Genomic DNA, 124,889 nt, shown 5'->3' on the forward strand with positions numbered 1-124,889 from the left:
GATACACTGTGACTTTATTCACACCAACGGCATAACAGGCAATGTGCAGACCACACAGGTGCATATCCACATAGTGCATAGAACAAAAGTCCTTCCATAGAAAATAAACAGCAGGTTTGAGTCACCTTGTTTTGGACAGACCACAGCAGTTCTGCAGGCTTCTAGGCTATCTGCCTTTGTCTCCCTCAGGCCAGAGCCCCTTTGGCTTGTAGCACCACAGGTCCCAGGGCTATCCTTCAATGTGTGCTGCGCCCAGACTCTCCTTCATCAGCACTCACTCTGTCTCTGGAAATCTCCAGCTCAGCAAGACACACCCCACCCCCATCATCAGCAGGCTGGGTTCTTAAAGGCCCAGCTCCACCAAAAACCTGGGCTGGCCGTGGGGAACAGGCACCCCCCCCCACTCTTTACCTGTTCCCAGTAAGAACCGGCCCGGACACGCTGCGCCAGCAGCATTCGCCGCTGTAACCGCAATGATCCGGTTCTTACTCCACCGAGGCCAGGACCTCTGGTGGCACGTATCGTCCGTCCATTATTATTCCGGGGACTCTCCTACACTGCATACACCTGAACATCATGCCCACTTTAATATCCACCTTTGCAATCATCATGAAGACCCGAACTGGATTCTTTGTTTTCCCCACTTTGTTTTCCCAAAAATTCAGGAAAGATTTTGTGTATATTCGCTTCTACCTGTTTAGAAATCTCAGTTTTCTTCTTATTAATCAACATATTGCTGTGTTGTCATCACAAAACGCATTGCGATTGTTGTGCGTTTTCAATGCGATTGTTGTACATTTTTAATGCGTTTTTTTTATACAATTGCATTTTGTTATTAGTTATGACACTTTATAAAAAAAAAATTGTGATAAATTTGCAAAGTCATAAAAAGCATAGATAACAAAAAATAAAGAATAAAAAATACAAAGCAGTGGCGTAGCGTGGGTAGCCAGCACCCGGGGCAAGCCAAGTATTGAAGTATTGCGCCCCCAACCTGTGACCACGCCCCTTTTTACAAATAATGCAGTAGATGTCATCTGCAGTCCTATGTAAGGCTACTTTCACACTAACGTTCGGCTGTCCGCTTGTGAGCTCCGTTTGAAGGGGCTCACAAGCGGACCCGAACGCTTCCGTCCAGCCCTAATGCATTCTGAGTGGAATGCATCAGTCTGGCGGCGTTCAGCCTCCGCTCCGTTCAGCAGGCGGACACCTGAACGCTGCTTGCAGCGTTCGGGTGTCCGCCTAGCCGCGAGGAGGCGTGCGGATCCGTCCAGACTTACAATGTAAGTCAATGGGGACGGATCCGTTTGAAGATGACACAATATGGCTCAATCTTCAAACGGATCCGTCCACCATTGACTTTCAATGTAAAAGTCTGGACGGATCCGCTCAGGCTACTTTCACACTTAGAAAATTTTATACAATATAATGCAGACGGATCCGTTCTGAACGGAGCCACTGTCTGCATTATATGAGCGGATCCGTTCAGAACGGATCCGCTCTGAACGCTAGTGTGAAAGTAGCCTAACACTACAGATAACACAGGGATAACTCTCTGAGTACAGATAATGTAGTAGATGGTTGTGAGGCCCCAGAATTCAAAACACACACAGTGTGACCTGAACTCTGGGGCCAGGCTTCGGCAGTGTGACCCTAATTCTATATCCACCCCACCCCCCCTTCCCCAAACAGATATTTGGATGGACATAACATACATTGGTATGAAATATACAGGAGAATACCGCACCATACCTGTTACATCCAGTAACATCTCCTGTGATGTAGACTTTCCTCAGCATCTTCATTCGGAGATAGGACCGTCATGATAACTTCTTTCAGCCGCGTCTCATCTCTGTAGAGTTTCACAGAATTTTTGGGGATTTCTCACTTTACTATCATCCTCAGATAACAGACCTCCCCTCCCCCGTAGTGCCCATAACTATAATGCCCTCTGTATAATTATAATATATACTGGCCCCTCTGTATTATTATTATTTCCTCCTCTGTATTAATATTATTAATATTATAATGGCCCCCTCTGTAGTATTATAGTAATAATTATGCCCCCCTTCAGCCCCTTCAGCATACAGTCCCATGTAAGATACAACCTTCCCCCTGCCTTCAGCCCCTCCAGCATTCAGTCCCATGTAAGACACATCACTCTCCTGCCTTCAGCCCCTCCAGCATACAGTCTCATGTAAAATACATCACTCCCCACCTTCAGCCCCTCCAACATACAGTCCTATGTAAATAATATCACACTCCCTCTCTTTGCCGTCTGCCTTCAGCCCCTCTAGCATACAGTCCCATGTAAGATACATCACACCCCTGCCTTCCAGCCCTTCTTGCACAGTCCCATGTAAAATGTATCACTCGCCCTGCCTTCAGCCCCTCCAGCATACAGTCCAATGTAAAATACATCACTCCCCCTGCCTTTAGCTCCTCCAGCATACAGTCCCATGTAAGATACAACCCCCCCTCTGCCTTCAGCCCCTCCAGCATACAGTCCCATGTAAGACACATCACTTCCCTGCCTTAGCCCCTCCAGCATACAGTCCTATGTAAAATACATCACTCCCCCTGCCTTCAGCCCCTCCAGCATACAGTCCAATGTAAAATACATCACTCCCCCTGCCTTCAGCCCCTCCAGCATACAGTCCAATGTAAAATACATCACTCCCCCTGCCTTCAGCTCCTCTAGCATACAGTCCCATGTAAGATACAACCCCCCCCTCTGCCTTCAGCCCCTCCAGCATACAGTCCCATGTAAAATAATATCACCCCCCGCCTTCAGCCTCTCCAGCATACAGTCCCATGTAAATAATATCACCCCCCTACCTTCTCTTCAGACCCCTCTAACATACAGTCTCCATTACAAAGATGATTCCTTCTCCCTTCAGCCCCTGCAAAAAGCCCCCCAAGTAAAAATAACAGTCACTATTCTCCTCCACATACTTGCCTGCAGACTCTGCTCCTGCTCACGGAGGGGACGGGAGCCATAGGCTCCCATAACGCTCCTTGAAGTGTTTGCTGCCTGGCGCCCCCAGCAATTTTGCGCCCGGGGCAACGGCCCCCCCGGCCCCCTCACGCTACGCCCCTGATACAAACATATGATAAGCAAAAAAGTATAGACACTCAATTACATCAACAAGCTAGAATTGGTATCCAGCTTTGTATATATATAAAAGACCATTGTATAAGGGATGACCTATTATATACAGTCAGGTTCATAAATATTGGGACATTGATACAATTCAATTTTTTTGGCTCTATACACCACCACAATTGATTTGAAATGAAACAAACAAGATGTGCTTTGACTGCAGACTGTCAGCTTTAATTTGAGGGTATTTGCATCCAAATCAGGTGAACGGTGTAGGAATTACAACAGTTTGCATATGTGCCTCCCACTTGTTAAGGAACCAAAAGTAATGGGACAGAATAATAATCATAAATCAAACTTTTACTTTTTAATACTTGGTTGCAAATCCTTTGCAGTCAATTACAGCCTGAAGTCTGGAATGCATAGACATCACCAGATGCTGGGTTTCATCCCTGGTGATTCTCTGCCAGGCCACTACTGCAACTGCCTTCAGTTCCTGCTTGTTCTTGGGGCATTTTCCCTTCAGTTATGTCTTCAGCAAGTGAAATGCATGCTCAATCGGATTCAGGTCAGGTGATTGACTTGGCCATTGCATAACATTCCACTTCTTTCCCTTAAAAAACTCTTTGGTTGCTTTTGCAGTATGCTTTGGGTCATTGTCCATCTGCACTATGAAGCGCCGTCCAATGAGTTCTGAAGCATTTGGCTGAATATGAGCAGATAATATTGCCCAAAACACTTCAGAATTCATCCTGCTGCTTTTGTCAGCAGTCACATGATCAATAAATACAAACCGGATTCCAAAAAAGTTGGGACACTATACAAATCGTGAATAAAAACTGAATGCAATGATGTGGAGGTGCCAACTTCTAATATTTTATTCAGAATAGAACATAAATCACGGAACAAAAGTTTAAACTGAGAAAATGTACCATTTTAAGGGGAAAATATGTTGAATCAGAATTTCATGGTGTCAACAAATCCCCAAAAAGTTGGGACAAGGACATTTTCACCACTGTGCGGCATCTCCCCTTCTTCTTACAACACTCAGACGTCTGGGGACCGAGGAGACCAGTTTCTCAAGTTTAGAAAAAGGAATGCTCTCCCATTCTTGTCTAATACAGGCCTCTAACTTTTTTCTAGAAAAATTTTTCTAGAAAAAGTTGCTTTACACCCACATTTTTCACTTTCACAAGGGGTAACAGGACAAAATGCACCGCACATTTTGTTCCCCATTTCCCCCAGAATACGCCAACACCCCATATGTGCTCAAAAAATGATGTATGGCAGGGTTCAAAAGGGAAAGTAGTGCCATAGGGCTTTTGGAGGACAGATTTTGCAGGATTTGCTTTTGTGAGCTATGTCGCATATAAAGACACCCTGAGGTATCCCTAGAGTGGAAACCCCCAAAAAGTGACCCCATTCTGGAAACTACACCTCTCAAGAAATATTTCAAGATGTGTAGTGAGAACTTTGCCCTCAAAGGTGATTCATGTAATTGGCTGTGAAAATGAAAAATTTAAAAAAATTCCAGAAAAATTTACTTTAGGCCCAAATATTTCACTTTCACAAGGGGGGACTGGAGAAAATGTACCCCCTAATTTATTGCCCATTTTCTCCTGATTACAGCAATACCCCATATGTGCTTGTATACTGCTATATGGGCGTACCACAGGGGTCTGAAGAAAAGGAGCACCAAATGGCTTCTGGAAGGCAGATTTCACCGGAATAATTGACAGGCGCCATCTTGCAATTGAACACACCCTGAGGTACCTCTAGAGTGGAAAACGCCAAATAGTGTGGTTTGGCTGTGAAAATGAAAAATAAAAAAAATGTCCTGAAAAAGTTGCTTTACACCCACATTTTTCACTTTCACAAGGGGTAACAGGACAAAATGCACCCCGCATTTTGTTCCCAATTTCCCCCCGAATACGCCTACACCCCATATGTGCTAAAAAAAATTATGTATGGGCGCATGGCAGGGCTCTAGAGTCAAACAGCTAAATATGGATTTTGCTGACCTGAATTGGCAGACATGTATTTTAGGTGCCTGAGGTCCCCAGAAATGAAAAACCCCAACAAGTGACCCCATTTCAGAAAGAGCACCCCCGTACGAACATTTTAAGTCATTGAAAGGGCACTTTTCAGAAAACAGGTGTCTCACAGAAGACAGAAATACTTGGAAAGCATTTCAAAGCACATATTTGTGGGGGGAATAATTACTAGCAGACCCCAATTTTTTTCCCACAAGGGGTTAAAGGTGAAAATGCATCCCCCAGGTTGTGTTCTCCATTTGCTCCCCTTTTTGCAAACACCCCATATGTGCTTGTAGCCTGCTGTATTCGTGCACAGAAGGTCTCTAGAGGCAAAGTGCAAAAACTGTTTTTTGCAGGCCTGAATAAACAGACATGTATTTTAGGTGCCATGTCGCATTAAAGAAATTCCTGAGGTCCCCAGTAATGAAAACCCCTAACAAGTGAATTTTGGAAAGAGCACCCCCGTACGAATATTTTAAGTGGTGGAAAGGGTACTTTTCAGCAAACAGGTGTCTCACAGAAGGCAGAAATACTAGAGAAACGATTTCAAAGCACACGTGTAAAAATAAAAAAAATTACAAACAGACCCCAATTTTTCACTTTCACAAGGGGTTAAAGGAGAAAATGTGCCCCAGTATATGTTCCCCATTTTCTCCCCATTCAGTAAACACCCCATATGTGCTTGTAGCCTGCTGTAGTGGCGCACAGCAGGTCTCTAGATGCAAAGTGCAAAAAATGTTTTTTATAGGCCTGAATAAACAGACATGTATTTTAGGTGCCATGTCGCATTAAATAAATTCCTGAGGTCCCCAGTAATGAAAACCCCTAACAAGTGATCTAATTTCGGAAAGAGCGCCCCGTACGAACATTTTAAGTGGTGGAAGAGGTACTTTTCAGCAAACAGGTGTTTCACGGAAGGCAGAAATACTAGAGAAAGGATTTCAAAGCACACATTTGTAAAAATGAAAAATTACTAGCAGACCCCAATTTTTCACTTTCACAAGGGGCTAAAGGAGAAAATGCACGCCAGTATGTGTTCCCCATTTTCTCCCCATTCAGGAAACACCCCATATGTGCTTGTAACCTGCTGTATAGGCGCACAACAGGGCTCTACAGGGAGTGCAGAATTATTAGGCAAATTAGTATTTTGACCACTTCATCCTCTTTATGCATGTTGTCTTACTCCAAGCTGTATAGGCTCGAAAGCCTACTACCAATTAAGCATATTAGGTGATGTGCATCTCTGTAATGAGAAGAGGTGTGGTCTAATGACATCAACACCCTATATCAGGTGTGCATAATTATTAGGCAACTTCCTTTCCTTTGGCAAAAGGGGTCAAAAGAAGGACTTGACAGGCTCAGAAAAGTCAAAAATAGTGAGATATCTTGCAGAGGGATGCAGCACTCTTAAAATTGCAAAGCTTCTGAAGCGTGATCATCGAACAATCAAGCGTTTCATTCAAAATAGTCAACAGGGTCGCAAGAAGCGTGTGGAAAAACCAAGGCGCAAAATAACTGCCCATGAACTGAGAAAAGTCAAGCGTGCAGCTGCCAAGATGCCACTTGCCACCAGTTTGGCCATATTTCAGAGCTGCAACATCACTGGAGTGCCCAAAAGCACAAGGTGTGCAATACTCATAGACATGGCCAAGGTAAGAAAGGCTGAAAGACGACCACCACTGAACAAGACACACAAGCTGAAACGTCAAGACTGGGCCAAGAAATATCTCAAGACTGATTTTTCTAAGGTTTTATGGACTGATGAAATGAGAGTGAGTCTTGATGGGCCAGATGGATGGGCCCGTGGCTGGATTGGTAAAGGGCAGAGAGCTCCAGTCCGACTCAGACGGCAGAAAGGTGGAGGTGGAGTACTGGTTTGGGCTGGTATCGTCAAAGATGAGCTTGTGGGGCCTTTTCGGGTTGAGGATGGAGTCAAGCTCAACTCCCAGTCCTACTGCCAGTTTCTGGAAGACACCTTCTTCAAGCAGTGGTACAGGAAGAAGTCTGCATCCTTCAAGAAAAACATGATTTTCATGCAGGACAATGCTCCATCACACGCGTCCAAGTACTCCACAGTGGCAAGAAAGGGTATAACAGAAGAAAATCTAATGACATGGCCTCCTTGTTCACCTGATCTGAACCCCATTGAGAACCTGTGGTCCATCATCAAATGTGAGATTTACAAGGAGGGAAAACAGTACACCTCTCTGATCAGTGTCTGGGAGGCTGTGGTTGCTGCTGCACGCAATGTTGATGGTGAACAGATCAAAACACTGACAGAATCCATGGATGGCAGGCTTTTGAGTGTCCTTGCAAAGAAAAGTGGCTATATTGGTCACTGATTTGTTTTTGAATGTCAGAAATGTATATTTGTGAATGTTGAGATGTTATATTGGTTTCACTGGTAAAAATAAATAATTGAAATGGGTATATATTAGTTTTTTGTTAAGTTACCTAATAATTATGCACAGTAATAGTCACCTGCACACACAGATATCCCCCTAAAATAGCTAAAACTAAAAACAAACTAAAAACTACTTCCAAAAATATTCAGCTTTGATATTAATGAGTTTTTTGGGTTCATTGAGAACATGGTTGTTGTTCAATAATAAAATTAATCCTCAAAAATACAACTTGCCTAATTATTCTGCACTCCCTGTAGAGGCAAACTGCAAAAATATGGATTTTGCAGGCCTGAATAAACAGACATGAATTTTAGGTGCCATGTCGCATTAAAAAAAATCCTGAGGTCCCCAGAAATTAAAAACCCCAAGAAGTGACCCCATTTTGGAAAGTGGACCCCGTACGAACATTTTAAGGGGTGGAAAGGGCACTTTTTACCTACCATAACAGGTGTTTCACAGAAATGAATATGTAGTGGTTGGTGAAAAGTGGATATGTAAGCTATGCGGACTAACTCAGAGGTATAAGGTGGTAAAACTACAGGGTACATCAAGGATGAAATTAATACTCCATGGATTTGTGGTAGATTCTAAAACACTCCAGCATGCACAGGCCAGGTTTTTCAGGGCAGGTTTCGCAGTGGTAAATGGTGTCTTTCCTTATCCCCCTTTTCGAAAACACCCTGCATCTTTTTTGGGTCCTTCCCTTCCTTTCTGTCTAGGCGACTTGACCTGGAAAATGTTGCCCTGGTACAACACAGGCACCATGACTCCCTGAAGTACTGGGACCCTCCCCGGCCTGGCTTCGAAAAATTAGGGACTTGATAACCACCTCTTGGAACTGGAGGAAAGTTCCTGTGTGGCCTGCAGATTGAAATAGCACGTACGCATTGTACATTGCCACCTGTACAATGTGTACGGCCAGCTTTTTGTACCACACTTTTGTTTTTCGTGTAGCACTGTAGGGCTTCAGAACTTGATCTAAAAGAGCAACCCCTCCCATGTGCTTATTGTAGTCCAGGATGCAAACTGGTTTAGGGACAGAGGTAGTGGTACCTCGCACATGAGCAGGGGAACTGGTATTTGTGTGAACGGTGGTCAGTAAAAGGACATCCCTCTTGTCCTTGTACTTAACCGCCAGCATGTTCTTATGGAGGAGAGCCCTGCTTTCACCTATTCTCAGTGGTTGCCCTACCAGGGATCTAGGGAGGCCTCTCAGATTTTTGCACACTGTGTCGCAAGCCACAGTACTTCTGGCAGTTAGGGACATGAATAGGGGTATGCTGGTATAATAGTTATCCACATAAAGGTGGTAACCCTTATCCAGCAGTGGGTGCAGCAAGTCCCACACAATCTTTCCACTAACTCCTAGGATGGGGGGGCATTCTGGGGGATTCTATGCGGGAATCTTTCCCTTCATAAATGCGGAACTTGTGGGTGTACCCGGAGCTACTCTCACAAAGTTTGTCCATTTTTATGCCATAACTTGCCCGATTGCTAGGCAGGTACTGGCGGAATCTAACCCTCCCTTTGAAAAGTAGCAGGGACTTATCTACACATACAATTTTATCAGGGGTGTACACCTCAGCAAACTTGGTGTTAAAGTGGTTAGGGACGGGCCTAACCTTGAATAGACGGTCAAATGCCGGCTCATTTTGGGGTGGGCACTGTGTATTGTCGTTGTAGTGTAGGAATTTACGAATTGACTCAAAACGCTTCCGGGTCATGGTGTTACTGTAAATTGGAGTCTGGTAAAAAATGTCCAAACTCCAATATTGTCTGACGTTTGGCTTCTTTACTACACCCATATGCAGCACGAGTCCTCAAAATGTCATCATCTCTGCTGCACTTACTGGGGTCCAACCTAGGGGTCTAGCATATGGCGAGGTAGGGTTCTGAGCTATAAATTGTTGGGCGTACAAATTGGTTTGGGCCACCATTATATTTACAAAATCTTCAGAGAAGAAGATTTTGAAAAAATCTTGTTCTGTGAAGCCCGCACTGTCTATCTGTATTCCAGAGTTTCCCTCAAAATCCAGAATTTAGGGCTGATAATCGTCAGGGGGTGGGTCCATATGGGGTCACTCTGGGCGGCTGCCTCCGTTGCTACCCTGGGGTGCCTTCTAGAGGGTCCCTAATCAATGGATGATGATGAGGGGGTAGAGGAGTAGACAAAAGTGACATCCTCTTCTCTCTCACTGGCAGACTCGGTATCAGAGGCAAGATACGTGTATGCCTCTTCAGCTGAGTAAACTCGTTGGGACGGACAGGCCATTTTTATTTTATTGGGGGGTTTTGTGTGAAATGTGTAAAACTTTATTTAGTATGGGGTGTGTAATGTAGTATTTTCACACGCGAAGGGGCTTGTTATAAATTTGAAATATAGAGAAAAGAGTAGAAAAAATTTAATTTAATTTGCTGGATGCATGCACGCACAAACCTACACTAACACTACCTAACTAAAATGTATTTCTATATATATATGTATATGGAGATTTTATATATATATATATATATATATATATATACATAGAAGAATAAACACACCGCAGCACGTCCATAAGGTGAAAAATGTGGGATCCTTTATTCACCCAAGCAGCGACGCTTCGGTCCGCTTGCTGGGACCATTTTCAAGCTTGAAAATGGTCCCAGCAAGCGGACCGAAACGTCGCTGCTTGGGTGAATAAAGGATCCCACATTTTTCACCTTATGGACGTGCTGCGGTGTGTTTATTCTTCTGGCTATTGGACACTGTGGTTGAGTGTCGATACCGCTGGCACCCTACATCTGCTACAAGGAGTGCTGCCCTGAACTTTCATATATATATATATATATATATATATATTGTGAAAAGGCACAAGGTGCCATAATAGATGATAGATACGTGTCACCGAGGTGCCTGGCCTCAGTGAAATGAACCGGTAATGTTTCGTCAGTAACCCTAGGTTACTGACAGTTGCTAGAGGTAGTTTAGCTGCTAGCTGCAGCTGATCCGGGCCGGGTTTCATTGGAGTAGTCAAAGAGCAGGGTGGGATGACTACTCCCACGTATCCAGGCCAGGTGTTGGCTGGCCTATTTAAGCCAGGAATCCCAGGAGAGCTGGGGGTGTGGTTCCTAGTCTGGAAGTGTAACAGACTGGAAGTAAAGGTGTGTGGTGTGTTGCTGTGGATAAGCCTGCCGTGGCCTAATCTTTTTTTCCCCCTCTCCAGCAAGTGGTGGAACTCTGGAGCTACAGAGGACTGTGAGTTAGACCATTTTCATATGAACTGTGTTTCTTTGTGTTTACCCGCTGAAGTAAGCGAGCATTTGTTTAAAGCCGTGTTTGAGCAAAATAAAAGACTATTGTTTAAATGACACCTGAAGTCACTGTTTGAGCTGATCCCCCACAAGTGGTGTCGGATGCGGGCATAAACCCGCGGTCGAATTACATGTCCTGGGTCAAAGCTGCAACACAGAGCCAACCCACACCAGCTGCCATGGAGGAAGTGATTAAAGCACCTGGTGCAGGCAAACTTGCAGCAACAGAAAGCACATACGGACGCCATGCAAGCCCAGCAAGAGACCAACAAGCTGCTCATCCAGCAGATGGCCGTTCTGACCGACGCCGTTCGCACCCGGGAGAGTTCAACTCCTCCCACTCCGAATGATGGTCACCGTGTCAGGAGGACTGTGAGGGAAGCTTTACAAAAGATGACCCTGGAGGATGACGTCGAGGCTTTCCTCACGGTGTTCGAGCGGGTGGCTGACCGGGAAAAGCTACCACCGGATCAGTGGGCTGAAGTCCTGGCCCCGTATTTAACTGGGGAGCCCCAAAAGGCCTATTATGATCTTGCCCTGCAAGACGCAAAAGAGTACCCCAAATTAAAAGCCGAGATCCTGGCACGGCTAGGTGTTACTTTGGCAGTGCGAGCCCAAAGGGTACAGTACTGGACCTATTGCCTGGACAAACGTCCGAGGTCCCAGCTATTTGACTTGCTACATCTGGTTCAAAAGTGGTTGCAGCCAGAGGTTTGCTCCCCTGCTGAAATGGTGGAGCGTGTAGTCATGGACCAGTACATGCACTCCCTTCCTCACCCCATTCAGTGCTGGGTTACACAGGGTGACCCCCAGACAGCAGATGACCTGGTGGGACTAGTGGAGAGATTCCATGCCATGGAGAAGTCCCTGGGCGGTCCAGGGAACCTGAAATCAATATATTGGGGGGCCCGGAAGGACTCAGATAGTCAGAGACTAGGGGCCAAGCCTACTCGAGAGGGTCGTGTCAAGGCCAGGGGGATGCCTGAACCCATACCCAGAGGAATCTCTCGGGAAATCATTTGCTGGAGATGTCGGGCCCCAGGTCACATGGTAGCCCAGTGTCCCCTCACCACGGAGCCCATGGACTGTTCTGTGGGCCGGCGCAGTTCCCTCTTTGCGCAGCCAGCTTGCAGCGCCGTACCCACAGGGGGGGAGGGACCCCAGATGTGTACACTAACCGTCAATGGAACTCTGGTCTCAGGACTATTGGACTCAGGGAGCTTGGTCACCCTGATCTCGGCCTCTCTTCCTCATGTGTTGGTCCCTGGGAAAAATCTGGGAGTCACATGTATTCATGGTGACACCAGAGTTTACCCGGTGGCCCAGGTTACTCTGGAGACAGAGTGGACTGCCCTGACCCACCATGTGGGAGTAGTGAAATGCTTACTGCATGAGGTTATTATTGGCCGTGACTGCCCCCTGTTCTGGGACCTGTGGGCAAAGGTTGCTATGCCGAATCACCTGCGCCGGCCCATGCAACCCTGTGGGTGGGAGTCCAGAGGCGACCCAGGAGTTTCCTCTGACTGTCCTGCTAGGAGACAATGAGGAAGAGGATACCCCAGAGGAAAATGTCCCCGACTTGGAGGTATCCCGGGGAAATTTTGGTACGGCCCAACTTCGAGATTTGACCTTAAAAGGGGCACTAGAGAATGTGGAGGTCCTTAATGGGGTTCCGCAAGAGCCCTGGGGTCGACCAACGGTTTCCACACTTTGCCCTGAATCAGGATCTATTATACCGGGTGACCAAGATACGGGACGAAGTGATAGAGCAGCTACTAGTCCCGGGACCATATCGACGTATGGTTATGGACATGGCCCATTCCCATGTGTTAGGTGGTCACCTGGGTGCAGACAAAACACTTGAGAGGGTCCTACAACGATTTTATTGGCCGGGGTGTTACCGAGAGATTAGGGAATTCTGTCAATCATGTCCAGTTTGTCAGGTCACTTCCCCAGTAGCACACTTCCGTAGCCCTCTCGTTCCCTTACCAATCATTGAGGTCCCCTTTGAAAGGATAGCAATGGACTTGGTAGGCCCATTGGTGAAGTCCGCTAGGGGGCATCAGTACATCCTCGTAATCGCTGATTACGCTACCCGGTACCCCGAGGCTGTTCCCCTACGGAACCCCACAGTCCAAAAATATTGCCCGGGAGTTGTTCCATGTCTTCTCCCGAACGGGTATTCCCAAAGAGATTCTTACAGATCAGGGGACCCCGTTTATGTCAAAAGTGATGAGGGAACTGTGCAAAGTTTTAAGAGTCACTCAGCTGCGAACCTCCGTATACCATCCTCAGACGGATGGCCTTGTGGAGCGTTTTAATAAGACCCTAAAGGCCATGCTGAGGAAGGTGGTAGAGAAGGATGGGCGGGACTGGGATTGTCTGTTACCATACCTACTGTTCTCTATTAGAGAAGTGCCCCAGTCCTCCACAGGTTTTTCACCTTTTGAATTACTATATGGCAGACACCCCAGAGGTCTCTTGGATGTGGCAAAGGAAACGTGGGAAAGTGAGGCCACTCCCTACAAAAGTGTAGTAGAGCATGTAGCACAGATGCAAGAGAGGATGGCAAGGGTGATGCCCATTGTAAAGGAACATATGCTTCAGGCTCAGGAGGCACAGGCCCGGGTATATAATAGGTCCGCTTGTCTAAGACAGTTTAATCCGGGAGATAGGGTGTTAGTGTTAGTCCCTACTGTCGAAAGCAAATTCCTAGCCAAATGGCAGGGTCCCTACGAGATAGTGGAAAAAGTGGGAGAGGTCAATTATAGGGTACACCAGCCAGGGAAGAGAAAGCCCTACCAGATATACCATGTCAATCTGATCAAACTCTGGAAGGAGAGAGACCCACCTGAAGCTTCTTGCCTGGTGGCTTCAACAAGGGTCCACCATTGAAGCTGTTAAAATTTCAGAGACCCTATCCCCCTCCCAAAAACAACAGTTTAGGGAACTGCTGCAGAGGAATACGGATCTCTTCACAGAAACCCCTGGCCGTACCAATGTGATAGTACATGAGATCCTCACAGATCCCCAAGTGAGAGTGAACTTAAAACCCTATAGGATCCCTGAAGCCCGCCGGGACGTGATTTCCAAAGAGGTTAGGAGGATGATGGAGCTAGGGGTGATTGAAAGGTCTAAAAGTGGCTGGTCCAGCCCCATAGTGTTAGTGCCAAAACCAAACGGGGAGTGGAGATTCTGCAATGACTACCGCAAGCTTAATGAAGTGTCCACAGTTGATACTTACCCTATGCCCAGGGTAGATGAGCTGGTCGAACGGCTAGGCCCCGCAAGGTATATTAGCACCTTAGATCTCACTAAAGGATACTGGCAGATCCCACTGTCGCAAGAGGCTAAGGAGAAGACTGCGTTCTCTACACCTGAGGGGTCTTTTCAGTATGTAAGAATGCCGTTTGGCTTGCAGGGGGCCCCTGCCACCTTCCAAAGGGCTATGGACCAAGTACTACGGCCCCATAAGGAGTATGCCGCGGCGTACTTAGATGACATTGTCATTTTTAGTCGCGATTGGGAAAGCCATCTCAGAAAAGTTCAGGCCGTCCTTGATGCTCTAAGGAAGGCGGGGTTTACGATAAACCCAGCCAAATGTGCCCTAGGCATGGAGGAAACCAGATACCTGGGCTACGTAGTGGGGAGAGGGGAGATTAAACCCCAGCTTAACAAGGTAGAAGCAATTCAGAATTGGCCCCGTCCACTAACTAAGAAGCAGATCAAGGCATTTCTGGGTATTGTGGGCTACTATAGGCGGTTTGTCCCCAGGTTCGCAGAAATAGCGGTTCCCCTGACTGACCTGACAAAGGGCACAAAGTCTGCTATGGTGAAGTGGTCTCCAGAAGCGGAAAGGGCCTTTCAAGAGCTTAAACAGGCCCTGTGTAAGCAACCAGTGTTGATAGCCCCGGATTTCTCCCGTGAGTTTGTGGTCCAGACCGATGCCTCCGATGTGGGTCTGGGTGCAGTCATGTCTCAGGTAGTGAATGGAGAAGAGCACCCAGTGATGTACCTGAGTAGAAAACTGTCCCCAGCAGAAAGGAATTATGCCATCATTGAGAAGGAGTGTCTGGCCATAAAATGGGCACTAGACTCCCTGAGGTACTATTTACTAGGAAGGAGGTTTAGGTTAGTATCAGATCATGCTCCCCTAAGGTGGATGCGAGAGAAGAGGGGGAATAATGCCCGAGTTACCCGCTGGTTCCTTGCACTTCAAGAGTTCTCCTTCTCAGTAGAACACAGGCCAGGCAAGATGCAAGGGAATGCGGACGCCCTGTCAAGGGTACACAGTCTGGGGGCTAAAGATGTCCAAGCCCCCGGCTTTGGACAGAGGGGGGGGATATGTGAGAAGGCACAAGGTGCCATAATAGATGATAGATACGTGTCACCGAGGTGCCTGGCCTCAGTGAAATGAACCGGTAATGTTTCGTCAGTAACCCTAGGTTACTGACAGTTGCTAGAGGTAGTTTAGCTGCTAGCTGCAGCTGATCCGGGCCGGGTTTCATTGGAGTAGTCAAAGAGCAGGGTGGGATGACTACTCCCACGTATCCAGGCCAGGTGTTGGCTGGCCTATTTAAGCCAGGAATCCCAGGAGAGCTGGGGGTGTGGTTCCTAGTCTGGAAGTGTAACAGACTGGAAGTAAAGGTGTGTGGTGTGTTGCTGTGGATAAGCCTGCCGTGGCCTAATCTTTTTTTCCCCCTCTCCAGCAAGTGGTGGAACTCTGGAGCTACAGAGGACTGTGAGTTAGACCATTTTTCATATGAACTGTGTTTCTTTGTGTTTACCCGCTGAAGTAAGCGAGCATTTGTTTAAAGCCGTGTTTGAGCAAAATAAAAGACTATTGTTTAAATGACACCTGAAGTCACTGTTTGAGCTGATCCCCCACAATATATATATATATATATATATATATATAGATAGATAAACTAACTACACAGAAAAAAAAAATATGTGCACAGTAAACTGAGCAGACCTGTCAGAAAAATTGATGTTTCTTGAGGAGGGAGAGGGGGGATAGGGATTAGGGCTTGGGAAGGGGGTGGATTAGGGATCTGGAATTTCTGCTGCAGAAAAAATAAATAAAAAATCACTGCGGCAGATGTTCCAGATGTTCTTCTTCGTCTTCTTCTATACAGGAGCAGTAAAGGCAGTGAAAGCTGTGGTAGAGCCACAAATCCCAACAGATCAAGCACAGAGAAGCACAGAACCTCTCAGCGTGCAGTCACCGGCTAGAATGGCTGCATGCAGGGAGGTTCTGCCCTTTCCTTTGCAGTTATAGCACTGCCATTGGCTGGAGGGTTGTCAATCACGCTTTGTAATTTGTATGCCCTGAAAACAATTACCTTAACAGAGTGTTTCACAGGTTTTTCGGATTTCCTAACCCATTAGTCCTACTGGGAGGAGATTTTAACATTATTTATTTTTACTCCATGGACAGGTTGGCCCTACCAGGCAGTCCCTTACACTCAACACAGCAGCATTTCTGTTTGCGACCTTGAAGGCATATGGTCTCTTTGGCTCTTTTGTTCAGGCCATCCAAGGCTTATACTCCTCCCTTGTGGCGACAATCAAGCTTCCACACGCTGAGTCTTGACCAATACACATAGCCAATGGGACAAGACAGGGATGCCCCCTATCCCCCTTATTATTAGCAATGTGTATTGAACCCCTAGCGAATAAAATTAGGGCCTGCCCAGATGTCAAGGGTATTATGGTCAGGGATAAAGAGTTCAAGCTGTCACTATATGCGGATGATGTTCTCCTCACCCTCACTAAACTCCATATTTCCCTCCCAAACCTCTACTCCATATTACAAGAGTTTGGACAACTGTCGGGGTATAAGGTCAACACCCATAAAACTGAGGCTCTCCCGCTCAATATACCTCAGACGACCCTTGGCCCCCTTAGGGCAAACTTTTTCTTTCCATTGGAAGGAGGATTCCTTATGATACTTGGGTGTGAACTATACCCCCATTACACAGATCTCTAAAAACTTAATTTCCCTCACATATATAAAGAAATTAGGGATCTCCTCGCCAAATGGCAAGCACTCCCAAAATCATTTCTAGGTCACATTGCGGCAGTAAAGATGACAATCTTACCTAAGATCCTATACCTGTTTGAGACCTTACCCATCCTGGTTCCCCTCAGAGATTTGCGATCTGTTCAGCCTCAGCTCCTCAGATTTATATGGGCTGAGAGACGCCATAGGATACTTAAGTCTGTACTCCTGTCTAGCAAGTCTCGGGGTGGCCTGGGAGTACCTGACCTGATTAAATATTATTGGGCAGTTCTGTTACATTGCATCACAGCTTGGGCATTTCTGCAACCTTATTCTATCTGGATGCAGACAGAGAGACACTGGCTGGCTTCCATACATCCTAAATCCCTGCTATGGTCTAGCCCCTATAATGTGTCATCACCTAGGTAACTTTTAGGGTCCATGGCCTGCACTAAATCCATATGGTGGACCTGTAGTAGTAGTAGATTCCCTCTGATCTCCCACCACTCCTCCATGACTTCTTTTTTATATCATCCACTACTCCCAGCAAGTCTCACCACTTCAGCAACGAGACTATGGTTTCAGCGTGGTGTCTTTCGCTATGCAGACATTGTAGACCCATTCACTAGGGACCTATTACCTTTCTCAGAAGTTCAGAGAAAATATAGCCTTCCCTCTTCGACCAATTACTTCTATGTTTAGATTAGACATTTTGCCCAATATATCTTCTTAGAGGTGCATATGAAGGGATTAATATCTGAGATCTACTCCATTTTGTCGATCCCCTTCCCGGAACGGATTCATAGACACTCTTATATGGTCCGATGGGAGGAATATTTAGGGAGAACTCTACCGAATGCACTGTGGCGCCTTATATGGAGGATCCTAATGTACTGGTACCACACTCCTGATCTCCTCCATAGATTGAATCCAGCAGTCGCGGAGATTTGCTGGAGATGCGGGACAACTAAGGGAACGCTACACCACATTTTCTGGGACTGCTCCTTAACACGCACCTTCTGGTCCAGAGTCAGCTCTCTTTTGAGTGATATTTTTGGCTGCAGTATACAGTACCTCCTGATCCTATATCCTTCCTACTTAATATTACATCAGCAAATATAAAGAAACATTCACTTAAACTGTTGATACAAGTACTGACTGCAGCTCGCTGCCTTTTGTCCTCCTCTGGAAACGATCTGACCCCCCAAAAATCTCCGACCTATATGCTAGGGTGACGGAGGTCCAGACCCTGGAATACACAACCGCTATGTTCCAGGATAAAGTAGATCTATTTCATGCCATTTGGGATCTCTGGGACAACTATTGGGCTACTAGGCAACCCTGAGACGAGCTTAAGAGAATACTTTAACCCCCCCTCCGATGTGTCTTTGTCTGTATTGTCTAAGTCTTTCTTTCCTCTGTTACATTCTTTACAGCAGTGATGTTCTGATAGGATTCAAAGTAGATCATACTTACCCTAATAATAGATTTATGTAGCTACTTCCTCAGAAACGTTCTTTTAACGGTGAGACACCGTCAATAATTGTCTCTTCTTTTTTATTTTCTATTCTTTTCTACTAACAGAGTGTGACAATACGCAGGATTTTCACATAGCCTTTATTTATATAGATTTATATTGCACTTATCACCTGATGTTATATTATGTGTTCTTTTGCTGAATACCTTGTGCATTCTGCCTTGTTCACATAAAAATGCAATTATAAAAAAACAAGTACAGGAACATGAGCCATAACAGGTTGACGCGTTTCAACATCAAGTCTTAGTCATAACCTGACTATGCAACCTGACATAACTATTTTTTATAGTATACTTTTCCACAGTAATTTGAGTAACTATGCAGTGCAGAGTGGCTATGCAGTGCAGTGACAGTTTTCACTGATAGACCCAGCAGTAGCCTTCTACAATCAGCATCCCTGCAATCATGTGATCAATCGTGTCAGCTGGGAGTCCGGGACCAATAGAGGCAGCAGAGCCACTGCCTTTTTTCCATACATAGCCCACACTGAATACTGCGTATTTGAAAAAATGACAAGTAAAAGCTCTCCAAGATCTACAGCAGTCTCCGACAGAACAGTGTTCAACATGTGCCTGCCAGATTAATGGTGCCCTCATTGTTGAGAAATACGGGCAGATATTTATCCATCATGCAGTGTCATCAGGTAGACATCTATCTGGGTCCAAATTTATTCTACAGCATGACAATGACCCCAAACATACATCAAATGTCATTAAGAGCTATTTTCAGTGTAAAAAAATAAATAAGGAGTTCTGGAGGAGATCATATGGCACTCCACAGATCCATGCTCTCAACATCATCAAGTCTGTCTGGGATTACATGAAGAGACAGAAGGACTTGAGCAAGCCTACATCTACAGAATATCGTCAATTGACTCCCTGCAATCCCGTCATTGGATGTCAATGCAGAGACAGAGGAAGGAAGCACCTTGGTTTTGTCTAATGCAATGCCATCAGGTGGAAATACATAGTTAAAGCAGCCACTGTTTGTTTTCGGCGGCTTACAGCTGACAGCCTACTGCTATGACGTATTTTGTCGTTCAGCAGTAGGCAAGTTGTAAAAGGATAGTTCATCATTGCTATAGCCTTTGAATGTAGCATCACTTTGCATGCATGACCATTGACGTTTTTAAAATAGGGGCACGGACAGTGTCGGACCAGCGTGCTTACAATGCACCCAAAAATTTATTCTGGAGGTCCAATGTACAGCTACATGCAAATACTAAAAATAAATAAAGATGAAGCGTCAGAGAAACGTGTGTCAGGGTTTGGTGGTCTCTCCAAGTTCTCGGTCTGTATAGGATACTCTTCGTAATGATCTGGTGTTATTTTTTGGCATTTTGTTACATATGTAGCAGTAGCCTGGTGCCCAAGTGGGGTATTATGGTAATTTTGTTGCCTTAAATATTTTGGGCTGATTTTTGAATGTATGCTTCCAATGCCTTTTGCAGGATCAGGGTGGAGTATATAAGTGTGGTACACTACCGACTATAGTGTTCACTATACATTGACTTTTGTCTATATATATCGTGTGAGTTATAGTTAACATGTGACCATAACCTTGGGGAGAGTATTTTTTGTCATGGCATCTCATGTATTGCTGCAAAAAATGTTATAATGTTATTCATTGAGTTTTGTATTAAATTGCTTTAATAAATTATCATTTTACATTATATGTGTGTGTTTGAATATTTGGTGATTTTACATGCAAAGCCTACCTGCAAGAAGCAGCAAGATGCTCAAAATGATTGATTATAGGGTCCCTGCAGTGACTTCACGACAGCAGGTCCCTGGGGAAGGAGGATACTGACTGGCATGCCTCTGTGCCTAGAAGTCTTCTCCGTCACCTGATGCATCTATAATAATAAACAGGGTAGTCTCTATCTAATCTAATAATCTACTGTTTTTTAAATGGAAGCATAGGCTGGATGACATTCTGTATGCTGCCTATTCATATGTAGTGCAGTCAATCTACTGTGCCTTGTACCACTTGTGCAATGGGTTGGGGGACTAGGGGCCTACCCATGCTCAAAGGCCCACCTGAAGATTCACCTGTCCAAGCCTGGACGCGGGACACTCGTTCTTGTGATGAATGGTGGTTCCAGCAGTAGGACCTCAGCAATCAGATACTTAGCACCAATTCTTTGGATATGTGATAAGTGTTGATTTGGGGACAACCCCTTTAAAGGGAATCGTCAGCAGTTTCATGCTGCCCAAACCACAGGCAGTATGAAATGCCAATGGGGTCCCTCATAATAACTAAGAGCTATGTAATCACAGTTTCAAAGACAATTCTAGCACAGAGTAAATAATACGGGCACGGGGAGACGTGTCTACTGGCTGACTCGCTATCGTCTTTTCCTTCCAGGTTTGTCTTGTTTGGCAGGTCTATTTGCATATGGGGAGACCTGTGTATCAAGACAAGCTGAGTGGGGAAAAGCCAGAGGGGAGCTGACTATATACACTTCTCCCCATATCCAGCATGTTTTCTCAATGTTTCAGACTAAAATTTAGATCTCTATAATGAGGGACCCTATTGGGATTTCATTCTGCCCACTGTCAGCTGTCAGCTGAAACTGTTGACAGGTTCCCATTAAACAAAGAATGTATTTTCTACATATGCAAGCAGGGATACAAACCTCCATTAGCCATCTTGTGTGATTTATATCGCCATCCCACATCTGAAACGGGGTAGAGCCAATGTGATTTAACACCAGGTAATCCAAACCTCCTGCAGGGTTAAACAAAGTAGTTAGTATCTGTTAGATATTGTTTATGAAAAAACGTAGAAATAGAATGGGTTAAATGAATGACAATGTATATTTTAATTTATATACAGTATTTTAGAAAGCATTGAGTAAGGCTAAATGCAGGATTGCATCTGGATTTTCCGCGCGGATCCTGTACATTGTATTCTATGAGAATTTGAAATTAATGCACATGATGCAGATTTTTTCCACGCGGATTTTGACCTGCGGTGCGGATTTTAGAATCCGCAGCATGTCAATTTATATTAGTTTTCCTGACCGGATTTTTCATTTACTTAGTAAAATCTGCATGCGGAAAATCTGCACCAAATCCGCACCAATTGATGTGGATTGACCGCACGGATTTGCCTGCGAACACCTGCGGATTCTCCGCACATGAATCCTGACCGTGTGCATGTACCCTTAACCCTTCAGAATTTTCTATATTTCTGTGTAAATAAGACCTAAAACTACATCAGATTTTCAGACATGTAATGAAAGTAAAGATAACTAAATCAGACAATGATCCATTATCTCATGCCTGTTAGTGGAAAAGTATGTGAACCTTTAGGATTAGCAGATAATTTGAAGGTGAAATTGGAGTCAGCTGTTTTCAATGGGATGACACATGTGTTATGTAAAGAACGGGCAACTATCAAAGTCTAATCTTCACAACATATGGCATCATGGCATAAACCAAGCAGATTTCTGAGGACCTCAGAAAAAGCGCTGTAGATGCTCATTAGGCTGGAAAAGGTTACAAAACCATCTGTAAAGAGTTTGGACTTCGCTGATCCAGTTAGATTGTTTACAGAGGAAAGTCAGGACTATAACTACCCTTTTCCAGGAGTGGTCGACCAACAAAGATCATGCCAAAAGCAAGGCGTGCAAAAATCTGCAGAGTCACAAAGGAACCCAAGGTAACCTCTAAGCAACTAAAGGTCTTTCACATATTAGCTTATGTTAAAGGGGTATACTGCTTTGCCCATTTTTATGACCTATTCTCAGGATAGGTCGTGAATATCAGATTGGCGGGATATGACTCCCGACACCCCTGCCGATCAGCTATTTGAAGAGAACTCAGTGCTCATGTGGGCACTGTATTCTCTTCACTGTTTAGCTGCCTGTCGTCGACAGGAGACCAGGTGTAATTATATCTCCTCCATCCAATTCACTTGAATGCAACGGAGTCCATGGTTACGACTGCCCAATCTATCAGTGTGACTATGCTTGCACACTATAAAAAAAGCACTAGCCTATGTGAGCTCCCACGCTCATACACATAAGGGGTTCAATGATAGATACCCCAATGCTGGTAAGGCGAAGGTAAATAAAGGAACTGCTGCGCCTGAATAGACGCAAGCAGTCTTACCTGACCAACCAAGTAGCTAGGATCAGATTAGTAGACGTAATGCCTGGGTAAGACTGAGTCCTGTGTAGGCGTGCAGTCAGGGAGGATGTGCTGTGCCCTATCTCACCCTATACTTGGGGGAAGGGGTCTGCTCCCATACTGCCTGTCTACACAGAGCACTCGCCCTAGAAAGGGCGACCCCGTCAGGATACCTGTCCCTAGTTAAGGACCTGATCACTAGCACAAAAATTTTTTTTTTCAATTACTACAGACCTCCCAACGTGGCACATTTCTGTCGTGTCGACTCCTCAGGGGAAGGCAAGTACATGTAGAAAAAACACGGTATATACCATATGTACCCGCAGGTAAAAAGATGCAAACACTACAGTCATATGGTAATAGGAAAAAATTGGGCTCAGATGGTTAAAATGAGAGCCTATAGGAATGACATCCATGGTGCAGGACTGCCATACTGCAGAGGGAATAAGCGGAGGAATTTGCCTCCCTCTTCCCTATGCATCCCCGTAAATCAACATTTTACAGTCTCCCCAAAGTGCACAAGGGGGTATCCCCTCTGAAAGGAAGACCTATTGTTTCGGGGGTGGATAACCTCAATCAGAATCTAGGCATCTATGTTGATCGGATATTGGCACCTTTTGTTTTGGCTCTCCCCTCCCATGTCAAAGATACCACTGACCTCCTCAAACGACTGGAGGGTTTGACATTGGAGGAGACATGTCTCCTTTCTAGTATTGATGTGGAGGCCCTCTACTCTTCCATACCACATCATTTAGGCCTCATTGCGGTAGAACATTTCCTCCGTTCACGGGGATGTCAGTATCGCGCCCACAGCCAATTCGTCCTGAGACTTCTCGAATTTACCCTAACGCGCAATTTCTTCACCTTTGACGGGAGGACCTACCACCAGCTCACGGGTACGGCGATGGGGAGTCCCTGTGCCCCGTCGTACGCGAATCTATTCCTGGGCTGGTGGGAGGAGACCCTTGTCTTTAGGGAAGACGAGGCGTTGGACACCTATGAAATTGGTCTGTGGGCGCGATACATTGACGACATCTTTATTCTCTGGAATGGAGACCAAGGGGGCTTCGAAGCCTTCGTCCAGCAACTTAACGAACCAGATAGGTATGCATTTTACCTGTGAATCGCATTCCACCACTCTACCATTCCTGGATATAAAGATCTCCAGGAATGATAAGGGGGAACTGGACACCTCTATATATAGGAAGGCTAGCTCCACTAATTCCCTCCTGAGATGGGAGAGTAACCACCCTCTCCCACTCAGGAGAGGAATTCCGAAGGGCCAATACCTGCGACTTAGACGCAACTGTTCAGACAAGCGTGACTTCATCAATCAGGCAGCCGACCTGAGGATGAGATTTTTATCTAGGGGCTATCCTGATCATGTGTTGAGATCGGCCTACCAGACAGCTTTGTCTCGACCGAGATCTTCCTTGCTTACTCCAAACCAACCATCCACTCCACCAACCAAAATGTTCAGAATTATCACCAATTTTGACAGGGGGTCCAAACAAGTTAAGAACATCATAAAACGTCATTGGGAGGTCCTAAAAATGGACCCTGACCTTAAAGATGTGCTGGGTGATCAACCTCAAATCACCTATCGTAGGGGACCCAATCTACGTGACAAACTGGTGCATATTCACTATGCACCAGATCGCACGAAGTCCACCTGGTTGGTTGCCACAAATGTGGAAATTGCGTGGCATGCAAACGCATACAAACGACAAAGTCATTTGTAAGCCACGTGACAGGCAAAACATATTCAATCCCATATTTCATTAATTGTAAATCTAGAGGGGTCATATACCGGATTCAATGTGAATGTGGGATTAAGTATGTAGGCAAGACGATCCGAGAATCGGATAGGAGAACATCTGGGGGACATCTCACATAAACGGGATACCCCACTATCAAAGCATGTACACACTACCCATAATGGTATTGCTTCCTTGAAATTCCTGGGCATAGATCTCGTAAAGCCTCCCATCAGAGGGGGTGATTGGGACAAATGTCTCCTCCAACGCGAAACCCGTTGGATCTTCTGCCTCAAAACGTCTGCACCCCTGGGCCTGAACGAAAGGCTAGATTTTGGGTGCTTTGTATAAAATGTGGTGATCTGTGTCTCTCATATTAACGGCGTTACCCCATCCATTGTAATGGGAGGAGTCTATATGAGATATTTCACTGTGTCATATAGACTCGGCACTAGGTCCAGTATACTCTCTTACTAATCCCTGTTTTCTAGATTCCTGCACAAAATGTCAGTCTAATCTCGCTATGATTTTATGTCATAGCCTCTCCATGGACGTCTTTATCAATAGACGTACCGTGCGGTTTCCTCACTGTTGACACGTCTCCTAGGCAACCGATTAAACCCTCCGCCTCCCCATACCATTGGCCGCCGCTGTCACGTGCTATCGGCGTCAGTCTGGTACGTCACCGCGCGGCGCGTGAGTGTGACGTCATGCGCCGGCGCATGCGCGTGACGTCGGATGCCGGCGCAGACGCTGACGGGGCGGGCCTCCAGGAAGAGGCGCGCATGGGCTCTATTTAAAACTCCACGAAGGTATGTATCATTGTGGCTGGTATTGGTTAAGGACCCCCTAAACCATAGGGACATTACCTTTAGCGAGGACCACCATATCCTCACACACCAAAGACCAGAGGAATACTTATTCCCTCTGCAGTATGGCAGTCCTGCACCATGGATGTCATTCCTATAGGCTCTCATTTTAACCATCTGAGCCCAATTTTTTCCTATTACCATATGACTGCAGTGTTTGCATCTTTTTACCTGCGGGTACATATGGTATATACCGTGTTTTTTCTACATGTAATTGCTTTCCCCTGAGGAGTCGACACGACAGAAACATGCCACGTCGGGAGGTCTGTAGTAATTGAAATTTTTTTTTAGTGCTAGTGATCAGGTCCTTAACTAGGGACAGGTATCCTGACGGGGTCGCCCTTTCTAGGGCGAGTGCTCTGTGTAGACAGGCAGTATGGGAGCAGACCCCTTCCCCCAAGTATAGGGTGAGATAGGGCACAGCACATCCTCCCTGACTGCACGCCTACACAGGACTCCATCTTACCCAGGCATTAAGTCTACTAATCTGATCCTAGCTACTTGGTTGGTCAGGTAAGACTGCTTGCGTCTATTCAGGCGCAGCAGTTCCTTTATTTACCTTTGCCTTACCAGCATTGGGGTATCTATCGTTTAACCCATTATGTGTATGTACGTCTGTTATGTTGATGCATCCTCTGGTGTGTTTTTTATTGCATATCTTATAAAAGTAAATTTTTAGATAAGGATATTTCCCCACGACTTCTCCAGTGGGTCCCTGACAAATTTATATCTTGAAATATCGGTGAGACTTCTGTAACTACTAGCCTCACTCAGTTATTAGCTCCCACGCTCCCAGCAACCAGAGGGGAAGTCACTTTTTCCTATAGTATGCAAGCCAAGCCGCTGCTGCTGGATTATAGGGTGGTCATAACCATGGAAACAAGCAGTTTATAATATGATGGAAAAATAAATCCAGCCAACAAAGGAAGCAATATGGATAATAACAATACGTTAGTAAGTCACTTGCTGAAGTGACAAGAACCCTTTAATTCAACAGAAATGTTGTGGAAGGACCTGAATTGAACAGTTTATGGGAGGAAACCCACCAACATAACAGAGGTGAAGCGGTTTTATACCTTAGGCTACATACACACGAACGTTGTTTGTTTCCATGTCCGTTCCGTTGCGGATAGGATGCGGACCCATTCATTTCAATGGGTCAGCAAAAAATGCGGACAGCACGCCGTGTGTTGTCCACATCAGTATGTCCGTTCTGTATCCCCACAAAAAAAATAGAACATGTCCTATTCTTGTCCATTTTAGGCATTGTTACAATGTTATCCGTGGTTTTTTTTTGCAGACCACAAAACACATACGGTCGTGTGCATGTAGCCTTATAGAGTGTCATATATGACTTTTCTGGGCAATCTGAATACTTTTGATTTGGGTTGAACCTGAATTTATTTGTACATGAATCTAATCCAAATGAGTTTTCAACTCATGTCAGTTTTGGTGGCAGTTTTTTTTTAAGCTAAAGCCAGAAGTTTTTTGTGAATTAACGTTTACAGTATTGATAGGGGTAGTGCCCCTTACCGATGGGAGATCCCATGTCTGGCTTTTTATCAGCACTGGGATGTCCCCTTGGTGATGGGCAACCCCCCTATATATCATCTGATGCATCCAGCAAATTTCCCATCTCATCTGATATATCATTTTTTATCCAGCAATCTATGTATATATTTGTTACTTTTTAATATGTTTATTGAATACAGATCGGTTTTATTAAGTATATACAGCATATCTTTTAATTTGAAATTGGGAAAACTATTCTAGAACATTAGTTGTTACTGACATCACATTTAGCAACTAATTGCAAATAAAACGTAACGCATCATTACCGCAATACCGCAATATGGAGAAAAGGGCTGTGTGGGATCTCCCAGTCCACTTGTTATCCATGTTTTACATCCTTGTCCAATTTGATAGGATCCGCCCTTTCAATTAGCATTTAGGCAGATGGATATATAACTACCTGGACTCTCTCATACAAATAAACCCACTGAGGAAGAAATAGGGACTTAAGGTTTATTCATAAAGCGTCCAGTACATCAGCATTGCCATGCCCTACTGAAAGAATACCTATGAAAAGATCGTCGATAAAACGAGCGAAGACTCACTGCAAATCGAAGTCATTTACGGCATTACACAAAAGAAAGGTAATCTCCCACTTTCGCGATAATACGAACAAAGATTTACTGTGAATTGAAGCCATTCAATATACCATACAAAAGAAAGGCAACAGTTTATCTCTCGAGAAGAGGAACGAGTCATTGTTGTTCCGATCCACTTTACCAGTGAGCAACTACATTCTGCCGTATGCTTCCGATCCACCTTACATCAAGGTAAGCGCCTCTACACGTGGGACGCCACAAGTACGTGCACTACCGAATAGTGAGTACCAAAGAGCCATACATTGTTATTTATTACAACAAACATCATGAAACAGGAACTAAAAAGTTACCAGTGTAACGGGACGGTTTCTCCACACTTGCACGCTACATTTGGCATATTTATCTAAGCAGCTGTAACAACCTGCAGATCTTTCAGTGATAATTATCAGCACGTGGCATTGCGGATTCCTTACATGAGACTGCGTATCTATTATTATCCCAAGTTTATGTTATTGTATGTTTTATTTTAATGAGATTTTATTGTGCATTTAGATATTAAATTGTATTTTATCACATATCTCCTGAGACGCGATTCCTCATGGTTGAGTGACGATCTATTCTATTATAAATATTTTACTATTTTGAAAGGGTGATTCATATTAGACACAGGCACCTAGCCGTGATTATAGGGAGTGAGCCGTCTTACTATCAAACTAGATTAAAGCCAGAAGTATATTAAAAAAGAACAGGAAATATAAAGGAAGGATGTTTCCTTCCTGCTGCAGCCACTTGAGCCTTAGCATTCAAAAAAAAAAAAAAAAACACGTTGGGAAGAATCACTGCTGTCTAAAATTTAGATGTTGGTCAAACCTGCCATTTTTGGCCAGACCAGCTGACGGTCTGCTGTGTATGGGGAGCTTCTACCTCTCTTTTGACAGATGAAGTTGGAGAAAGAAAGATCAGGTGTTTTGAATTTCAATGCCCGATCCCTTTGTTATGCCACTGTGTGAGGGTATCGGAAGAGATAATTGTCAGCTGATTCGTTCGGCCAGCAGCCTATTGAAGATGTACGGGCACCTAAAGGCACGTGTGACAGAATTCTGGCACATTTGCAATAGTAGATCTGTCCCTGTGTGCAAATTTTTTTTTCCGTGTCCATTCCGTTTTTTTTGCGGACCGTATGCTGAACTATTCATTTCAATGGGTCCACAAAAAAATGGAAGTTACTCTGTGTGCATTCCGTTTCCGTTTGTTCGTTCCGCAAACAAATAGAACATGTCCTATTATTGTCTGCATTGCAGACAAGGATAGGACTGTTCTATTAGGGGCAAGCTGTTCCGTTCCTCAAAATATGGATTGCACGTAGACGTCATCAGTATTTTTTGCGGATCCGTTTTTTTTCCGGACCACAAATACATACGGTCGTGTGCATGAGTCCTTAGTATGGATACAACTTTTAAACATCAGAAACCATTCAGTGTGAACAAAATATCGTATTATGGGGTTTTATGTAAAAAAAAAAAAAATTAAAGCACTGTTTGTTCTATATATATTACTGTGAAAACTTTCAAGAAGGTGTAGAAAAATACTGCCAATAATGCTTTCAAAAATAGAAGTGTTAATAGTTTATTTTTATCAATTAACAAAATGCCATGTTCCTTCAAAAACGGTGTTCAATTGTACCTAGAACTGATGCTGTTTTAAAGGCAATAAGTGGTCACACCAAAAATTTATTTGATTTACATTTTATGTATTTACTGTGTGTGAGGAATATGGATTATAATTAACTGGCAGTCCTGATTTTCATTTGAGTCACCTTTTGCTTGTACACAGTCAGTGTACATGCAAAATATGTTGTCGCCCCCCAGCCATCTGCTGTCAGATAGCAAGGGAGAAAACACCCCAGGGGTCCAGGATTCAAGGAGGCCCCAGGTGGATAAAGACACACCTCTTCCAGCTGACAGGCACAAGGAGGATGTAGCAGGAAAACTCCCGGCAGGAGGTCTCAGCCCTGGACCAGATCTATCACTTTCCCACATACATGTTGGCACCAGCATTTCATAAGGAATTATGAATCATCCGTCCATCCCAGGCATAATTCGGTTATCTTTTTGCGATCCTGGGGCAAAGCCAAAAATCCACGTGGTCCTGGCTTGATGCTAGGATGCTCGGGAGGGGAGATATACATATCTCCCCACAGAAACCAACTAACTGTACCATGTTTGGACTCTACTTGTAGCCGGAATCCAGGCGGATCTGTTGGTCCCAGTACCACCCCCCTGTGATGTTCTGGTCTGGAGCTATGAACAGAGAGGGGGGACCACTCCCAGAGGTCGGCTACAGGTTAAAAGACTTGCGCCAGCCAGCAAGCGGGCGTGTCTTTTTCTGAAAGGGGGTCACATCGTGCAAATGTGTTTGGAGAGACCTGGAAACCAGCTGACATCAATGCCCTCCAACGCCCTGTGAATACAGCAAAGAAACATTCATCTACCTGGTAACTGACTTGTAATCTGTGTAACCCTGTTTGTACCATTTTACCTGTATTTGTAACCTCAGATCACTGTACATATTCTGTGTGTATAGTGTTATATCTAGTGTGCCCTTAAGGCAATTAAATATATCATTTAATCTTGTGCTGTCTTGTATCTCGATCACGAATACCCACGTCCGTGTTTCGGCTTAGTTATAAGCTACCGCGTTTCTTGTTAGCGGACCGGGCTTATATCAAACGAGGAGCTGGTGGCAGATACCCGGGCTGAGAAAGCACCGTTTCACGGCGGCAGTGAAAAGGCTCTCTCAGCTTGTTGCCTCTCTGTGCCCACGTGGACAGGAGGTGTCTGTGTAAACTGTACCAAGCTGACCTTACATGCTCCTCTGGGAGGGCGTAATGTCACGCCTTGTTACCCAGGGACCATACCGCATCTCGTGAGCTTGACGTAGTTGACGTCAAGTGGGCACAAGGGGTGGTATTCCTCACATATTGGTGGCAGCAAAGTGGGATCGAGATACTAGTATGTGTGAGACCTATACTCCCAGACACTAAAGACTACCAAGCTGACCTTACATGCTCCAAGCTGACCTTACATGCTCCTCTTGGAGGGCGTAACGTCACGCCTGGGTACCCAGGGACCATACCGCATCTTGTGAGCTTGACGTAGTTGACGTCAAGCTGGCAAGAGGGGTGGTATTCCACACATATTGGTGGCAGCAAACTGGGATCGAGATACTAGTGTGTGTGTGAGACCCATACTCCCAGACACTAAAGACTACCAGCAGTAGCTTTTGCCGCTGGAGTCTTAAGATCAGCGCAACACTAGACAGTCTGAGTGCAGATACAATAAGGTGTGTGTGTACATCAGGTTGCAGTCTGTTTCAGTGACCATCCGTGTCAATGATGGCCAGTTACACAAGAAGCAAGGCTAAGGAGGTGGCTGAGGCTATGAATGATGGCGGGGAGGACACAGTCCAGATAGGGGGCCGAGAGGAGGTGGAAGCCAACTTTATTCAAGACGGGGGGGAGCACCAAGGAGCCAGTTGCCGGAGGTGAGGTCCACAGTGGGCCTCACTCCACCTGCCCATCCCCCCAGCCTGGCAGGCTCGGCTGCTCTCCTACAAGCTGCCCTGGACTGTCTCCAGGCCGGAGACCAGGCAGCCTCTGAGCTCCTCCTGGCGGCTGCAGAGCGTCACGAGCAAGCAAAAGCTGCAGAACGTCGTGAGCAAGCACACGCCAAGCGTGAGCATCAGCTGCGAGTGCTCCAGCTCCAACTCCAGCAGCCCTCCTCAGCCCGATGTGAGTCTCCAGAGATCCGGATTCCCAAACTGCGGGCAGAGGACTTCCCCCTGCTGGAAAAAGATGGGGACTTGGACACTTTCCTGTTGGCATTTGAGACGGCCTGCCATCAGTACAAGCTGCCGGAGGACCAGTGGGTCAGATTCCTCACGTCACGTCTCAGGGGAAAAGGCATTGAAATCTTCGGGTACCTGCCCAGCGAGACCATCCTGAGCTATGAGGACATCAAGCAGGCACTGGTTAGGCAGTACAACCTGACCCCTGAGACATACCGGAAAAAACTCTGTCGTTTGCAGAGGGGTTCTACTAAGAGCTGGGCCGATCACATGCGGGCCCTGCTGAGAGTGGTCAACCAATGGACCACAGGATTGGAGCTCACCACCATCCAGCATCTGAAGGAACTCATCGCCACAGAGCAGTTCTTGTGGAATTGCCTGGAGGACCTACAGCAGTACCTCCGCAACCGGAAGCCAAAGGGGGCCTCCTCAACAGCAGCCCTGGCCGATGAATACACCAACAACAGGACTTCAGAGGCCCCGAAAACTGTCGGCTGGAAAGAGGGTAAGACGCACGATGCACCTGCTACCCCTGCCCCTAGGTCCAAGTGGGCACCAGCCCCTGCTACACTTTCCATATCAGTGTGGGAACCCCGACTTTGCCACATGTGTAAGCAGCCAGGACACTTCAAAGCTATGTGTCCCTAACGCCCGAGGGACCCGTCCCAGTCGCCGACCCAGAAACCGTCCACTGTGTTGTGTGTGGGTGGGGGTGGTGGGAGGTCCCTTGACAATTTGCAACCGGTCACCGTGGGCCAAGCCGTGGCCATGGGACTTAGAGACACCGGCGCTGAGAAGACTCTGGTACGGCCTGAACTGGTGGCACCCCATGATTTATTGCCCGGGAGATCCCTTACTGTCTCCGGCTTTTGAGGAGTAGAACCAGCGCTGCCCATCGCCAAGGTCTATTTGGACTGGGGCGCCGGTAGAGGAGTAAGGGAGGTGGGGTGTCCTCAAATATAGGAAAGAAAGAGACAATGCAGCAGCACTCTGCAAATCAGATAAAGTACAACAATGCTTACAAAAATTATTGTGCTAATACTACGCTTATTTATAAAAGTGAGATGCTTGGACAAAGCATTTTGTACAAAACCATCTAAGCCCGTCTGCCGAACGTCAAGGCGATCTCTGTTAGATGGGTCCTAACACTAAATACTACCTGTTATGCGCCATAATGACCGCCATAAAATTCAGGGAGTGTTGGACCTACATGCATGTTGGATCCACTCTGCTCAAATATACCTGCCAGTGTTTTGCTTGGGATGGACCTGGGGCGGCTTGTGTCTAAGTACGTGGCAGCTGACACCCCCCAAGGTCTGATCCCCAGAATGTGATGCAATGTCCACCCCTGTTGATACTGTTAATGTTCATAACATGCCTGTTGATGGGGATGTGGGGATGTAATGTGTGCCTCTCCCCTCAAGGGGGAGGGAGTCATTCATGTCATGTGCAAGCATGCTGGGACCTGTTGTCCTCAGATGTGGCTACTGAGGGGACAAGCAGGGGGCAGACAGCTGCGGGGGAGGAAGATGCAAATGAGGTCAGGGCTGTCCCAGGAGAAGTAGGGCTGCCAGGTTCCTCCACAACTGGAATATCAGAGGGCCAGGTTAGTCCATCTGGACTGGCGACTTGGCCGGAAGCCGAGGAGAAGCAGGCACTACCAGCGGTGGCAGAGGCCATAACTGCTGTCACGCGCAGTGGGAGTGCTGGGGCCCTAGAGGGTCTAATGGCTTTCCCACTTCCAGACAGTAGACAGGTCCCGGAGACCTGACAGGGGACGTGGCAGTCTCGTCTATTCTGGCCAAGTCCGGTCAGGGGTTTCAGGTGGCGTTAGTGGCTGACACCAGCCTGAACGCTCTCAAGGAGCAAGCGGCACCGCCTCCCTCAGACTCAGACCTAGAGCGGGTGGCCTGGGACCAAGGACGGCTGTGCCATGTCACAGTCCAGCAGGGCTCACCGAAAGAGTGGCCTAGGGACCGTCAATTAGTAGAACTGACAGGGGACGTGGCAGTCTCATCTATTCTGACCACGTCCCACCAGGGGTTTCAGGTGGCGTTAGGGGCTAGTGCCAGCTTGAAAGCTCTCATGGAGCAGGTGGCACTGCCTTCCTTGGATTTAGGCCTCCAGAGAGCGGTCTGGGACCAGGAACGATTGTGCCGGGAAACAGTCCAGTAGGGTTCACTGGAGGCGTGGCCTAGGGACCGACAATTCGTGGTACCTTATTCGTTCTGGGAGTTTTTGTGGATTGCGCATGAGATTCCGATGCCCGGATACCCGGGGGCCGCCAAGTCAGAGGCCTGGATGGGAGACGCGGCCATCCCTAGGGTGCCGGTCATTGAGTGTGCCGTACGCGTCCAGGAAATGGCGCAGGCCTTCTCGCGGCTGGTGCACGACAGTGTGGGGCAGGGCCAGACCTTCCAGAAGCGGGGATACGACCAGATGGCTTGTGAGAGGAGCGTGGATGCTGGTTTCCGTACCCCAGGACAAGCTGATGCAGGCGCCTCATGAGCGGGAGGCGGGTGCCCTCCCGGAATGCTGCCCCTTCCGGGATCTGTTCACCAAAATGCCAGGAAGGACGGCGTCCACTGAGATGCCGTTGGGCATGGAGTATACCCCTGCAACTTCTAAGCGGATGGTCTACCTGCTTAAGGGACTCAAAGGGTACAAGGCCGCGTACCTGGAGATTGTTGCCGTGTTCGGTCCAACATAGGAGGTTCCCCGGAAGTATCTGGCGCAGATGCTCGGGCAGATCTGCCAGGCAGGCTTGACCATTACGCCAGGAAAGTGTCGCCAGTGAGGGGCCCCGGGTAGGTGGGGAAGCTTCGGAACCGGAGCCCGGCAGAGTGGATGCCAGCGCATCCTGGCTCACGCTCCAGGACAAGAACCAGGTAATGTCCTTCGCGCCCCACTATAGTAACCTGGCGAGACCCCTGACAGACCGCACCAGGAAGATGTTGCCCTCCGCAGTCGCTTGGACAACCGACTGCGAGACGGCCTTCCAGGCGCTGAAGGACACCCTTTCCAGCTTCCCGGTACCACAGGCAGCCGACTTCACGCGGCCGTTTACGATACCAACTGACGCCAGTAATTATGGCCTCGGTTCCATGCTCAGTCTGGGTGACTCTATTCCTCAGGAACAAATGGAAGGTGGGTACGCAAGAGATTGTCGCACCAGCCGTACCACTTTACCATTCGCCACCAGAGAGGGTGCAGAGCGGTGCAAGGGGAAACACAGGAATGTGCTTCCCCTAGCGCCCTCTAAAGGGGGGAGGTGTGAGGAATATGGATTATCATTTGATTCACCTTTTGCATGTACATAGTCATTGTACATGCAAAATATGTTCTCACCCCCCAGCCATCTGCTGTCAGATAGCAAGGGAGAAAACACCCCAGGGGTCCAGGCTTCAATGAGGCCCCAGGTGGATAAAGTCATACCTCTTCCATCTGACAGGCACCAGGAGGATGTAGCAGGAAAACTCCCAGCAAGAGGTCTCAGCCCTGGACCAGATCTATCACTTTACCACAGACATGTTGGCACCGACGTTTCATAAGGAATTATGAATCGTCCGTCCATTCCAGGCATAATTCGGTTATCTTTTTGCGATCCTCGGGCAAAGCCAAAAATCCACGTGGTCCTGGCTCGATGCTAGGATGCCCGGGAGGGGAGATATACATATCTCCCCACAGAAACTAACTAACGGTACCATGCTTGTAGCCAGAACTCAGGCGGATTTGTTGGTCCCAGAACAATCCCCTTGTGAAGTTTTGGTCTGGAGCTATGAACCCTAAAGTGTTGTGTGGGTCATTGAGCTGCCAGGATCAGCAGGGAGGGTGGGACCACTCCCAGAGGCCGGGAGGGGAGGGGCCGGCTACAGGTTAAGAGACTTGTGCCAGCAAGCGGGCGTGTCTTTTTCTAAAAGGGGGTCACATAGTGCAAATGTGTTTGGAGAGACCTGGAAACCAGCTGACATCACTGCCCTCCATGTGAATACAGCAAAGAAACATTCATCTACCCGGTAACTGACTTGTGCTCTGTGTAATCCTATTTGTACCATATTACCTGTATTTGTAACCTCAGACCACTGCATATATTCTGTGTGTATAGTGTTATATCTAGTGTGCCCTTAAGGCGATTAAATATATAATTTAATCTTGTGCTGTCTTGTATTTTGATCATGAATCCCCACGTCCGTGTTTCGGCCTAGTTCTAAGCTACCGTGTTACTCGTACCCAGGGACCATACCGCGTTTTATGAGCTTGACGTAGTTGACGTCAAGCGGGCACGAGGGTTGGTATTCCTCACACTGTGCATTTTGTTAATTGGTAAAAATAAACTATTAACTTTTTTTGAAAGCCTAAAACCTTTGTCCAATACTGTATATACATGTGTATAAGTAAATATCATTTGTATACTTTACATAAAGGACATAGAGAATAATTTACCCCTTAATAACTGCCCACTGTTTTTGACTGCAGACTGTGCAGGTGCATAGGCTATGGCAATGTATTTTGTCATCGCTGCAGCCACAATCTTGCTCCTGCAATCTAGCAGGTTACATAGCGCTAATTTAGCACTATGTAGCTAACAAGCAAGTTCTCTACAGGCACACTGTTGATCAGTGGAAAAAAATATCAATAAGTTGTTATCAGCATGAGGCATATGGACAAGGAATGTCTTAATAAAAGAGAATAATAAATTCTTCCATGTCATATTCGTTCTAGAACAAGACCTGCTATTGACGGTTATTCACACCTACTAGTTGCGATGAGGTAAAAAAATGTGGCTTTCAATACTGGTGTATTGGTAAAAAAATATATATTTTCTAATGCAGTTTTACTTTTTATTGGGCCCACAACCTATATATTGATAATATTGATAATAACCATCAATTTCAACAAAACTTGGTATACATATCCCTTGCTACCTGGAAAGAAATCTTGTGGGGTCACAGCTCTCTAGGACGTACCGTTCCTGAGATATTCCCCAGAAATTTCCTGCATTAGCCAATACAAGCCTGCAAGTCTTTCTCTTCCTATCCCAACTGCCATACACACGGTTGCATGTCCCTTATCAGCCAATAGTAGCTCGCAGGCCCTTAGTCTCCACATACATACAGTTTTACTCCAGGTTTCCATAACAACCCAGACATTTTTCTTCACTGCTGTAGGTCAGCTTTAAGCTAGGGCCACATGATGACATGTGTCGCACGACACATAGGGAACAACTACACTGCTACATGTGTCGTGCGACATTGATGTCGCACCAATGTCGCATGACAATTTTTATAATGTTTTTGACTGCAGACTATGCAGGTGCATAGGCTATGGCAATGTATTTTGTGTCATCCACAGATCCCCCATAACAGTGTGTCATCCACAGATCCCCTGCGCACTGAGGAGAGACTGAAAGGAGGGGAAAGAATCTGCAGAAGCAAGCAGAGGACGGCATAGCAGACGACTGAATAGCTTCTTTGGTAAGTAAATAGTTTTATTATAAATGTAGTTTAGTTTAATGTCTAATTTTAAGTACCGGTAGGTAGGAAGTGGCCGGCTGTGTAAAATTGGTACAAGGTAAGTAGTATTAGTTGCACACACCAACAACACCCACAGGGTTATTTCACAAAAGGGTGAAGAGTTTGGAGAAGTCAGGAGAAGTGAACAATATAGCTTGCAGCATTCTCAAGTGCAGCATTACTAAGTGCATCTGAGATATTCAGGAGACTAACTTAGAGCTTTTCCACTGTAGCAGAACTTCAGCTGTGTTTTTGGTGGCTGCTCAGACACTGTGCTCAGACACAGGTTTTTGCTATTATCTTATTGCAAATAAGCATAGGGTGATTAAGGTGTTAAATTTGTTGTTGGGGGAGGAGCTTTTGTGGGAGTGTGTGTATATATAGCAACATAGTATTAGCTTGCCTAATTATAACTTGCAGCATTACTAAGTGAATCTGAGATATTCAGGAGATACTCAGGAGGTAATCTGCAGGTGGATACAATCGAAAAAAGTTAGATTTGTTTGTTTAAAATCTTTCACCTCTTTACAATGGCAGACCAGGTTCTGTGCAGGAATTGTTGTGCTTTTATTTCAGGTTCCACTCTTCAGAGGTTTGGATGCTGTCTGATCTGTAGACAGCTCTCCACAATGCAGCAGAAAATCGCATTTTTGAAATCCGAGATTTGTAAATTAACTGTTAAACAAACTCAGGCTGGGAACATTGCAATGCCACTGCCACAGAGGCCCCCTAGAAATGGAAGATGGGCTACTGCAGGTTCTGGTAGACTTAGACTTGTGGATAGAAGACATGTCGCACAGTCTGTGGCTCTCCATAATTCACTTGCAGCACTTTCAGAGCGCAAGAGCAACATGGAGGCTGGCTCAAGCACAGTGGGTGAGGAACAATCATATCCGATGCCTAAAGTATGCAAGACTGCAGCCAAAGACAAAAAGGATAAGGTGAGTACTGATAGTAAGCAGCTGTTGGTGGGCGATTCTATCATAAGAGGTGTGAAGTTTGAGGAAAATGGTTTTGTGAGATGTCTCCCTGGTGCTACCGCTAGCAGGGACAGACAACTTATCCTTATATTGTTAGGCAAGCAAAACAGGAAAGGGAGGTGGATGTTATTGTCCATCTTGGGACAAATGATCTGGCTTGCAATGAGGAAGCTTTTCACACACTTGGTAATGATATACGGGAGGTTGCTTCGACTGTTTCATTCTCTGCAGTTTTGCCTGTGCATAACCTTCAGCATGACAGGAAGATGTGCATTAAGGAATTCAATGTATGGCTTGGTGAATGGTGTCTGAACCAAGGGTTTGGCTTTGTGTCTCATGTTAGCTCTAGTTGAAATGGAAAAGAATCTGTACAAGAAAGATGGTTTGCATCTTTCTCTCAAGGGAACGAATGTCCTCAGTGAACAGTTCAAAGTATTTTCTAAGGAGCATTTAAACTAGGAAAGGGGGGCAAAAGAGTTATAATGCAGCAGTCCAACTGCCCCCCTGAACAATGCCAGAAGATGTCAGTAGCACATAGGTTAAGAAATGACAAGCTCAGAGTCTTGTCTACAAATGCTCGCAGTTTAGGGAATAAGATCAATGAACTTGAGTCTATAATGGCATCTGAGAAAATATAGTACAGACCAAAGGTTTGGCACACCTTCTCATTCAAAGAGTTTTCTTTATTTTCATGACTATGAAAATTGTAAATTCACACTGAAGGCATCAAAACTATGAATTAACACATGTGGAATTAAATACCGTATTTTTCGCCGTATAAGACGCACTTTTTCTTCCCCCAAAATGGGGGGAAAATGCCCCTGCGTCTTATACGGCGAATGCAGTCAGTTTTACATCGCTGGCAGCGATGTAAAGCGAGCGGGGACTCTGGGAGGGACTGGGAGGAGGAGCTGGGGCCGGCAATAGCGGCGGGGCGGTGCAGTCACTGTACTAAAGGCCCGCCCCGCCGCTCCGGTGTACTAATAAAATATGTCATATTCAATTAATGGTTATTAAATATGCCCCTTTATGCCTAATAGTACCTTAAATCCTAAGCGCATCCGTACAATGCAGGCCGGGCGGGCGGCAGCGTAACTCCCTGATGTCACGTGCCTGCGCCGCCTACTTTATGAATGAAGCAGGCGGCGCAGGCAAGTGACGTCAGTGAGTGACGCGACGCGCCGGCTGCCTGGCCTGCCGGCATTGTACTGAAGCGCTTAGGATTTAAGGTACTATTAGGAATAAAGATGCATATTTAATAACCATTAATTAAATCAGACATATTATATTAGTATACTGGAGCGGCGGGGGATGTGTGGATGGCACAGTTATGGGCTGGGAGGGTCCACAGATCCCCCCCCTGTAACAGTGCCAGCCACAGATCCCCCATAACAGTGTCTGTCATCCACAGTTCCCCCATAACAGTGTCTGTCATCCACAGTTCCCCCATAACAGTGTCCGTCATCCACAGTTCCCCCATAACAGTGTCCGTCATCCACAGTTCCCCCATAACAGTGTCCGTCATCCACAGTTGCCCCCATAACCGTGTCCGTCATCCACAGATCCCCCCATAACCGTGTCCGTCATCCACAGATCCCCAGTAATAGTGCCATCCACAGACCACCTAGTTCCAAACCCACAGCACACCTTTTGGTTAAAAAATTTTTTTTTCTTATTTTCCTCCCCAAAAACCTAGGTGCGTCTTATACGCTGGTGCGTCTTATACGGCGAAAAATACGGTACATAACAAAAAAGTGTGAAACAACTGAAAATATGTCATATTCTAGGTTCTTCAAAGTAGCCACCTTTTGCTTTGATTACTGCTTTGCACACTCTTGGCATTCTCTTGATGAGCTTCAAGAGGTAGCTTTGAAGAACCTAGAATATGACATATTTTCAGTTGTTTCACACTTTTTTGTTATGTATATAATTCATAGTTTTGATGCCTTCAGTGTGAATCTACAATTTTCATAGTCATGAAAATAAAGAAAGCTCTTTGAATGAGAAGGTGTGTCCAAACTTTTGGTCTGTACTGTATATATATATATATATATATATATATATAATCACTATAATATATATTAGTTGTATATATACTAATATATATATATATATATATTTTAAACAATTTAAACAAACAAAACAATCATACAATGTAACCATGCGAAGAACACTAGTGAGATTGTTGGTGAGAGAGAATCCTTCCATTGACAAAATGAAGCCTGTGGCTCAATGGTAGCGTTCATGCCTTCCAGCAGAGACAATCCAATAAAAGAGACAGTTAGACATGAACACCTTTGGGGGCATATCTTTTATTATTGCATTTTACCTATTTTAGCAAAAAAAAAAAAAATTTTTTTAATTGGTCTTTATTTTAAAAAATTCAACAATTTTTCTTCTTTAGCTTTCACTAAAGACTTTGCAGACTAGTAGGCTTTTTGCCCTGATGCCTCAGTCTGTAGCCCTTATCTCTGAACTCTTGACAGGTCATAAACACTTTTTCTAAAAGGTAATCTAACATTTCAGAAAACCTTTGATATGTCATAGAGACATATCAATACTTTTGATTGTTGGGGTTGTGAGTGCTGAGAGCCCTACTGATCTATAGAATAAGGGGAGAGAAGTGCGCATTTCATGCTCCCCTTGCTGCTAAGAAAGGAATCGAGATAGGCTCACAGACTTCTATGGACCCCTTTACATGCATTGAGGAGAGAGAGCGCAATATGCGCATGCTTCTCAGCCCTCGTTTTAAAGATCGATGGGGGTCACAGCATTCTGAACCCCAACAATCCAAACGTTTGATATGTCTCTATGACATGTCAACAGTGTTTTGAAAAGTTAGTGATGCTTAAAGTTAAATTCTTATTGAACTGATGAAGAGTTTATCTATAATAAACCAGCAGAAAATTGTTAATAGAAGTGTTTTTTTTAACAAAAAACAGCTGTAAAATGGATGTAGCTGGTGTAGCCTTTTAAAAAAAAAATGTTACTTCGTACAGAACTCTCAAAGTTTTTTAATAAATAAAACTGAAGATAAATGGCCTTGGATGTAGAAGCATCTGATTTTGTTTTTGAGTGCTTTTGTTCAGCCTGTAAGCTATCATTGAGATATCAGATATTTAGATAATTGAGATAACAGAAACACAGGACTACGTCCGTCACACATGCCCATCATATCGGAGCACCCTTTGACGGTCCTAAGTCTATAAACTAAAATATTGTAGCAACAGTTAACATTAGCAATCACTCATTTTCCAGCATTCAGTGTATTATGGAAGAAATTGAATTTAGCATGTGATGAACTGATTTTATCATTTTGCTTGCTCTCCCTTTTCTTACCCATATCAATGATGGCTTTTTCCACAATTCTCTCCCGAGCCTCTGGTGATCCCATGTCAGCAACAACCAGAGACACGTTCTTTGCCCCAAGCTCCAGACACCTACTTCTCACCTATAATGAAGCAGAAATTGCCGTCAATTAAAATAACTACAATTTAGAGTCAAACATAATGGCTCACTTAAGGCCCCTTTACATGGGCCAATTTTGCAGACGATTGTTGGGAAGGAGGCGTTTTTACCGCCAGTCTCCAGATAATCACTAACGAACATTCCCATGAACACTTGTTAGTGATCATCTGACCAAGATTTGCCCCCTTTAGTGGTTACCTGTATCCTTCTTTGATTTTATATTACTTATATCAAAACACAATAAAAAGGTACATATTACAAATATGAACATATTATACAACCCTCATTCTACCAAGCCCTGCACTACTAGTGGATGAAACAGTTTAAGAAGAATTTTTTAACTCTCCAACAAGAAAGAGACTGTAACCTTTGTGATATAATTGCAGCGGCCTAGTGAGGAGGTGGAGAGGATGAAAGTAACAGTAGTGAGAAAGATGGGGGTTGTAGTATTCACAGTGGTTGTCCTCACCAGTGCTTCCTGAGACCATGTAGTGAAAATGATGATGCAAACTGTAGTACAATGCGGTACAAAGACACGACCAAATTTCAGTGCAACAAACCACAGTACTTTATTGAAGCCAGTCAACAGGGGATTTACACAAGCATTGCATACATGAAATGCAATTTTTACAGCTGACATAAGCAATTCCCAAGGTTGAATTCACGGAGGCTAGTTTCTCTCCTTTAGGGTCCATTCACACGTCTGCAGTGTTCTGCGGATCTGAAAATTGACGATCCTCAAAACACCGGGCCAGCACCCCAAAAGAAATGCCTATTCTTGTCCGCAGCTGTGGACAAGAATAGGAAATGTTCTATTTTTTTGCGGAGTCGCGGACCGGAAGTTAGGGGCAGCGGTCTATAAAATGCGGATGCGGACAGCACACTGTGTGCTGTCCGCATCTTTTCCGTCCCCATTGAAAATGAATGGGTCCACACCCATTCCGCATAACTGCGGAATGGATCTGGACCCAAAGTGCGGACGTCTGAATAGAGCCTTAATCAGGCTGTACAATCTCTCCTTTTTCAGCCTAAAATGATGCACCTTCTCTATCACCAGATATATATTTATATCCAGTTTCCTCAAGAGACTACAGTCTTTGACTGAGGCCCTTTCTGCCATTTGGCTATGATGGGAAGCCTGAGGTTTGTTTGGTCCTATCACATACAGAGAAGCCTAAAAGCCAGGGTGTAGGCAGTTACCTTCTATGACAAATGCTGCACAATCTTTTTGTGACCACCAAACATTCTGGAATGTCTCTTTCTTTTGAGAGCTGGTATGTAAACTGTCACTTGTATATGTTTTAATCCGGTAGGAGGATTCCCTACGTCTCTGCTCTACAACGCTGTTAGGTGTTCACTCTACTAGAGCTAACTCTAGACTGACTAGGAACTTCCTTCCTGAGAGGATGAGAAGGTTTCAGCTCCCCCTAGCTACACAACTAGGTTATTCACACTTTATACAGCCAATGGCACAAGGTACATGAAATACAGTGTCCTTAACACTGACATGGAAAAGGATCTAGGAATTTTAATAAACAGCAAACTAAGCTGCAAAATCCAGTGTCAGGCAGCTGCTGCCAAGGCCAATAAGATAATGAGTTGCATCAAAAGGGGCATAGATGCCCGTGATGAGAACATAGTCCTACCACTTTACAAATCATTAGTCAGACCACACATGGAGTACTGTGTACAGTTCTGGGCTCCAGTGAACAAGGCAGACATAGCAGAGCTGGAGAGGGTCCAGAGGAGGGCAACTAAAGTAATAACTGGAATGGGGCAACTACAGTACCCTGAAAGATTATCAAAATTAGGGTTATTTACTTTAGAAAAAAGACGACTGAGGGGAGATCTAATTACTATGTATAAATATATCAGGGGACAGTACAGAGATCTCTCCCATCATCTATTTATCCCCAGGACCAGGCATGGGATCCAGCCGGTTCTCTCCGGTTCTGCCGAACCGTTTGTTAAAATTACAGGCGGTTCGCAGGACCGGTGAGAAGCAGGGATCCCGACCCGGTCCTGCAGCTGCGCCTGCACCAGTGGCGTAGCTATAGGGGTGGGGGCGGAGCGGAAGCCGAGAGGAGAGGCCCTGTGTGACGCGCACTGTGCAGGGCAGCTGGGCAGGCGAAGTGAGGAGGGGCCGGGGGAGCGGCTTCAGTTGAGGTGCGACGCAGGACTTAGTCACGTACCTCACTGTGACCTCCTGCGGCGGATCTCGCGAGATGACGCGGCGCGGGAAGGCACAGTGAGCGAGGCATTGGTGACCGCCTGTACCAGGATGCCACAAGCTGTGAAGGAGAGAGAGGTAAGTATTAATTATTTCTCCTAAGCAGGTGCCTACTCCACCTTCCCCTCATCCTGACCCAATGTTTAGATTCTTTTAGCCAAACAAGAGTTATGGATGGGGTTGATGACAATATTTAAGGTGGCCACACACAGGGAAACACATCTATTTTGCCCACAGAGTAAGAGCAGCTTTTTTAAGCGGTACTCCACTATGTAATGGCCCCCTCTTTATTATTAATATAATGGCCCCCTCTTTATTATTAATGTAATGGCCCCCTCTTTATTATTAATGTAATGGCCCCCTCTTTATTATTAATGTAATGGCCCCCTCTTTGTTATTAATGTAATGGCCCCCTCTTTGTTATTAAAGTGGGGGCCATTATATTAATAATAAAGAGGGGGCCATTATATTAATAATAAAGAGGGGGCCATTATATTAATAAAAAAGAGGGGGTCATTATATTAATAATAAAGAGGGGGCCATTACAGTAATAACAAAGAGGGGGCCTAAGGCTTTTTAAAAGTTGAGTGGTATGTGTATAGTGTATTTGTGTGTAGTGTATATATGGTGTATGTAAATATGTCGTGACTGTGTTGCATATATATGGTGTATGTATATATGTGTCATGACTCGTGACGCGCTGCGTATCCACCGCTGAGTAGGGAACCTGTTGTTAAAAATTTGAATCCCACCCCTGCCCAGGACTGTGACTGTGACGAGGGGACATCCTCTGCGTCTGGAGGAAAGAAGGTTTGTACACAAACATAGAAGAGGATTCTTTACGGTAAGAGCAGTGGGACTATGGAACTCTGTGCCTGAGGAGGTGGTTATGATGAGTACAATATAGGAATTCAAAAGGGGCCTGGATGTATTTCTGGAGTGTAATAATATTACAGGCTATAGCTACTAGAGAGGGGTCGTTGATCCAGGGAGCTATTCTGATTGCCTGATTGGAGTCGGGAGGAATTTTTTATTCCCCTAAAGTGCGGAAAATTGGCTTCTACCTCACAGTTTTTTTTTGCCTTCCTCTGGATCAACTTGCAGGATGACAGGCCGAACTGGATGGACAAATGTCTTTTTTTGGCCTTATATACTATGTTACTATGTAATGCTGTGCAGTGGTTTTAGGAGACTGCATAATCAATGAGACAACCACTCTAACTGCATAATTGGTCCATCCCGCTAAAAATTTCTGCTGTGAGGCAGAAAGTATGCATTTTGAATCAACTGTGAAAATGAACTGAGAGAAGTTGACAAAAAAGAACATATGAATGTATAAAATATATAAATGCTAAAAAAAACAAGGTCAGAGAAGGTAGGTCCCCTAATTAATGGTAAAGGGGGATAGTGACAGAAGATAAGGAAAAGGCACTTAGATAAGGAAAAGTTACTAAATGGGTTTTTAAATGGGAGATTTTATTAGTGGTGCCAGAGCTATTAGTACATCCAGTAATATACTCAATTGGCTAACTATAGATGAGGTCCAAGCTAAGTTAAATAAGGTAAATGTGAACAAGGCTCCGGGTCCAGATGGATTACACCGAAGAGTTCTTAAAAAGCTCAGTTCAGTCATTGCTGTGCCCCTGTTTAAAATTTTTAAAGGGACCGGTATAGTGCAAAGTGACTGCTGCAAGCAAATATGATGCCCATATTCAAAAGGGATCTAGGTCTTCCACGGGTAATTATAGACCAGTTAGTTTAACTTCTGTTGTGGGAAAAAACCTTTGAAGAACTCTTAAAGGGTTTCTACCACTTCGGTGTCACATATTTAGCTGTCAGACACTAGCGATCCGCTAGTGTCTGCTCTGCCCAACCATCCTAATATAATTGCTTTTGGGGCAGCCGTTTTGCTAAAAAAATAACTTTTATTAATATGCTAATGAGCCTCTAGGTGCTATGGGGGCGTCATTAGCACCTAGAGGCTCCGTCTACCTTCAGAAACTGCCGCCGCCGAGCGCGTCCCTCCAGCCCGCCCATCTCTTCCTGAATGCGATCCTCCTTGTGAGCGTATGTATTCTGCGCATGCGCAGTGAATGTCTGACCGCTTCCTTGCTGAGACATCTCCACTGCGCCTGCGCGATGACGCCATAGTGCTCCGAGGAACAGGCGCAGTGGAGATGTCTGAGCAGGGAAGCTGTCAGACATTCACTGCGCATGCGCCGAATACAGGCGCTCACAAGGAGGATCGCATTCAGGAAGAGATGGGCGGGCTGGAGGGACGCGCTGGGCGGCGGCAGTTTCTGAAGGTAGACGGAGCCTCTAGGTGCTAATGACGCCCCCATAGCACCTAGAGGCTCATTAGCATATTAATAAAAGTTATTTTTTTAGCAAAACGGCTGCCCCAAAAGCAATTATATTAGGATGGTTGGGCAGAGCAGACACTAGCGGATCGCTAGTGTCTGACAGCTAAATATGTGACACCGAAGTGGTAGAAACCCTTTAAGGGACTATATACCGGAGTATGTGACTGTAAATAATATCATAAATGATAACCAATATGAGTTTACCAAAGACATAAGTTGTCAGACAACCCTGGTTTGTTTTTATGAGGAGGTGAGTAGAAGCTTTGACAGAGGGGCAGCTGTGAATCTAGCGTTTCTGGATTTTGCAAAGGCTTTTGATACTGTCCCTCATAGATTTTTCATAGGTAAAGTAAGGTCTATAGGCTTGGAAATTATAGTTTGTAATTGGATTGAAAACTGGCTGAAGGACAGTGTCCAGAGAGTAATGGTCAATGATTCCTATTCAGAATGGTTCCGGGTTATAAGTGGTATACCCCAAGGTTCAGTGCTGGGCCCTCTATTATTTAATTTATTAATGATATTGAGGATGGAATTAATAGCACCATTTCTATTTTTGCAGATGACACTAAGCTATGTAGTACTCACTAAGCTATATAGTACTGTCTAAGAAAGATGTCCAAAAACTGCTGGACACTCTAAATGATTGGGTATCAACTTGGCAAATGAGGTTCAATGTGGATAAATGTAAAGTTATGCATCTTGGTAGTAATAATCTCTATGCATCATATGTCCTAGGTGATGTGGCACTGGAAGAGTCACTTGTAGAGAAGGATTTGGGTGTACTTATTGATCATAGATTAAATAACAGCATACAATGTCAATCAGCTGCTTCTAAGGCCATCAGGATATTGTCATGCATTAAGCGAGGCATGGACTCGCCAGTCAGGGATGTAATACTACCACTTTACAAAGCTTTGGTGCAGCCTCATTAGGAATATGCAATTTAGTTCTTGGCACCAGTCGATAGAAAAGATGCCCTGGAGCTGGAAAAGTACAAAGGAGAGCAACTAAACTGATAAGGGGCATGGTGAAAAACTTTTCCATATAAAATGCCCTCAAAAGACAAGGGGGCAGTGCCTCTGACTAGAGAAGAAAAAGTTCAGTCCCCAGAAGCGTCAAAGCTTCTTTACTGTAAGAACTGTGAAGCTGTGGAATAGACTTCCTCAGGACGTGGTCACAGCAGGAACAGTGGACAGTTTTAAAAAGGGTTTAGATGAATTCTTAAAAGTAAATTACATTAATGCTTATGAAAATGTGTAGAAATCTGAGTCTCAATTCCTTTCTGGGATTCATGTCCCCCCCTATCCTTTGGTTAAACTTGATGGACTTATGTCTTTTAACTATATAATTAACTATTTAAAATGAAGAAAGGTAGTAGAAGCCCTCATGGAAAACTCAGTATTAACATTGAGATCATTGACTGATTTAATCTGCCACAATACAGCACAGTCAGTGGGCACGAAGGAATACATCTCGCAGAAACCTTTGCATGATTTGTATCTGTTAATAAAACAAACTCTATCCACATTAAATGTGTCAAAAAAAGAACCAAAAAATCCTTATTAATATTGTACAGTGAAAACAGTGTGAATTTTCCTGTTATCAGTGGCGTAGGGATCGCCATAGCAACCATAGCAGTGGCTATGGGGCCCTACGCCACTGGGGGCCCGTCCGTCCGGACCGCATCATTTTTTATTTTATTTTTTATACATCACAGCACTCACAGGCAGCCAGGGGGCCGACCGCCCGCCCAGTGTAGTGGGCGGGGCGCGGGCGGTCCAACATGAGGTAGGCCGGCGGATGCGGTGGAGGGGGCCTGAACGGGGGTGTAGCGGAGGCGGAGCCAGGCTGGCACCAGCGCCGCCCGCAGACCGCAGTGCAGGAAAGGAATGAATTTCCCCGCCCCCTCCACCGCCTGAGTCCGCCTGATGAGTCCTCCCACCCAGTCCCTCTAGTTAGTAGGAGGCGGACTCAGGCGGTAGAGGGGGCGGGGAAATTCATTCCTTTCCTGCACTGCGGTCGGCGCTGGTGCTAGCCTGGCTCCGCCTCCGCTACGCCCCCGTTCCAGCCCCCTCCACCGCATCCGCCGGCCTACCTCATGTTGGACCGCCCGCGCCCCGCCCACTACACTGGGCGCTTAGTGGCCCCCACTCCTCAGCAATGCCATGATCTCACCTAGTAATGACACAGTGTGAGCCCTACAGCTGTCCTCTGCCCGTCCCTGGCATTGTCATCACCGTGCACACACTATTTCCCGCCTACTAACTTGAATTGTAAAGCTCCTATCACAAAGCAGCTCGACTTCCGGCAGACGTCACATGACAGGAATGACGTAACGTGAAACTGCTCTATTAGATTCCTATGGTTCACACTGCTGCTGAGATATGAGGTGTGTATGTACAAGCAGGACTGTGCAGACTGCAGTGATCAGCATGCATGACTCCATCTATCTATCTATCATATATCTAATCTACAACCCCCTCCGCTCATATTTAGTATTTTGTTTAAACAATTTTGTCACGAACCTCCCAGGGAGCCAGTAGTGGGATGAGGAACCCACTGGCAGTAAGCAGCTGACAGCCCAGAATGCGGTACAAGTTTAGGGATAATCCAAGAGGGGTAGTCAATGTCCAATCCGGGTCGAGGCAGGCAGCGAAGGTTCAAGGCGGAAGACAGTCCAGGGGTCAGTAGCCGGGAAGGATACAAAGAAACAACAGGCAATAGAAGGATCTGCAGGGAGGCTAGGTGTTCACCATAAGGTGGAATAACTCAGCAATGAACCAGAGCTCAGGCCAGGTCTTTATAGCCAGGGAAGGTAGGAACCACCCTCCCCAGGAACCAATGGCAGGCGAGGAAGGTGGAAGGTGTGTACTGGGAATCTCCCTCAGCAAGGCTCACACCTGACAGCCGGATAATGCAGGAACTCTATGCACCCGGAAATGTGCGAGCAGCCTGTGTACTGCGCACACGCCGTGCACCCGCACCTCGGGCACCAGGTGTTCTACCGAGCTGAAGGGGAACCCGTGCCCTGCGCCGTGCCCATGGTCCCAGAGTAGGGGTAACACCCCCTGCTTCCTGACAGAGCCCCCCACCAAGGAGCGGCCTCCGGACGCGACCCTGGGAAGGCCTCTCGGGGTGAGCCCGATGGAACGCCCGCACCTTGGCGGCCGCATGGACATTCCCCAAGGGCTCCCAGGAACGCTCCTCGGGACCGTACCCCTTCCAGTGGATGAGATACTCCAGGACCCCACGCCGGCGGCGGGAGTCCAGGATCTCCTGGACTTCATACTCATCATCGTTATTCACCTGGATGGGAGGTGGTGGAGCAGGTGCCCGGTCCGGGAATGGGTTGGCACGGTGTGGTTTCAACAAGGACACGTGGAATACCGGGTGGATTCCCAGGGAAGTAGGCAACTGGAGCTTGGCTGCAACGTTGTTGACCATACTCACGATCTCAAAAGGACCAAGGTAACGGGGTCCCAGTTTTCGGGAGGGACAGGACAGCTTGAGGTGCTGTGTGGAAAGCCACACCTTGTCCCCGTCTTTGCACCTGGGGAATTCTGTGCGTCTACGGTCTGCCTGCATCTTGTGCCGCTGCTGAGCGGCCTGGAGTTGTTGCGTTAGGGTCCGCCTCAGTTCTCGTAGGAGCCGGAGCCGTTGAGCCACTTCAGGCACTGGGACATCAAGGGGGAGATCCGGGAGAGTTGCGGGATGATAGCCATAGTTGGCATAGAATGGTGAGAGCCCGGTGGAGGAATGAAGCTGATTGTTGAAGGAAAATTCCGCGAAGGGGAGATGGCTCACCCAGTCGTCTTGTAGATGGGATGTGTAACAGCGAAGGAACTGTTCGAGAGTTTGGTTGGTCCTTTCGGTCTGCCCATTGGACTGGGGGTGATAGGCAGAAGACAGGCTGCGAGTGATATGAAGGCTACGGCAAAACTGGGTCCAAAAGCGGGAGGTGAATTGTGAGCCCCGGTCTGAGACGATGGAATCAGGGAGCCCGTGCAACCGGAACACGTGTTGGAGGAACAACTCTGAGGTTTTTTGGGCCGTCGGGAGACCGGAGGTCGGAATGAAGTGGGACATCTTGGTACATCTGTCCACCACCACCATGATGGTGGTACAGGCTTGTGAAGGCGGTAAGTCCACAATGAAATCCATGGCTATGTTGCGCCATGGAAGGGTTGGCACTGGCAGAGGCTGTAATAACCCAACAGGTTTTGAGGTGGGACGTTTGTAGAGTGCACACACGGAACAAGACTCTATGAAGGAGCGTACGTCGGCTGCCAAAGAGGGCCACCAAAACTGACGTAGGATGCATTCCATGGTGTTGCGCCTAACTCGGTGGCCTGCTGTGGGGTGGTCATGGTGATGCTGTAGTACAGGCAGTCGCTGGGAGACTGGGACGTAGATCCACTGTTGGTGGTAACAAAGCCCCTGCTTCATTGGCAGATGGGCTGCCTCCTCTGGAGCTGGCATGCTGGCCCGTCGGATCCTCTCGATCAAGGAGTGTTGGGTGGCTAGAAAGTATGCGGCTGGCAGGATCGGTTCCGGAGGTGCAGGATCGGCCTCGGAGGAGCACATACGGGACAAGGCATCAGCCTTGCCGTTCTTGGATCCCGGTCGATAGGTAATCTGGAGACGAAAACGGGAGAAAAAGAGAGCCCACCTGGCTTGTCGAGGACGCAGTCGCTTGGCACTGCGGAGATATTCGAGGTTGCGATGGTCGGTGTACACCACCACAGGGTTTTCGGCTCCTTCCAGCAAATGTCTCCATTCCTCCAGGGCGTCCTTGATAGCGAGCAGCTCCCTCTCACCCACATCATAGTTGCGTTCGGCCCCGGTGAGTTTGCGGGAATAAAAGGCAACGGGATGGAGAAGCTGCTTCTCCCCTTGGACCTGGGAGAGAACAGCCCCGATAGCCCCCTCGGAGGCATCGGTCTCCAGAAAAAAACGGGCAAGAGGCGTCCGGTTGTACCAGTATAAACAGCCTCTTAAGGTGCTGGAATGCCTGTTGGACCTTCGGGGTCCATTCAAACAGGGTGTTGCTCCTGGTCAGAGCAGTGATGGGAGCGCAGATCGCTGAAAAGTTCCGAATGAATCGGCGGTAAAAATTGGCAAAACCAATGAACTGCTGCACCATCCGCCGATTGCGGGGGACAGGCCAATTCTGGACGGCCTGGATCTTCCTGGGGTCCATCTCCACTCGACCTGGGGATAGGATGTAGCCCAGGAACTCAATGGACGAGACTTCGAAGGTGCTTTTTTCAAGCTTGCCATAGAGACTGTGGGTCCGCAGACGTTGGAGCACCGATTTGACATGCCGTTCGTGTTGTGGCAGTGATCTGGAGAAGACAAGGATATCGTCCAGATATACCACAACATGGGTATCCAACAGGTCACGGAAGACGTCATTGATGAAGCACTGAAATGTGGCAGGGGCGTTACAGAGCCCGAAGGGCATGACAAGGTACTCGTAGTGCCCAAACCGTGAGCGGAATGCTGTCTTCCACTCATCCCCCTCCCTGACACGAATCAGATTGTAGGCCCCACGGAGGTCGATCTTGGTGAAGAAACGGGCATCCTTGACTCTGTCCAGCAAGTCGGGAATGAGAGGGAGTGGGTACCGGTTTTTCTTGGTGATGTCGTTCAGGGCCCGGTAATCGACACAGGGCCGGAGACCCCCATCTTTTTTCCCCACAAAGAAGATGCCGGCCCCAACTGGAGAGGTCGAGGGACGGATGAACCCCTTCGCTAGGCTCCCCTCTATGTAGTCCTTCAGGGCCCTGGTCTCGGGTTCGGACAGATTGTACAAGCGCCCGTACGGCAGTGGGGCTCCAGGGAGCAGGTCAATGGGGCAATCATAAGGCCTGTGTGGCGGCAAGGCGTCTGCTCCTTTTTTTTCAAAAACGTCTGCATAGTCCCGATATTTGTCAGGTAGTCTGTGTTCAACGGTGCCCAGAACCGCAGGAGGGCTTGGAGCCGGAGACGCGTGAACAGGAGAACCGGAGGGGGGCGTGAAGGTGATGGAGCCAGAGGTCCAGTTAATCGTGGGGTTGTGTCTCCTAAGCCAGGGGATGCCTAAAATGACTGGAAACAAGGGGGAAGGCACGATGTCCCACACGATCTTCTCGGAATGGTAAAGGCCGATGCGGAGGAACAAGGGATGTGATTCCATGGCGATAGGTCCCGTCTTTAGGGTGCTGCCATCCACCAGATGCAGCTGGGATGGGTTCTTCTTAGGGCGCAACGGGATGCCTAGTTGGGAAGCCAGATCCTTGTCCATAAAACAGCTGCTTGCGCCCGAATCAATGATGGCAGAGAGATCAATATTGTTGTTGCCCAGCTGCAGGGAAACAGGGATGGTGAGATGAGACGAGTTGTTATACATAGGTAGGTTAATGCATACCGTGGGTGTCTCCGGCCTACCTTCGGGAGGTTTGATGGGACAGTCCTTCAGGAAATGGCCCGGTTTTGCGCAATATAAACACAGATGCAAGGTTCTTCTCCTGGTTCTCTCCACCGTGGACAGGGGACCCCGAACAGCCCCGATCTGCATCGGCTCCTCCTGGTTACCGTCTGCTGCCACAGGAACAGGAAGCCTTAAGGGTTCCGACCGGCGCTCCGTTAGAGGCGGGGTCTGTTGTCGCTCCTGTCGTCTTTCCCGGAAGCGGCGATCCAGGTGGGTTACTGAGTCCATCAGGCCCCCCAAGGAGCCCGGCACCCCAATGCGGGCGAGCTCATCCTTGAGCTGCTCGGACAAACCGATGAGGAATTGGTCAATCAAGGCCACCTCGTTCAAGCCCGTATCCGGGGCTACCTCACGGAATTCCATGATGTAATCCTCCACTGGACATCTGCCCTGGCGGAGGGTGCGCAAGGTACCCCTGGCGGTTGAAGAACGCAGGGGGTCATCATAAAGTCTTTGCATAGCTGCGGCAAAGGACTTCCAAGATGCCAGCACTGGGTCATCGGCTAGTAGGAGTTGGTGCGCCCAGGTCTGGGGAGGCCCTGAGAGCAAGGAAATTGCCGTGCGTACCTTGACGAAGTCCGTGGCATATGTACGTGGCTTCAGGGAAAACAACAGCTCGCATGAGATGATGAAGGAGCGGTACTTCCTCCGATCTCCTGAAAACCGCTCAGGGAGGCTGACTGACAGCTCGCTAGAGACCACTTCCAGGGTGCGCGCCGGCGTAGGGGGAGGCGAGGGTGGTAGCGCGGTGCGCTCTGCGATGCGCTGCTCCTGTGTGGCAACCCTCTGCAGCAGGTGCTCATGACTCGCTTGCATCTCCTGAAAGGCCTGCGTCATGAGGTTAAGTTGCTGGGTCATGGCCGTCATGGGATCCACTGCTTTTGCGGGTTCCATGGTGAAGGCTGAGTTATTATGTCACGAACCTCCCAGGGAGCCAGTAGTGGGATGAGGAACCCACTGGCAGTAAGCAGCTGACAGCCCAGAATGCGGTACAAGTTTAGGGATAATCCAAGAGGGGTAGTCAATGTCCAATCCGGGTCGAGGCAGGCAGCGAAGGTTCAAGGCGGAAGACAGTCCAGGGGTCAGTAGCCGGGAAGGATACAAAGAAACAACAGGCAATAGAAGGATCTGCAGGGAGGCTAGGTGTTCACCATAAGGTGGAATAACTCAGCAATGAACCAGAGCTCAGGCCAGGTCTTTATAGCCAGGGAAGGTAGGAACCACCCTCCCCAGGAACCAATGGCAGGCGAGGAAGGTGGAAGGTGTGTACTGGGAATCTCCCTCAGCAAGGCTCACACCTGACAGCCGGATAATGCAGGAACTCTATGCACCCGGAAATGTGCGAGCAGCCTGTGTACTGCGCACACGCCGTGCACCCGCACCTCGGGCACCAGGTGTTCTACCGAGCTGAAGGGGAACCCGTGCCCTGCGCCGTGCCCATGGTCCCAGAGTAGGGGTAACACCCCCTGCTTCCTGACAATTTTTTTTCATGTTTTTCATGTTTTATTAAATGGGGGGGGGGGGGGGGGGTTGTTACCTGTCCTGCTGTGGGGAGGAGGGACTGGGAGTGGGACTATGGAGGGAGACTGGTCCCGCCTAAAACCTACTACTGCTGTCACTGGATGGCACAGAGGGGTGATGGCACCTACTTCTCCAGGCTGCCTGTGAGGACCAGACATCAGCTGTCTACAGGAAAGGTAAGTGTCTGTCTGTAGAAATAGTGTCTGTCTGTAGAAATAGGTGTATAACTACTTGTAAGTTCATGTGTATGTAATGTGTGTGTGTGTATATATATATATATATATACACAGTATATATGTCCATATATGTGGTGAGTGCGTATGTGAGTCTGTCCATGTATGTGGTGAGTGCCTGTATGAGTGCGTCCATGTATGTAGTGAGTGCCTGTATGAGTGCGTCCATGTATGTAGTGAGTGCCTGTATGAGTGCGTCCATGTATGTAGTGAGTGCCTGTATTAGAGCGTCCATGTATGTGGTGAGTGTATGAGTGCCTCCATGTATGTGGTGAGTGCCTGTATACGTGCGTCCATGTATGTAGTGAGTTCCTGTATGAGTGCGTCCATTTATGTGGTGAGTGCGTGTATGAGTGCGTCCGTGTATGTGGTGAGTGTATGAGTGCATCCATGTATGTGGTGAGTGCCTGTATGAGTGAGTCCATGTATGTTGTGAGTGCCTGTATGAGTGCGTCCATGTATGTAGTGAGTGCCTTTATGAGTGCGTCCATGTATGTGGTGAGTGCCTGTATGAGTGCGTCCATGTATGTTGTGAGTGCCTGTATGAGTGCGTCCATGTATGTGGTGAGTGCCTTTATGAGTGCGTCCATGTATGTGGTGAGTGCCTGTATGAGTGTGTCCATGTATGTGGTGAATGCGTGTATGAGTGCGTCCATGTATATGGTGAGTGCCTGTATGAGTGCGTCCATGTATATGGTGAGTACGTGTATGAGTGCGTCCATGTATGTGGTGAATGCGTGTATGAGTGCGTCCATGTATGTGGTGAGTGTATGAGTGCATCCATGTATGTGGTGAGTGCCTGTATGAGTGAGTCCATGTATGTTGTGAGTGCCTTTATGAGTGCGTCAATGTATGTGGTGAGTGCCTGTATGAGTGCGTCCATGTATGTGGTGAATGCGTGTATGAGTGCGTCCATGTATATGGTGAGTGCCTGTATGAGTGCGTCCATGTATATGGTGAGTACGTGTATGAGTGCATCCATGTATGTGGTGAATGCGTGTATGAGTGCGTCTATGTATGTGGCGAGTGTGTGTATGAGTGCGTCCATGTATGTGGCGAGTGTGTGTATGAGTGTGTCCATTAAGTTTGGGAGGGGCCCAGTACAAAAATTTGCTGTGGGGCCCAGTCAGTTCTAGCTACGCCCCTGCCTGTTATAATAATTTTTAAGTGCCCCAAGCATGTCTGTTAAACAGAAGATTCATACTTACCTGTTCGATGACGCTCCAGTCCTCTGCAAAGCCTCTGCTATCTCCATCTTTTTGTCCCCACGCTGTTTACAACCGGAGGTGCATGGACATGGTCACATGCACCACTCCAGCCAATGACTGGCTTCAGCAGTGATGTTCTGCTTGTGGCCACATCACCGCTGAAGCCAGTCATTGGCTGGAGCGGCACTTGTGACCATGCCAATGCACCACCAGAAGAAAACAGTGCAGGGGCAGGAAGAAGGAGGCAACAGAGGCTGCATGGAGGACCAAAGCAGCGTAGAGCAGGTAAGTATGAATCTTCTGTTTCAGCAGGCAGGCGGCGCGCACGTGCTTAAAAAATCATAAAAAGCAGAAAACCCATTTAAAGAGAGTCCTTTACATTGAAAATACATTCCAGAATGCGAACATCATGTTATACAAGACCTGAGTAGATTAATATATATTTTTCTGCTGAAACAATCAGTATAACTTGTACTTTATTCATTTACATCTGTTCACGGTGGGTTTAGGAGTCCACAGGGAAGTACTAATCCATGACTGACAGTTATCTCTGCTTAAAGGGGTTCTGCAGTTTGTTTTAATTGAGTATGTATCCTCTGGATAGATCATCAGCATCTGATCGGCAGGGGTCCGACACTCAGGACCCCTGCCGATCAGCTGTTTGAGAAAGCAGCGGAGCTCCAGCAGCGCCGCGGTCTTCTCACTGTTTACCGCTGGCCCAGTGACATCACGACTAGTATCAACTGGCCTGAGCGCGGCTAAACTCTGTTCACTTGAATGGAGCTTAGCCCCGCCCAGGCCAGTTGATACTAGTCGTGACATCAGCAGGCCAGCGGTAAACAGTGAGAAGACCGAGGCGCTGCTGGAGCTCCGCTGACTTCTCAAACAGCTGATCGGCGGGGGTCCCGGGTGTCGGACCCCCGCCGGTCAGATGCTGATGATCTATTCAAAGGATAGATCATCAGTTAAAACAAACTGCATAACCCCTTTAACAATATAAAATACTGTGTATGTTCAAGAGGGCATGTTCCCTTCAATATCACCTGTTAAACGCATGCGAAACATAACTGACATAAAAAGAAATTACAACAGATATTGTAGAAGGCAATTGTCATATTTATTTTAGTTTTCACTTTTATTTTTATGAAGATTTGTCTATAGTTGTCCACTATGTTAGTTTCTATTGATACTCAAGTAGGAGGGTTGTCAGTCAACTCTAAACCATGAGAGGAATCAGAGGAGGGTTATCTGCAAGGGAAAGCTGAAAGAAAGACAGGTGTAAACCCCATGAGAGCTTTAACAGATGACAGGAAATATTTGTCAGACATCTACTTCCTGTTAAATGGCATAACTATAGGAGAGGGAGCAGTCACATCTGTGACAGGGCCCACGAGCCAGGGTGGTCCACAGATCCCCTTACCACACTGAGTACTTGTTTGATCTCCTTTGATATCTGGCATCCAAGGTACAGTATTGTAAAACTAAGAGATTTGAGTGGATGAGGCAGGGGGAGATTTATACTGCTGGACATTCCTTACTATCAGAAAGGAAATTATCAATATTTTATTGCCAAAAACATCTGTATCATCATAAATGTGCTTTTCGTTCAGTTATTCATTTGTAAATCTGCCTGATGAACCTTGCAAATATAATTTTCTGGCCAGCCAATAAAGTTATCACTGCTATAATATTTTTATCCTTTTTAACAGACATTTATTTAACATCACATAGATTTTTCTGACATCATGCCAAAGCAGCAGTATAGTCAAGGAAGGGAAGTGGAGAAAATGCCTGGGTTACAGTGGTCGCATAGTACATGTCTATGGAAGAGACTGCTGAGCTGTAAAGGGGATTATATTCCACCCCTACCAATACTTACAGTGGTAGAGATGTAGGGTTATTCACTAAATAATGTGTGACACGGATGAGATATAGGAGGAAACACCAAACTGACAACCAGGAGGGAAAGATACTAGGCCTCAACGCTAGGGACAGGAAAAGGTCACCTCCTAGTAACCCTACTCCTTGCCCTGACTCCTAACCATATGGGCACCTCTTGAAGGTTGTACATGCCCATACCCTGTAACCTGGGACCCTGGATACCCTAGAGATCCCTAAGAATATTGTCAGGGCCGAGGCAACCTGTTCCTTCCCCGATGAAGGAACAGGCATCTCAGTGAGGCCTAGTAACAACAAGCAAGGAAGAGGAAACAAAACACAAACAAACGCAACACTTAACTTATGTAGTGATGGACGAGCTGGAACACCAGAGACGACCTCACACCAGCTCAGCCAAACCCAAATAAAGCTATCTACCGCACAGTCAGAAGGGTGGGGACACAATAAATAGGGTAGAGTAATGAGTATTAAGCTACACCTGAAACAGGGGATGAGAACAAACACTGAATAAAGAGTAATCAAAGAGGCTGTTAGATTCCTCCACGTTCCGCCAGTCTCCTTGATCTCCTGACATCTGTGACAGAAGGGGCCGTGATAATGTGAGGACCATATGAAGACCTACCGCCCAAGTAAATTAAACTTGGAAACTCGTGCACTGATTGACACCAGATACCAAGTACACAATTTTTGTGAAGAAGCCAAAAGGGGAAACCTGGGTCAGCTGAAGTCCTGGCATACCACATGCTGTTTTTTTTTAATTTCAAGATATGCAATTTTAACTCTAAGGCCTTTTGCATACGAGCGTGTCCGGATAAGGTCCTGATGCGTTCCGAATTCGTTCAGTGAAAAATGCACAATTTCCCAAACAAAGTCATTCAGTTTTGCCTGCGATCGTGTTCAGTTGTTGCGTTTTTGCATGCGCGTGATAAAAAACTGAATGTATACAAACAACATCTCTTAGCAACCATCTGTGAAAAACACATTGCATCCACACTTGCTTGCGGATGCAATACGATTTTCACACAGCCACATTCACTTCAATAGGGCCAGCATTGTGTGAAAAATCGCTGAATATAGAACATGCAGCGATTTTCACACAACACACAAGTGATGCGTGAACACCAACGCACATGTACACAGCCCCATTAAAATTAATGGGTCCGGATTCCTTGCGGGCACAGTACGTTCGCATCACGCACTGCACCCACACGGAATACTCGCTCGTGTGAAAGGGGCCTAAGAATATGAGTATATTGTTAAAGGGTTTATTTGGTAAATTATATTAATGACCTTTATCATCAATATCAGATTGGCGCACTGCGGCCTCTTCCTAGGCCATGTGATGTCACTGTACATGGTTGCAGCTCAACACCATTGAAGTGACTGGGAGCTGGCTGAGCTCATCAGAGCTCCGGTGAACGTGGCGGCTCCGCCGATGTGATAATGATGACCTATCCTGGAGATAGGTCATCATCATCTTTACCTGGATAACCCCTCACAGAATGTGGAAGTGGACTCTGCCTATGGTGTGATTAATGATGAGCAGCAAAGGTAATATTCACCATAAACTCGCAAATTCTAGAATTCGTGATCTCTAGTCATTAGTTTCTTGATTGCGAAAATCGGCAATGTAATATGAGCGGTTTGCACGAGCAATACAGGCATGGCTCACTTTTGCTAAATTTTTTAAGCTGCTAGAAGTTTCCTGAGACTGGAGAAAATGGTTGGCAGCAACTTTCGTGACTGTGAGGAAGAACCCCTGATCACTGTAAGTAATTTTACATTACAGCAACTGTTTTTGATTACAAAACAAAGCACAGAGCACAGCAATGACACTGCTCTCTCCCTCTTAGAACTGCAAAAAAAACTGCAGAAAATGGCTGCTGTGGAGTTTCCAATATAGTAAGGGGTAGGCAACTTTCCTATTGGATGCTTGCTAGGGATACAAAAATACTGCAGCCTTCTCATTGGCCCACAAGCAAGAAGCAGTGAGGGTACTGATGAAAAAAAATCTAGAATATTCACGATTACAAAGATATAGCACTATATTCTAGATCTTCGAGGATTCTCGAAGTGCCGATATTCACAATAAAAATTTGCGATTAGAATATTCGTGATCAACACTAGGTGTGATGCCAGGGTCTTCTAAACCGTGTATTGAGTGGTAAAATTATTTAATTTTGGACTAAATTGCAGAACTGATGTCCCAAACCCTGCAAACAGTAGTCAAGTCTATCAATTTATCACTGGAGCAATTATGGCACCAGGTAAAACATTGGGGGAAATACACTCCTTAATATTGAAATTGCACCACCAAGAAGGACAAGAGTAAGTAGAAGGTATCCGTAAGGTCTGCAAATGTTCTAATTTTCAAGCACCTAGCTCTAATCTGTAGGAGGGGCATAAAAGCCAAGTAGAAAGCATAGTTTTTACAGACATGAAACCTCAAAAATCGGATGAAGTCGTGTGGAACGATTGTGTGATGCCTCTTGTTTGTTAATATGCCAGTTATCACCACTTGTCCCAAACTGAGAAGGACAGAATCCTTGAACTGAGAGATTGCTAAGCGCCTAGGCTGAGATGTAGGCCCTGTTCAATATTGTGTGTCCCGATGGTTGGGAGAACAAAAAGTAACTGAAATGACAGCAAGAGGAGAACAGACGCAAACCTCTGCATGGACAGAGCATATAATTAGAAGAATGGCACATAGTGCTCCATTATGTATCCCAAGCCTAGGGTGGCAAAAAGTGTCTAGACAAACCATCAGAAGGCAACTGCATGACAATGGGCTACAAGCAGATGTCCAGCTACAGGTATTCTATTGATTTCACGGCAATTGCGTGACCTGACGCGCTGTGTGATGTCAGGCGCAGAGCAGCGAGGAACTATGGAGTGTCGGCAGCGCCCCTGCTGGAAAGGTAAGTTGGTGAAACCGAGGGGGTGGGGGCACGACTAAGGCCGAACCCCCGGAGTGCACAGCGTCATAGCAACCAATGACGCTGTGCAATCCGGGTGTCAGGTGGAGCAGGGCAGCAGAGACTATGGCACAAGGGGGGAGAGCTGATGGCACAAGGGGGGGAGAGCTGATGGCACAGTGGGGGAGGGGAGAGCTGATGGCACAAGGGGGGAGAGATGATGGCACTAGGGGAGTAAAGCTGATGGCACAAGGGGGGACAGATGATCGCACAATGGGGGGAGAGCTGATGGCACAAGTGAATAAAGCGAATAAATGTAATGACAATGCCAGCCTGATATTAGGAAATACAATACATTGAATACAAGTAATTATACAGAAATTAAGGGGACCACTTGTACACTACACACATAAGTGGGACGCTGCATATATGCCTCTGAATGCTGTAAAAAAATGAGGACATATTTATCTCTTTCTCCAGCACCGCCCTCTGCACAGCTTGTTCAGTCCTCCTGGCACATGCTTCTACAGAATCCATTACAGGATATGTCTACCATATGTGAAGGAGGGTACCAGCATAATTACAGCCCCCTCCCCCACCCTACCCCCAAAAATAAATCTGAAATGTCAGGCTAAATTTTGTGAAATTTCATATGTACCATATATGCTCAATGTAACTAAACCTGCCAGCTGTTTTTTACCTGGAGTGACACATCAATGGTGCCAATGCTTTACAGTTACAGTAGTATTTACATCAGTTTCCCACTGAAGCACATAGGGATTTTATGTTGTACAGTATCATTAATCACTCTGTATGTCAGAAAGGATCCCAGGGGGTGTAGCTGAAATTTACAGACTCCATAACTCTCTAGTTTATAGCATATTTTGATTCCAAGACTTTCATTCCACAGAGTTATCAATTTATATTATTTTTAAATGCATATCTGTTGCTTACCGTGGCCAGAACACTTTCCCTCCTTGCAGTCAGTACAAGATGTGCTCCAGCTCTGGCATAGTTATATGCCATCTCTGCCCCAATGCCAGTGCTGGCACCAGTAACTAGAACCCTAGCGTCCAAAAGGCTTGCTGTAAAAAAAGAAACAGGCTTCATAAATGGCTTAAACTGGGTGAAAGAATAAAATGTATTCTCAAATGGGATGTCCAAACAAAATGATCATCTGATTTAGGGATCATGCACAAAAAACGTATTATTTGTCCACATCTAATCCGCAATTTTTTGTGGGTCGGATGCAGGCCCATTCACTTCAATGGGGCTACAAAAGATGCAGACAGCACACAGTGTCCACATTCGTATGTCCGTTCCGCAGCCCCACAAAAAAATAGACCATGTCCTATTCTTGTCTGTAATACGTGATAGGACTGTTCTATCATGGGCCGGAGGTTCTGTAAAATGAGGAACACACAAGGCCGATATCCGCGTTTTGCAGATCCGCAATTTAGAGACCGCAAAAACGTCCATGGACCATGAGCACCTTATTATAGATGATTATCTGATTGGTGAAGTTTGAGGCCTTTTTTAATATTAAAGCCAGTGCTGAATTGAGAGGATAACTCAGATAATCCATTGCAATCACAGATAACACTAGAATGCAAAAAAAAAACTAAAAATGTTTTTTAACTACAAGCTCCTTCTGCACAATGTAGGCACAGGTAGTGCTATCGTTCTTAACAAGGAAGCAATGGAGGCCATTACTTTGTGCTGTACTGCCTTTTTATTGAGGGACACAGCACTGTAACAACATAATTGGTAAAAACCCTTCCACTTTTTGTTCTCATGCAGATCACTGAATGCAGAGTGCTGCTCAGGAAGCTGAAGCCAAATATAAGTGTGCGGCCACACGGTGCAGTTTTGGAAGCCAAAACCAGGAGTGAATTAAAAAAAAGTGGAGCAGTTGGATCTGTCTTGAATACTTTCTCTCGTTTTATGATCTACTGATTTTGGCTTCCAAAACTGCATGCAGAAACCTGAACGTGTGGCCATACATACCTTAACCCCTTTCCGCAATATCACATACATGTACGTGGGGCAATGTGGTGCCTTACTGCATTCCCACGTGCATGTATGTGATGTGATTGGGCGCGGCTATTACTATCCTGCTGCATCCACCAGCATCGCTGTATGCGGTGATGCCGGTGGATTAACCCTTTCACACGCCGCGGTCAGCGCTGATCGCGGCACATGCGGGGTTTACAGAGGGAGGGGGCTCCCTCTGATTCCATCGCCCCCCCATGCTGACAGGGGGCCGATGGTTGCCATGGCAGCCACCAGCCCCGATGCCTTCCACAGGCCTCTGAGCCTGCCAGCTACGGAAGCCCAGGAGATCCTTACTGTGTAAGACGCTGACAGTTCAGTTCAGTACAATACATAATGTATTGTACTGAATTGAAACAGGGATCAAACCCTGAAAACGTGAAGTCCCACAGAGGGACAAATATACAAAGTTTAAAAAAAAAGTGTCTTTTTTATAAGAAAAAAATTAAGGTTTCAAGTAAAGTTACCAAAATAAAGTTAAAAATAATTGTAAAAAAAATAGGGAAAATAATAAAAGTAGACATATTAGGTATTACCGTGTCCATATCGACCGGCTCTATAAAAATATCACATGACATAACCACCAGATAACCACCATCAAAAAAACATCAAGCAATCAAAAAGGCAAGCCCCCCAGAATAGTACCAATCTAACCGTCACCTCATCTTGCAAAAAAATTAGCCCCAACTAAGAGAAGCCATAGGCCTAACTAAATGGGATAAAGTCCTCAAAAATAAAAATACAGCCACAAAATGGCATATCTTTAAAAGCATCCTAAAATCTCATTGTGAGAGGTACATACCGTATGGGAATAAAAGGTTAAGGAACAAAAAGAAACCAATGTGGATAAACAGAACTGTAAAGAAAGCAATTAATGACAAAAAGAAAGCATATAAAACACTAAAACAGTAAGGTAGCACAGAAGCACTGAAAAACTATAAAGGGAAAAAAATAGAACATGTAAAAAACAAATAAAAGCGTCCAAACTAGAGACCGAGAGATTAATTGCCAAAGAGAGTAAAACTAACCCTAAAATATTCTTCAATTACCGTATTTATCGGCGTATAACACGCACAGGCGTATAACACGCACCTTCATTTTAAGAGGGAAATTTCAGGAAAAAAATTTAAATTTCAAATAAAGAACTATAATAAGGGTAGCTCAGAACTTTTTTTTATTAATATTATTACCACTTATAAAGGTAAATAATGTAAAAGGATGACACTTATAGGGCTCTGTGGATGACACAGATCCCCATAAGTGTCATCTACAGATCCCCCATCAGATGGATCAGTGTGGAGAGAGGAGGCGGGGACACTCATGGCGGGGCCCGGTGCAGTGACTCTACTCTAATACACCGGGCCCCGCAACTGTTAAACATTCAATCTGATCTCTATAATTGTAGACGCGCTGTACAGTGTACGGTACTTACTGTAGTACCGGAGGTATAACATTAAGACGGCGCAGACCGGCATCTCCCTCGGTCATGCGCCGCCTGTCTCAGCTCCCTCCTCATGCGCCGCCTGTCTCAGCTCCCTCCTCATGCGCCGCCTGTCTCAGCTCCCTCCTCATGCGCCGCCTGTCTCAGCTCCCTCCTCATGCGCCGCCTGTCTCAGCTCCCTCCTCATGCGCCGCCTGTCTCAGCTCCCTCCTCATGCGACGCCTGCCCCAGCTCCCTTCTCATGCGCCGCCTGCCTGCTTATCTCACTTTATGAATGAACAGGCAGGCGGCGCATGACAGAGTGAGCTGGGGCAGGCGCCGCATGACAGAGGGAGCTGGGACAGGCGGTGCATGAGGAGGGAGCTGCGGCAGGCGCTGCGCCGTCTTAATGTTATACCTCCGGTATGTAAAAACATGGCTTCTTAACATTATATCGGCGTATAACACGCATACATCATTTGCCCCCTATTTTCAGGGGGAAAAAGTGCGTGTTATACGCCGATAAATACGGTATATAAATGTTAAAAAGTATAAATCTGAAGGTGTCGGCCCTTTAAAGAGTAATGAGGGGGGAGTCGCAGAGAGCGACGAGGAGAAAGCAAAGCTGTTAAATATTTTTCTCTCCAATGTATTCACTGAAGAAAATAAACTGTCAGATGAAATGCTGAATGTTGAAATAAATTCCCCATTAAAAGTGTCCTGTCTGACCCAGGAAGAAGTGCAACAGCGACTTAAAAATATTAAAATAGACAAATCGCCAGGACCGGATGGCATACACCCCCGTATCCTAAGGGAATTAAGTAATGTCATAGCCAGACCCTTATTTTTGATATTTGCAGATTCTATACTGACAGGGAATGTCCCACAGGATTGACGCATGGCAAATGTGGTGCCAATATTCAAAGAGGGTCCAAAAACAGAGCCTGGAAACTATAGGCCGGTAAGCTTAACATCTGTTGTGGGTAAACTGAAGGTTTTCTGAGAGATGCTATGTTACAGCATCTTAACGGAAATAAGCAAATAACGCCATATCAACATGGCTTTGTGAGGGATCGGTCATGTCAAACTAATTTAATCAGTTTCTATGAGGAGGTAAGTTCTAGACTTGACAGCGGCGAATCAATGGATGTCGTGTATCTGGACTTCTCCAAAGCATTTGACACTGTACCACATAAAAGGTTAGTATATAAAATGAGAATGCTCGGACTGGGAGAAAACATCTGTATGTGGGTAAGTAACTGGCTCAGTAATAGAAAACAGACGGTGGTTATTAACGGTACACACTCAGATTGGGTCACTGTCACTAGTGGGGTACCTCAGGGGTCAGTATTGGGCCCTATTCTCTTCAATATATTTATTAATGATCTTGTAGAAGGCTTGCATAGTAAAATATCAATTTTCGCAGATGACACTAAACTGTGTAAAGTAATTAACACTGAAGAGGACAGTATACTACTACAGAGGGATCTGGATAGATTGGAGGCTTGGGCAGATAAGTGGCAGATGAGGTTTAACACTGACAAATGTAAAGTTATGCACATGGGAAGGAATAAAGCAAGTCACCCGTACATACTAAATGGTAAAACACTCTGTAACACTGACATGGAAAAGGATCTAGGAATTTTAATAAACAGCAAACTAAGCTGCAATAAACAGTGCCAGGCAGCTGCTGCTAAGGCCAATAAGATAATGGGTTGCATCAAAAGGGGCATAGATTCCCGTGATGAGAACATAGTCCTACCACTTTACAAATCATTAGTCAGACCACACATGGAGTACTGTGTACAGTTCTGGGCTCCAGTGAACAAAGCAGACATAGCAGAGCTGGAGAGGGTCCAGAGGAGGGCAACTAAAGTAATAACTGGAATGGGGCAACTACAGTACCCTGAAAGATTATCAAAATTAGGGTTATTCACTTTAGAAAAAAGTTAATATGTATAAATATATCAGGGGACAGTACAGAGATCTATCCCATCATCTATTCATTCCCAGGACTGTGACGAGGGGACATCCTCTGCGTCTGGAGGAAAGAAGGTTTGTACACAAACATAGAAGAGGATTCTATACGGTAAGAGCAGTGAGACTATGGAACTCTCTGCCTGAGGAGGTGGTGATGGTGAGTACAATAAAGGAATTCAAGAGGGGCCTGGATGTATTTCTGGAGTGTAATAATATTACAGGCTATAGCTACTAGAGATGGGTCGTTGATCCAGGGAGTTATTCTGATTGCCTGATTGGAGTCGGGAAGGAATTTTTCATTCCCGTAAAGTGAGGAAAATTGGCTTCTACCTCACAGTTTTTTTTTGCCTTCCTCTGGATCAACTTGCAGGATAACAGGCCGAACTGGATGGACAAATGTCTTTTTTCGGCCTTATGTACTATGTTACTATGTTATGTACTATGTTACCTAAGACAATCGCCCAAAAAATAAAATAAAATATGGCTCAGACTATGGAGACACTAAAACATGATTTTTTTGTTTCAAAAATGCTTTTATTGTGTTGTGAGAGATGGATTTTATTTCTCTACATTCTGTAGTACACATTTTTGTCCACGGGATGGCAGCAAACTAGATATATGAGCCATGTGTGCATTCTTTGTTTTAAGGTCAAGGGGGGAGTTGGAGTTTGATTGCAGTTTTCAAATCTACCTATTGTCAAGGAACCATGAACCAGACGTACAACAAGAGATAAGTGGAAATAGAAGGCTTTATTGAAAATCAAGCTGTAAGCAAAAGTCCAAACGGATGGCTAAACCGAAGCAGGGTCTTGCGTAGCCAGAGGTCAGGAACCAGAAGGGTAGTCAGACGAAGCCTGGATCAGGAACCAGCAGGGTAGTCAGACGAAGCCAGGATCAGGAACCAGCGGGGTAGTCAGACGAGGCCAGGATCAGGAACCAGAAGCAGCAGCAGTCTTAGAAGCATGTGAACACAGGAGGACCAAGCAAGGAACTGAAGCCACAGACCTCCTATATATATGAGCTGGGCATCCAGCTCCTCCCAGTGGGAAGGAGAAGCCGCAGGGTGGGAGGCTACAAGAAACCCAGAAACCAAGATGGCCGCCAGCACATGTCAAACGAAGGAGAACAGCAAGAAGGTAAGACCATGACAGTACCTCCCCCTCAAGGGCCCCTCCTCCGCGGAGTAAGGAACGGTTTCTGAGGGAAGAGTGCGTGGAAGGCTCGGAGCAAAGCAGGAGCATGGACATCTGCGGAGGGAACCCAGGAACGCTCCTCTGGACCATAACCACGCCAATGGACCAAAAACTGCAACCGACCGCGGACCAGGCGTGAGTCCAGGATATTGCTCACCTCATATTCCTCACGATTGCCCACTTGGACCGGACGGGGCCGAGGAACCGAGGAAGTGAAACGATTACACACCAATGGCTTCAACAGGGAGACATGAAACACGTTGGAGATCCGCATGCCAGGAGGAAGCGCAAGGGCATAGGCTACCGGGTTTACCCTGCGAAGCACTCGGAAGGGACCAACAAAGCGAGGCGCCAGCTTGGGAGTGGGCACTCGAAGGTTGAGGTTGCGGGTGGACAACCATACACGGTCTCCGACCTGGTAGGAAGGAGCAGGCGCTCGTCTGCGATCAGCCTGGAGTCTCTGGCGCTGCGCAGAGACCTCAAGGGACCTCTGGATCTGTACCCAAGAAGCACGTAGGACGGAAAGGTGATCCTCCACAGCCGGAATATCCTGGGGAGAGAATACCTCCGGTAACACGGCAGGTTGGAACCCATAATTGGCCATGAAGGGAGACGTCCCAGAGGAAGAGTTCACCGCCGTGTTCCTGGCAAACTCAGCCCAAGGCAGGAGGTCAACCCAATTGTCTTGGTGATCGGAGACATAGCAACGAAGGAATTGCTTCCAAGGCCTGATTGGATCGTTCTGCGGCCCCATTGGACTGAGGGTGGTAGGCCGAGGAGAAAGAGAGATGAATCCCCAACTGGGAGCAAAAGGCGCGCCAGAACCTGGACACAAACTGACTCCCCCGATCCGACACAATCTCCTTGGGCAAACCGTGCAACCGGAAGACCTCCCTGGCGAAAATCGTGGCCAACTCTTGTGCAGAGGGTAACTTCTTGAGAGGAACACAGTGGCACATTTTGGAAAACCGATCCACAATCATGAGAATGACCGTATGGCCTCGGGATGCAGGGAGGTCCACAATGAAATCCATCCCCAGGTGTGACCATGGGCGCTCCCCGGTGGCTATGGGTTGCAAAAGGCCCAACGGAAGGTGCCGAGGGGACTTACTCTGGGCACAAACGGAGCATGCCGCTACATATGCAGCAATGTCGGAACGTAGAGAAGGCCACCAGAACAGACGTGAAACAGCCCAGGACAGCTGATTCTTTCCATGATGCCCCGCGGCCTTGGAGTTATGGTAGGTTCGCAACAACCGAGTGCGCAACTCCTCAGGCACAAAACATCTGCCGTTGGGTCTCCCAGAGGGAGCACCAGATTGAGCCGCCAAAATCTGCTCACCCAGGGGAGAGGTCAGGCTGGTGCGAATGGCGGCCAGGATCTGATTCGGAGGTATGACCGAAGTCGGAATCGACTCCTCCCCGGACAGCTCGGAGTACTGCCGTGATAAGGCATCCGCTCTGATGTTCTTGGAACCGGGTAGGTAGGAGACCACGTAATTAAAACGTGACAAGAACAGAGCCCATCTGGTCTGACGTGGTGTCAATCTCTTGGCCTCAGAAAGGTAGGTCAGATTCTTGTGGTCCGTCAGGATGAGAACCAGAACCACCGAACCCTCGAGCAAGTGCCTCCATTCTTTAAGGGCCTGCACGATGGCCAATAACTCCCTGTCACCAATCTGATAGTTGCACTCCGCGGAAGACAGTTTCCGGGAGTAAAACCCACAAGGGAGCAGAGGACCCTCTGGTGTTCTACGCTGAGACAGAAGGGCGCCTACTCCCGTCTCAGACGCGTCCACCTCGAGGACAAAGGGCAACCCAGGGTTGGGATGCGACAGAATCGGAGCCGACACAAAGGCGGACTTTAGAGCCTCAAAAGCTCGGATGGCCTCGAGCGGCCAGACCTGGAAATTACTGCCCTTCCTGGTCAGATCCGTGAGAGGCTTGGCTAGCATAGAAAAGTCCCTGATGAACTTCCGATAATAATTGGCGAAGCCCAAAAAGCGCTGCAGGGCACGGAGACCACTGGGCTGGGGCCACTGTAAGACAGCCGAAACCTTCTCAGGATCCATGGAGAACCCCTCAGCGGAAATGATGTAACCTAAGAAGGTTACCTGGGATCGGTGAAATTCGCATTTCTCAAGCTTACCGAACAGCCTGTTCTCTCGTAACCGTTGCAACACTCGTCTGACATCCATAATGTGGGCCTCCATGGATTCAGAATATACCAAGATGTCATCCAAATAGACCACCACACACTGCTGCAACAGGTCACGGAAAACATCGTTGATGAATTCCTGGAAGACTGCGGGCGCATTGCACAACCCAAAGGGCATAACCAAGGATTCATAATGACCGGTCCTGGTGTTAAACGCGGTCTTCCACTCATCGCCCGCCTTGATCCTTACCAGGTTATATGCCGCCCTCAGGTCGAGTTTGGTAAAGACCGTGGCCCCTTTGAGGCGATCGAACAGCTCGGAAATCAAGGGTATCGGGTAAGCGTTCTTGATCGTGATGCGATTGAGACCCCTGTAATCGATGCAAGGCCTCAACTCACCGCCCTTCTTTTTCACAAAGAAAAATCCAGCCCCTGCCGGGGACGAGGATTTGCGAATGTGTCCGCGTGAAAGCGCCTCCCTCACGTACTCCTCCATGGCCTCATTCTCCTCTACCGACAGTGGATAGACTTTGCCACGAGGAGGAACGGCACCAGATTGTAACTCTATGGCACAATCGTATGGGCGGTGCGGAGGTAGGGCAACCGCGCGCACCTTATCGAATACATCCCGGTACTCTTCGTATTCAGGAGGCAACAGAGAGTCCGAGGAAGTACACAGCAACTTGACAGGCCCATGGATGCAACTAGCCCCACACTGCGGTGACCACGAGAGGATCTCGGCCGATCTCCAATCGAAAGTCGGATTATGCTTCTGGAGCCAGGGGTACCCCAAGACCACCGAGTAGTGTGGAGACGAAATCACCTGGAGACAGACCGACTCTCTGTGAACGGCACCAATGGCTATCCCCACTGGAAGGGTCTCATGAGTCACGTGTGGCGGCAGAAGGGGTCTGCCGTCTATCGCCTCAAGAGCCAGTGGGGAACCTCGAGGCTGCAGAGGAATGGAATTGGCGGCAGCGAACACACTATCAATGAACAAACCACCAGCACCAGAGTCCACCAACGCCTGGGTCGTCACCGAGCCCCCGACCCAGGAGAGGACAACAGTGATCAGTGGTTTGTCAACACGGGAAACCGGGGACGAGGAGACTCCACCCAAGATCTGCCCCCGACAGGATCTCAGGTGCGAGCGTTTCCCGGACGGTTCGGACATGCCAACCGAAAATGCCCACCGAGACCACAGTACATGCATCGGCCCTCGCGTCTCCGGAGTACCCTCTCCCCCTCGGACAGGCGAGCAAACCCCAGCTGCATGGGTTCACCCCCAGACAAGTCATCCCCAGGAGGCGTGGGAGGAGAGGGAGGCACGGGTGGGACAGCAAACGTAGGCGCCAATCTGTTAGAAGACCTCCGCAGGCTCTCCTTAAAGGAAGGTCTCTCCCTGAGTCTGGTGTCAATCAAAATCAGGAAAGAAATAAGAGACTCGAGCTCCACTGGTAGGTCCTTAGCTGCAACCTCATCCTTCAAGGCATCCGAGAGACCATGAGAGAAAGCAGCGACCAGAGCCTCATTATTCCAGCCCACCTCTGCTGCCAGGGTACGAAACTCAATGGCGTATTCAGCTACGGATCGTGAACCCTGTCTGATGGACATAAGGAGCTTCGCAGCAGAGGCAGCACGAGCCGGCACATCGAATACCTTCCGAAGAGAAGCAACAAAACCGGAAAACTCGGCAACCACCGGATTGTTGTTCTCCCATAAAGGGCTGGCCCAGGCCAAGGCCTTGTCCGAGAGCAGCGAGATCAAGAAGCCCACCTTTGATCTCTCAGTAGGAAAGGCATGTGGCAGCAACTCGAAATAAATGCCCACCTGGTTAAGGAAACCTCGGCACTGAGTTGGCTCTCCCCCAAAGCGCTGTGGAAGGGGGGCAGAACCGGTCATACCCCGAGACACCGCAGGCGCAGCAACAGGTGTCGGGGTAGACTCTGGCGCAACAACCGGAGCGGCACTAGGAGCGGGCCCAGGAGCGACAACCGACCCATCGGCAACGGAAGCGAAATGAGCCGTGCGTTCAAGCAGGGTTTGCAACGCCACAGCGAACCGACCCAACAGGTGATCCTGCTGATCAAGTCTGGCAATCAGCGTAGGTAGCGAGGATGGCCCTGTACCGTCAGAATTCATGGCTTGGTCCTAATGTCAAGGAACCATGAACCAGACGTACAACAAGAGATAAGTGGAAATAGAAGGCTTTATTGAAAATCAAGCTGTAAGCAAAAGTCCAAACGGATGGCTAAACCGAAGCAGGGTCTTGCGTAGCCAGAGGTCAGGAACCAGAAGGGTAGTCAGACGAAGCCTGGATCAGGAACCAGCAGGGTAGTCAGACGAAGCCAGGATCAGGAACCAGCGGGGTAGTCAGACGAGGCCAGGATCAGGAACCAGAAGCAGCAGCAGTCTTAGAAGCATGTGAACACAGGAGGACCAAGCAAGGAACTGAAGCCACAGACCTCCTATATATATGAGCTGGGCATCCAGCTCCTCCCAGTGGGAAGGAGAAGCCGCAGGGTGGGAGGCTACAAGAAACCCAGAAACCAAGATGGCCGCCAGCACATGTCAAACGAAGGAGAACAGCAAGAAGGTAAGACCATGACACCTATGAACTTAGAGTTGAAGTTGCTGAAACCACTCCTATCAGGTTAAGGAGCCAATAGTCTCTTCTTAAGGAACACCCCTTTTGTGATGTCATGTCTGCTATATATGTGAATGTATTTTCAAATAAACGGGGTCTTGCTCAGTGGGATGAGGAAGTGCTTTCCCATGAAACCACCTAGTGTGCCTGGCCTCATTATGAAAGCTGTATGGCATGCACATACTTATACTTCTAATTGATTTGGCACCACACAAACAAGATGTGAATCGCATGAATTGCGATGACAGTGGTAAATGTAAAAAAAATAAAAAAGTAGACATATTAAGTATCTCCGCATCCGTAACAACCTGCTCTATAAAAATACCACATGACTTAACCCCTCAGATGAACACCGTAAAAAAGATAAAATAAAAACGGTGTCAAAAAAATCATTTTTTTTGTCACCTTACATCACAAAAAGTGTAATAGCAAGCATTCAAAAAGTCATATGCACCCCAAAATTGTGCCAATCAAACCATCATCTCATCCCGAAAAAAATATACCCTACCTAAGACAATCGCCCATTAAAAAAAAAAAAAAAAAAAAAAACATGGCTCTCAGACTATGGTGACTATTTGTTTTTGTTTCAAAAATAATATTATTGTGTAAAACTTAAATAAATAAAGTATTAATATTAGGTATTGCCACATCCGCAACAACCTTCTCTATAAAAATATCACATGATCTAACCTCTCAGGTGAACACCGTAAAAAAATAAAAATAAAAAAAGTGTGTCAAAAAAGCAATTTTTGAGTCACATCACATCTCAAAAATTGTAATAGCAAGTGATCGAAAAGTCATATGCACCCCAATATCATACCAATCAAAACGTCATCTCATCCCGCAAAAATGAGACCCTACCTAAAACAATCGCCATAAAAAAAATAAAAAACTATGGCTCTCAGAATATGGAGATACTAAAACATGATTTGTTTTGTTTAAAAAATGCTGTTATAGTGTAAAACTTAAATAAATAAAAAAAGTATACATATTAGGTGTCTCCACGTCCATAAGAACCTTATATAAAAATATCACATAACCTGACTTCCGGTTCTGGCGCTGTGATGCAGGGCACTGAGGGCTAGAGCTCCGGACACCGCTCACTGAAATCGAGCCCCTGCTCCAACATCGAGGCATAGTACAGAGTCTGGAACGTGAGAGGTCCAGTCTGCTGCACACTGGCACAAAGTGGTCCATGGACCGTTATTTTCTAAGGAGTGGGAGCAGAATAATGACCAGTGGCAAAGGCGCACGTGAGGCGACTAACCTGGACAAGATGGAGGATTCCCGCTCAGCCGCACCAGGAACCCTACTGAGCTCACAAGTGGGGGAACAAGTACTCGTATCATCTCAGCCGGACATTTCGGCAATTACTTACCAGATGCTGGCAATCGAGGTGGCGAGACACTTGGCGCCAGATATCAGAGAGACTCTGGCAAAGACTTTGACGCAGTCCCTGCATGAGATCCGGGAGACATTGTCCCAGCATGATTCACGCATAGAGGAGGTGGAAAAGAGGTTAGTGCAGGTGGAAGAAGCGCTTGAGAGAACTGATGATGAGGCCCAAGAACTGTTTAGGCAGAACATTATTTTAAAAGACCGCCTGGAGGACCTTGAAAATAGATCTCGGCGGAACAACCTTAGACTCCTGTGCCTCCCTGAAAGTGTTAAACCCCAAGACTTGATGGAAATATGTGAGCGGGAGTTACCTGAAGCTCTTGGTCTTGTGGGCAAGCATAAAGTGGAAAGAGCGCACCGAATTGGCCCGATGCCGGATAATAATAACCGCAGGGAGAGCAATAAAGCAGCTGCAGGTGGCAGGCCGCGTCAAGTGATAATGCAGTACTTAGACTACTGTGACAAAGAGGCGATTTTACGTGCCTCCCGTACCCGCAAAAGGCCACTTAAAATTCGGGGTCAGTCGATCCTCTTGTTTGCTGACTACTCAGCGGCAGTTGCCGCCAACGCAGAGACTTCAGCCGAATATGTTCCGAACTATACAAGCGGGAGATACGTTTTCAACTGCAATATCCTGCTCGCTTGAAGGTAGCTATGCGTGATGGCTCAGTACGTTTCTTCAGGGATCCCCTGGAAGCAGAACAGATGTTATTGCGTTCCAAGGAAAGTCAGGACTATCAGCGGGGTATGGAGTTTATTAGATCTGGGTCTCCAAAAGATTCCTCGGGCAAGCAGGAAGACGACTCATCTCCTGATCAGAACTGGGAAACGCAAGAGGGCGCAAGTCTACCAAGGGATCAGAAACCTCTGGGAGGTCGCAAAATGGCGGCGAGTAAGAGCTAATCATGTCTACCAGTGTTACGCATGAGAAGCTATGAAATGTGATATAGCATACCATCGTTGTGTTCAGAGTGTTATGATAAGATGGAGAGACTTAACAGTTCAAAGCTCAAAGTATATCATTGTGACTGTTGTTTGCTATGGGAGTTGAGAGTTAATGGCTCTTGCAGGGAATACTGAAGATTGGTGTTGAGGTATAGCCTAGGGTCGAGTCGCTGCTGAGAAGTGGCGGTTATGTTCCTGCAGCACAGAAAAAAGGGAGTTATAAGTTATTGTTGTAAGGGGGGGGTGAAGTATCGATTGTAATTGTGACACAATTCTATGCTTGTGGTATTTAGATATTCAGAGTTTAGGGGGAACGCATTTTTAGTTTAATAGAACAGCCTAAGTGGTGCTCAGTCTAGATTTATTACCTTAGTTGATACAGCTAGTTAAAATGAAGGTGGTCTCTTGGAACGTTAATGGCTTACGTTCACCGCAGAAACGTTGGAGAATACTTAGGCATCTCAAGAAGATGAAATCCGATAAAGTCTTAATACAGGAGTCACATCTAGGCCAGGAGGATTTTTTCAGGATGAAAAAACTGTGGGTCATGGAGGTGCTGGGTTCACCAGCGATTGGCAAAAAAGCAGGGGTGTTGATCCTTATCAATGGGCAGTTTAATTGTCAAGTTCTGAGTTCTGAGTCCGATAGCCAGGGCAGATGGGCCCATGTAATGTTGAAGGTTCAGGGGACCCAGTATAGCTCTTATAATATATCTGGTCCGAATCATGGTAATACACGATTCTACAGGGAGCTTGAGGAACGAATTTTGAGGGATGATTGCCCCAATAAGATTGTAGGAGGGGATTTCAACACGGTCCTCAATACACTGGAGGACAGGAAGAGCAATGTCAGTGGGGGGCTGGGTGTCGGTCATCGAGATGGAGTAATGTTAAAATTGCTGCAGAATACTGGGATTGTAGATCCCTGGCGGCAACTCCACCCTGATGAAAGTTGCTATTCCTTCTATTCGCATGCGAGAGACTCGTGGTCACGAATAGATTATATTCTAGTGCAAGAGAAAAATCAAAGGGGCAGTAACAATTAAAACGTGATGTTTATTATTATAACTAAAACAAGTAAGGTCCCCTTACAAGACAAACAAACAGATACGGTCGGGTCCTATGTACAGGTGTATCACTAGATCAGTGACCCACTGTACCCAGGATCCCTAGGGCGAGCCCTTTATAAGAGTGTGCGGACCCCAAAGGTCAGGAGGTGCCACAAATAGTGCTAATAAACCCCGGCAAGGGTGTCCTAGATCCCAATTGGAGAGCAGGGACGAACCCAGGTGGGATAGAAAATAAGGATGGGTCTTACCGGTACCGGGGCAAACCGTGCTTGGTTGTAAACAGTCACGGCAGACGACCAAGGTAAATCCTTGTTCTAGCACATGGATAGGATGTTCCGGTCCGGGGGAAGGGTACTTCGTAGGTAGGAGGTTGCCTTTTGGGGAAGGGGCCGCAGGGGGAACAACTGTCCCTGTAGCGCCCTACTTGACCTACTGTGACCCTGTTACCCTAACACGGGATCCGTGCCCCGCAAGGGGTGGTCCCGTCCGGAACCTTTCCCTGCGATAAGGTCCCTAAGAGACCCTGTCAGGGTAATGGAGAGGGGAACACCCAATCTGAGACTAAGGTGGTAATAACACCGTGGGCAAATTGAGGGAATGCTCATAAGCCCCTAAGTGTATGTGGTATGCTCATATGTCCCTACGCGTTTCGTCAAAAAAATGGAACATACATAAAAAGCGTACTAGTACTGACAACCTCTTGAGTCATCAGGGGACAGGGGTTGGTACTAGTGGCTGTGGTCCAAGTCACCAGGCGTCGGTGTTGTAGTACTAAACGCCCGTGGCCTAGACCAGACTAAATGGGTCATTAGGTATACTTAGTCTATTTGCAAGAGTCCTAACAGCCACATAAGAAACTAAGCTTATGCTGGGCTAGTAGGAGGGAGGTACTGGCTACCTCCAACCACTTAATGGTGAGTAACGTGGTTGATACTGTAGCTAGAGTGCGTATGGCATATCCAGGTACATCTGAAACACAAAAATAAAAAGCGTAGAAACGCCCCATGAACTGCTGAAATGAGAAAAGGCAGCATACACAAGTACAATGGTCCCCTAAAGCAATGTGTGGATGCATAATCTCCAAACATAAAGGTGGGGATTCTGGCAGTAAAAGATGCTTGTACTTACAGTCAAAGCCTTGGTGCGTATGGCATCCAACTGGCTAGGCCGGCGTCATTCCGTTTTGTTGAGGCCGGATGTATGGCGTCTGGCAGCGCTATTCAGTGCGCCGCTACTGTTTTTAAATCATAAGGGGACGCTGCGCATGCGTGCACCACTCTCCATTGGGTGGCGCAAGTTGATGATGTAGCGCAGTCAGAGGACCTGACGGTCCCAGTCTGATGACGCGGCCCAAGTTCTGGGTCACGTGTGCAGCGTCATCAGTCAGGAGCGCCGCGGCCGTCCCTCCGCTATGTCCACGCCCACATCCCAGTCCGTCCATCACCAGGCCGGTGACTGCTGCTGAATGGGCGGAACTGGGTGACGCTGGGAGGGCGGAGATCGTAGCGTCTCCGAGAGGCTGAGAGGGTGGAGCTGAGTGTATCCTTCAGACTCAGCTGCTACAGGCCACTCGCAGGTAATTGGTCCATGGAGGATCATAGTTACAGGACCTCCATGCCGGACAACAAAGTGGATATTTAATGGCAGGGAAAACCACCCTGACTAGCAATAGGTACCCTATCTTTATTGTTAATGCAGAGACAAGCAAATAAGTAGCAACATATAAAGAGAAAAAAAGAGGGGTTACTGCAACCCCTAGCAGGATTAGACGTCACATATGGTACAATGGTTATGAGCCCAAATGAGGTCCAATCAAAAAGAGGGGGGAGGGAAGGGGGGGGGGGGGGAAGAACCAGATGAGGAGGGTTTACCTGGAAGAGAGTATATTCATAAGTAGGCAGTGTACATTTATGGTCCTTTCACAGGAAACAACCAAAATGCAATTGTTCGTTTAGGCCTAGTGGGTGGGTGGTTTTTAATTTAAAAATCCACCAACACTCACGCTGAAGTATACGTTTGTCCCAATCGCCTCCACGTTGGTGCTTCTGGACATGTTCAATTCCCAGGAAGGACACCGCAGATGCACGCCCCCCATGGTGATGCTGGACGTGCCTTGCCACTGGAGTGTCCCTATCATTCCGTATGTCCCCAAGGTGCTCACCCATCCTTTTGCGCAGTTCCCTGCGGGTCTTCCCGACGTATCGCTTGCCGCACTCACAGGTGATAAGATAAATTACACCTGTGGTACGACAGTTGATAAAGTCACGTATGTGATAGGCACGGCCACCTGGGTCCGACGCAAAGGATTTGCTTTGGGTGAGCTGACCGCAGAAACTGCAATGTCCGCATCTAAAGCAGCCCTTGACCGGGTTATCCAGCCACGTTCTGGGTTTCTCAGGTGGACAGTAGTGGCTATTCACCAATTTATCTCTCAGGTTTGTACCTCTCCTAAAGGTCACAGAGGGTTGAGGGCTTAGTACCGTGGTCAAGTCCGGGTCCATCAAAAGGGTACCCCAGTTGCGGCCTATGATCTCTCTCACGTTGGCGGATGCCGCATCAAAAGTCCCTATGACCCGTATCAGTCTCCCAGACTCGCTGGCCAGGTTCTTAATGGGGTGTAACAGAGAGGTGCGTGTTTCAGTGCACGCTCTCTGATAAGCCCCCTTGAGTGTCCTGTCTGGATAACCACGTTCACGGAAGCGCTTTCTCAGGTCATCGGCCTGACGCTTAAATTCCCCGGTATCGGAGCAATTGCGTCTTAGTCTTAAATATTGTCCGACCGGTATGCCCCGTTTAAGTGGGGTAGGGTGGCAGCTATCCCACCTGAGAAGGGAATTCGTGGACGTTGTTTTGCGGTAGATGGTTGTTTGTACCCTACCGCCACTACCCCTAGAGATGGAGATGTCTAGGAACGGAAGGTGATCCTTCACTATGACGGAGGTAAACCTGAGGTTTATATTATTGGTGTTCAGATCCTCTACAAACGTGGAGAACGCGTCCTCTGGCCCGCTCCACAGAACGAAAATATCGTCTATGTAGCGGGACCAGAGGACCACATGTTCCAGGTACCTTCTTGGTGTGTCGCCAAAGACCAGTGTCTCCTCCCACCAGCCCAGGAGCAAATTCGCGTAGGAGGGTGCACACGAACTGCCCATGGCGGTGCCCCTGAGCTGGTGGAAGATACGACCATCAAAGAGAAAAAAATTACTGTGAAGAACATAGTGAAGAAGTTGTAGGACCAGGTTATTGTGTGCAGTATACTGCAGTCCCCTGGCTCTTAGGAAATGAGCCGCTGCATCCAGACCCTTGTCATGCGGTATGGACGAGTACAGGGCCTCCACGTCAATAGACGCTAAGAGCCAATGCGGTTCCATCTCTATGTTCTCAAGTTTAGTTAGGAGATCCCCGGTATCCTTCACATACGAAGGCAGCGCTTGTACGAAAGGACTCAGTATCCGATCCACGTAGATACCTACATTCTGTGAAAGATTCCCTACCCCCGACACAATAGGACGTCCCTTGATAGGTGTTGTCTCTTTGTGAACCTTTGGCAGGCAATAAAAGGTCGCCATTACTGGGTAGGGGGGATAGAGAAATGCGAACTCATCTACGCTGATAAGCTTATCCAACTTAGCTTGGGTAAGGATATCTAGTAGTTCTTTTTGGAATCTACAGGTGGGGTTGGTGGACAGAATTTCATATCCCTGGGTATCTTGGAGAATAGTAAGGCACATATCTTTGTAGTCTGAGGTATTCATAACAACTACATTGCCCCCTTTATCTGAGGGTTTAATCACTATTTGTCTATCCTTTTCTAATGTCTGTAGTGCAACCCTCTCTCCCTTGCTACAGTTGAATCTCATAGGAGATGAGTCCAAGGTAGAGAGTTGTGTTAGGGTATGCTTGAGGAAGACGTCAATGCACGAGATTTCCCCAGTGGGCGGCATTTTAGAGCTCTTATTTTTCAGGTCCGTGAAAGGACCTTTACCTTCAGGGTTGCTGGGCATGCTATCTAGATTGTACAGAAAGCGAACATCACCAAGGATCTCCACCGGTATTCCCAGTTCGCGACTTTCTTTTTTGTCCCTTAGTTGGAAATGTTTATGCCACCTAAGTTTGCGTGCGAACAGGTGGAGATCCTTGGTCCAGCGAAATAGGTCAAATCGGCTGGTTGGTACAAATGATAGGCCCCGTCTCAAAATCTTGACCTCAGTTGGAGTCAGAGGTCGAGATGACAGATTAATCACGAGCCTATCGTCAGTTAACGCTGTTGTGTTGCCGGGAGTTGGTTGATACGATTCCGCAGATCGTAATGCATCTCTTGATCTAAAAAAGTAGATGATGAGGAGGATGATTGTGAGGTGGGGGGATTGCATTGCGATTGGTTGCTATAATGGTTTGTGTTATAGCGACTCCCCCGGCGCCTACCTCTATACCCTCCCCGGCCCCGACCCCTAGTTATGGGTTGTCTCTCTCTTTCGTTATCCGAGATGTCAGTCTCGGTGGAGGATTGATCTGTTTTCTGGGGGTTATCGGGGTTTGTCAGAAAAAGGTATGCTTTGTTTTCTTTGAAGTCCTGTGAGTCTCTGGAAAACTGTCTATGTTTGCGTTCTTTGAGGTGATACTGATAACGCTCGATGGTATTCTGTAGTTGTGTTTCCTTATTACTGAACTCGGGATCTTGATGGAACCTCTTTGTGATTTCGATCTGATCCCCCAGGTTTTTTTCTACTCGTTCCAGGACAATCCTTTCCTCGTCTAAGAGTATCTGCATGAACCTAAGGGAACTGTTTGTCGCCTCTTTCTCCCACTTTCTCAGAAGGTCGGGATTTCTAATACGATTGGCAGGAGTCAGGGATATACGGAGACCACGTGGTACTATGCCTTGTTTTATGTATTGATCTAGGCCCTGTACTTCCCACCAGGAGCTGATGTGCTCCTTATATATGCGTGTGAGTTCGGTGAAAGCACCGTTTAGGGTGGGGGTGTACTTTTTTTGCGTGAAGGCTTGCTCTGAAAAAACTGTTTTGGCCTCGTTGAGCCAAGAGTTCCTATCTAGGCCTGTGGTTAGGAAACCTGCCATATCCACAGGGCACAAGAGTAATGAAAGGAAAAAGAATTTATTGAGTCGTCCTATAAGGGTGAGAGCGGTGCGAATGCACCTCTCACCAATATACTGCTGTCAAGCGTAAGAGAAAAATCAAAGGGGCAGTAACAATTAAAACGTGATGTTTATTATTATAACTAAAACAAGTAAGGTCCCCTTACAAGACAAACAAACAGATACGGTCGGGTCCTATGTACAGGTGTATCACTAGATCAGTGACCCACTGTACCCAGGATCCCTAGGGCGAGCCCTTTATAAGAGTGTGCGGACCCCAAAGGTCAGGAGGTGCCACAAATAGTGCTAATAAACCCCGGCAAGGGTGTCCTAGATCCCAATTGGAGAGCAGGGACGAACCCAGGTGGGATAGAAAATAAGGATGGGTCTTACCGGTACCGGGGCAAACCGTGCTTGGTTGTAAACAGTCACGGCAGACGACCAAGGTGAATCCTTGTTCTAGCACATGGATAGGATGTTCCGGTCCGGGGGAAGGGTACTTCGTAGGTAGGAGGTTGCCTTTTGGGGAAGGGGCCGCAGGGGGAACAACTGTCCCTGTAGCGCCCTACTTGACCTACTGTGACCCTGTTACCCTAACACGGGATCCGTGCCCCGCAAGGGGTGGTCCCGTCCGGAACCTTTCCCTGCGATAAGGTCCCTAAGAGACCCTGTCAGGGTAATGGAGAGGGGAACACCCAATCTGAGACTAAGGTGGTAATAACACCGTGGGCAAATTGAGGGAATGCTCATAAGCCCCTAAGTGTATGTGGTATGCTCATATGTCCCTACGCGTTTCGTCAAAAAAATGGAACATACATAAAAAGCGTACTAGTACTGACAACCTCTTGAGTCATCAGGGGACAGGGGTTGGTACTAGTGGCTGTGGTCCAAGTCACCAGGCGTCGGTGTTGTAGTACTAAACGCCCGTGGCCTAGACCAGACTAAATGGGTCATTAGGTATACTTAGTCTATTTGCAAGAGTCCTAACAGCCACATAAGAAACTAAGCTTATGCTGGGCTAGTAGGAGGGAGGTACTGGCTACCTCCAACCACTTAATGGTGAGTAACGTGGTTGATACTGTAGCTAGAGTGCGTATGGCATATCCAGGTACATCTGAAACACAAAAATAAAAAGCGTAGAAACGCCCCATGAACTGCTGAAATGAGAAAAGGCAGCATACACAAGTACAATGGTCCCCTAAAGCAATGTGTGGATGCATAATCTCCAAACATAAAGGTGGGGATTCTGGCAGTAAAAGATGCTTGTACTTACAGTCAAAGCCTTGGTGCGTATGGCATCCAACTGGCTAGGCCGGCGTCATTCCGTTTTGTTGAGGCCGGATGTATGGCGTCTGGCAGCGCTATTCAGTGCGCCGCTACTGTTTTTAAATCATAAGGGGACGCTGCGCATGCGTGCACCACTCTCCATTGGGTGGCGCAAGTTGATGATGTAGCGCAGTCAGAGGACCTGACGGTCCCAGTCTGATGACGCGGCCCAAGTTCTGGGTCACGTGTGCAGCGTCATCAGTCAGGAGCGCCGCGGCCGTCCCTCCGCTATGTCCACGCCCACATCCCAGTCCGTCCATCACCAGGCCGGTGACTGCTGCTGAATGGGCGGAACTGGGTGACGCTGGGAGGGCGGAGATCGTAGCGTCTCCGAGAGGCTGAGAGGGTGGAGCTGAGTGTATCCTTCAGACTCAGCTGCTACAGGTCACTCGCAGGTAATTGGTCCATGGAGGATCATAGTTACAGGACCTCCATGCCGGACAACAAAGTGGATATTTAATGGCAGGGAAAACCACCCTGACTAGCAATAGGTACCCTATCTTTATTGTTAATGCAGAGACAAGCAAATAAGTAGCAACATATAAAGAGAAAAAAAGAGGGGTTACTGCAACCCCTAGCAGGATTAGACGTCACATATGGTACAATGGTTATGAGCCCAAATGAGGTCCAATCAAAAAGAGGGGGGAGGGAAGGGGGGGGGGGGGAAAGAACCAGATGAGGAGGGTTTACCTGGAAGAGAGTATATTCATAAGTAGGCAGTGTACATTTATGGTCCTTTCACAGGAAACAACCAAAATGCAATTGTTCGTTTAGGCCTAGTGGGTGGGTGGTTTTTAATTTAAAAATCCACCAACACTCACGCTGAAGTATACGTTTGTCCCAATCGCCTCCACGTTGGTGCTTCTGGACATGTTCAATTCCCAGGAAGGACACCGCAGATGCACGCCCCCCATGGTGATGCTGGACGTGCCTTGCCACTGGAGTGTCCCTATCATTCCGTATGTCCCCAAGGTGCTCACCCATCCTTTTGCGCAGTTCCCTGCGGGTCTTCCCGACGTATCGCTTGCCGCACTCACAGGTGATAAGATAAATTACACCTGTGGTACGACAGTTGATAAAGTCACGTATGTGATAGGCACGGCCACCTGGGTCCGACGCAAAGGATTTGCTTTGGGTGAGCTGACCGCAGAAACTGCAATGTCCGCATCTAAAGCAGCCCTTGACCGGGTTATCCAGCCACGTTCTGGGTTTCTCAGGTGGACAGTAGTGGCTATTCACCAATTTATCTCTCAGGTTTGTACCTCTCCTAAAGGTCACAGAGGGTTGAGGGCTTAGTACCGTGGTCAAGTCCGGGTCCATCAAAAGGGTACCCCAGTTGCGGCCTATGATCTCTCTCACGTTGGCGGATGCCGCATCAAAAGTCCCTATGACCCGTATCAGTCTCCCAGACTCGCTGGCCAGGTTCTTAATGGGGTGTAACAGAGAGGTGCGTGTTTCAGTGCACGCTCTCTGATAAGCCCCCTTGAGTGTCCTGTCTGGATAACCACGTTCACGGAAGCGCTTTCTCAGGTCATCGGCCTGACGCTTAAATTCCCCGGTATCGGAGCAATTGCGTCTTAGTCTTAAATATTGTCCGACCGGTATGCCCCGTTTAAGTGGGGTAGGGTGGCAGCTATCCCACCTGAGAAGGGAATTCGTGGACGTTGTTTTGCGGTAGATGGTTGTTTGTACCCTACCGCCACTACCCCTAGAGATGGAGATGTCTAGGAACGGAAGGTGATCCTTCACTATGACGGAGGTAAACCTGAGGTTTATATTATTGGTGTTCAGATCCTCTACAAACGTGGAGAACGCGTCCTCTGGCCCGCTCCACAGAACGAAAATATCGTCTATGTAGCGGGACCAGAGGACCACATGTTCCAGGTACCTTCTTGGTGTGTCGCCAAAGACCAGTGTCTCCTCCCACCAGCCCAGGAGCAAATTCGCGTAGGAGGGTGCACACGAACTGCCCATGGCGGTGCCCCTGAGCTGGTGGAAGATACGACCATCAAAGAGAAAAAAATTACTGTGAAGAACATAGTGAAGAAGTTGTAGGACCAGGTTATTGTGTGCAGTATACTGCAGTCCCCTGGCTCTTAGGAAATGAGCCGCTGCATCCAGACCCTTGTCATGCGGTATGGACGAGTACAGGGCCTCCACGTCAATAGACGCTAAGAGCCAATGCGGTTCCATCTCTATGTTCTCAAGTTTAGTTAGGAGATCCCCGGTATCCTTCACATACGAAGGCAGCGCTTGTACGAAAGGACTCAGTATCCGATCCACGTAGATACCTACATTCTGTGAAAGATTCCCTACCCCCGACACAATAGGACGTCCCTTGATAGGTGTTGTCTCTTTGTGAACCTTTGGCAGGCAATAAAAGGTCGCCATTACTGGGTAGGGGGGATAGAGAAATGCGAACTCATCTACGCTGATAAGCTTATCCAACTTAGCTTGGGTAAGGATATCTAGTAGTTCTTTTTGGAATCTACAGGTGGGGTTGGTGGACAGAATTTCATATCCCTGGGTATCTTGGAGAATAGTAAGGCACATATCTTTGTAGTCTGAGGTATTCATAACAACTACATTGCCCCCTTTATCTGAGGGTTTAATCACTATTTGTCTATCCTTTTCTAATGTCTGTAGTGCAACCCTCTCTCCCTTGCTACAGTTGAATCTCATAGGAGATGAGTCCAAGGTAGAGAGTTGTGTTAGGGTATGCTTGAGGAAGACGTCAATGCACGAGATTTCCCCAGTGGGCGGCATTTTAGAGCTCTTATTTTTCAGGTCCGTGAAAGGACCTTTACCTTCAGGGTTGCTGGGCATGCTATCTAGATTGTACAGAAAGCGAACATCACCAAGGATCTCCACCGGTATTCCCAGTTCGCGACTTTCTTTTTTGTCCCTTAGTTGGAAATGTTTATGCCACCTAAGTTTGCGTGCGAACAGGTGGAGATCCTTGGTCCAGCGAAATAGGTCAAATCGGCTGGTTGGTACAAATGATAGGCCCCGTCTCAAAATCTTGACCTCAGTTGGAGTCAGAGGTCGAGATGACAGATTAATCACGAGCCTATCGTCAGTTAACGCTGTTGTGTTGCCGGGAGTTGGTTGATACGATTCCGCAGATCGTAATGCATCCCTTGATCTTTTTGATTGGACCTCATTTGGGCTCATAACCATTGTACCATATGTGACGTCTAATCCTGCTAGGGGTTGCAGTAACCCCTCTTTTTTTCTCTTTATATGTTGCTACTTATTTGCTTGTCTCTGCATTAACAATAAAGATAGGGTACCTATTGCTAGTCAGGGTGGTTTTCCCTGCCATTAAATATCCACTTTGTTGTCCGGCATGGAGGTCCTGTAACTATGATCCTCCATGGACCAATTACCTGCGAGTGGCCTGTAGCAGCTGAGTCTGAAGGATACACTCAGCTCCACCCTCTCAGCCTCTCGGAGACGCTACGATCTCCGCCCTCCCAGCGTCACCCAGTTCCGCCCATTCAGCAGCAGTCACCGGCCTGGTGATGGACGGACTGGGATGTGGGCGTGGACATAGCGGAGGGACGGCCGCGGCGCTCCTGACTGATGACGCTGCACACGTGACCCAGAACTTGGGCCGCGTCATCAGACTGGGACCGTCAGGTCCTCTGACTGCGCTACATCATCAACTTGCGCCACCCAATGGAGAGTGGTGCACGCATGCGCAGCGTCCCCTTATGATTTAAAAACAGTAGCGGCGCACTGAATAGCGCTGCCAGACGCCATACATCCGGCCTCAACAAAACGGAATGACGCCGGCCTAGCCAGTTGGATGCCATACGCACCAAGGCTTTGACTGTAAGTACAAGCATCTTTTACTGCCAGAATCCCCACCTTTATGTTTGGAGATTATGCATCCACACATTGCTTTAGGGGACCATTGTACTTGTGTATGCTGCCTTTTCTCATTTCAGCAGTTCATGGGGCGTTTCTACGCTTTTTATTTTTGTGTTTCAGATGTACCTGGATATGCCATACGCACTCTAGCTACAGTATCAACCACGTTACTCACCATTAAGTGGTTGGAGGTAGCCAGTACCTCCCTCCTACTAGCCCAGCATAAGCTTAGTTTCTTATGTGGCTGTTAGGACTCTTGCAAATAGACTAAGTATACCTAATGACCCATTTAGTCTGGTCTAGGCCACGGGCGTTTAGTACTACAACACCGACGCCTGGTGACTTGGACCACAGCCACTAGTACCAACCCCTGTCCCCTGATGACTCAAGAGGTTGTCAGTACTAGTACGCTTTTTATGTATGTTCCATTTTTTTGACGAAACGCGTAGGGACATATGAGCATACCACATACACTTAGGGGCTTATGAGCATTCCCTCAATTTGCCCACGGTGTTATTACCACCTTAGTCTCAGATTGGGTGTTCCCCTCTCCATTACCCTGACAGGGTCTCTTAGGGACCTTATCGCAGGGAAAGGTTCCGGACGGGACCACCCCTTGCGGGGCACGGATCCCGTGTTAGGGTAACAGGGTCACAGTAGGTCAAGTAGGGCGCTACAGGGACAGTTGTTCCCCCTGCGGCCCCTTCCCCAAAAGGCAACCTCCTACCTACGAAGTACCCTTCCCCCGGACCGGAACATCCTATCCATGTGCTAGAACAAGGATTTACCTTGGTCGTCTGCCGTGACTGTTTACAACCAAGCACGGTTTGCCCCGGTACCGGTAAGACCCATCCTTATTTTCTATCCCACCTGGGTTCGTCCCTGCTCTCCAATTGGGATCTAGGACACCTTTGCCGGGGTTTATTAGCACTATTTGTGGCACCTCCTGACCTTTGGGGTCCGCACACTCTTATAAAGGGCTCGCCCTAGGGATCCTGGGTACAGTGGGTCACTGATCTAGTGATACACCTGTACATAGGACCCGACCGTATCTGTTTGTTTGTCTTGTAAGGGGACCTTACTTGTTTTAGTTATAATAATAAACATCACGTTTTAATTGTTACTGCCCCTTTGATTTTTCTCTTACGCTTGACAGCAGTATATTGGTGAGAGGTGCATTCGCACCGCTCTCACCCTTATAGGACGACTCAATAAATTCTTTTTCCTTTCATTACTCTTGTGCCCTGTGGATATGGCAGGTTTCCTAACCACAGGCCTAGATAGGAACTCTTGGCTCAACGAGGCCAAAACAGTTTTTTCAGAGCAAGCCTTCACGCAAAAAAAGTACACCCCCACCCTAAACGGTGCTTTCACCGAACTCACACGCATATATAAGGAGCACATCAGCTCCTGGTGGGAAGTACAGGGCCTAGATCAATACATAAAACAAGGCATAGTACCACGTGGTCTCCGTATATCCCTGACTCCTGCCAATCGTATTAGAAATCCCGACCTTCTGAGAAAGTGGGAGAAAGAGGCGACAAACAGTTCCCTTAGGTTCATGCAGATACTCTTAGACGAGGAAAGGATTGTCCTGGAACGAGTAGAAAAAAACCTGGGGGATCAGATCGAAATCACAAAGAGGTTCCATCAAGATCCCGAGTTCAGTAATAAGGAAACACAACTACAGAATACCATTGAGCGTTATCAGTATCACCTCAAAGAACGCAAACATAGACAGTTTTCCAGAGACTCACAGGACTTCAAAGAAAACAAAGCATACCTTTTTCTGACAAACCCCGATAACCCCCAGAAAACAGATCAATCCTCCACCGAGAATGACATCTCGGATAACGAAAGAGAGAGACAACCCATAACTAGGGGTCGGGGCCGGGGAGGGTATAGAGGTAGGCGCCGGGGGAGTCGCTATAACACAAACCATTATAGCAACCAATCGCAATGCAATCCCCCCACCTCACAATCATCCTCCTCATCATCTACTTTTTTAGATCAAGGGATGCATTACGATCTGCGGAATCGTATCAACCAACTCCCGGCAACACAACAGCGTTAACTGACGATAGGCTCGTGATTAATCTGTCATCTCGACCTCTGACTCCAACTGAGGTCAAGATTTTGAGACGGGGCCTATCATTTGTACCAACCAGCCGATTTGACCTATTTCGCTGGACCAAGGATCTCCACCTGTTCGCACGCAAACTTAGGTGGCATAAACATTTCCAACTAAGGGACAAAAAAGAAAGTCGCGAACTGGGAATACCGGTGGAGATCCTTGGTGATGTTCGCTTTCTGTACAATCTAGATAGCATGCCCAGCAACCCTGAAGGTAAAGGTCCTTTCACGGACCTGAAAAATAAGAGCTCTAAAATGCCGCCCACTGGGGAAATCTCGTGCATTGACGTCTTCCTCAAGCATACCCTAACACAACTCTCTACCTTGGACTCATCTCCTATGAGATTCAACTGTAGCAAGGGAGAGAGGGTTGCACTACAGACATTAGAAAAGGATAGACAAATAGTGATTAAACCCTCAGATAAAGGGGGCAATGTAGTTGTTATGAATACCTCAGACTACAAAGATATGTGCCTTACTATTCTCCAAGATACCCAGGGATATGAAATTCTGTCCACCAACCCCACCTGTAGATTCCAAAAAGAACTACTAGATATCCTTACCCAAGCTAAGTTGGATAAGCTTATCAGCGTAGATGAGTTCGCATTTCTCTATCCCCCCTACCCAGTAATGGCGACCTTTTATTGCCTGCCAAAGGTTCACAAAGAGACAACACCTATCAAGGGACGTCCTATTGTGTCGGGGGTAGGGAATCTTTCACAGAATGTAGGTATCTACGTGGATCGGATACTGAGTCCTTTCGTACAAGCGCTGCCTTCGTATGTGAAGGATACCGGGGATCTCCTAACTAAACTTGAGAACATAGAGATGGAACCGCATTGGCTCTTAGCGTCTATTGACGTGGAGGCCCTGTACTCGTCCATACCGCATGACAAGGGTCTGGATGCAGCGGCTCATTTCCTAAGAGCCAGGGGACTGCAGTATACTGCACACAATAACCTGGTCCTACAACTTCTTCACTATGTTCTTCACAGTAATTTTTTTCTCTTTGATGGTCGTATCTTCCACCAGCTCAGGGGCACCGCCATGGGCAGTTCGTGTGCACCCTCCTACGCGAATTTGCTCCTGGGCTGGTGGGAGGAGACACTGGTCTTTGGCGACACACCAAGAAGGTACCTGGAACATGTGGTCCTCTGGTCCCGCTACATAGACGATATTTTCGTTCTGTGGAGCGGGCCAGAGGACGCGTTCTCCACGTTTGTAGAGGATCTGAACACCAATAATATAAACCTCAGGTTTACCTCCGTCATAGTGAAGGATCACCTTCCGTTCCTAGACATCTCCATCTCTAGGGGTAGTGGCGGTAGGGTACAAACAACCATCTACCGCAAAACAACGTCCACGAATTCCCTTCTCAGGTGGGATAGCTGCCACCCTACCCCACTTAAACGGGGCATACCGGTCGGACAATATTTAAGACTAAGACGCAATTGCTCCGATACCGGGGAATTTAAGCGTCAGGCCGATGACCTGAGAAAGCGCTTCCGTGAACGTGGTTATCCAGACAGGACACTCAAGGGGGCTTATCAGAGAGCGTGCACTGAAACACGCACCTCTCTGTTACACCCCATTAAGAACCTGGCCAGCGAGTCTGGGAGACTGATACGGGTCATAGGGACTTTTGATGCGGCATCCGCCAACGTGAGAGAGATCATAGGCCGCAACTGGGGTACCCTTTTGATGGACCCGGACTTGACCACGGTACTAAGCCCTCAACCCTCTGTGACCTTTAGGAGAGGTACAAACCTGAGAGATAAATTGGTGAATAGCCACTACTGTCCACCTGAGAAACCCAGAACGTGGCTGGATAACCCGGTCAAGGGCTGCTTTAGATGCGGACATTGCAGTTTCTGCGGTCAGCTCACCCAAAGCAAATCCTTTGCGTCGGACCCAGGTGGCCGTGCCTATCACATACGTGACTTTATCAACTGTCGTACCACAGGTGTAATTTATCTTATCACCTGTGAGTGCGGCAAGCGATACGTCGGGAAGACCCGCAGGGAACTGCGCAAAAGGATGGGTGAGCACCTTGGGGACATACGGAATGATAGGGACACTCCAGTGGCAAGGCACGTCCAGCATCACCATGGGGGGCGTGCATCTGCGGTGTCCTTCCTGGGAATTGAACATGTCCAGAAGCACCAACGTGGAGGCGATTGGGACAAACGTATACTTCAGCGTGAGTGTTGGTGGATTTTTAAATTAAAAACCACCCACCCACTAGGCCTAAACGAACAATTGCATTTTGGTTGTTTCCTGTGAAAGGACCATAAATGTACACTGCCTACTTATGAATATACTCTCTTCCAGGTAAACCCTCCTCATCTGGTTCTTTCCCCCCCCCCCCTTCCCTCCCCCCTCTTTTTGATTGGACCTCATTTGGGCTCATAACCATTGTACCATATGTGACGTCTAATCCTGCTAGGGGTTGCAGTAACCCCTCTTTTTTTCTCTTTATATGTTGCTACTTATTTGCTTGTCTCTGCATTAACAATAAAGATAGGGTACCTATTGCTAGTCAGGGTGGTTTTCCCTGCCATTAAATATCCACTTTGTTGTCCGGCATGGAGGTCCTGTAACTATGATCCTCCATGGACCAATTACCTGCGAGTGGCCTGTAGCAGCTGAGTCTGAAGGATACACTCAGCTCCACCCTCTCAGCCTCTCGGAGACGCTACGATCTCCGCCCTCCCAGCGTCACCCAGTTCCGCCCATTCAGCAGCAGTCACCGGCCTGGTGATGGACGGACTGGGATGTGGGCGTGGACATAGCGGAGGGACGGCCGCGGCGCTCCTGACTGATGACGCTGCACACGTGACCCAGAACTTGGGCCGCGTCATCAGACTGGGACCGTCAGGTCCTCTGACTGCGCTACATCATCAACTTGCGCCACCCAATGGAGAGTGGTGCACGCATGCGCAGCGTCCCCTTATGATTTAAAAACAGTAGCGGCGCACTGAATAGCGCTGCCAGACGCCATACATCCGGCCTCAACAAAACGGAATGACGCCGGCCTAGCCAGTTGGATGCCATACGCACCAAGGCTTTGACTGTAAGTACAAGCATCTTTTACTGCCAGAATCCCCACCTTTATGTTTGGAGATTATGCATCCACACATTGCTTTAGGGGACCATTGTACTTGTGTATGCTGCCTTTTCTCATTTCAGCAGTTCATGGGGCGTTTCTACGCTTTTTATTTTTGTGTTTCAGATGTACCTGGATATGCCATACGCACTCTAGCTACAGTATCAACCACGTTACTCACCATTAAGTGGTTGGAGGTAGCCAGTACCTCCCTCCTACTAGCCCAGCATAAGCTTAGTTTCTTATGTGGCTGTTAGGACTCTTGCAAATAGACTAAGTATACCTAATGACCCATTTAGTCTGGTCTAGGCCACGGGCGTTTAGTACTACAACACCGACGCCTGGTGACTTGGACCACAGCCACTAGTACCAACCCCTGTCCCCTGATGACTCAAGAGGTTGTCAGTACTAGTACGCTTTTTATGTATGTTCCATTTTTTTGACGAAACGCGTAGGGACATATGAGCATACCACATACACTTAGGGGCTTATGAGCATTCCCTCAATTTGCCCACGGTGTTATTACCACCTTAGTCTCAGATTGGGTGTTCCCCTCTCCATTACCCTGACAGGGTCTCTTAGGGACCTTATCGCAGGGAAAGGTTCCGGACGGGACCACCCCTTGCGGGGCACGGATCCCGTGTTAGGGTAACAGGGTCACAGTAGGTCAAGTAGGGCGCTACAGGGACAGTTGTTCCCCCTGCGGCCCCTTCCCCAAAAGGCAACCTCCTACCTACGAAGTACCCTTCCCCCGGACCGGAACATCCTATCCATGTGCTAGAACAAGGATTTACCTTGGTCGTCTGCCGTGACTGTTTACAACCAAGCACGGTTTGCCCCGGTACCGGTAAGACCCATCCTTATTTTCTATCCCACCTGGGTTCGTCCCTGCTCTCCAATTGGGATCTAGGACACCCTTGCCGGGGTTTATTAGCACTATTTGTGGCACCTCCTGACCTTTGGGGTCCGCACACTCTTATAAAGGGCTCGCCCTAGGGATCCTGGGTACAGTGGGTCACTGATCTAGTGATACACCTGTACATAGGACCCGACCGTATCTGTTTGTTTGTCTTGTAAGGGGACCTTACTTGTTTTAGTTATAATAATAAACATCACGTTTTAATTGTTACTGCCCCTTTGATTTTTCTCTTACGCTTGACAGCAGTATATTGGTGAGAGGTGCATTCGCACCGCTCTCACCCTTATAGGACGACTCAATAAATTCTTTTTCCTTTCATTACTCTTATATTCTAGTGCACAATACACTGAGAGGGAAGGTAGAGCAGGCGAAGGTAGGGGATCTGGTGATAGCGGATCATGCGCCTGTAGAGCTAATCTTAAGTGAGGATTATCCTAGGGGCCCGGATTACTTGTGGCGATTCCCTTCTCAGCTATTATCCCGAGAGGACTTCCAAAATAAGTTAGTAGGGTGGTGGGAGGAGTATCGGGAGGCTAACCAGGAGCATATGGAAGATCCAGGGTTATTTTGGCGAGCCTCTAAGGCAGTGATGAGAGGAAGAATAATGAATTATATGTTTGGGATGAGAAAGAAGGTAACAAGTCAACAGGAGAAGGCTAGCGCAAGAGTTAGGTCCTCATATACGGCTTTTCTAGGGAACCCCACTGAAGCAAATAAGAAAAATTGGGTGGAAGTGCGACGTGACTTTGACGTGATCACTAAAGAGATGGAATCACTGCGATTCGTGGCTTTTGAAGCCATCTTGCACAAGTTTGGCAACAAGTCGGGTCGACTATTAGCAAATCTGGCTAAGGGAAAGAGGTGCCCACAATTCATCTCGGCTCTTAAAAACTCTGACAATAAGGTGATTACTGATCCGGAAGGTATTAGTAAAATAGTGGGAGAATATTATAAAACTTTATATGTGGACCAGACCAGACCTAGTTTGGTCGGTACCCTTTTGGATAAGGTACTATTACCATCAGTCACACAAGAGCAGGTAGCGCAGTTGAATGTGGAAATATCCATAGAAGAACTTCAGGCAGTTATTCGTAGTCTGGGTAATTCCAAAGCTCCAGGCCCTGATGGGTATACAGGGGAGTACTATAAAGCGTTGCTCACTCAGGTATCTCCAGTTCTACTAATTCTTTATAACAAAGTGTTAGAGGGAAAAGAGCTTCCTGATAAAGAGAACATGTCCTATATTAAATTGCTACCAAAGGCAGGGAAGGATCCATTGCACCCAGGGTCTTACAGGCCCATCTCCCTCATTAATGTGGACACAAAAATACTGTCAAAGGTGATGGCAGATCGTGTAGCGATCATATTACCTACTCTGATTGCCCCTGAGCAAGTGGGATTTGTGGAAGGAAGATCTGCAGTCACAAATTTACAAACTGTATTAACGGTGTTGGATAGGGTTAGCCAGGATCAGGGGAAGGGAGAGACTCCAGCCATGCTCACTATTGACGCAGAAAAGGCTTTTGACAATGTCAGGTGGGCATGGCTGGAGGCGGTACTGGACAAAATGGGGTTTGTTGGTCATTTTAGGAATTTTGTATCCAATCTATATGTAAATCCCAAAACTAGAGTATATACACAGGGTTTTCTTTCAAATCCCTTTTCTTTACAGAAAGGCACACGCCAGGGGTGCCCCCTATCCCCTCTCCTTTTTAACTTGGCTTTAGAGCCGTTAGCCAGGAGATTGAGCCAGTCTGACCTTTTTGAGGGGATTAGTGTGGGGGAAAAAATGTCTAAAGGCAGCTTTATTTGCAGACGACATTATTCTTTTTTTAAATAAACCGAAGGAGCAGGTAATGACATTTTTTGAGGAACTCAAGGAGTTTGGCACATATTCAGGTTATCGAGTTAACATGGCAAAATGTGAGTTGTTAACGTTATTTCCTGATACCAAAAACACTCGGCTCTGGGTAGAAACACTTCCGGTCACCAAGGCCAAGTCGCATATTACATACTTGGGCATCAAGGTGGGAAAGCAGCCTCACTCTCTGTATCAGCTGAACTTTCCAACATTGATCGCTAAGATATTAGCAGACTTGGATAGGTGGATCAACCTCCCGCTTTCTTTGATAGGGCGCTGTCATCTTAAAAAAATGATGGGGATGTCCAGATTATTATACCCGTTGCAGACCATTCCTCTTTTACTTAGGCATGCTGATATACAATGCTTAGAAAGGGGCTTCACTAGATTTCTGTGGAGGGGAAAAAGGCCACATATTTCCCTAGACAAGTTAAAGTTGAGAAGGGAGCATGGGGGACTGAATTTCCCTGACGTTAGGGGCTGTAACCTGACATGCTTGAGTCGCCATCTGCTTGATTGGGCTAACAAAACATCTTATTACTCCAATCTGAAATTGGAAGTGCAATTGGCTTCACCTTGGGATCTCATGGCGTTGGTACACACAAGTATACACAAGCTTCCCGTATTCATTAAGAGGTCACTAGTGCTGAGGGACACAATCCTTACATGGAAAATTCTGAGGAAACAGTTTCAACTGTGCTATCAATTTTCCAAGCATTTCCCGCTATCTCATAACCCAGGATTTCAAGCGAGTGATAGCAGCAGGTTATTAGACATGTGGATTCAGAAAGGGATAACTAAGGCAGATGACCTGTTCAAAGAAGGGGAGAATCGATGGGCCACCTTACAGGAACTAGAAGAGAAGTGGGGCCTACAGAAGTTAAACTTTTTACCTTATATGCAGATTAGGAGTTATAGTGAAAGTCTTGTGAAGGATTTGTCCAGGGAGTGGAATGGGAATGAGTTTGACATATTCCTTAAAACTTCGGGCAGGGCCACAATCACCTCATTATATAATTTGCTTAGGGACAAATGGAGAGCTAAGGATAGGAAAAAGATATTTGACAAATGGAAAGCTTGGTTAGGTGAGGAAGATATACAGGTCATTCTCAAAAAATTAGCATATTGTGATAACATTCATTATTTTCTGTAATGTACTGATAAACATTAGACTTTCATATATTTTAGATTCATTACACACCAACTGAAGTAGTTTAAGCCTTTTATTGTTTTAATATTGAGGATTTTGGCATACAGCTCATGAAAACCCAAATTTCCTATCTAAAAAAATTAGCATATTTCATCCGACCAATAAAAGAAAAGTGTTTTTAATACAAAAAAAGTCAACCTTCAAATAATTATGCTCAGTTATGCACTCAATACTTGGTCGGGAATCCTTTTGCAGAAATGACTGCTTCAATGCGGCGTGGCATGGAGGCAATCAGCCTGTGGCACTGCTGAGGTGTTATGGAGGCCCAGGATGCTTCGATAGCGGCCTTAAGCTCATCCAGAGTGTTGGGTCTTGCGTCTCTCAACTTTCTCTTCCCAATATCCCACAGATTTTCTATGGGGTTCAGGTCAGAAGAGTTGGCAGGCCAATTGAGCACAGTAATACCATGGTCAGTAAACCATTTACCAGTGGTGTTGGCACTGTGAGCAGGTGCCAGGTCGTGCTGAAAAATGAAATCTTCATCTCCATAAAGCTTTTCAGCAGATGGAAGCATGAAGTGCTCCAAAATCTCCTGATAGCCAGCTGCATTGACCCTGCCCTTGATAAAACACAGTGGACCAACACCAGCAGCTGACATGGCACCCCAGACCATCACTGACTGTGGGTACTTGACACTGGACTTCAGGCATTTTGGCATTTCCCTCTTCCCAGTCTTCCTCCAGACTCTGGCACCTTGATTTCCGAATGACATGCAAAATTTGCTTTCATCCGAAAAAAGTACTTTGGACCACTGAGCAACAGTCCAGTGCTGCTTCTCTGTAGCCCAGGTCAGGCGCTTCTGCCGCTGTTTCTGGTTCAAAAGTGGCTTGACCTGGGGAATGCGGCACCTGTAGCCCATTTCCTGCACACGCCTGTACACGGTGGCTCTGGATGTTTCTACTCCAGACTCAGTCCACTGCTTCTGCAGGTCCCGCAAGGTCTGGAATCGGTCCTTCTCCACAATCTTCCTCAGGGTCCGGTCACCTCTTCTCGTTGTGCAGCTTTTTCTGCCACACTTTTTCCTTCCCACAGACTTCCCACTGAGGTGCCTTGATACAGCACTCTGGGAACAGCCTATTCGTTCAGAAATTTCTTTCTGTGTCTTACCCTCTTGCTTGAGGGATGTCAATGATGGCCTTCTGGACAGCAGTCAGGTCGGCAGTCTTACCTATGATTGCGGTTTTGAGTAATGAACCAGGCTGGGAGTTTTTAAAAGCCTCAGGAATCTTTTGCAGATCTTTAGAGTTAATTAGTTGATTCAGATGATTAGGTTAATAGCTCGTTTAGAGAACCTTTTCATGATATGCAAATTTTTTGAGATAGGAATTTTGGGTTTTCATGAGCTGTATGCCAAAATCATCAATATTAAAACAATAAAAGGCTTGAACTACTTCAGTTGGTGTGTAATGAATCTAAAATATATGAAAGTCTAATGTTTATCAGTACATTACAGAAAATAATGAACTTTATCACAATATGCTAATTTTTTGAGAAGGACCTGTATATCCCCACGTATGTTTGGGTTTAGCTGACTTGTACCGAGCGGTTACTAATGAGCAATGGCGTGAGACGCAGTTCAAAATACTGCACCGTGCAATCTATGGCTTCAATATCCGAGCTAAACAAGGTGATACAGGCAGGTTGTTGGCCTGCCCCAAGTGTAAATTAGTGGGGTCAGATCTGTTTCATGGGCTCTGGGCATGTCCGTTATTGGTTGATTTTTGGACACAGATGAGTAAGATTTTAAGCGACATCAGTGGATTTAAAGGGAAAATTTCTCCGATGTTGTTCATCACACACGCAATTGTTCAACCTAATCTAACAACAGGTGATGGCAGAGAGGGTGGAATCTCTCATCTAACTGTGTTGGGCCATAAACTTCTGATGGTGGCAAAGCGTTGCATATTGAAGCTATGGTTAGAATCAAAAGTACCATCAGGGGACATGGTCGTATCTCAGTTAAAGCATGTATTTAATCTAGAATGGCTTGAAGCGCTAAAAAATAAGGAACTTCTAGGTAGAAAACGTTATCAGGGGTGGAGGAAATTCCTGATTGCCTACATCTCTGTGTCAGAGTATCCTCGTATCATGTCTCCATTCAAGTTGACCGCCTGGTATCTGGTGGAAGATTTAAAGGGGGGTTTAGGCCACCTAAAGGTAGACTAATCTAGGCTGAGTATATAGGGCAGTTAGGTTTGTTCTCTTTTTTTTTTTTTCTTTTTTCAGGATAGAACTTTTCAGTCTGGGCTGAGATAGGGGAGGATTGGGAGGGGGGGATGTTCGGTAGGGTGGGTTGGAGGGTGGGAGTTGGAAGGCAGGGGAGGTTATGTAACTGGATGTTCCAATATTGTTGAAATGACAATTATATTTAGAGCATAAGTATGCTTGTTATATGTTCACTGAATGACCTGTCATGATTGTCAAATATTGATGTAAAATTGATATGATTTGTGATATATCAATGGTGTTATACACATGGATGAAACAATATAAAAAATCAATAAAGAATTGTTAAAAAACATCCCCCCCGGACCAACCTCCCCCCAATTTTGTCTCCCAATGGGAAACTGACTTGGGAATGACTCTCTCTTCAGAACAGCGTTTGAGGCTATACACATGCATTCACAAATCATCTATGGCTAGCAATGTGCAGGAGGCGGGCTTCAAACTCATGTCCCGTTGGTACAGGGTCCCGACTAGGCTCAATTCTATCTTCCCATCTGCCTCGCCCATGTGCTGGCGTTGTGGCTCTGAGAGGGGTACATTACTGCATGTGTTTTGGTCTTGTCCCCTTCTCTCGGCTTTCTGGGACTCAGTGTGGGGGATCACGTCAAAGTTCACTACGTATACCCTCCCGAAGACGCCGGCCTTTTTTCTGCTCCATCAGTGCGAGATTCCTTTGGCATCCTATAACAAGTCTGTGGTACGACATCTGGTGAACGCGGCGAGAGCTTGCATCCCATGCCTATGGAGGCAGTCTTCTGCTCCCTCCATATCAATGTGGATCAGTAGAGTCCAGGAGATTATGAGAATGGAGGATCTTACTTCATCACTGAGGCACACTGAGAAGAGATTCTCCAAAACGTGGAGTCACTGGTTGATCTTTTATGACTCGGCTGAATGTAAAGCCCTTCTAACACCTGAGCGAGAGTAAAGGTTTGTGTATGCTGCCCCCCCTTTCCTTTGCCCCTCCTATCCTTCCTCCCTCTTTCCTCCCCTGTATCCCCTTCTCCGTGTCTGCATTATGTTTGCATTCAGTTTGCATATTTCTGTTCCACAGTTGGTTGTGGTTTTCCCGAGTAGGGTTCTATAATTGCACGACCAGTCGATTGTCATTTATTTTACCTGTGATTTGTAACTGAGAGGTGTTTACCGTCAGTCTCATTGCGTGTCATGCTTTGGGATTATTTCTTTTTACCATGCTTTGATACTGAGATGTATTCAATATCAGTCTCATTGCTTGTTTTGCTTTACTCTAATGAAAATTGGAAAATTTAAATAAAGAATTTACAACAAAAAAAAAGAATTGTTAACAAAAAAAAAAAAAAAAATCACATAACCTAAACCCTCAGGTGAACACCCAAAAACAAAAAGTGTGTAAAAAAAAAAAGCCATTTACATCACAAAAAGTGTAATACCAAGTGATCAAAAAGTCATATGCACTTTAAAATAGTACCAATCAAACCGTAATCTCATACCGAAAAAAATTAGCCCCTAGATAAGACAGTCGCCAAAAAATAAAAATAAACTCCAGAATATGGAGACACTAAAAAAAACTTTTTTTTCAAAAATGCTTTATTATGTATAACTGAAACAAACAACCCAAAAAAGTAATCAGTCACATCCGTAACAAACTGCTCTATAAAAATACCACAGCTTGCCTCACAAAAAGTGTAATATAGGGCAACCCAAAATCATATGTACCCTAAAATAGTACCAACAAAACTGCCACCTTATCCCGTAGTTTCCAAAACTAGGATTTTTTGGGGGAGTTTTTACTCTAGGGGTGCATCAGGGGGTCTTTAAATGTGACATGGCAACTTAAAATTATCCTAGTGAAATCTGCCTTACAAAAACCATATGGCGTTCCCTTCCTTCTGCGCCCTGCCAGTGTGCCCGCACAGCAGTTTACGACCACATATCGATTGTTTCTGTAAACTACAGAATCAGGGCAATAAATATTGAGTTTTGTTTGTATGTTAAACCTTGCTTTGTTACTGGAAAAAATTGTAAATCTGCCAAAAAAGTGAAATTCTGAAATTTCATCTACATTTTCCTTTAATTCTTGTGGAACACCTAAAGGGTAAACAAAGTTCGAAAAATCTGTTTTGAATACCTTGAGGGGTGTAGTTTCTAAAATGGGGTAATTTATGGGTGGTTTCTAATATGTAAGCCCCAGAAAGTGACCTCATAACTAAACTGGTCCTGAAAAAATTGGGTTTTGGATTTTGTCTTTAGCTGTGTCTTGAAGGGGTTAAAGGTGTTGTACGGTTTATTTATATTGATGACCTATTCTCAGGATAGGTAATTAATATCAGATTGGCGGGGGCCTGCCTGAGGGCACCCCCGCTGATCAGCTCGTACGAGCACTGCCTTCTCTTCTCTGTTTACCTGTTCGCCGTCGCACCAACAGCAATAAGCAGGTGTAATTACATCTCAACCGTCCCATTCACTTCAGTGAACAGCAGATAGTGGCAAATAGATAGAGAAAGGCGCTCATAGGGTAAATATGTTTGATTGAATTATCCACAAACAGTGAGAAATGGTTTGCTCACCTATTGTGGTTGCACCAATTTGGGCGCAACCACAATGAAGGCTAAGTGAAGATGGTCAGCGGTTGGCGCAGCCTGGGTTTGTCCGTTCACCTTGGGCGGGAGCCACTCCACCACTCTGGTACAACAGTAGAAATAAGTAGACGCTGGACCTTTTAAGCCGAACATATGGACAGCAGGAGGCGCACTCTCACAACCGGTTGTTTAGCAATTTTCAGTTTATTTGTAGACAATGCGTTTCGGGGTACTACTGACCCCTTTATCAAGTCTCGGATTAATCAGCAGAGCGGGTGGCATGGCTGGAGTTCAGCATCAGCATCCTCCAAGTGCTGAGAAACTCTAGCCGTGCCATCTACTCTGCTGATTAATCCGAGACTTGATAAAGGGGTCAGTAGTACCCGAAACGCGCTGTCTACAAATAAACTGAAAATGGCTAAACAACCGGTTGTGAGAGTACACCTCCTGCTGTCCATATGTTTGGCTCAAAAGGTCCAGTGTCTACATGAGGAGTTTGGAGAAATGATGGCTGGAGGTACTATGTTTGTATGGTTGGTACCATGGCTGTGGACACCATGGCCTTGGGATTATGGCTGATATGGAGCACTATGGCTGGCATTATTGGTCAAATGTTGTGGGCATTATTGCCAACCTTACTGTATTTGGCTGTAGACTTTATGGCTGCTATTAATTGGCACTATTAATGGAATTTTGCGCTGCTGGTTTAGGTTCTTATCTTAAAGTATAATATTATAAGGGTTATATGTCTGGTTTGAGTCCACTATGTAGGTATATGGGCACTATGTCTCATATACTATATAGGATGTAATTTTACTTTACCTTGTATTTTACATACACTATGTCACCATGTTCTCATTAAAGTGTTACCGCCAGAGTTGCTCCCAGGTCTGTCTCATGGCAGTATTTAACCCTTTCAGCTCTGGAGAGGTTTTACTTTTTCACTCCCTGCCTTTCTGGGGCCATAACTTTTTTATTTTTCCGTTCACATAGCCATATGAGGTCTTGTTTTTTGAGGCACAAGTTGCACTTTCAAATTGCCCCATTTAATATTGCACGCGATGTACTGGGGAGCTAAAAAAAAAATATTCCAAATGGGGTGAAATAAAAAATAAAAAACGCAATTCTGCAACAGTTTTATGGGTTTGTTTTTACAGCGTTCCCTATACAGTAAAACTGATCAGTTACTTTCATTCTCCGCAACCAGAGACGCCGGAGCCCAGAAACGCCGCAGCAGAGAAAGACGCCGAGGAAACATCGGGACACGTGCGCACCAACGCTTCTCAGGATCGGATCATCGCCCCTACTCACCAAGGGACCGCCAGCATAGAACACTGACAGCCGCCACTTGGGACCTACTACTAATGGGGTAAGACCGTTCCAGACTTTATATGGCTGTCATAACTGTATCCAGGACACAAAAGAGGGATACCAATATCCATAATAAGAACAGCCATCTGATATATCTTACCCACGGCTTTTATCTTCTTTTTAAACTGGATATCTGAGACGTCATTATTAACTGTGTACTGTGCACATTGACGTATACATTAGAAGACCTACTATACAGACTGATCACCTGTATGAGTAGGCAATCTATATTATACAGTGATATATTTCACTTGAGTACATATTTTATCTTATCCGAGTACGTATCTTTATCTCAACACCACATTACCTTGTGGTATTTTCTATCTGAGTACCACATAGGTTTACATCTGCATTAAGAAATCAGTCTGTGACAGATCGATCCCATAGTTGAAGATAATAGCATCCAGTCAACCTCACTTAGGCTACTTTCACACTCGCGTTTTGTGCTGATCCGTCATGGACGGAAACTTTCAGATAATACAACCGTCTGCATCCGTTCAGAACGGATCCGTTTGTATTATCTTTAACATAGCCAAGACGGATCCGTCTTGAACACCATTGAAAGTCAACGGAGGACGGATGCGTTTTCTATTGTGCCAGATTGTGTCAGAGAAAACGGATCCGTCCCCATTGACTTACATTGTGTGCCAGGACACAGCGTTTTGTTGTCCGTCTCCTAAGCGGAATGGTGACTGAACTGATGCAAACTGATGCGTTCTGAGCGGATCCTTTTCCATTCAGAATGCATTAGAATGCAAACTGATCCGTTTTGGACCGCTTGTGAGAGCCCTGAACGGATCTCACAAACAGAAAGCCAAAACGCCAGTGTGAAAGTAGACTTACTTATAATGGGTTTTGATATTTTGGAATCTGAGATGGAGGTTCCGACTAGAACCTCTGATGCACATGTGAACCTAGCCTCAATTCACTGCTTAACTCCATCCTGAGAGGCAGAGATAAGATGGAGTCCAAGCTTTACTGAGTGATCAGATTACAGATACAGCCCACAGGTGTCTACAGAGAACTGAGGGGGAGTGAGAAGCTGCAGAGACAGAGATACAGAAACACAGAGGGGCTGCAGCTGGGTCTAGTAAATGTTTTACTGTCTCACCACAGTGATCCATGGGGGTATGCCACAGTGGTAGGGGAGCAGGACTGCTTCTCTACGTGTGCTGTGTATAGATGACATTATAGCAGCTAGTCTCCACCCCCTCTGCAGTTCAGTAAAGGGGTTGTGTCACTTCAGCAAGTGGCATTTATTATGTAGAGAAAGTTAATACAAGGCAGTTACTAATGTATTGTGATTGTCCATATTGCTTCCTTAACTGGCTGGATTCATTTTTCCATCACATTATACACTGCTCGTTTCCATGGTTAGGACCACCATGCAATCCATCAGTGGTGGCTTTGCTTAAACACTATAGGAAAAAGCGCCAGCCACTCTGGTGGCCAGGACTGTGGGAGCACGTGTAGGCTGGTGCTTTTTCCTATAGTGTGGTGGTCTTATAGAGGGTGTCTTCATAACCCCTGGATACAAGCAATGTATAATGTGATGGAAAAATGAATCCAGCCAGCAAAGGAGGCAATATGGACAATAATAATACATTAGTAAGTGCCTTGTATTAACTTTCTCTACATAATAAATGCTATTAGGGTTTATTCACACGACAAAGCAAATTGCGGATCTGTGAAACACTGATACAGGCCGTGTGTGTTCCGTATTTTGTGGACCACATATGGCCGCGCTATATAGAAAATGCCTATTCTTCTGACAAGAATAGGACATTTTCGATATTTTTGCAGGCCCGTGGAACGGAACAACAGATGCAGACAGTAAACGGTGAAATGAATGGGTTTACACGTGTGCGGACCCAGAATTACGGTCGTGTGAATGCACCCTTAGCTGAAGTTGCACAACTCCTTTAAGAGAAAGCTGAGAATGGAGATGGTGCCTGCAGACGGGATAGCTGATGATAAATGCAAGCTATTAGTCATATACTGGCCAAATATAGTGCTACTCCTCATGTAGACACACCAAAGCTTACTCTAAAAAGTCATGTGAAACGATAGGAATGCTTTAAATGTGAAGATCAGAGACATTGCCAGCAGATTGGTATTTGCTATTGCCATAGCAACCAAAGAGCACCAGAATCCTCTCCTGCAAAGCTCCTATAGTGGAGAGACTTCCGGTGCCCTCTGGTTACCTTGGTAACAGTACCGTGCAATTTCCCGATTCCTACTCCCACTTTCACATTTAAAGGGGTTCTCCGGGAATTAAGAAATCGAAAATACTTAAATATTACTTTATTATAAATATATTCCCAAACACCTTTCATTAAGCATAATGGCTTGTTTTGTCTGTGAGCAATCATTAGGAGAAATAAAATGGTGGCCGTCCTATTAGTACACAAAAAAAATTTCCTAATTACACAGGAGGACAAGTTACTTCACAACACTGAGGTAAAGAGCTGCCTCATCCTACTCTCTGCTCTACTTGTCAGGGATTATGGTCCTGAATACAGTTTAATAAGATCTTCAGCTGAATCTCTATAGGAATGGAGTTCATGAGGAGACATAAAGTGCAAGCTGGGGGTAATGAGCAGCAGCTCTTGTATGCAGTCTCCATTACCACAGTCTGTCCTGTCCGTCCTCTCTGTACTTCATGTCTCCTCATAAACTCCATTCCTACAGAGATGCAGATGAAGATCTTATCATCTGTATTCAGGATCATAATCCCTGACAAGCTGAGCATAAAGGAGGATGAGGCAGCTCTTTACCTCAGTGTTGTGAAGTAACTTGTCCTCTTGTGTGATTAGGACAGGTTTTGTGTGTGCTAATAGGATGGCGGCCATTTTATTTCTCCTAATGATTGCTCCCCAGACAAAACGAGCCATTATAACTAATGAAAGGTATTTGGAAACAGATTTATAATAAAGTAATATTTAAGTATTTTTATAATTCTCTGAGAACTTCTTTAAAGGGCTATTCTGGTTACACAAAGTAGTATCTATGTTACAGAGTTTTACCGTGCAAATGGCTCATTAATATAATGTTATTACCAATTTTACAGTCTTTATATGTAATAAAGTACCGTTTTGGGCAGCCAGCCTTTTGTTTGTTCAAAGTTTTCCACGGATACGACCTATAGTTTTCGGTGTAGCATGGTCGAGCATGCATAGTTGTTCTATGCCAAGCTTACTTCCTCATAAGCAGGGTGAGATGAGCGTTTGCCTTTTAAGAAAAGCTTGGGGGGCATTTAAGCTACGCCCACTTATGGACAGTTTATTAGCTCCACCCATTTTGGCCCGACACAGTGCAAGAAAATTATTGGCAATGTTTGTTTCCAGCTCATGTGATGTAGTGGAAAGCACCATAACAGTAAGAGCGGATTACAGATCACAACAGGAGAACAGTAGTAGGACAGAAGGGTAATGCTGGACCCCTGAAAACTGTTTCTGTGTGGGTTAAGACTTTGACACATTGCAGCATAACAGTGCAGTTTAAAAAAATAGCTTACATAACCGGAATACCCCTTTAAGGCTAAATTCACATGATCAGGATTGCGTGCAGATTTTCTGAGCGGAAAATCCGCACCGTAGGTCATGTACATTGCATTCTATGAGAATTTGAAATTCTCATGTACAGAATGCAGATTTTTTTCTGTGCGAATTTTGACCTACGGTGCGGGTTGTCTGTTTATGGTAAACACTAAAATCACAGTGTTTGGTCTCTAAAATGGACGTGGGGCAATGCAAAGGAGCAGTATTTATCACCATAAAAGCAATTCAGCTGAATCCCGGTTCCATACGTTCTTGGTATTGCATAGGGAACATCCTCATGCAGTTACACAAACCCATGCACTGCCTGTGTTATATCCACACGTCACTGAAGTACTGTGGGTTTGGGTGTGGCAAATCGACAGCATTGTACTGTACCAGCAAAGTGAAGGAAACTTTCTGAAATCTCACCCATAAACTGCGTAAAAAATACATTGACCTGCGGTGGGTCAATTTATACTGTAGATCTCCACTGTGGATTCCACCCTTCGCAATCGAGAAGGTTTTTTGTCATGGTCAGGGTAAAAAAAATCTATTAATTTTATTTACCTGGATCAAAGGTGTCCCTGTACAGATATCCCAATACAGCCACAAATGCGACCAAGCTCAATCCTTTTATTTTCAAGCCCATGTTGGAACTTGATATACTTCAGTGCAGAAGGTCTGTCAAGCAAAGTACTTTCTGTGTGGACTCTTGTCCTTATAAGCAGGATCAGCCAGCTACAGTATAGTACTTCAGAGATCACGTGGTAGAAATTACCATTGCATATCTGCAGTTCAGTGATTTAACCCTGGACCTGCCAGCACTCTAGCAGAATGATCTAAACCAGGCATGCTCAACCTGCAGCCCTCCAGCTGTTGCAAAACTACAACTCCCAGCATGCCCGAACAGTCTATAGCTATCAGCCTACAGCAGGGCTTTGTGGGAGTTGTAGTTTTACAACAGCTGGAGGGCTGCAGGTTGAGCATGCCTGATCTAAACAGACACCCCATACATTGTAACTCTCCTACCCACATGGTTACGTAGCATGTAAATGACCTGAAACATGGAATAATGTAGGCTGTAGATACATATCAGCAACCCATGAAATAATAGAAGAACACAAAGAAGGGAAGGGACCTCAGTAGTAGAAACATGAATGTGCCTTCTCCTATAGATATATAGGGTACAAAGTGTAAGGTCAACGATGCCTGCATAGAATTGGCTTAGCTTTCTTATGGCTGATTGTTCCTAGCTGCCAAGAAAATGTTTATTCAGCTCCAATGGCACTCCCAGAAGTCTTCATTCATTCCTTTTATGATTATTGTAATAACCCACAATCCACAACTTCTTCCTCCCACAGTCTCTGAACTTGCTGGCCCTTACGGAAACCTGGCTTAAACCTTCTCACACTGCCTCGCCTGCCGCATTATCCTATTGTGGACTTCCCTTCTCTGATACCCTCAGACCTGATGACAGGCATGGAGGAGGAGTAGGCACACTACTTTCTCCACCGTGCACATTTCAGGTCATTCCTCCTGTACCCTCTATCTCATTCCACTCTTTTGAGATCCATACCATCAGACTCTTCCATCCATTCCCACTGCAAGTTGCTGTTGTCTATTGTCCCCCAGTGGTGCTCCAGATGTGCAAAACGCTTATGGAGAAATCATGAATATGAGCAGACTTCCTCTGTTATAAATTGATGCTTAAAACCTACAATTCAGCCCTTAACATTGCCAAACAGAACTATGTACTTCACCTCTCTTACAGTATCTCCTCACTCTCAAATAACCCAAAACGACTTTTTGACACTTTTCATTCCCTTCTAAATCCTAAAGTTCACGTACCCATCACTGACCTCTGTGCTGATGACACAGCCATTTACTTCAGAGACAAGACTGGTAACATCCGGCAGCAAAAATTCTCCCAGTCCCCAACAAATTTCAATCCTCCTCCCTCCCACATGCTTTCTCTCTTATAACAGGTGAAGAAGTCTCCAGGCTTCTCTCTTCTTCTCAACCACTGACCTAAAACAGTGATCCTATTCCCTTACACCTTCTTCAGTCCCTCTCCCCAGCTGTTTTTACTCACCTTACTATGATACTTACCCTCTCTCTTCTGGTATCTGTTCATCCTCTTTCAAACATTCTGTAATAACCCCACTACAAAAAAAAAACCATCTCTAAACTCCTGTAACGTCTTGTCTACACTTGCTTAAAAAGCTATCTTTCTGCAAGCTATCTTCTTGGCGACTATTCTCTACTTATTCTTCTGGATCTCTCTGCATAGTTTCATACGGTAGACCACAAACTCCTCCTCACCATACTCCATTCAATAGGCGTTAAGGACACTACTCTCGCCTGGTTCTCTTTCTATCACTCTGGCCGCTCCTTTAGTGTATAATTCACTGCCTCTACTTCTTCTCCTCTTCTTCTTCATGTTGGGGTTCCTCAGGGTTCAGTCCTAGGTCCCCTACTATTCTGTCTCTACAGACCCCATCAGATAAACTATCAGTAGATCTGGCTTTCAGTACCATGTCAACTATTCTCTTCATCCCCTGACATCACCCCTGCTTTACTACAAAACACCAGAAATTGTCTGGCAGCTGTCTCTAACATCATGTCCTCTTCTGTATCTAAAACTGAACCTCTCAAAAACTGAAATTCTTATCTTTCAACTATCTACTAACCAACCTAAAATTGATATTTTAATTTTGGTCTGCAGAACTATCATGGACAGCACGCCTGCTCTCTTGGGGGCATTTTTTATTCGGATATTTCCCCATATCCAATCACTTGCACTCTCTTGTCTCCTGCACCTAAAGAACATTTCCAGAATCTGCCCTTTTTGGAAATGGCCAAAACTCTTGTTGCTTTGATTCATTCTCATCATGACTACTGTAATTAATTACTAATTGGTCTTCCTCTCACTAAACTCTCCCCCTTCAGTGTGTCCTAAATGCTGCAGCCAGGCTCATCTGTCTGTCCACCCACTAAACTGATGCCCCTAGCCTGTGCCAGTCACTTTATTGGTTGCCCATCGACCACAGAATACAGTTCAAACCTGTCACCCTCACCCACAAAGCTCTCCAGTGCTGCAACTCCATACATCTCCTCCCTCATTTCCATCTACCATCCTACTTGTCCATTCTGCCAGTGATCTAAGACTAACATCCTCCATAATTCGTATTGCTAACTCCTGTCATCAAGACTTTTCCCAAGCTGAACCATCTCTCTGGAATGCTCTACAACCGAATATCAGGTCAATTCACAACTTCCCTACCTTCAAACATGCTTTAAAATCACATTTTCTCAGGCAGGCTTATCAAGCTTCTACATTTTTAAAACCAGCACCTCTATTTGAATACTTTTGTAATTGCGTGCAATAATACATGTTTTATAGCCACTGAGCTATTCAATCAAATGTATCTGGTGGTCACACATACTGAGTTCCGTTCTTGAAATGCCACCAGCTATGACAGAGAGACTGCTGCAGCAAAAATGACATGCCCCTGAGAAAAGACACACACCCCTGGGCTGCAGCAGAAAGGACATGCTTACTCCTTGTGCTGTGCAAAGAATGGAGCTCTGGATTCATATGAGGTACAGGGCTAGTTCTATCTACTAAATGATATCTGATAACTCTGTCTAAGGCCTCATGCACATGACCGTTGTGTGCATCCGTGGCCGTGTTCCGTTTTCCGTGATTTTCTGCGGACCCATTGACTTTCAATGGGTCCGTTGAAAACTCGGAAAATGCACCGTTGTCCTATTTTTGACCTGTCCTATTTTTTGATGAACAACGGTTCACGGACCAATTCAAGTCAATGGGTCTGTGAAAAACCACGGATGCACACAAGATTGTCATCCGCGTCAGTGATCCGTGTCCGTAGGCTACTTTCATACAGACGGATCCGAAGATCCGTCTGCATAAAAGCTTTTTCAGATCTAAGTTTTCACTTCGTGAAAACTCAGATCTGACAGTATATTCTAACACAGAGGCGTTCCCATGGTGATGGGGACGCTTCAAGTTAGAATATACTACGAACTGTGTACATGGGGGCTTACAGGGGGCTGTGATCAGCACAATTAACCCCTCAGGTGCCGCACCTGAGGGGTTAATTGTGCGTATCATAGCCCCCTGTAAGAGATCAGGTGCTGGCAGGCAGCAGACCCCCCTCCCTCCCCAGTTTTAAATTCATTGGTGGCCAGTGCAGCCCCCCCTCTACTGTATTAATTTCATTGGTGGCCAGTGCGGCCCCCCTCCCCTGTATTCATTTCATTGGTGGCCAGTGCGCCCCCCCCGGCATTAATTTCATTGGTGGCCAGTGCAGCCTCCCCTCTCCCCCATCATTGGTGGCAGCGGAGAGTTCCGATCGGAGTCCCAGTTTAATCGCTGGGCTCCGATCGGTAACCATGGCAACCAGGACGCTACTGCAGTCCTGGTTGCCATGGTTACTTAGCAATATTAGAAGCATTATACTTACCTGCTGCGATGTCTGTGACCGGCCGGGCGCTCCTCCTACTGGTAAGTGACAGGTCTGTGCTATAAGCAATGCGCCGCACAGACCTGTCACTTACCAGTAGGAGGAGCTCCCGGCCGGTCACAGACAGCGCAGCAGGTAAGTATAATGCTTCTAATATTGCTAAGTAACCATGGAAACCAGGACTGCAGTAGCGTCCTGGTTGCCATGGTTACCGATCGGAGCCCCAGCGATTAAACTGGGACTCCGATCGAAACTCTCCACTGCCACCAATGATGAGGGGGAGAGGGGTGGCCGCACTGGCCACCAATGAAATGAATACAGTAGCGGGGGGGCGAGGGGGCCCGACCTGGCCACCAATGAAATTAATACAGTAGAGGGAGGGAGGGGGGCCGCAATGGTCACCAATGAAATTATTCTAGTAGAGGGAGGGGGGGGGCGCACTGGCAGACAAAAGTCCTGCATGTACTACTTTCGTCTCCGCTCCAAAATCATCTTCTGAGCGTAAACCTAACAGACCCTATTATAGTCTATGGGGTCCGTAGGCTCCGCTCGGCTCAGTTATGTGCCCAATCCGTCCTTTCCGTTCTCCTGCTCCTATAACGGAGCAGGAGAACGGAAAGGCTGAACGCTGGTGTGAACGAAGCCTAACCCACATATGCTTCTGTCATTGCCAACCACTGATGACAGTGATCTGCTGCAACTGTCACATGCTGTACACACCACTGCTGCAGTCTGAAAACAAGCAGAGGTGAGTATACCATATGGTTTTCTTTTCACTATTCTGGGGATGTCCGAGATTTTGGAATATCTTGCATAACCCCATTAAGTCTATGGGCTGTGCACTTTTCCCTTCGCCCTCCCATTCCTGAAAAGGTGGCATGGCTAAGGTCTGCCACATAGAGTAGGCTACGCAAGTAATTTTTCCTGACTACTAGAATTACCTCTTATGTGTTGTCAATTACAAATGGGTACAAATCGGGCCAATTAACAAAATGTTATTGAGGGGCTATTTACATGGGCACGGGTTCAACTGACACAAACTCAAAGCATCATAGGGATCTATACACTTGTGTAAATAGACATTTTTACAATTAATTGGTTAGTTTAGGCCCTCTCCTGACTTGCATACTCCTTCCGATACCTCAGAAATCTTTCTAAATAACGGATCACCATGGAAACTGGACTTTCAGCATCTGCAGACCTCTATGGGCACCAGCAGAATATTTTATTACTAAGAGTTAAATATCCAGGGCACAGCACCCTGACTACCAGAAAAAGCTGCTATACCATGTATCTGCTCTCCTTGCAGTGCCAGCCTCCCTGGTCTGCTAAACCAGGGTCACTGGGTTACCAGCTTTGGCAAAAAGGTAAGTTTTTGTGTGAAAACGAAACCAGCTTTAAATGTAAATGCAAAAAAATGGCTGAACAACAAGCCAAGTTTGGCGCAGATATACCAGTCACAGAACGGGCCCCGTTCACTGAGCCCCTAACAACCCGCCATAACCATACACTCCCTGTAACGGCCGTGCCTCACGGCGCAGCTAGGAGGGTGTCAAAGAAAACTACAAGTACCAAAGTGCATTGCGCCTCCTTCTCACGTGACCGGAAGCTGCGAGGTTACGGGTGTCCTTGTTGAACAGAGTCATGGCTCCAACTGTGTGGAGGCTGCTGAAGTGAGTGACACCGTTCTTTGCTCTAGCTTTTTGAATACTTCCATTGAACTATGTGGTGACCCTGACCGGGGTTTTTCTCCTCAAATTGCCGCTACGGCAAGTGTTTGCATTGGGGATATAATGCTCTAATGGCTTTGTCGGGTTATCAGGAATTCTGGCGTTTTCAGGGTTAACAGTAATTAAAGGGGTTCTCCAGGACTACAAAAACATGGCTGCTTTTTTTTTTTTTCTTTCGAAAAACAGCACCACCCATGTCCACATGTGTCTGATCTTACAGCTCAGCCCCATTCACTTCAATTGAGCTGAACTGCAATACCAGACACAACCCATGGACAGGTGTGGCGCTGTTTTTGATAGAAAGCAACCATCTTTTGTAGTCCTGGAGGATCCCTTTAAATTCGTTCATGATTGATTAGCAGTTGTACTAGGCAGATTTTCGGGGACTGATGCATTTTACACCTCATTCCAGGTTTACCACAAAGGCACTGGTGGCCGGAGGGGCGGCCTATGTGGCCTATGACTATGGCCTGCTGGGAAATGGTGCTCAAGGCCAGGAAGTTCTGAAGAAGACCTCCACAGCTGTACCCCCTGCGCTACACGAGTGGGCAGATTACTTCGGTGTACAGGTAGATGGGAGAATTGAACTTCTGTGTCTGAGATTTATGGGGACGTGTGCAATAAAGGTGCCTTAAAGGGGTTGGCCGATTTCTAAATATATTTCCTAATGGCTTCTATCTCCTATTTGTTGCCTGACATACATCTGCATGTCCCATCATATCTTGCCCCATTGGTGGTCTACAGTTTGCAGTTTTTATTTATTTTTCTTTTATGGTGTTCACCGCATAGGAGATATTTTTTTTATATTTTAATAGTTTGGACTTTTTTTTTAGCTATGGCAATATGTAATATGTTTATTTATTGTGTGTGTGTGTGTGTGTGTGTGTGTGTGTGTATATATATATATATATATATATATATATATATATATATATATATATATATATATATATCTCATTAGTAAAACTAGAAAAGGGGGTACTTTAATATTCATATTATTTTTTATTTTATTTTATTTATTTATTTAATAACCATTTCCCCCTAAGGCTACTTTAACACTTGCGTTTGGTGCTGATCCGTCATGGATCTGTTCAGATAATACAACCGTCTGCACCCGTTCGGAACGGATCCGTTTGTATTATCTTTAACATTGCCAGGACGGATCCGTCTTGAACACCATTGAAAGTCAATGGAGGACAGATCCGTTTTCTATTGTGTCATAGAAAACGGATCCGTCCCCATTGACTTACATTGTGTGCCAGGACGGATCCGTTTGGCTCAGTTTCGTCAGACAGACACCAAAACGCTGCAAGCAACATTTTGGTGGTTGTCTCCAAAGCGGAATGGAGACTGAACTGATGCAAACTGATGCATTCTGAGCGGATCCTTTTCCATTCAGAATGCATTAGGGCAAAACTGATCCGTTTTGGACCGCTTGTGAGAGCCCTGAACGGATCTCACAAATGGAAAGCCAAAACGCCAGTGTGAAAGTAGCCTTAGGGGCTAGAACCTGGGATCTTTTAATCCCTTGTCCTAGTCACCCTAATAGAGCTCTATTAGGGTAAATAAGACTCTTCCTGCTGCCCTGTGCATAGTACACACCGCAGCAGGGAAATTACCTCCATGATAACCGATCGGAGCTCCGCAACTTCTCTGCTGGGGCTCCGATCGGAACTGCCACCAATGAGGAGGGGACCAGAGGTCGCACTACATTTTTTCCAGAAAAGTAAAAATACTCCTCTTAACAACTTTCAGGAGTATTTTTAGCTGAGGAGGAGTACAAATTTTGTGGTAATTCACATATATAATGCATAGGCCCACATAACGTTATGAGGCTGATATTTCTGCAGAGAAACAATTGCTAGTCTCCCGTGCAGAAATAAATATAGACAATTTTACATTTATCCAACATCATACCCTAAACATAAGACCACTGCTGCCATATACAGCGCACACCATCAGGGATAGACCCCGTCTCCCTTCCATGGCCGAATCAGCTTCTGTATGCCTTTCCTCCTCTAAGACTTCTTCAGAGGGTATTACAGCAGCTGAGGTAGGAACAGACGAGGCTCATTCTAGTTGCCCCTTTCTGGTCAAGGAGAACGTGGTTCACTGAGGAAGCTATCTCTTGTAGATCCCTGGATTCTTCCGGACAGGCAGGATCTGTTTCAGATCCTTCATCTAACATCCTGGTATTTGAAGGGGAAATCCTAGAGCGTCGGGGTCTATCTAAGGAAGTTATATCTACCCTTTTATCATGTAGGAAAGAAGTAACCTCTACTATTTACCTCAGAGTATGGAAGACCTTCTTAAACTTTTCTAAGGTCCCGGTACATCCTTTGAGTTCCCTTCCTATGTCCAAAATTCAGGATTTTTTTTACAGAACGGTCTTGATAGGAACCTAAGACTTAGAACCCTTAAGGTTCAGGTTTCTGCCCTTAGTGCTTTCTTTGATTTCTCTATTGCCAATCGTCCTTGGATTAGGAGGTTCTTTAAAGCGGTCAGTAGGATTAAGCCTGTGATCAGATCTTCTGTTCCACCGTGGGATCTTAATCTAGTTTTATCTAGAATGATTTATCTATTAAAACTGCACTGGGTGAGATTTCTGCCTTTTCAGACTCTCCTTCTTATACTAACATCCTGAAGGACAGAGTGCTCATTAAACCAGAACCTTCTTTTTTACCTAAAGTGGTCTCCCTGCTTCAGAGATCCCAAGACATTGTTCTTCCATCCTTGTGTCAATCCCCAAAGAACGAGAAAGAGGAGACTCCATTGTCTAGAGTCAGACGTTAAAAGATTCCTGTCTGACTATCCAAAAGTGACTGGTCAGTGGAGGAAATCCTCTAGACTACAGTTTGGTGGAAGAAGCAAAAGTAATAAAGTTTCTTCTAGAACTACAGCCAGATGGATAGTGGGGGCTATCGCTTTAGCCTATTCGTCAGCGGGTGAACCTCCACCTTTGGGATTTGGTGCTCACTCAACCAGATCCATTTCTACTTCTTGGGCAGAGAGGGCTGATGCATCTCTAGAACAAATTTGCAGGGCTGCTACCTGGAAGTCTCCGTGTACTTTTTTTCAACACTACAAGTTAGATTTAGACTCTAAGGACCGTCTATCTTTCGGCAGAAAGGTCTTGCAGGCAGTAGTCCCCCCCCCCTCCCCCTAAGCTAGTTACTATTTTAGTCTTCTCTCAAGGGTGCTGTCATGGGTGTAAGGGTAATTCAGGATTACACTTACTGGTAATAGTTTTAGGAAAGGTTTTCACAATTAACTGGTGGTATAGGGGCAGAGCCCCTCCTTAAGAGCTCTCCACAAAAGTTCTTGTCCTTGATGGAGGCGGTGTCTCAAGGGTGCTGTCATGGGCTCATGGAAAAAACGATTACGGTATGCGTAATCCTGAATTTCTGGAGGACCAGCAGCGCACCTAGCGAACTGCTTTTTCGTCTATCCCCTTTACTTCATAACAGGGATTACCTTACTAACCGGCAAGAAACCTGCCCATCTTGTTGCACAGATAATTCGGCTAATCGGAATAACTCACATGGAAACAATCCCTTTAGATGAACTTAAAAGAATGACTGATCTTTTTCTTGTACTTGAAGATGCACACAAAATAGAAGTACATCATACAATTGATGCTCTGTTTCTCCAGATGTACTTGAGGAACAGATCATACTTAGGGGTAATAGGTAAGTCTCTTTTCCCTCAACCACAGTCTTTCTTCACCAAATCACATGTAGTTATCTTAGTGGAAATTAAAAATCGGCTATAAAATCCTTGAAGTACAATTCTGACCTGATTATTTGCGCTGCAGATAAAGGGGGCGGTGTTGTCCTTCTAAACAAAGACGACTGTTTATTAGAATCTATGCGAATTCTGTCTGATACGTATTACATGCTTCTAATAATTGACCCCACTGATACCATTCTGGAAAAATATAAAGCTGTTTTCCAGGAAGCAACTGATCACAATATACTCAATAAAAAAAAAAAAAATTCAAGCAAACTCCTATTACTTACCAAAAATACACAAACGCCTACAACAACCACCTGGCAGACCCATCATCTTAGGGATAGGGCCCATCACATCAAATGTATCTCACTACATAGATCTGTTTCTCCAAGAATACAGTGGATATAAAAAGTTACACACCCTGTTAAAATGTCAGGTTTCTGTGCTGTAAAAAATGAGACAAAGAACTTTTTCCACCCTTTAATGTGACCTATAAACTGCACAACTCAAACTGAAATCTTTTAGGAGGAGGGAAGAAAACAAAAAATGCAACCACATAATTTTATAAGTGTACACACCCTCTTATAACTGGGGATGTAGCTGTGTTCAAAATTAAAGGGCTTCTGTCACCCCACTAAAGTGTTTTTTTTTTTTTTTTTTTGGGCTAGTTAAATTCCTTATACTGCGATATATGAAAATATAATACTCTTACTTACTTTCCTTCAGCAGTTTCTTCTAAAAACAAACTTTTCTAATATGTAAATTAGGTCTCTACCAGCAAGTAGGGCATCTACTTGCTGGTAGCCACCGCAAAAAACCGCCCCCTCGTCGTGTTGATTGACGCTCTTCTCAGAGCGCCTGCGCCGAATGAACACAGGCGCGCGATTTTTGAAATGCTGACAGGGCCGGCCGGAGGAGGAGGAGATCACGGCTGGCCCTAAAAGTAGATTCTATAACAATAAGTAAGTAAAGAATCCTACTGGATATTTCACCTACAGACCCTAGTACCTGAAGGTTCAATGAACTCATAGAACACATTTAAAAATAAGTATTCAGTCTCCCTACCACATGTACTTGTTTATAGATGAATAAATACCTCTTTTAACAGAATTTTCTTTTACAAATACTGATTTTATGCCAGCAACCTTGATTTATTTATTTTAACTCTCATTTGTCACTTAAACTGTATAGTGCTGCACTGTGTGTGTGTGTGTGTGTAAAAAAAAAAAAAATTATATATATATTCTATATACATTACTCACAAAAAGATAGGGATATTTGGCTTGTGGGTGAAATTTCAGGATGAACCTAAAATGCACTCTAACCTTTTAATGTGACCTTCTCTAAACTTTTGAATGCTCATGTCCACCACTTGCTGTTCTCTAACAAGGAGCTTAACAGAAAAATTTACAACAGGTGTTTGATCCATGAATCGCCTAATACATTTCCTGGTTCAATTATAATTGGTATTTAAACAGCCCTCCTCATCATGATGTTCACATTTTGACATGAGTCCACGGCGAAACCTAACAATTGATCCAACAGTACCTCGCTATTGCGAGGCTTCATGCAGGATGTTATCAGATGGAAGTGGCCAATGAGCTTTAAGTGTGACAGTGTGTCATCAGCAGAGATACAGAGAGACTGGAAAAGTCATATAAAGGCATAGAAGTGGACATCCTTTAGCCACACTGATGGCCGCTTCATTGTGAACAATACCCTGCAGAACTGGATGATGAATGCCACACAACTCTAGGCACATTTAAGTGAGGTGAGGGGCACCCAAGTGTCATGTCAGACCATTCGAAACCATTTACATCAACGTGGTCTGCGTGTTAGATGATCTGCAAGGGTACCAGACCACACCACCAAGCACAGGCGTAATCATCTTGCATGGGCCAGGGAGCATCTACGCTGGACAAGGGACCAGCGGGCCTCAGTGCGGTTCACTGATGAAAGTGGATTCATGGTGAGCAGAAATGATGGCCACCAACAATATTGGACACGTCAAGGAGAGCGCTGTTCGTCAGCCTCTGTTGTCACCAGATGAGCCTTTGGTGGTGTTACAGTGTGGGCATGTGTTTCTAGTCAGTACAGAACTGCCCTACACTTTGTGAATGGTACAGTGACCAGCTCATACTACTTGAATAAACATAATTAATCCAGTCATTGTGCCTCATGGACAACAATGAGCCACTGCCAGCTCATCGAGGTCGCATCATTTTGGGAATGGCTGCTGGAGACTGGGGTACCTCAAATGGAGTGGCCTGAACTTTTTCCAGACCTGAATTTCATTGAAAACCTAGGAGATTAGCTGAGTCGCCGTGTAAAGGCTCATAACTCTGTACGCCAGAACCTCAATGATATGAGCAAGAAGAGTGGGATACCACACCTCAGCAGACAATAGGTCAGCTTGTGAACAGTATGCAACATCGTTGTTGAGGTGTAATTGATGCTCTGACATTGATATTTTTTGTGAAGTTATACACACCACTGTGTTTGAGATGAGATCACCATTGCATGCTTCTACTTGAATGCCCTACTTTAATGCTATATCGCTGTAGAGTCAACTTTTTACGTTTTCCATATTTCACCCAAAAGCCAAATATCACTAACTTTTTGTGAGTACTGTATAATATATTTGCACAATGTTTCATTTAGTTTTTATTTATGAATGTATCTATGGACCAAACTTGTCCATCTGTCATTTCCTGTTTTTTAAATTTTGGTGTTGGCCACTCCTCTGGGGCAGCCTGAAGAAGCCGACAAAGCGTTGGTGAAACGCATAGCTAAACTAAGACCTGATGACTTTGTTTCTACTTTTATACTAAAATAAAGTCTATTCTTCAGCTGTAACTTAAAGGGGGTTTTCTCATCTCAGACAAAGGGGGCATATCGCTAGGATAGAAACATAGAATGTGTCGGCAGATAAGAACCATTTGGCCCATCTAGTCTGCCCAATATATCTGAATCCTATGAATAGTCCCTATCTTATATGAAGGATGGCCTTATGCCTATCCCATGCATGCTTAAACTCCTTCACTGTATTTGCAGCTACCACTTCTGCAGGAAGGCTATTCCATGCATCCACTACTCTCTCAGTAAAGTAATACTTCCTTATATTACTTTTAAACCTTTGCCCCTCTGATTTAAAACTGTGTCCTCTTGTGGTAGTTTTTCTTCTTTTAAATATTCTCTCCTCCTTTACCGAGTTGATTCCCTTTATGTATTTAAAAGTTTCTATCATATCCCCTCTGTCTCGTCTTTCTTCCAAGCTATACATGTTAAGGTCTTTTAACCTTTCCTGGTAAGTTTTATCCTGCAATCCATGTACCAGGATATGCCCCCATTGTCTTATGGGTGCGGGTCCCACCGCTGGGACCTGCACCTATATTTAGAACGGAGCCCCGAAACTGAAGGAGAGCGCACTGCACATGTGCAGCCGCCCTCCATTCATTTCTATAGGGCAACCGAAAATAGCCGACAGCTGGCTCGCCTATTGCCGTTTTCCCCATAGAAATGAATGGGAGCATGGGCCGCGCATGCTTGGCCTGCTCCCATTCATTTCTATGGGAGAGGCGGGGATTAGCTCTTGGTGGTGGACAGGCCCTGGGAAATCTGGGGTCCTCCAACCACAGCGCTCCCCGCTCCGTTCTCGATATAGGTGTGGGACCCGCAGCTATCAGTCAATAGGGGCATATCCTAGCGATATGCCCCCATTTTCTAAGATGGGAATACCCCTTTAAGCCAGTTTCTGGCATAAGTTATAGTAAATCTGGCAGGTCAGGCTAAGCCCTGCCCATCCTACTAAGCCCTTTTCTCGCCACTCGCTAGAAAAGTGATAAAGCTTAAAAAGTTTAAAATTATTGCGTACATATGGCGTGCTCCATAATTTTCGACTTTTTTTTTTTTTTTATGCCATTATTGTGGCTAAAAACATTAATAAAATGCCCCCAACTGCATTAAATTACAGCCCTTTTTGTGTGCTTTGTACTTGCTATGTGGCTTGCAGGCACACATTCACAGCAGTGTATTATTAGTTGTTTTGCTGGTGGCTTTCGGTATGTTCAGTTGGTCTCTTTAGCTATACACTTGCTGGTTGTTACCTTGCTGCTGACGGCTCGCAGATCTATATTGAAGCCATAGCACAATTAATTTGAGCTGGTTGTTTAACCCTTGAGTTTTTTAGGGAATTTTGTTAAGTTACGGTATTTTATATTGTTCATAGAGTGAAACAAGGACAAACCTTTTTGCTCTCTGCAATTTGTTTTGTTACCATAGAGGTTACACCCTCACCTCTCTGGGTCCTTTATCTTATTTTATTTTATCCTTTTGTCCACAAACGCTACAGAAGGGAAATGTATCTTTGCAATTGGCTGAGCTAGCCCAATAAGACATTATGTCTGGTTTAACAGTGAATTTCCTGGTGACAAACCACCTTTTAATGTTGCCTTTGTCAAGATACTACTTATATGTTTTTCAAATGTAAATGTCCAGATGGGAATAGCCTAAAAGAAATTCCTAAGGTCTACTACTATCTGGCTATTATATGTATCATTTAGCAATGTAAAATTGCACACAAATGCCCTGATTTGTGTAAAATAATGCATTTATTTTCCCTTGCAGCTTCCATCTACCCCAAAGTTGGATTTCTCCATCTGTGAGTCCTGGAACTGGGGTGAGTATTTTGCCATCGTTAGAACTGCTTCCACCATTCAGCGCAGTTGTCAGGTCAAATGCACCATGCTAAGGGTGTTTCTTCAATACATTGCAGTGGAGCTTACAAACCTTTAGGGCGATTTGTGGCTTTGCACCCAAATGGGCACTGTCGTTTTAACAAACGTTGCATAAATCATTAGTACAAATGAAAATAAGAAACTTTGTAATATATTAGGGGAAAATGCCTCTTTTTCCACTCCCCAGATCCCTCTATTCCTCCGCCTACCTAATGCACTGATCACTCACTCTCAATTCACTGATAAAACCATTCTTAAACCTTATTCACACATCGTTGTTTGATCAGTGATTGTCATCATTGATTGTGAGCCAGGAGTGAAGGCTACAAAAGAGATCAGGTGTACTTGAAAGATCTCCACCAGTTCTGTTTTTAGAGCATCACCTGGTTTTGGCTCAGATTCACTGACCGAACACTGACCGTGTCAGAGATCAGGCAGATCTTCAGCTGCTCTGAGGGATCAGGTTACAGCTGTTGTCTCTAGAATTCTATGGAGAGAAGAAGGAAGGCGTGCCAGATTTAGGGAGACACACAGACAGATATACTGCTGGTTCCAGTACGTTTTACTGTCTCACCCCAGTGCTGCTGTATAATATCCCCCTATGCTGCAGCTTCTAAGGGCTCATTCACACGACTGGTTTGGTTCCGCATCCGTGCCACATTTTTTGCGGCTCGGGTGCGGACACATTTACTTCAATGGGGCTGCAAAAGATGCAGATAGCACTCCGTCTGCTGTCTGCATCCGTTACTCCGTTCCGTGGCCCCGCAAAAATTCTAAGTCATGTCCTATTCTTGTCTGTTTTGCGGACAAGAATAGGCATTTTTATAAAGAGCCTTCCATTCTGCAAATTGCAGAAGGCACACGGGCGGCATCCATGTTTGGCGGATCCGCAATTTGCGGACCCCAAAACACGGCACGGTCATGTGAACAAGCCTTAAGGTTGTGTTACACAGATATGCGAGCAAGATCTCTTCTTCTCTATGTGTGCAGTGTATGGGTGACGAGTTAGCAGCTAGTCTTCGCCTACCAGCATAGGGACAACGGAGAAGTAGAGGGTGCCTCCAGATAGAAAAGCTGTTTCTGTTTCAGAAGAAGCATAACTTCCTAGCTACAAATGTACAAGGCCTCATGCACACGACCGTATGTTCAGTCCGCATCTGTTCACATTTTTTGCGTATCTGATGCGGACTCAATGGGGCCACAAAAGATGTGGTCTGCTTCTTCATGTCCGTTCTGCGGCCCCGCAAAAAGATAGAACATGTCCTATTCTTGTCTGTTTTGCAGACAATAATAGGACATTTCTAGAGAAGTTAAAAAAGAAATGGCTGCATGCTCTTGGCCGGTTTCTATATTTTGCACGTGTGATTATACAGGCTAAACAGAATATTGCTTTCCAAAAGCAGGTCAGACCTGGTGTGTACAATCTGTTTTAGGTTGTGTTCACATCTGTGTCACGGCCTCTGCTTGGATCAATTTTGGCAATTGTGTGACGTCTGACAGTGTGCATTGCTTCCCTTCTGATTACAAGCTGGATGGACCTCTTTGATGGCGTTTGGTTGTTTTGACAGTAAAATTCTTATGACGTATACAGCAAAGCAGATCCATTGGAAGCCATGTTGCAGCCCATGTATAGCATTATAATTAGAGATGAGCGAATCGACTTCGAGCGGGAGCTCTGTACAGTATTAGAATGTATTGGCTCTGATGAGCCAAAGTTTTTTTTTTTTTTTTTTTTACTTTGCGAAATCTCGTAATTTCAGAAATTAATTTATACTGTACCTTGGAACCGAACCAGAGTCCAGGAAATGTTTTTTGCAGTAAAAATAAATTTATGACTTTGCAAAATAATAACTTCGGCTCATCGGAGCCAATACATTCTAATACTGCAGGGAGCTCCTGCTCCGTACAGTATTAGAACGAAGTTTTATGCGAATCCACTTCAGAAGTCAATTCGCTCATCTCTAATTATAATGTATGAGAATAAGGGCTTGTTCACACGACCGTGCCGTGTTTTGCAGTCCGCAAATTGCGTATGCTGCCCGTGTGCCTTACGCAATTTGTGGAATGCACGGCCCTTTATAGAAATGCCTATTCTTGTCCGCAAAATAGACAATAATAGGACATTACTTATCCTTTTTGCTGGGCCATGGAAGGTAGCAACGGATGTGGACAGCACATGGCGTGCTATCCGCATATTTTGCAGCCCCATTGAAGTGAATGGGTCCGCATGTGGAACCAAACCACGGTCGTGTGAATGAGTCCTAAATCAGACGTTGCTCTAGTTAATGATTTTACTTTCTCCTCTCAATGTCCCTTTAAATAATCGGTGTTTCCTGCTGTGGTTTTATTTCTAGGTGTACAGAAGTCTGTGTCTGCTCTCTCTGCAGCCCCAACCAAAGCGTGTGATTACACGGCCGAAGGCTGGAAGTATGTCAAGGATTTGGTCAAGTGAATGCAATCTATTTAAATAAAAAAACTCTTTTATTTATCATTTATATATTTTCAAGTGCATTTCTTACACAGCCTCTGCCTTTGACATTTTAATCTCTTCCACGATATCTGTATGTTCCCTGCCTCGTCTGTGATATTCATCTTCAGTAACCACCTCTGCTGGAGAGTCCATGGCCATTTTATATGGAGAAGGTGTGTACCACAGTACCCTTATAACACACTGTGGTTTCTTCCCATAAAACCTCCTATATTATTTACCTAAAATTACATTTCCAGTACCTTTATGTAAATCATAGGAGGGCTTTGTGGTTTGGATTGAATTCTTGACAGAATTGAACTGTCAACTTCCAGTTATGTGGTGCCAATTGTTAAAGGCTCTGATGCCCTGATCTTCCTGTAACACTGTTTTAGGACTTGGACCGTGACAGCCATCCATACCCTATTTACCAGTATTTATGGCTGTCCTCAAATGTAACTGAATTGAAGAAAAAAAAAGCCAAATGCAGAAAGTTCTCCATTTCTAATGTAAGGAAATCAGAGCCACAATATCCCCTGTTCAGCAGTCCCAGGCTGCACCTAAGGTAAGTGTTTGTTTGGTTGGGGCTATTAGGGAGGAACCTGCTTCAGAGGCAGGGACGGGCGACATGCAGCATACAGTATGCGCTCAATCTTTTTAGCAGTTTAAACTTTTTAACCTATTTACAGGTGTTGTATGAGAATTAAAAAATTACAGTCAACCCCCACAATGTGTTAAAATGAAAAATAAATAATACATTTAAAAATTCATATACTCGCCCCTTTTACACCTGCACTGAATCCTGACTGATTACAATGGGTCTGTCTTGCACGAATGTCGTTAATCACACATCACGGCATGTTGTATATTATTTTTCATGCAGCTCTGGCTCCATAGAAGTGAATGGGGGATGTAATCAAGAGGAAATGGTTAGTAGGAGATGTAGATTGTTATTCTTCAGGTTTTTTTTTTTTCCACCAGATGGAAAAACCGCACACACTGAACACAATCGCAGACAAAACTGATTGAACTTGTGTGCAAAAGTATCCGTCTTTTCCCTGAACAGATCCTGACACAATCCGTATCGCTCATGTGAACGAGGCCTTATATACCCAAGTAATTCTGAGGTTTTTGTGACACAATAATTGTACAGTACATATTTTGGTGGTGATTTGAAATTCTCTGCTTCTAAAATGGATAGGGATTCACACAAATTAATGCACAGTACACTATATGGCATAATAATGTGTATTATTGAGGAATTCCTCTTGCACAGGGTTAAAGTGAGAAAATTGGGCTGTCTGGTATTTCTATATATTGATTGCATATGCACAGGATAGGCCATCTATATTGGATCAGCAGGGGTCTGGCACCCCACACCTCCACCAGTCAGCTCTTCGGTTGTCGCTCCAGTGTGTGTGTGTGTGTGTGTGTGTACAGCTCCATCCATTGTGCAGTGGACAGAGCTGGTTACTGCAGGTCTGGTCCCATTGAAGGAAGTGGAAACAGCGATGCAGAAACCAGCTCCGTCCACTGCACAATGGATGAAGCTGTGTACAGTAGTTTCTGTACCATTTTTCCAGAGCCAAACTTGAACAGCTTGTCGGCAGAGAACCCTTTCTAACTTTATTTTAATCCAACACTAGGCTACTTTCACACTAGCGTTAGTTTTCCGGTATTGAGTTCCATCATAGGGGCTCAATACCGGAAAAAACGCATCAGTTTTGTCCTAATGCATTCTGAATGGAAAGCAATCCGTTCACTATGCATCAGGCTGTCTTCCGTTCCGTTGTTTTTACGGTATTTGGCCGTAGAAAATACTGCAGCATCCAAAATTCTGGAACACTTGCCGGAATGCCGGATCCGGCATTAATTTCCATTGAAATTTATTAATGTCGGATCCAGTACCAAGTGTTCAGGAAATTTCCGCATTGACGGACACCGTTTTCTGGTCTGCGCAGACCTTTAAAAATGTGAAAAAATAAATAAATACCGGATGCCTTTTTTCCTGATGACACCGGAGAGACAGATCCAGTATTTCAATGGATCTGTCAGACTGATCCGGAAACAAATGATCTCTGTTTGCATATGGATTTCTGGATTCTTCTAACGCTTGTGTGAAAGTACCCTTACTCATGTCAAGTGAGACACATGCTGTTGGCGCTAATACAGATGGCCGTAATGTGGACTCGGTGCCCGTGGCCTGACAGTGATCCTAATGACCTGAAATTGCATCATCATATATAATTATGATGCTGTGCGTTCCGGTCATGAGACCTGAGGTAAATTTCCCTCCGTTGTGTGTGTAACCAGTCACATTTTATGGTCTGGCTTTAGTTCTAATGACCCAAAAGAACAGCATCATAGAGATCAATGCTGCTGCATGTTTGGATCATTACACCTGTGATCGGGCCAGGTTTTGTGGCTGTAATATGGACTCTAAAATGCGCCCACTTTATGGCTGTCTGCAGTAAAATCACAGCCACCGCGTGTTGGAAGTGCTAGGCTGTGTGTGCTCTGCCGCACCACATGGACTTACCCTAAGGGCTCATGCACAAGACTGTGTTTTTTGGACCCATTCTCTTTAATGGTGTTGCAAAAGATGCGGACAGCACAAGGATAGGACTGTTCTATAGATGGCAGGACGTTCCATTCTGCAAAATGCAGAACACACACGGCCAGTGTACGTGTTTGGCGGCTCTACAATTTGCAGACCGCAGAAACTGCAACGGCTGTGTGCATGAGCCCTGACAGACGCTATAATGCACACAAATTTAGGTCGCTTTCACATTTAGTCGGTATTTGTGGGCTAAAACCAGGAGCAGGTTGAAAATACAAGAGACAAAGGGGATAATGGCATAATTTGTTAAAAAAAAAAAAAAAAAGTTACAAATCAACGAAGTGGTGATTTTTCACCTCGTATATCAAAAGGCGCTCGCCACTGTGATCTTTTAAAATGTTAAGGCTAGTTTCACACTAGCGTTCGGCTGTCCGCTTGTGAGCTCCGTCCAGCCCTGATGCAGTCTGAATGGATGCGGATCCGCTCAGAAGGCATCAGTCTGGCGGCGTTCAGCCTCCGCTCCGCTCAGCAGGCGGACACCTGAACGCTGCTTGCAGCGTTCGGGTGTCCGCCTGGCCGCGCGGAGGCGTGCGGATCCGTCCAGACTTACAATGTAAGTCAATGGGGACGGATCCGTTTGAAGATGACACACTATGGCTCAATCTTCAAACGGATCCGTCCACCATTGACTTTCAATGTAAAAGTCTGGACGGATCCGCTCAGGCTAATTTCACACAATATAATGCAGACGGATCCGTTCTGAACGGAGCCACCGGATCCGCTCTGAACGCTAGTGTGAAAGTATCCTAACTTGGTTATCCGCCTATTTCTCTTAACTTGCGACATTTTAACGCCAATAGTACTAAAATGCAACTTTTTTTTTTTACTGAAATGTGCTATTTCAGCCAATCCTGCCCAGACCACTCTTGCGACTTTTAATGCAATACGCTTTCTTTGAATGTCAATTTACTGACAAAACCCTGTGCTTTAGCTCATTGATATTAGATAAAAAAAAAAAAGGGTCCTGTTTTAATACTTGGCTATCACTTGTTCAAACGACGAGTTGTTTTTTTTTCTTTTCATAAATACGACAAAAAAGCCACCTCTTTCTCACATGTGCGCCAATTTGATAGCCACGCCCACTTTGACATTTATAACTCACTTCTGGCGTGATGCATTCTTTGTG

General features: G+C 46.0%; 2 protein-coding genes across 2 annotated transcripts; one reads left to right on the plus strand and one right to left on the minus strand.

Annotated features, from left to right (window-relative positions):
- Nucleotides 1-20,888: 20,888 nt before the first annotated feature.
- On the minus strand, nt 20,889-104,699 carry LOC122927370 (hydroxysteroid 11-beta-dehydrogenase 1-like protein). Its single transcript, XM_044279165.1, has 4 exons — nt 104,559-104,699; nt 60,855-60,985; nt 40,931-41,042; nt 20,889-21,109 (listed from the first exon to the last, which is right to left on the minus strand). Exons 1-4 carry the CDS (start codon nt 104,638-104,640, stop codon nt 20,889-20,891), a joined length of 546 nt encoding a protein of 181 aa, XP_044135100.1. The 5' UTR covers nt 104,641-104,699.
- Nucleotides 104,700-110,047: 5,348 nt separating this feature from the next.
- On the plus strand, nt 110,048-121,171 carry MICOS13 (mitochondrial contact site and cristae organizing system subunit 13). The gene is made up of 4 exons (XM_044285018.1): nt 110,048-110,151; nt 110,621-110,777; nt 118,567-118,618; nt 121,031-121,171. The coding sequence occupies exons 1-4, from the start codon at nt 110,123-110,125 to the stop codon at nt 121,126-121,128; spliced, it is 336 nt and encodes a 111-aa protein (XP_044140953.1). The 5' UTR covers nt 110,048-110,122; the 3' UTR covers nt 121,129-121,171.
- Nucleotides 121,172-124,889: the final 3,718 nt, after the last annotated feature.

Source organism: Bufo gargarizans, chromosome 1 (genome assembly GCF_014858855.1).
Source record: "Bufo gargarizans isolate SCDJY-AF-19 chromosome 1, ASM1485885v1, whole genome shotgun sequence".
NCBI classification, from domain to species: Eukaryota; Metazoa; Chordata; class Amphibia; order Anura; family Bufonidae; genus Bufo; species Bufo gargarizans.

Bases quoted from the DNA above. Each gene is read 5' to 3' on its own strand.
- LOC122927370 (XM_044279165.1), bottom strand. From the start codon at position 104,640: ATGGGCTTGAAAATAAAAGGATTGAGCTTGGTCGCATTTGTGGCTGTA. The intron at 60,986-104,558 runs GTAAATAAAATT...CTTTTTTTACAG, and splicing joins CAGGGACACCTTTGATCCAG to CAAGCCTTTTGGACGCTAGG. The intron at 41,043-60,854 runs GTAAGCAACAGA...GCTTCATTATAG, and splicing joins GGGAAAGTGTTCTGGCCACG to GTGAGAAGTAGGTGTCTGGA.
- MICOS13 (XM_044285018.1), top strand. From the start codon at position 110,123: ATGGCTCCAACTGTGTGGAGGCTGCTGAA. The intron at 110,778-118,566 runs GTAGATGGGAGA...TTTCCCTTGCAG, and splicing joins CAGATTACTTCGGTGTACAG to CTTCCATCTACCCCAAAGTT. The intron at 118,619-121,030 runs GTGAGTATTTTG...TTTTATTTCTAG, and splicing joins CTGTGAGTCCTGGAACTGGG to GTGTACAGAAGTCTGTGTCT.